We start from the raw sequence: 144179 nt of genomic DNA, 5'->3' as shown, positions 1-144179 counted from the left end.
ATGGCTTTGTTCAAATCTCTGTAGTCCATACACATTAGCACTTTTCCATATTTCTTAGGGACGGGGACGATGTTGGCTACCCAATCTGAGTATTTTACCACCTTCAGGAATCCGGCGTCGAACTATTTTCGAACCTCTTCTTTTATTTTTAGCAAGACATCGGGCCTCATTCTTCGGAGTTTTTGCTGAACTGACTTACATTCTTCCTTTATGGGGAGTCAGTGTACCACGATGTCAATGTCCAACCCGGGCATATCTTGGCATGACCATGCGAAGACATCTTTGAATTCTTGAAGTAATTTAATGAGGTCTCGCTTCATCTCCGTAGTGATACATGTTCCGATCTTCACCTCTTGTCCTTCTCCTAAGCTCACGATTTCAACTGATTCTTTGTGAGGCAGGATTTGTTTCTCGTCTTGTTCTACCATCCTCAACAAATCAGGAGATAGGTTACAGCCTTGGTCATCTTCAAAATCCTGAGAATCATCCATACACACATCTCGCTCCAAAGGAAATTCTGAGTCGCTAGCAATGTCACTCGTGTCATTAATATCTGGGGACCTGTTATGAGGATGAAGGAAGATACAAAGAATCAAAAGAATTCAAAACATTTAACGTGGTATAATTATGAATGATGAATGAAAGAATATTTCAAGCATAAAAGAATCTGGGAGTAATCATTTGTATGGTTATGAATGAAATTGAAAGGACGAGAGAACATTTTCTCAAAAATGACAATAACCGTGCATTTTATTGAAATAACGTTTTTAAACATCAGCCTATTTCACAAAAGATTCTTATTACTCCTAGGCCTAGAGCAATAAGTGTGTTTTGGACATTACTCTAAATTCGTTCTAAAAACTATTGGAATCTCTTCTGCAGTCCAGTTGTCCAGAACACTTCCAGGTGTGTAGGGGCAAATGCCCGACAAATTTTCTCTTTCAGTCTCCTCTTCGTACATGACGTTGATGTTCAAGCTTTCCAGCCTTTCTTCTATAGCTCCTGTCATTGGCGTATCTCTCTCGGGATGAATGATTCCCCCGGACACAAATGTTTCCAATATATAAGGGAATATCATTGGTTCCCACTTGATCTCCTCCCCCGTTAACCGAGCTCTCCTTCTTTCTTGCTTCTTTTCCAACTCCCTTCTCCTTTGTTTCACATCCGGCTTAAATCCTAAGCCGAAGCGGTCTCTCTTGTCCTTCAGCATTGGTGTTTCAACCCTTCCTTGCAGATGTCTCCCAAGTCCCCTTCTGGGTAGGGCCCCTTTTCCAATCGTCAACTGGAGGCTCATCCTCGTGGTTTTGGATAATTTCGGCACCAGAATTTTGCTTTCCTCAGCGATGAATGTCGCATTAACAAATTCCAAAGATCGAAATGAGCATTCGATTGCTTCGTCATCTGTCTCCAAATAGGGTGCATTATTGCTCACAGTTGCAATAATATCTTCTTCAGCCTTAATCGTTATCAACCTCCCCTCCGATACCAGCTTCAATTTTTGATGAAACGAGGAAGGCACTGCCCCAGCTGAATGTATCCAGGGCCTCCCCAACAAGCAATTGTATGAGGGCTTGATATCCATTACGAGGAAATCCACCTCATATGTGTTTGGCCCGATCTGAAGAGGTATCTCGATTCTGCCCATCACCTTTCTCTCCGTGCCATCGAATGCCTTCATGATGTTCTGGCACTCCTTCATGTGAGAGCTGTCTATAGGTAGTCTATTAAATGTAGTCAAGGGCAAGACGTTCAAGGCTAAACCATTTTCAATCAGTACGCCCGGCAGTGTATATCCTTTATAGCGTATGGTGATATGCAGAGCCTTAGTCGACCCCATGCCACCGGGTGGTATCTCATCGTCATGAAAGAAAATATAATTGTCGGCACTTATGTTGCTAACCAAATGGTCTAGCTTGTTAACAGAGATATCATTCGCAACGTATGTTTCATTCAAGACCTTCATCAGCGTGCTGTGATGAACTTCCAAGCTTAGAAGTAAGGCCAGCACCGAGATACGGGCTGGTTGTTTACGTAGCTATTCCACCATACTGTATTCACTATGTTTTAGGAATTTTAAAAACTCCTTCGCCTCCTCTTCGTTAACTGGCTCATTAATAGGCTTGGTTGTTTTTTCTTTCATTTCCTCGGCCATTGGGGTTTTTCCTTTTATGGGTTGTACCTCCTCGTTTGCTGCATTGTAACGTATCCCACTACGTGTATAGGAGCCCTTGTCTTGATTTTGAAGCATCCACGAGGCTTTCCTTCCCCAGAATCATTACGTTACAATCATAATTCCATGGGACCTTTTTGCTGTCTTTGTAGGGGAAGACTGCAGGTCTTTGGATTATGACCTTCGGTGGCATTTGTACTCCGGCTTTATTATTTTTGGGTCTCGATATGATAACTACAGGATAGTTAGCTGTTTGATTTTATGCCGTCGATTCTCCTTCCGATGCACATATATCTCCCTCTACGGGATCTTCGATCTCTTCATAAAACTCCATTTCCTTATTATCTATCATGTTCTGTACTAGGGCTCTGAATTCCACACACTCTTGGATTTCATGCCCCACCTCATCGTGGAACTCGTAGCAGTTCTTCTCTTCTTCAAATTTGTCCCTCGAATCCAACGTAATCAATCCTCTCTTGGCCATCTCCTTCCATACCTGCCTCAATGGGGTCCTGACTTCTGCCACTTCATTCTTGATTTTCTTGTTCCTTCCTTCACTTATCCCATTTACTTATTGGTCAGTATGATTGGGGAGTGGGTTTCCTGCTACATTGGGTGTGGCTGGGTCGTCAAATCTCATGATCCCCATCTTAATGAGTCTTTCGACTAATTTTTTAAACGCAGTTTCAATAGAGTGCCCAGTGATTCCCGCATGGTATTCACATTGGGCGTTTGTGTCATACCATTTGGGATATGGGGTTTGCAGTGGCTTCAGGTAGAAAGGGGACACCACATGAGCGTTGAACAAGTTCTGATACAATTCCCTATACATCATGGGTATAGGGGTGAATTGTGGTCTTTCTGTGTTCTCCCTCGTGTTGAATTCTTGTCTTACAGAGCTTTGCTGATTGGTGGTCACCATCTTGGGTTGATTTACGGTGAATGACTTGGACTGACCTTTTTTGGATGTACTCGTGTTGTTCTCTTCATTGTCTCTTTTCCTCGGGGCCGACTTCCTGGCACTCTCTCCCGATTCTATCTTGCCGTTCTTCACAACATTTTCGATCATTTCCCCTATCATCACTATGTCAGAGAAGCTTTTTTTGGCGCTTCCTAACATATGGGTGATAAAAGGGGCTTTCAAGGTGTTGATAAAGAGCATTGTCGTCTCTTTTTCTAGAAGCGACGGCTAAACTTGTATGGCCACTTCTCTCCACCTTTGCGCGTACTGCTTGAAGCTTTCATTCGATTTCTTCTCCATGTTCTGGAGAGTGATTCTGTCAGGGGTCATGTCTGTCACATGATTGTATTGCTTTATAAAGGCCTGGGTCAGGTCCTTCCACGAGTTAATCTTAGAGCGGCTTAATTGGTTGTACCACTTAGACGCCGCCCCAACCAGACTATCTTGAAAGTAGTGGATTAATAGCTGGTCATTGTTAACATATCCCGTCATTCTCCTGCAGAACATAGTGATATGAGCTTCAGGGCAACTTGTTCCATTGTATTTCTCAAATTCGGGCATTTTGAATTTAGGGGGAAGAACTAAATCTGGGACCAAACTTAGGTCCTTGGCATCAATCCCTTGATGATGATCCGCGCTCTCCACGGCTTTGAATTTCTTCTCAAGCCATCTACACCGTTCTTCCAATTGTTTTTGCGAATCTATCCTCGTTTTTTCTTCTTTAGCAATTTCGTCCAAATCGGGAACGAGTGGATAGTTTGGGTTGTTGACAAAGTTAGAGCCTGAGCCGGTTTGGAGATTCATCGGTATTGAAGCTCTGGCCTGAATCTGCTGGGGCATGATCGTGACAGATGGTTTCGGTAGATTAATCTCGGGCTTCATCGGTACATGTGTCGGAGTAAAGCTAGGGGGTATTGAGGATCCTCGTTAGTTTCTTCAACTTTGTCCATAGGGCCCTTTCCCTTATTCGTTCCTCCCAACAGCAATTGGGATAACTGACTCATCATTTCCCTCTGGGACTCCATCATTTGCTCTTTCATCTCTCGCTGAATCTTGGCTAGCTGCTCTTGCATCTGAGACTGCATTTGTTCTTGCATGTCTTTTTGCATCTGCTCCAATTTCTCGAGTTTCTTATCCATTGATTTTTTCCTTGTATCGTAGGGGTGCGTGGTTGGTTGGTTTTCGTTGGTTTCCAGGTTACTGAAATAATTTTTAATTAATTAATTAGAAAACCCTTATGGCCTTTAATGCATAATGATATGATGTAATGCAAATGCATGAATGCAAAGGAGGCATCAATTTTGATTCAACTGCCCTTAGAAAATTTCACTTGAAAATAAAATCTTTTACAAAAAGTCGAGTTACAAATAAAATTTCACTCTAACACTCAAAGTCCTAATTTTTCTAAGCAATGAGGCCAGCTCTTGTCCACGCTCCGACTCCAACTCATATTTCACACTTAGTGTGTCTGCCTGGACTGCTAGAGTTTGCAAGTAGTCCGCTACCTCCCGAATCTGGGTTATGGCCTCCCCCATAAGGTAATCTCTATTTCTGACTTGGTCTTGCGCATGGTGAAGCTGTTATTTCCAACGATCCTCATTTGCTTCTAAAAACTAGACCCGCATCTCACAGTTTTGCAGTGACGCCTCTAACTCTTCTATTTTTCCTTTCATTTCTTCTATCCTGCTCAATCTTGCCCTCAATTCCATTGCGGTGTTGCGGCTTCGGTATTGATGTAGAGACTTCTCGATTTCTGCCACTCTAGCCCTTAATTCCCCTCGCTCATTTCTGCTTTTCGACAGACTCTTCTCCAAATCTTCGTTTCGTGCCTGAGCTTCTCAGAATTTCCTTTCCCACCAGTCGGTATTGGCCTTTTCTTCCCGAATTTTATGGCGCCGTTGTTCGGAAGTCTTGCCTGAGCCCGCAGTCCTCATAGATAGGTGTAACTTCTTGTAGTCCATTTTCAAACTGTCTAGATCTTCTTTAGCCTTAGTTTTTCCTTTTCTCCACTTCTTAGCCTCTGACCTCTAGACATCAGCCTCTAACCTTAGGTGCATCTTCTCTTCCTCTAATTGTTCGATCTTCTTCCCAAGCTCCAAACTCTTCTTCTCGAAATCTTGTCTTATAATCTCCAATTTTGATGGGGCGACTTGTAATTGTTCCCCGACAGGTCGAGCACTCTCCAAGCTTGGCCTAGGAGTATTGTCATTAATCTTCTTCTTAAACCACTCGCTGTATTCGGGTGTTACCATGAAACCGACGGCTAACCTCTTCATCCAACAAGTTTGCTTCCAAGCATCTGATAATTCCCGAACTCTCTTCTTATAATGAGCACCCTTAAAAGAGAATTTACTCTGAGCAAGCCCATAGGTTGTGGACACAAACTGCCTCGACTTATATTGCCTCAAGGCTATCAATGGAGTATACCCGGTAGCTCCCCAAATTCCTAACAACGGTACCCAATCGAAGTTACCACATCGGTACATGATCTCGTCAGGAACCATCCAATAAGCTCTCCACTCGATATCCCCCTCCTTGAGGTTTTGAAGGATGTCCATCCACTTCTCCTCCGAGATATCCTCTCTCCTCTGTATAGCTACCTCTTCTTTCAACGGGGAATAACCCTCGGAAAAGACTCGATAAGAAACCTTGTCTACCTTCCAAAAGTGCCCGTGGAACCATGCCATCAATAATTGTGCACATCTAATAAACCGCCCATCGCTTGCCTTCCGACATGAGCTCAAAGATCTGAACTTTTCTGCCAATATCGCCGGTACCGGTGTGATTCCCTTTTCGAGGCGATTGAATAAGTCAATGACCGCTTCGTCCACGTGCCTCAAAGCCTTAGGAAAAATCACTAATCCGTAGATGCTTAAGGCAAATATGTCGACCCTCTTTCTTTCATCTGGATGAGTCAAGATCAAATCTCGCAAATTCTCCCAAGGGATACATTTGTTGTCTCCTTTTTGCTGAATCCGAGCAGTGACCTAAGGCTCGCTCATCCCAGAGATGCTCATCAGTTTCTTCAAGAAGGTCTGACTACTAAAAACCCGGGCATAAGTCTTCCGGACCTGAATTTTGGGACACCTAAGCAAAGTAGTGTATTCTTCCATGGTAGGTACCAAATCCACTTCTCCAAAAGTGAAACACTTGTACGCAGAATTCCAAAACTGCACCAAGGCTCGGAACAAATGCTTATCCACTCTAATGTCTAGTAGGTAGGGTATGTCACCATAACTTTGGCAAAACAACTGCTTGATCCTTTCATCCCAACTAACCCAAATGTCTCTCAACTCTTGCAGCTCATTCTGTACTACACTGATGAGAGTGAAATCCCGCAGCTCCGACACATACCCTTCTGCCAAGCTATCCCCTCTCTCAGATTGTAGCCTCTCCAACCATGCACGAACGATCGCATTATCCTCGACTTTACTAAGAAATTCATTCTCCATGTCAAATTTTCTAACTTAGTGATTGAATATGGATTAACGCCTCCTTTAGTATGCAATGTCATGCAAAAAAGACAATCAAAACAAAACACCGATTAGTATCAAATAATAGCGATAGAATGCAAGCACATAAACGATAATTATAATGCATATACGGGTAAGTACTAAGGCTCAACGCAGCTTCACCCAAGGATAGCTCCTAAGGTTCACTATATGTGGTTTAGTTCTAGAAAAAGGGGTACCCGAACTAGCAGATTCCTCAATCCTCACCCATTATAGGCTCATATAGATCGAGTTTGGTTCGGGGGGATACATTTCCCTATGACCATGCGGAGATGAAAATCTCACAAAATCATAGGTACGGATGTACCCCTAAAGCAATCCACTAGCCCATACGGAGGTGAAAACCTCACGAAAGCGTAGCTTTTTACTCCTACTTAGAAGGTGTGACCACAGTGGTCATGCAATGAAATGCAGTGCTATTCTACAAGACCCACACCAAAACAAACATACAATCAAATGCAATCGAAAGATACATGATTTTTAAAATAGATTTTGATCTTTGACAAAAGGACAGCAAATAATTGATTTTTATGGCTCGACACAAGTTCAATCCCCAGTAGAGTCGCCAAGCTGTCGAAACCATCCCTCAATTTAAAAATTTTTAAATTTTAAAAAAAGGGGGAAATTGACTTTTTGGAAAATAAAAATATGGAGTCGCCACCGATCCTTTTGTTTTGGTGTGATCGGGTCACCTAAGAATTTGGTTATTTTAATAAAATATTTTTGGTTTACTAAAACAACGATTCTGGTCTACGAAAATATGAGAAAACAGGCTCGGGAGTCAATTACGTATGAAGAAGGAATAGCACCCTCATTACGCCCAAAACGGGTACCGAATCGATTAAATACTGTCCTTATGTCTAAAATTAAAAGGTTTTTGAAGTGTGGTTCTTTTTTATAACATTTGAGTAACCCAAGTTGGTTGCCAAAATCTTCTTGTTTTGATGTCCGAACGTTTATAATTCGAGAATTACAAAAGGATGCTCAACTATTTAGTCCAACGAAAAATCAAAACCCAGCATAGTAGGGTACGATTCCTCGAATTTCCAAACATTGATCATTGCCTTACCTTATAAAATACGTGTGAAATTCCGAGGAGATATTCGATTATTTTGGGCAAACGAAAAAGCGCAACCCAACACGATAGGGCTCGATTCTCAAATCACCAAACATCAAACATCGCCTTGATTTTGAAAGATTTTAGAAAATGTGAATAAAGTTCCGAAGGGATCTTCAATTGTTTCGGACCAATGAAAAAGCACAACCCAGCACGATAGGGCACGATTCTTAAATCGCCAAACATTGAACATCGTCTTCATTTTTAAGGATTTTAATAAACATGAATGTAAACCTAAAGGAATATTCAATTGTTTTAGACAAAAAAAAGCCAATAAGTTCAAAAAACAAACCCAAAGAAAAGGGCGTTTAATTTAAAAATTTTTCCCCTTTAAAAAGGGAAAAAATTCGATTTTTTGGGCAAAGGAAAAAAAAAAACCCACCAAGCCCTTTTTTTTAAAATTTTGAAAATAAATTTGGGTTTTATTTTTTGAAAGAAAAAAAGTAGGGGTTAAAAAATTTAAAGTTCCTTTTGGAAAAAACTTTAAAAAAGATTTCAAATTTTTGCAAACAGAACCCCAAAAAAGAAATAAATAAACCAAAAAACCCGTTTTTTTAAAAGAAAAATAAGGAAATTAAAAAATTTTTTTTAAAAACAAACCAAAAAAGGGGAAATTATTTAAAAAAAATTTTGAAGTTTTAAAAAATTTTAAAAAATATTTATTATTTTTAAAACAAATTCAACCCAACATTTGGGATTCTTTAAAATGCCCTTTTTTAAATTTTAAAAATGGGAAAAAAAAAACGAAAAAAATTTTGGGAAAAAGGGAAAACAAAAATTTAAAAAATTAGGGAAAAAAAATTTTTTAATTTTAAATGTTAAAAATAAAAATTTAATAATTAAAATAAAAAAATTAAACAAAAAAATTTTTAAAAAACCAAACATTTAAAATTAATTTAAAAAATAAATTAAAGAAAAACAAAATTAAAAAATATTATAAAAAAATTAATATAGAGAAATAATATAAAATAAAAAGTTTTAATATTAAAATAAAAAGGGAAAATAAAATTTAAAAATTTAAAAAAACCATAATTTTAATAAAAATCAAAAAAAAATATAAAAAAAAAAAAAAATTCCAAATTAAAAAAAATTTATAAATTTAAAAAATTTGAAAATAAAAATTTAAAGTTAAAATAAAATGTTTATATTTTAAAATAAATTAAAAAAATTAATTTGAAAAAATTTAAGAAAAAATTTTTTAAAAAAAAAAATATTTTAAAAATTTTTAAAAAAATAAAAAATTTTTAAAAAATATGAAAATTTTAAAAAAATAAAATAAAAATCAAAAAAATAAATTTAAAAAAAAATTAAAAAAAAAAAAGGGAAATAAAAAAAAAAAAAAAAAATTAAAAATTTAAAAAAAAGAAATTTAAAATAAAAAATGGAAATAAAAGGTTAAAATAAAACTATAAAAAAAAATTTAATTAAAAAATGGATAAAATTTTTTAAAAAATGAAGGGGGGTTTTTTAAAAAAAAAAAAAAAATTGAAATAAAAATCAAAAGGGTTTAAAGAAAACCAATTAAATTTTTTACAATTTATATTTTAAAAGCCTTTGAAAATTTTGAATTAAAAAAAAAAGGTTTAAAATTTAAAAAAAAAAAAAACCCCTTTCCCCCGGGAAAATTTTTAAAATTTAAGTTTAAGAAAATTTAGTTGTCTAAAAAAATTTTGAAATAAAAAATTTAAAACTAAAATTTTTTTTTTTAAAAAAAAAAAATGGGAAAAAAAAAAAAAGGGGCCCCCCCTTTTATTTTAAGATAAATAAAAGCTTATAAAAATTTTTCTAAAAATTTTCCCAAAGGAAATTTAAATAAACCACTTTTTTTTTTTAAAAAAAAAAAAAAAAAATTTAAAAATTGAAAATTTTTCCCCTTTTTTTTTTTAAAATTTTTTTTTGGGTTTATTTTAAAAAAAATTTCTTGCTTCCAAGGAGGGAAGAAAAAAATTTTAAAAAAAATTTTCTTTTTTTTTTGGGGGATGGGTTTTGGTTTGGGTTTTTGGGGTTAGGTTGGGGGTTATTGGTTAGGAAGTTTAATTTGGGTTTCAAAGGGAAAAAAAAAATTTGGGCCCTTTATTCCCTTTTTTTTGGGTTTTTTTTTAAAATTTTTTTTTTTTTTTTTTGGAAATTTAAAAAGGGAATTTTGGCCCCTTTGGGTTATTTAATTTGGGTTTAAAAAAATTTTAAAAATTTTGGGCCCAACAATTAAAAATTTGCTTTTTTCCCCTTTTTTTTTTTGGTTTTAAAAAAGGGAAAACCCTTGGCAATTAAACACCCATTATTGGGCTGGACGGCATGTGTGTGCAGGAAAACTAAAAATCAAGTGTGAACAAGGGGCAAAATTAGAAATTTTGCAAATTAAGCATATAAAACAAGACAAAATTGAAAAATCTAGAGATATCATCATTCTTCTTCAGCAAAAACGCCATGGGAGGTCTAAAAGTTGTTTTTTTTTCATATTTTGACATATGTGAGTTCAATTCTTTCCCTTTTCTTTGAGATTTTTATGTTTTTGTGACTTTTACAATTAGGTCCAAGTGTTTAATTCATTAGTTTTTGATTTTATGGACAAAATTGAAAGCTACCATTGATAAGTGTTGACTGTTTATGATGAACTAAAATAGATTTGAAGCTTTTGGTTTGTTGTTTAATGATTTTATCAAGTAATTTCAATAGAAATTGATTTTAGAACCTAATTGTGAAAAAGTTGTGAATTAAGGTTTAGTGTTGAAATTCTGATTTTTAAAGGTTGTGTAATAGTTTAGAATGATGGAATAAAATGTTAATTGAGAAAAATTAGCTTAAGTGATGGGCTAATTGAGCAAGGACTGAATTGTATGACTAGTGAAATTTAGAGGAAAAATGGTAATAAACATCTTGAACTAAAACAGTTTTGGACAGCTTTAAATAAATTTATAAGTAAATAGTGAGATCATAGATAATGTTACTTATAAGAATGCTATATACATTTAGGATGTAGAATGGAGAGGAGGAGGAGGAAAATAAACATATGAATTTTCAGCTAGCAAGGGTTTTGTTGGGTTTTTCACACATAAAAAAAACATAACTAAGTTATCCAGATAAAATATGAAGCTCTTGTTAAAGCTAGAGCAACAAAATAATTATTCCGAATGAAATATGAAGCTCTTGTTGAAGTTAGAGCAACAAGGTAATAATTCCGGATGAAGTATGAAGTAAGTTTGAGATTCAAAGACTTAGGAGTTGTAACCAAACGAACAGAAGCAAATGGGATGAAAAATTTAGAGAAGTATTTCATATTTCATCCGGGTAACATACATACTGTTGTTTGTTGCCACCCTTAATAGGTTTACATTTAAAATGGATAATTGGTATGTTTTAGACTCAGGGACTAAATTGAAAAAAAGAAAAAAAACTGTAGGGGCAATTTTTAAAAATGTCAAAAATGACCAAAATAAAGGAAATGAATTGTTTTATTATTTAAATTATAAAATTGAATGAAACTATTAATTTAGATCAAGATCGGGTGAAAACATGTTTTGGGGATTAAATTAAAAAGTGTTGAAATTGTGGAAAATTTTGTTATTTTATGGAATTTATGGGTTTTTATCAATATATATAAGAATAATTAGGTTCGAAACAAGGATTTAATTACAAGAACTTTATTTTTCTTTGTCTAAGGATGAAATCGTCATTAATCAAAAGTTTAGGGTAAAATGATAATTTTGCCTAGAGATTAATTGAATGTATTAGAATATGAAATAAATAAAATGATGATCAAATTTATTTATAAAGATCCGGTGGCTCAAATATGAGACTTGAGCGTGAAAAGAAAAAGTTTTGGATTAATAAAACTATAAATACGAATAAGCAATGAAGTAAGTTCGTGCAACTTCAATTGAGTTATTGAATGTTTAAATTATACATTTATGTGACATGAATGTGAATTGAATGTTTAAATGTATGTTTTGGGCTTTAAGGGCCCAATAGAGGGACATTATGATTATTTTCAAAATATGAATAATAAATTATTCAGAGTTATTTGAAAATGCTCAGTAAACTCTGGTAATGCCTCGTACCCTATTCCAGCAATGGATACGGGTAGAAGGTGTTACAGTTAATGAAAGGTTATGAATAGTTCAAGGCATTGTATAAAAAAAATCATTACCATAATTTTTTCTTTAGAAAATATTCATTACCCCTAGAAAAATGTATAATGATTTTTTTAGCTCTTTAACTATATGAAAAATGTCATTTTAGTTATCCATTTAATTTTTCGCCTCTTTTAACCCTTGAACTTTTATTTTTGTCAATCACTCCAATTAGATGTAAAAGTTAATGTTTGTCAACTTTACTGACGTGACATGCATATAGATGACGTGTCAACATTTAATTATATTTTAATATTTAAAATATTAAAATTGTTATGAATATTTTATTAAGTGGATGTCCATCAAGATATGGATAAGTTTTGATATAATTTAAATTCTAATAGTCATTAGAAGTAGAGTTCTATTTCATTTATATTTCTCGTGTTTATAAATATAGACTCTAAAGAAGTATTGTAAAATTTCTATTAATCAATAAAATACACTTTCTCTTTGCTCTCCCATTCTCTTTTTTCTTTATTCTATGTCTTTTATTTTATAACACGTTATCAGCACGATTCTCTTTTATTTTATAATATGGTCACTCCAAATCTGCTATTCAAGTTGTTGTCGATTGCCTTCTAGAGCTATTACAATTTCAGTTTTCAATTAGGGCCTTTGCACTATGGGTAATCATTATCCAAAGAAATATATATAATCCTTACGTGGGTGAAGATGATGATGTTAAAGATCTTCAGGAATATTTTACAATGATTTATTTATTATATCATGTTTATTATAATTGGAGACTAATCATGACAACAAGAATATATAGATTCTGATTTGAAATCCACGCATGTTTGCGATGGTGATTATGAAATAGAGAATCAATTGAGACGTTTAGAAGTTTGTCCTACTATATTTGTTGCATTCTCTGAAGTGAATGCAAATATAAAGAAAATAAAAGATATAATCATGGACCACTAAAAGTGGGAACACAATAATAAGAAAATAATGAGAGTTCTCAAGATAACTCTTCAAAGGTTAAAGATAACTTATGTTAAAAAATGTGATATGAAATATTATTGGTCACATATGTCATGTATGCCCAAATATTTTGTTTCATTAATATTCTTTGAAGAAGGATATGAGAATGTAGTAATGAATTATATTATTATAGATAAAAATATTTATCTTATTTGGTACTGAAATAAACAAATATTATTCTAATATTTGATAGTACAAAATTAATTAAAAGCTCCGAAGAGCTAATATATCAATATCTGAAAAGCACAAAATTTGTGACGGTTAATGCATTAGTTTTAAAAGATATTCATTATAATCGATATCATATTGAGATTGTGAATGAAGAAAAGATTATATCTCATATGAATCACTATTGCTATAAATATCTATTTTGGAAGGATGAAAAAAAAAAGGGAGGAATGAGTTATTGATTACTCTTGTTATTAAATTGAATTGACTGTGACTATTTTTGTGATCTTCATCGTCCCCATTAAGGGATTGAAAGCAAAATATTTGACTGTGAAAGATCTAATTATGAGCAATAGAATATGATAATTCTATCTAAATCTCGTTATGGTTGAATGCACCTGAAGTTGTAAGTTTTTTTTTAAACTGTGAGTATAACTCTACAGTATTCAGAATAAGTTCTCAATTAAAATTACGTGAAAAAATATTACTGATGAGAACTTGCAAGAGAGAAAACTTATGTATGAAAAGTCATTGGTTATGTACCTATTGTACACCTGAAAAATAGTGATTTAGACTTCACATTGATTTAGACATTTTCAAGAGTAAATGTGATAGTAAAATTATCAATTTGTTACAATTTATAGTGACATGATTAGTACAATTGAAATGCATGTTAAAATAAACTAGAAGTTTACTAATACAAATGTATTTACTACTTGGAATGACTAGTTAGACCATCCTAGATCATATATGATGCGAAAATTAATTGAAAATTAATTGAAAATTAATACAAATGTATTTGTTGCTTGTTCTCAATGAAAATTGCTTATGAGAAACTCACTAGCTAAAGTTGAGATTTAATATCTAGCATTTCTGAAATGAATATGGGTTCATTCATCCACCATGTGGATGGCTTTGATATTATATGAATTTAGTAGATGCATCTACAAAATAATCACATATGTGTTATCAACTTGCAACTTGTTGTTTGTAAGGTTGCTTGTTTAAATAATTAATTTCATTATACAATTAAGACAATTCATATTGCTAAAGCTGATGAGTTTATATCTCAATTTTTTATTGATTGAGTTTGAAATTTTTTTGTAAAAACTTGTTATTTATGCACATAATGGTGTAAAGAAATTATTGATTGAATGCATCTGATTAATATCGAAATCATTACTTATGAGAACTAAACTTCCTATTTTAATATGAGATTATGTTGATTTACGTGTTATACGCATCAAGCCAATAAGTTATAAATACTCCCCATTAGAATTGGTTTTTAGTTAAAAGCTAAATATTTCTAATCTTTGAATTTTGTATGTGCGTATATGTTCCTATTGCTCCAGCACAATGTAAAAAGATGAGTGAATCCTCAAAGAAAGTTGAGAGTATATATTAATTACAAGACTCCTTGTATTATTAGATGTTTTGGAGATTCAATTATGGCATGATTTGTGATTACTATTTTGATTTGATAGTTTTCTTGATTTAGGGGAGAGAAATAATAGCTTAATAAAATCACTGCTTGTAAGGAGTTATCATTATCTAGATCCTTATAGAGTAATTTGAACTAGAAGTTCAAAAAAAAATCTCACTTTATTACAAGTTAAATGTTAGATGTATTCACAAACTTAATGAGAATAACCAAGTGTTATATGCCATCTAATATTTTGAGTTAAAGTCCCAGTAGGACAATTAGTTAAAATAAATGATAGATTGGTCGGTTCTATTTTTTTCGCATGCAGTGAATGACCTCCTGAGCTACAATGACATTATCAGAGATATTTTGTCCAGCAATAAAGATAGCTTGTTCCTACGAGATAAGGTTAGGAAACACAGTTTTAAATCTATTAGCAATTACTTTCATTACCAATTTATACATTACCAAGCAAAGGCTAATAGTGCGAAACTGGCTAAAGTTCTTTGGACTGTCTTTCTTTGGAATAAGAACAAATGTTGTTCAAATCTGGATCAATGTTATTACCAGCAAACACACCTCGAACCCATTCGCAAACTACATTACCTACGATATCCCATTGGCTCTAGAAGAAGTGCACATGAGACCCATCGCTTTCTGGAGCTTTCAAGGGGTCCATGTCAAATAAGGTTTTCTTCATTTCTTCATCAGATACTGCCTTTTTCAAAACCACAATGTCTTGATCTTTAAGATGAGGGAATAAATTGGACAGTAATCGCCTCATAGGCTAAGGTCTTTCACCATAAAGTTTCTTGAAAACATAACTGCCTCTGTTTGAAGAATACTCTGATAGGAACACCACTCACCATTATCGATGTGCAAAGCTATAATACGATTAAATCTTCGCCTTTGGATGACTATGAAAAAAATTAGTATTACGATCCCTAAATTGAAGCCAGACACACCTAGCTTTTTGCCTCTAAAGTAGCTCTTCATGATCAAGCAAGTTTACCGATTCATCCCGAACATCAAGCTTTAATTGAAGTAAACGACTAAAGTCTAACTGGTCCAAGGCTCTTTGGATATTGAATATCGATTTCATAAGGTTCCTTTTTCAAGTACCTATAAAACCATAAATGACCCTATTCCACTCCTTAACATGAGAAGTAAAGTGAAAAAGTGAGTGAGCCATATTACCCGAGAAATTCCACTTATCTTTAACAAAATGGGAGAAATTCGCATGTTTCATCCATCCGGCAATGAGCCTGAAAGGCCTTCCTATGGATGAACAGAAAGCCAAATTGGTTTTTAAGAGGAGGGGCCTATGGTTAAACTTAATGCGCGACAAATGAGACACTAGGCAATGAGGAAAGGTTGAAATCCATGAATCATTAGCGAAAGAATAATCTAGTCTCTCATACGTTCTAGCTCTTTGCCAAGCATAGGATGGACCAATGTACCCCAAATCCTGTAAATTACAAGAATCTACCAAATTGCCAAAAATGTTGCATCTCTTCCCTGTGGAATGAATTTTTTTTATCATTAGGATACAAAATAGCATTAAAATCTCCCATAGTTAATCCTGGTAAAGAATCTAATGGTGGGATGCTTCTTTCAAAGTTAAATTCAAAACTCCTAAAAGGACACACATCTTTAATGTGGTCATACCTTCCACAATAAAAACAAACTGAAGGAAGAAACTCATATTCAATTCTCTGAATTTTTCTATTAACAAGGACTTGGGATACCAAGGGTTCATCCAAATTTACATACACAACCATGCGGGCGAATCGCCCTTTAACCCTATTGTCTATATTCATGTCTAGTTTAGCTATCTAGCTAATTAACCCTCCTATTTCAACCAGAATTTTCCTTTTGTAAAAATAACCTGGCAATCCCAAAAGTATGATCCAGGACATCACCTTGACGACTTCCATAAACTATAGATTTTATTTTTAAGAATAGAAAACCAATGTTGCATCCTAAAAGTTTTAGGACAACGGTATTTTCCATGTCCTTGACAAGGATTTGATTAATCCTTTTGGAGAATTCTATAGAAGGAGTACCATTAACAATAGATTTGTAAAAATCACCATCTAGCAACTCAAAATCTTCCTTCTCCTTTAAGCCATTGCCCACAATGCTTGAAATACCAACCAGTTTGTCCTTCCATGAAGCCGTTGATTTGATAGGCACATTTGGAAGCACTTCTCCACTTCCGATTCCACCTTCTTCCCTAAAACGAACTTTCTTAGGGATCAAGTCTTCCATAGAGACATCTCCAGATCGAGGATTTTCACAAAGAAAATCCATTTTTTTTTTGGAAAGTTCTATTTAGAGCTTAAAATAAATATGTTGGATGTGATTTTTAAATTGGTCACTGGACTAGTTCTATGTCTTTGTCCATTTTCATTAAGTGTATGATAAGAGAGTGATGTGGTAGTTAAAAAATCGATAGAATAATAATTTTAACCTTTAACTTTTACATATTACATTGATTTAGTTGTAATTTAAAAAAATTAACCTTCACCCTTTAATTTAAAAATAATAATAATTAAAAAATTTTAATAACAATGGCAGGGGAAAATATATATGGGGAGATTGTATATGTTTTTTGCTAAGCCAGACTATTATTGTAACGCCCCAATTTTCGGGAATCCTGTGAATGTTGGCATAGGTTTAATTATGTTAGTGGGCCTCTAGAAGGCCCAAGCTTAAGATAGAACCCGGTAATTTTAGTTAATTTTTGTTCCATAAGAAAAAGGGAGTGAAATTATGAAATAGGACCTATTTGAAAATGTTTGAAAATGCTATAGGCTAAATTGAAGTGGCCAAATAAATAGGAGTGCAAAATAGGAGGATTTGCATGACAAACCTCCCATTTTACATGAAGTGGCTAGCCATCATGTTGTTGTAGACAATATGAGCACTTGATATCCATAATTTATGGTACAAATTGATACAAATTGATAATGGGTTAGGTAAATGTTCCATGACAATGGATTAGGTAAATATTCCATGATAATGGGTTAGGTAAATGTTCCATGATAATGGTTTAGGTAAATGTTCCATGATAGGAATTTCATGTCTTTTGTATTAAAGAATTAAATGGATGAAACATGAAATTTTATTAAAAGAAAAAGGGGTGAAAAGAACAAAGTTTTGTCCATCTTTGTTCATCATAGCTGAAAGTTAGAGAAGAGAAAGGAGAGGAGAAAGCTCTTGAGTATTCGGTCATTAGGAGGAGGAAAATTGAAGGTAAGTTCTTGGTACCTTGCTTCTATTTTGAGGTTCATGAGTTCTTCTTGATTCTACCTTAACTCTTGAAGTATATTTTGATTTTTGGTTGTGTTGCGAGCATTTGGTCATGAATTAAAATGAAGGAAATGGTTGTTGTTTCATGTTCTTTTGATGAAAAATGGAAGATATGTGAAGTTGAGCCAAACAAATGAGCATGCATGTGCCTTAGATGCTAAAGGGAAAAATCGGCTAACATGTTGTGCTTTAAAATGATGAAATGGAGATTATACTTAAGTAAAATCATAGATATGTGATGATTGATTGGTGATATACATGTTTAAATAACATGCATGCAAGATAGGTGTATGAAAGAGTGATTTGGTAATAAATCTGCTTAGGACAGCAGCAGTAATGTGACTTTGGAAAATCACCATAAATTGTGGGAGATGAATTAGAAGCTTAATAAATTATGTAATTAAAGCTTAATGAGTCTAGTTTCAAATGGAATAAACGACAACATATTTTGAATTCTGTACAATGAGAAATTTGATTCGTAATGAAGTGTGGTCAGATTAGTCAAACAGTGAAACATGGGAAACTTTGAGAAAAATCTGGTATTGATTGGCTAAACCAAAAATTCTGAAAATTTTATGGATAGAAGATATATGAGTCTATTTTCAATGAAAATTAACGGAACTTGATTTGGAGTTTTTCAGCTCTAGTTATAAATAATTTAGTGACTGTTGCTCAGGAAGACAGCTTGCAGTGAAATTATGATTATGTGGTAAACATTGACAAAAATTTGTTAATGAGTTGCTTATTGATTTCTTATAAGCTTACTATGATCTGTAGGTGTGGTTGGCCGAATATTGTAAGGGGTTAATACGTAGTTTGTATTTGAATAGTTAGATTAACGTGTTAGTAATCCAATTGTAGGCGATTCGTGTGTGGATCTCACAAGATATCGTCGCAAACAGTGTGTAACTAACACCCTCTTTCTTAGTCTAGATCGGCAAAGTCGAAAAGTCAAATACCGAAAACCGGTATTTTGTAGATTTGCGTGTCACGAATGCTCGTGAGGTAAATCGATTAATGTTTTTGTAAGCTGCAAAATTTGGACCAAAGTGCATGATTTACGTGCCCTCGATATTTTTGGGCTTAATGGGCCAAAATTGGAATGATGGGCCAACGGCCCAATTCGTAAGAACCCTCGGTAGTGATTACATTAGCACGTGAAAAGTAGGAATATGCATGAAAAACCCTAAAATAGATAAATTATGAAATACCTTTAAAAGTGGAAAATTTATAGTTTTACCCTAGTAGATAAATTATTGAAATACCCCAGGGTTAAATTGACCTAAATGCATGTTTGATTGTTGTTATTTATGCATGCCATGTTATTATCTCGATGTATGGGACCGGATATTGACAGAGGAAGTACTGAAAGTGGCTTGTCCACGATCTTGGAGGCTTTGCCTCAACTTCTTGATAATCGAGCAGCAAGGCCGCAACTATGGAGTGTTAATGGGTGGGTTGAGCTATTCCCACATGGAGTGTATGGGTGGTGCGGTGGAGTGTAGTGGTTGGTGGGTTGAGTAGTCTCCCAAATGGGCTTGCATATGTTTACTGATGTTGCATGTATTTTGAAATGGGCCTATAGGCCATCTCATTATCTGAATAAGGGTTAAGGCCCAGTTTATTGTAATCTGAAAGGGCTCTAGCCAGCACCACACTGCTACTGAATGGGCTTAGGCCCAATGGGCTTGAGTGACTTGGGCTTTGAATGGGTTTTCCTTACACACCGAGTTTCCCAAACTCACCCCTTTTATTTTCATCCACGCAGGAAATCTCCAACCATAGTGGGCTTGGAGCTGTGAGGGAATTCGGAGTGGCCACCCGTTCTGTAACACCCCGAATTTGAGCCTAGAAGTATTGGACCTTGAGTGTGGGTCCGTAAGGAGGTTTTATATAGGTATTTAATTGTGTAATGCAATGACACAATTAAATTTTTGCTTTAGTGGTTAATGGCTTTGAGAAGTGTTGGAGAAATCTTGGGTTCAAACTTGGGCTTTAGCAAAATTTTGGTATTAAGTGAAAAAAAACACGGATGCTTGGATGAGGGTTTTAAATTATTGTGTTAAATAAATGACACAAGGAAGCTTGTAGTCTAGTGGTTGTGGCGTCATTAAGGTTGTATGGGAGCTGGGTTCAAGCCTTGGCTCTTGCAATTTTGTTTTTTTAAAGGAACACGGACTTTGGCCTTTAGACCTTATAATTAATTGGGGATAAAATATGACATAAAAAGCCTTGTGGCTTAGTGGCAAGTAGCGTGTGGAGCATTTAAGGGGAGGCATAGGTTGAATCCCATGGCAAGCAAAGAGAATCTATTTTGCTAACGAGGCGCAAGAGTTGGTGTTGAATTTAAACTCTAATGTTGGAGGATCCCACATCGAAGCTAATATAAGAGTGGTTGTGAAGTCGGCTTTAAATAGAGGAACCATGAAGAGAGTAAATGTACCTTTCTTGGTCGATCCCTTTCATTGTATGGCGTGCTTTCGTTTGAGAGTGCTCGGAGCGTGGATTAACTCCATCTCCTATCGGTGTGTATTTCTTACTACTCTAGTCAGTAGGATGGCTACTTGGCCGCGATGGTAGAAAGGGGTCATGTGGGCCTAATGGGCCTCTGAGCCCAATTGGATAAGTTGTTTGATTGTGTAGTAAATATTGGGCTAGGCTAGGTGAATCTAATATTTGTGGCTAGATTTGGGCTAAAAGGGCCACACGAGCGTGTGGGCCCATTTAGGCCGAGAATGGGCTTTAGAGCCATTAGTATTGTTATCCATGTTTAGAATACTTTAGTTTACTAAAATTACCGAAATACCCTTAGTTTGTAAAAATACTGAAATACCCTCGATTTGTAAAATTACTGAAATACCTTCGACTTGTAAAATTACCAAAGTACCCCCGATTTACAGAATTATCGTTTTACCCCCGATTTACATAATTACCGTTTTACCCCTGATTTACATAATTATCGTTTTACCCTCGACTTACAGAATTATCGTTTTACCCTCGATTCTGAATTACGCTTTACCCTCGATTTATAGAATTACTATTTTACCCTTGATTTACAGAATTACTATTTTACCCTCGATTTACAAAATTACTAAAATACCCTTAGTTTGTAAAATTACCAAAATACCCCTAGTTTGTAAAATTATCAAAATACCCTTGGTTTGTGAAATTACCAAAATACCGTCAATTTGTAAAATTACCAAAATACCCCTGATTTACAAAGTTACAGAAATACCCTTGACTTTCTAAAAATTGTAGAAATACCATTGGTTTACAAAATTACTGAAATACCCTTGGTTTGTAGATTTACCAAACCACCCTTGTAGGATGAAATGACTAAAATACCCCTATTAGGTAAAAAGACCGTAAAGCCCCTATAGGGTAAAGTGACCGTAATACCCCTGTATGGTAAAATGACGAATATGCCCTTATGTTTCGTATGACTGATGTGCTTAGGATTTACATATATTGATATTGGAATAGTTGAGTTTGAGTGACAGGTGGTGGTTATCGTAGGTGATTGATTATGGAAACGTTTCAACTTCAACCCGTAACAGGTGTGTACTAACCCTCGTAATAGCTTAGATTAATATTTGATGAAAAGCCGAAAGCTTCATATTTTAGTGATTCGGGAATTAATATTTAGATCTATTTTCTACGTACGTTTAAGTTGGATTCACAACGGATATGGGGTAGGAAGGTATTTGGAACGTTCTTCAACGAGTAGATCTCTTGGTAAGTATTCGAACCTTCTTTCCATTTGTATCTTGTGGTTTAAGAAAAGCTAAAAACCCATTTGTCGACTAAGGCTAAAAGGGTTTTTGGTGTTATTTGGTTTGTTGGTACTAGTGAGGATTAAAGGCTACCGATCGAGGAGTGTGTGAAAAGCTTGGATCATCGGAGTGACTAAATCTAGTCATCAACTTGAAAAGGTATGAACCCAAGGGCCATTGTGGATGGTGGCGAAATGTGTAAGTGATGATAATAGGTAGTTTTCGATTTGGTTTAATATTAACATGGTCTAATCTATAAGTGGTTGATTATAGGAGAAATCGCATAGGAGATCTCGTCAAGGAATATCGCAAATCAGGTGTGTAACGAACCCTTTTTCATAGCTTAAAGCGATAAAATGCCGAAAAGCTGAAATGCCGAAATTCTGGCATTTCGAGGACTTGTGAGCAAGCGAACGCTCACTAGTTAGTTAGAATCGATGAGATGATGATCGAGAACGATGGAAACGGTAAGAATGTGATTTTTGGCGTTCTTGGTAAGTTGGGCCTTGAGGGGCCGAAGTGGGGCCCATTGGGCTTTCGGGCCCATTTGGGTAAAATTGGTAGAGAACGGAAATATGTTAAATTGCATGTTAAGACTGTTAATACTGTTATGGATATAGGCTAAATGGGCCTAGATGACAAAATCAGCTGAGTAGGGCCCATTAGGGGTTTTTGGCCCAATAACTCGATTTCGCTAAAAACGGGCCAGAATCACTGTTTGCACCCATGAATTGTTTATAAATGTTAATGAACATGGAAACCCTAATTTTTGGTAAAATTACAAGATTACCCTTATAATATGAAAATGACCATTATACCCCTAGGGTTTATATATGAACTTAATGCATGGGATTTTGATAAACATGATATGTATGATATGCACATGACATGTATGATATGCACATGATATGTATGATATGCACATGAGATGTTCATAAATGCATTGGGTTGGGAATTTATATGGATGGAGGAAGTGCAAAAGGGCTTATGCCCCAGTTATTAAAGGGCTTATGCCCCAGTTATCAAAAGGGCTTATGCCCCAGTTATTAAAGGGCTTATGCCCCAATTATTAAAGGGCTTATGCCCCAGTTATTAAAAGGGCTTTTTCCCCAGTTATTAAAAGAGGCTAGGGCTCCATTATATGATAAAGCACTATCTTTGCCAAAGGAGAGTTATGGCGGGGTGGGTCGAGTTAATCCCACATGGTGTGTTGGTTGGTACGGTGGAGAGTAGCGGATGGTGGGTTGAGTAGTCTCCCAAATGGGTTGCATTCTTTCATTTGACATTACATGTGTTATAAAAATGGGCCTATGGGCCATACCATTTACAGTAAAGGCTTCGGCCCAGTAATATGAAACTTGAAAAGGCTTGCCCAGTGTTATGAAATATGAATATGAAAAGGGCTATGGCCCAAGATATGTTTGAGATTGGATTTGGGCTTAGACCCAACAGTGCTTATTGTTTTGGGCTCTGAAAGGGCTTGTTGCACATGAGTTTCCAAACTCACTCCCTTTCCTTAACCTTGCGGTGAGCCTTGATGTGGGACTTGGGCGGAGGGATTGAGAATGGCCACGGTGATTGTCTTTGGACTTTTAAATAAGCGTTGGTTTTCTTTAAATTTCCATTAAATATTATTTATTATTATTTTTGGGGGGTTGTAATAAGGCCATTTTAACTTTTCTTTTATTTCTTTTCGGATTATTTTAACTTTAATAACTTTAAACCGGATGATAATTATTCAAATGGTCTAGACTTAGGACGTGTTTTCAAAATGATACTTTTTTCCAAAAGAGTTCAACACCACGATTAATCGATTTATCAAAGTCGTTCACTTAAACAAATTTAAACTCGATATAACAAAGTGTGGCTATGGTTGTGGGCATGTCTAAGATTGGATCCAATCAAAGAGCTTGGTACTTAAGCAGCCTGCATGGCTCACCTCCTCTGCCTCGGATACCTATCTGGTGCCTAGCTTCCATACACTTTGTTAACTCAGCAAAATATATGGCTTTTAAAACACTAAAACGAAACACGGATTTTTAACTCCAATGTGGCACGTCGATTAAGCCATAACATCTGAAATTTGGGTTTGGGGTGTTACATTTAGTGGTATCGAGCTAAGTTGCAACAACTCGGTGTGGATCGGGTCCAAAATTTTTCAAAATTTAGGCCTAAGAAGGGTATTTTTGGAAATAGTTTTTGGAAAGTTCATTTCAAAAATGTTTTACAGAGTATACATGTTAAAATGGTTTAAATTTTTCTGGGTTTTTGAAATTTGGTAACCGAAGAAGTGGCACACTGAATCTCCGGCACCAAGTCTGTAAGTATTTCTATTCCTCATATTACACTGTATTAAGATATTATTGTAGATAGAACTGAGACCATATCATGACATTATAACTAGGGCAACCCTAAAACTCTAGAATCTGGATCGTAGCTAGGCTATGATTACGTGAAAATAGAAACTTTAAAATACTATCTCTGCATAAGACATATGAATAAATAGTAAAATTTTGAGATCTTTGTAGTTAATTGATATGTGTCTTGGTAATGTAGAGTATTGATATGGATTCCAAGGGTAAGCAAAGTCTACCAACTTTGGGTTGCGGTAACTCGGAGCTTGGTACTGAGGCACTGGCCGAGTTAGTAAGGAAAGTGGTAGAGGAAGTATTGGATGCCAAAATTAAGGAAATTAGGGAAACGCTTCAAGTAGGGTGCTTGGAGTGTAAGAAAAGGAAGGATTCTAGTTCTTAGAAAACCAAGCCTCGTTCTGTGAAACATGTTAAGGCACGACCAAACTATCCAATCTGCAAAGATCGCAATGAGGCGTCATCCGGTGAATGCCATAGGAAGACAGGAGCATGTCTTAGATGTGGGTCCAAGGAGCATCGAGCTCGGGATCGCCAAGTTTATTTTATTTAAATATGTGTTACGAATTGTATGCGTGCTTGATAAATGTTTCTTTACTTTGGTAATTAGATGTTCTGGGTCGTACTAAGAATTATTTTTAATTAGAGTGCGTAGCGGAAGCATAGAGGTTTGACTTGAGTAATACGATTAGTTGATAGTTGGAAATTTCGAGGACGAAATTTCTTTAAGGGGAGTAGAATTGTAACATCCCGAATTTGAGCCTAGAAGTATTGGACCTTGAGTGTGGGTCCGTAAGGAGGTTTTATATAGGTATTTAATTGTGTAATGAAATGACACAATTAAATTTTTGCTTTAGTGGTTAATGGCTTTGAGAAGTGTTGGAGAAATCTTGGGTTCAAACTTGGGCTTTAGCAAAAATTTTGGTATTAAGTGAAAAAAAAACCTGGATGCTTGGATGAGGGTTTTTAAATTATTGTGTTAAATAAATGACACAAGGAAGCTTGTAGTCTAGTGGTTGTGGCGTCATTAAGGTTGTATGAGAGCCTGGGTTCAAGCCTTGGCTCTTGCAATTTTGTTTTTTTTTTAAAGAGAACCTGGACTTTGGCCTTTAGACCTTATAATTAATTGGGGATAAAATATGACACAAAAAGCCTTGTGGCTTAGTGGCAAGTAGCGTGTGGAGCATTTAAGGGAGGCATAGGTTCAATCCCATGGCAAGCAAAGAGCATCTATTTTGCTAACAGGGGCAAGAGTTGGTGTTGAATTTAAACTCTAATGTTGGAGGATCCCACATCGGAAGCTAATATAAGAGTGGTTGTGAAGTCGGCTTTAAATAGAGGAACCATGAAGAGAGTAAATGTACCTTTCTTGGCTGATCCCTTTCGCTGTATGGCGTGCTTGTTTGAGAGTGCTCGGAGCATGGATTAACTCCAGTCTCCTATCAGGTGTGTATTTCTTACTACTCTAGCTGTAGGATGGCTACTTCGGGCCGAAAGGGGTCATGTGGGCCTAATGGGCCTACAGGCCCAATTGGATAAGTTGTTTGATTGTGTAGTAAATATTGGGCTAGGCTAGGTGAATCTAATATTTGTGGCTAGATTTGGGCTAAAAGGGCCACACGAGCGTGTGGACCCATTTGGGCCGAGAATGGGCTTTAGAGCCATTAGTATTGTTATCCATGTTTAGAATACTTTAGTTTACTAAAATTACCGAAATACCCTTAGTTTGTAAAAATCTTTGAAATACCTCGATTTGTAAAATTACCAAATACCTTCGACTTGTAAAATTACCAAAGTACCTCGATTTATATAATTACCGTTTTACCTCGATTTACATAATTATCGTTTTACCCTCGACTTACAGAATTACTGCTTTTACCTCGATTTACGTAATTACGTTTTACCTTCGATTTACGTAATTACTATTTTACCTTGATTTACTGAATTACTATTTTACCTCGATTTACAAAATTACTAAAATATCCTTAGTTTGTAAAATTACCAAAATACCCTAGTTTGTAAAATTATCAAAATACCCTTGGTTTGTGAAATTACCAAATACCCTCAATTTGTAAAATTACCAAAATACCCCTAATTTACAAAGTTACGAAATACCTTGACTTTCTAAAAATTATAGAAATACCATTGGTTTACAAAATTACTGAAATACCCTTGGTTTGTAGATTTACCAAACCACCCTTGTAGGATGAAATGACTAAAATACCCCTATTAGGTAAAAAGACCGTAAAGCCCCTATAGGGTAAAGTGACCGTAATACCCATGTATGGTAAAATGACGAATATGCCCTTATGTTCCGTATGACTGATGTGCTTAGGATTTACATATATTGATATTGGAATAGTTGAGTTTGAGTGATAGGTGGTGGTTATCGTAGGTGATTGATTATGGAAACGTTTCAACTTCAACCCGTAATGTGTGTACTAACCTCGTAATAGCTTAGATTAATATTTGATGAAAAGCCAAAGCTTCATATTTTAGTGATTCGGAATTAATATTTAGATCTATTTTCACGACGTTTAAGTTGGATTCTAGCGGATATGGGGTAGGAAGGTATTTGGAAACAGTAGATCTCTTGGTAAGTATTGAACCTTCTTTCCATTTGTATCTTGTGGTTTAAGAAAAGCTGAAAACCCCTTTGTCGACTAAGGCTAAAAGGGTTTTTGGTGTTATTTGGTTTGTTGGTACTAGTGAGGATTAAAGGCTACCGATCGAGGAGTGTATGAAAAGCTTGGATCATCGGAGTGACTAAATCTAGTCATCAACTTCGGCAAAGGTATGAACCCAAGGGCCATTGTGGATGGTGGCCGAATGTGTAAGTGATGATAATAGGTAGTTTTCGATTTGGTTTAATATTAACATGGTCTAATCTATAAGTGGTTGATTATAGGAGAAATCGCATAGGAGATCTCGTTAAGGAATATCGCAAATCAGGTGTGTAACGAACCCTTTTTCATAGCTTAAAGCGATAAAATGCCGAAAAGCCGAAATGTCGAAATTCTGGCATTTCGAGGACTTGTGAGCAAGCGAACGCTCACTAGTTAATTAGAATCGATGAGAGGATGATCGAGAACGATGGAAACGGTAAGAATGTGATTTTTGGCGTTCTTGGTAAGTTGGGCCTCGAGGGGCCGAAGTGGGGCCCATTGGGCTTTCGGGCCCATTTGGGTAAAATTGGTAGAGAATGGAAATATGTTAAATTGCATGTTAAGACTGTTAATACTGTTATGGATATAGGCTAAATGGGCCTAGATGACAAAATCAGCTGAGTAGGGCCCATTAGGGGTTTTTGGCCCAATAACTCGATTTCGCTAAAAACGAGCCAGAATCACTGTTTGCACCCATGAATTGTTTATAAATGTTAATGAACATGGAAACCCTAATTTTTGGTAAAATTACAAGATTACCCTTATAATATGAAAATGACCATTATACCCCTAGGGTTTATATATGAACTTAATGCATGGGATTTTGATAAACATGATATGTATGATATGCACATGACATGTATGATATGCACATGATATGTATGATATGTACATGAGATGTTCATAAATGCATTGGGTTGGGAATTTATATGGATGGAGGAAGTGCAAAAGGGCTTATGCCCCAGTTATTAAAGGGCTTATGCCCCAGTTATCAAAAGGGCTTATGCCCCAGTTATTAAAGGGCTTATGCCCTGATTATTAAAGGGCTTATGCCCCAGATTATTAAAAGGGCTTTTGCCCCAGCTTATTAAAAGAGGCTAGGGCTCCAAGATATGATAAAGCACTATGCTTTGCCAAAGGAGAGTTATGGCGGGGTGGGTCGAGTTAATCCCACATGGTGTGTTGGTTGGTACGGTGGAGAGTAGCGGATGGTGGGTTGAGTAGTCTCCCAAAATGGGTTGCATTCTTTCATTTGACATTACATGTGTTATAAAATGGGCCTATGGGCCATACCATTTACTGAAAGGATTCGCCCAAGAATATGAAACTTGAAAAGGCTTGACCAAAGTGTTATGAAATATGAATATGAAAAGGGCTATGGCCCAAGATATGTTTGAGATTGGATTTGGGCTTAGACCCAACAGTGCTTATTGTTTTGGGCTCTGAAAGGGCTTGTTGCACACTGAGTTTCCAAACTCACCCCTTTCCTTAACCTTGCAGTGAACCTTGATGTGGGGACTTGGTAGGAGGATTCAGAATGGCCACGGTGATTGTCTTTGGACTTTTAAATAAGAGTTGGTTTTCTTTAAATTTCCATTAAATATTATTTATTATTATTTTTTTGGGGGTTGTAATAAGGCCATTTTAACTTTTCTTTTATTTCTTTTGGGATTATTTTAACTTTAATAACTTTAAACCTGGTTGATAATTATTCAAATGGGCTAGACTTAGGACGTGTTTTCAAAATGATACTTGTTTCCAAAAGAGTTCAACACCATGATTAATCGATTTATCAAAGTCATTCACTTAAACAAATTTAAACTCGATATAACAAAGTGTGGCTATGGTTGTGGGCATGTCTAGGATTGGATCCAATCAAAGAGCCTGGTACTTAAGCAACCTTCATGGCTCACCTCCTCTGCCTCGGATACCTACCTGGTGCCTAGCTTCCATACACTTTGTTAACTCAGCAAAATATATGGCTTTTAAAACACTAAAACGAAACACGGATTTTTAACTCCAATGTGGCACGTCAGATTCGGCCATAACGTCTGGCTGGGTTTGGGGTGTTACACGTTCTGAAAGTTTGATTTTCTTCTGGTGAACTGGACATCCTTTTATTTACGTTTGAAGTTTTGGGTTTTTAAATGTAATAAGGCCGCTTAATTATTTTTGATGGTTTTTATATGTTTTATTAAGATAGGTAATATTTATATTTAACTATTGAAATTGGATAGCTTTAGGGCGCATTTTCAAAAACAGTAATTGATTTCAAAATAACACGAAAACAAGCAAAGCTTCCGCAATGAAGATATTTTCCAAAATTAATCACTTTTCCTAAAAAGGACTTAATCAAATTGGTTTCCTAGAAATATACATGACGTTAAGGTATGGCAATGGCGGTTTGCATGTCTAGGATTGGATCCGAAGGGAGTTTGGTACTTAAGCAGTCCGATGGACTCACCTCCTCATTTCCGGTTTCCTACCTGGTGCACAACTTCCATTCATTTTAACCTATAATGAAATTAATCTTTTGAACATCAAGTACGATTTTCTGGACTTTGAATGGAAATTTTTTTTTACGTTTTTTTTACGTTTTCCATTCACCCATTCTCATATGCATTTTGGGTGTCCTTTTTGTTTCTCTCCCCTTCCAAGTTTTAAGATAAGAAAACCAGGTGGGTTCTTTTCTACTTTCACCATTTTGCATTTGTTTTAGCTTCTTTCTTTTTTTTTAAATCAATATGTATTTCTTAGCATCCCGGTGTTAAAAAAGATTGGATCTTTATTTGAAACCAGTTTGATTTTCAAAGAAAGAGGAGCTACGGCAGCAGAAGAGATGAAGGGTTGAGGGTTAATTTTCTTAAAAAATTATGATTAAATCGATAAAATATATCAAAATTGAGGGTTAAATTTGTTTTATGTAATCCCATATTAGACACTTAATGGAAATTGACCGAAAAAATTAGCAATTAGTTGGATGATCAATTTTAAAAACAAATCATAATTGGGTGGCAAAAAAGAAATTGACAATAGTTCAGGATCTGTGGTGTAATTTACCCAAATCTAAAAGCATAGTGGGAAACAGAAAATGGCTACACTACTTCAAATAAGGATGATTGATTTTGAAAAATTATTTTTAAAAAGCGTCTTAAAAATTTAAGTAGTGATATTGCAATAAAAAAATATTGTTAAAATAAGGATAAAGTTATTTTTTTTATGAAATTGAAATTAAGTTATATATTTTTATAAGAGTTAAAATTTATTTTCATTTTTGTATTAGTTTATATTTTTATAGTTTTTAGAAAGACTAAATAAAAAATTTACCATTTTTAAGGATAAATTATAATTTTATCATGTATTAACTTGTAATTTTATAAACTTTAAGAGTCTAAAGTGGAAAATTTCCATTATAATGGGTCAAGGCCCTCCCTATCTCATATTGTCGATTATGATGAAAAGTTGAAATGCCCATTTTAATGAACCTTTCGATTAACTTTTTAAATGTGGTGTAGTTTTCAATTGAGTGTCCTGTTATTCCCATATGGTATTCGCATTGAGCATTCGCATCATACCATTTCGGGAATGGAGGTTGCAAAGGTTCCGAGTAGAACGGGGATGCCACGTGTGCATCAAACAGATTCTGATATAGCTCCTTATATGTCATCGGGATTGGCGTGAACTGGAGTCTTTCTGTGTTTGGACTCAAGTTGGATTCTTGCCTTGAGGTGCCTTGATAGGTAGTAGTCACGGCTCTCGGTTGGCCTACAGTGACCTAATTAAAATACCCTTTGCTCACATTATTCACTTTATTTTCATTTTTCTTTGGGGTTGATCTTTTGGCGCTTTCTCCCGTGTCTATCTTCCCACTCCTTACCGCGTTTTCAATCATCTCGCCGGACATTACCATATCTGAGAAGCTTATGGTAGCGCTTCCCAACATATGGTTAATGAACGGGGATTTTAGAGTGTTGATGAAAAGTATTGTGGTTTCTTTCTCCAAGAGAGATGGCTGGACTTGTGTTGCTACCTTTCTCCATCTTTAGGCATATTGCCTGAAGCTCTTACTTTGCTTCTTTTCCATATTCTGTAGTGTAATTCTGTCGGGTGCCATGTTTGTCACGTGGTCATATTACTTCATGAAAGCCTGTGCCAAGTCTTTCTATGAGTGAATTTTGGCGCGGCTTAGTTGGTTGTACCACTTGGCAGCTGACCCAATCAGACTATCTTGGAAGCAATGAATTAACAGTTGATCATTATTAACGTATCCTGTCATTCTTCGGTAGAACATCGTGATGTGAGCTTCAGGACAACTAGTCCTATTATACTTTTCAAATTCTGGAGTCTTGAATTTTGGCGGGAGTACTAGATCTAGGACCAAACTCATATCTTTGGCATCAACCCCGTAATGGTAATCAACATTTTCCATTGCTTTGAGTTTTTCTTCTAACCACCTATATCGATCTTCTAGTTATTTTGGTAGTTCCACCCTTGCTTTTTCTATTTCTGCCATTTCATCTAGATCCGGAACTATAGGATTGGTTGGATTGTCCCTCGGATTGGAACCTGAGCCTGTCGGGTAGTTCATTGGTACTGAGGTACCGGTCTGATATTGTTGGGGTCTAATAGTAATAGGTGCCCCTTGTGGATGCGCGTCTAGTTGGGCTTGAACATTTATCGGGGTAAAACCTGGAGGATAGGTAGGGTTTTTATTATCGTTCCTTGAGTTAACAGCAACGCTCTTCCCTTTTTCACGTTCTCTAGCAAGCAATTGCACCAACTGGCGTATCATACTATTTTGGGATTCTTGCATTTGTTCCTTTATGTCTTGTTGGATTCTAGCTAATTGCTCTTCCATCTGTGCTTGTAATTGATATTGCATATCTCTTTGCATTTGTTCTAATCTTTCCAATATTTGATCCATTGCTTTGGTTTTACGGTAGGTACTGTAGTGATATTTAGTTGGTAAACTCTCGTTAGTTTCCAGGGTAACTACCATAATTCTAATTAATTAGGGCCTCTTTGTGAATTTTAATGCATATGATGCAATGTAATACAGATGTATGAAATGGATGCAAAAAGAGGCATTGATTCTGATTCAATTCTGTTAGAACAACTTTACTAGAAGACAAATATCTTTACATAAAATGGATACATATATGGCATTGCCTGTATACTTCAGGCGAAGACATCGATACTTTTCTTCATATCTGGATGTTAAGATCAAATCTTGCGAATTTTCAAAAAGATGTCTTTATTATCTTCCTTTTGCTTGATTCGGGCTACGACCCATTGCTCACTCATCCTCGTGATACTCGTTAGCTTCTTTAAGTAAGTCGAGACGTTGACGACTCTCGAATATCTTTGTTGGCTTGAATCCTGAAGCAAAGTCGTGTACTCCTTCGCGGACTCTCACCCTTCTCTCGTTGTGTTTAGTCAGACCATATTCGGACGGCCGTATTATATTCTACTTTATCAAGAAATTCATTTTTCATAACAAGCTCTCTATTTAGCAATTGAACGTGAATCAACAGCTCTTTTTTATGATGAAATGCCATGCAATAACAGCAAAACACAAGAAGTCAGTATTATGTACCAAAACATAGAACTCAAAGCAAACAGACAATAATCAAACACCTATTCAGGTAACCCCTAGGGTTTGGAGTGGTTCTACCTAGGGTAGGCTCTTAGGGCTCATTACATGTGGTTTGGTTCTAAAGTAACAGTACCTAAACAGATAGATTCCTCAATCCTTACCCATTATAGGCTTATACGAACCGAGTTCAGTTCAGGGGAATACATTTCCCTACGGCTATACGGAGATGAAAATTTCATAAAGATGTAGGTACGGATGTATCCTGGAAGCGATCCACTATCCTATACGAAGGTGAAGACCTCACGAAGGAATAGTTTCTCACTCTCACTTAAAAGGGTAAAATCGACCAATTTATGAGATGTAATATGCAAAGATACATCAAAAGATTTAAACTACTCAAGCAAGCTTATTATGATAAAAACTATGAAAGTGACGCATAAAATGCGATGGAGTAACCATAAGTTTAAAACAGATTTTCAATTTCAACAAAAAGACAAAAAATAATCAATTTATGGATTGACTCTCAAATGTCCCCAGCGGAGTCGCCAAGCTATCGAAACCATTTTTTTGAAAAAGGAGTTGGCTTTTAAAAAATAAAAATGGAGTCGCCACTGATCTTTTTTATTGAGGTGTGATTGGATCACCTCGTAATGTGATTGTTTTGATAAAATGTTTTTATTTACTAAAACAATGATTTTGGTCTACGAAATTCAAGAAAATGGGCTCGGGAGTCGGTTACGTGTGAGGAAGGATTAACACCCTCGTCATGCCTAAAATTGGTAACTAATTGATTAATTAATGTCCTAATGTTGAAATTTGAAATTTTGAAAAGATTTTAAAATACGATTCCTTTTTATTAACGTTAATTTTTTGAAAACGCTTGAGTTAAATTAAAACGAGCATCAAAGGCCTACTCGTCCTGCGATAACCATACGCCACATCCTGTAAGTTAGGATGCGACACTTGAACTCTCGAGGACAAGCTTGCCTTTAATTTTTATTTAAAACTTAGGTATTTTAAATTTAGAAGGATGTTCGGTCGTTTAGATTTGACGAGAAAATTGAAACCCCGTAAGTTAGGGTACGACTTCTCAAATTTCCAAAAGAACGAAACATTGTCTCACCTTTAAATTTTTTTAAATAATAGTGATTACAAAATCGGAATGGTACGTGTTATCTAGTTGAAGTAAAATATGACGACCTATGTTGGATAAATACGTTAAGACTTAAAAATGCAATGTGATTTAAATGAAATAGCTAAAAAGGTAATGTGGAACACGGAGGAATAAAATGTGAATGCTAATGAACGACAATAACATGAAAATACGAACTCCAAAAGGAAATTGGTGTTCAGCTTTCACTTGCTGGCATGTCAGACATTTCCCCACAAACTTCGTTACTTCTCGTTTAAGCCCAGGCCACCAGTACAGTTCTCGCAAGTCGTGATACAACTTATTCCCTCCAGGATGAGTGGCACAAAGTCCCCTATGAGCTTCCTTCAATATTGACTGTCTCAAGTCAGAGTCCTTCAGAAATAAATTCTTCCTCGGGAGCATAAAACTCCTTCAGTATTTAGTCCAAAATCCTCATTCTCACATTTCTCAACTTGTTGAAACCGAAGAACCAACGAGTTATCCTTCAACTGTTTTTCTTTAATCTGCTCAGTCCAAATAGGCCTCACTTGCAATTCTGCGAACAGACTTCCATCATCAAACAGACTCAAACGTGCAAACAAGGCTCTCAAATCAGAAACAACCCTTCGACTCAACACATCAGCCACCACGTTAGCCTTACCTGGGTGGTACTCAATCGAACAGTCGTAATCCTTAAGCAACTCTACCCATCTTCGTTGCCTAAGGTTTAACTCCTTCTGAGTTAACAGATACTTTAGGCTCTTATGGTCCGTGTATATGATACACTTTTCTCCATATAAGTAATGTCTCCAGATTTTCAATGCGAAGATCACTGCTGCTAGCTCTAAGTCGTGCGTAGGGTAGTTCGTTTCATGAGACTTAAGTCCGCCAAGCATAGCGACCACCATACCCTCTTGCATCAAGACACATCCTAACCCCACATGTGACGCATCATTGCACACAGTGAAGTCCTTCCAGACTCTGTTGAATCAACACCGGTGCTTCACCAATACCTTTTTCAAATGGTCAAAAGCTTTTTGCTGACTCTCAGTCCAGACAAATGCTACCCATTTCCTTAACAGTTTCGTCAATGGTGTAGCAATCAGAGAAAATCCTTCTACGAACCTTCGATAATAGCCTGCCAAACCCAGAAAACTCCACATTTCCGATATTGATTTAAGTGGCTTCCATCCCAGAACTGCCTCAACTTTTTGAGGATCCACTTTAATTCCTTCAGCAGAAACCACATGACCTAGAAAAGCCACTTCTCGCAACCAAAATTCACACTTACTAAACTTTGCATACAGTTCCTTCTCTCTCAGCACTTGCAGCACAATACATAGATGCTCCTCATGTTTCTCCTCAATTTCCGAGTATACCAGAATATCATCGATGAAAACTACTACGAATCGGTCCAAGTAAGATTGGAACACTCGATTCATCAGGTCTATGAAAGAGGCATGTGCGTTCGTTAACCCAAATGGCATAACCAGGAACTCGTAATGACCATATCAAGTCCTGAATGCTGTCTTATGAATATCCACTTCCTTTACCCTTAACTGATGGTATCCAGATCGAAGGTCAATCTTGGAAAATACCAAAGCTCCTCTAAGTTGGTCAAATAAATCATCAATCCTTGGCAGAGGGTATTTGTTCTTTATCGTCAGTTTGTTCAACTGGTGGTAATCGATGCACATGCGCATTGTCCAGTCCTTTTTCTTCACAAATAGCACCGGTGCTCCCCATGGAGACACGCTTGGCCTAATGAAGCCCCTATCCAGTAACTCTTGAATTTAAGCCTTTAACTCCACTAACTCCTTCGGTGCCAGCCTGTACAGTGCAATGGACACAGGCGTCGTTCCAGGCAAAAAATCTATTCCAAACTCAACTTCTCGGTTCGGAGGCAATCTTGGAAGCTCCTCCGGAAAAACATCTTGGAACTCCTTTACGGTCCTAACCTTATCCACTGTCAGTCCCACCTCTTCTAACTGACTTACAAATGCCAAATAGACCTCACAACCTTTCTAAATCCACTTTTCGGCTCTTAATGCCGACATCACATTGAACAAATAATCCCTTCGCTCACCTATCACCATAACCTCCTCATCCTTTGTGGTCCTTAACACCATTCGTTTAGCAGCACAATCCAGAGTCGCTTTATACTTAACAAGCCAGTCCATTCCCAAAATAAGATCAAACTCTCCGAACGGTAACTCCATCAGATCTCCAGGGAAAATCTTACCTTGAGTTTCTAAGGATACATCCCTATACAGTTTGTCTACCCTAACCGAGTGACCCAAAGGACTTAGTACAGATACCCCACTCACAATCTCCTCAGAGTGCACACCCAACGACCCAGATATGACACATGCAACATAGGAATGAGTAGATCCAACATCCACCAAGGCAGTATACGGCATGCTAGAAATAAAAAATGTACCAGTTATGACGTCAAAAGGTCACCCTCCTCACTACGACGAGCAAGATATACCAAAGTCGGTGGACGAGCCTCAAGAGTTAACAAGACCCTTGCCAGGTGCCCCACGTCCATGGCCATTGCCACCGCGACCTTGGCCATGACCTCTCGATGGCGACGATCCACCTCGAACTGTTTGCACGGGTTGCACAGCCCTTTGTTCAACCACTTGAGCCTGAGCTGGCCTCTTAGGACAATCCCTGATCTTATGTTCCTTTGATCCACAACGAAGACAAGCCCCAGAACGTTTCCAACATTCCCCGAGATGCATTCTATCATAATCTCCACAAGCTTGTGGTCTAACAGTATTCACCGGAACCGCTCGAACTGGTTCCTCCATCCTAGCTCTCTTAACATTCTGGTTTGCAGCACCAGTTGGTCCAGCATCTCTCCTGAACCGATTTTGATCCCTATCACGGTTCCTTCGTTCAGCTTGCTTCACCTCTTCGGCTATCTTAGCCTTTTCTACTAGTGCAGCAAAATCGCGCTCTCTTTGCGGAGCTATGAGCACTCTTAGCTCATCCCTGAGGCCATCCTCAAAGTGAACACTGCGCTCGTATTCGGTAGAGACAATACCATTAGCATACTGGCTCAATCGCAGAAACTCGCCTCATATTCAACAACGGTCTTACCACCACAGGTCGTTCAGAATTCCTTCCTTCAAGCATCCACATAGCTAGCTCCGACATACTTCACCTTGAAGGACTGCTTAAACAACTCCCAAGTTACCCTCTCAGCTGGGGTACCCTCTCTCACAGTGATCCACCACTGATATGTAATGGCCTAATTTTCAGTGGTGTCGGAAATGGTGATTTGAGATCACTAAATTCGACAAATAAGATTGAACAAGATAGTAATTTAATATTTATGAGTCAAGTAAGAATTTAGAAGAATTTGTGAAATGGTGAAATTAGTGAATTAAAAGAATTTATTAGGTCAAACGAGTCAAAAACGAGGTATCGAGACCTCGAATTTGAAAATCAAGCTATAAATATTTTTATAAATATTTATGAAGTTTCATTTAGCTAGTATTAAAGTTTGGTTGAGGAATTTTAACGATTAGGTAGTCAATTAAATAAAAAGGACTAAATTGTAATAAAAATAAATTTTGCTAAAAGGATTAAATAGCTCAAGTGTTAAAAGAAGGAAGATTTAAATGGAAATTAAGCCTAAAAGTGAATAGGCTGGACGGAAAAGGCAAGAAAATCAGCAGAAAAATAAGGGAAATAAGGGCAAAATTGGAAATTTTAAAACTTTAACATATAAAATAAGAACAAAATTGAAGAATCTAGAGATCTCTTCATATTTTATCATCCAAAACGCCGTAGAAGGTCTGGAGAAAGCTGGTTTTCATATTTTTACATCATGTAAGTTTAATTCTTGCTTTTCTTGATAATTTTATGTTTTGTGACTTTTACAACTAGGTCCATATGTTTAATTCATTAGTTTTTGATTATATGGATAATTTTGAAAGTTGCCATGAACAAGTGCTGAAAGTTTATGATGATTTATCATGGAATTGAGGTTTTAATTTTATTATATGATGATTTTATGAAGAGATTTTTTTTAGAAATAAATATTTAGGACCTAATTGTGAAAGTTGTGAAATTAGGGTTTTGTGATGAAACTTTGAATGTCAAAAGCTGTGAGATAGTTTATAATGTTTAAATAAAGTGTTATTTGAGAAGAAAAAGTTCAATTGTTGAATAAGTTGAGCAGGGACTAAATTGTAAAAATTGAAAAGTTTAGGGTAATTGTGTAATTTTGAAAATTTAAGGGCATAAATTGTGAAATAGAATAGAATTGAAATGGATGCTAATGAAGGAATGATTTTATAATTATAGATCAAGAAAACGAACTGAATCGTGGAAAAGAAAAAATTCAAGAATAGTCCTTGAATTTCTACGACTTTTGCAAATTAGCCCAGGTAAGTTCATATGGCAAAGTTCAATGTTTTGTTATGAAAATCTTATGATTTTTAAAAGTATTTTATTGTTGATGAATACTATCAATTTGCATTAACTAATAAATAATGTGTAACTAAAAGTACAAATTAGTAGGAACAATGGATTTGAGTGCTTCTATTCGTGACCTCGATGAATTGACGAAAAATATGTGATAAGTGCGCCGCTTAAGACCATAGCTGGGCTATGGCATCGGTGCAATGTGATAATGTGACTCAGATAAGACCATAGTGGGCTATGGCATCGGTATAATGTGATAATGTGATTCCGTATAAGACCATGTCCGGAGATGGCTTGGTATGATATGTGAACCGTGTAAGACCATGGCAAGGCTATGGCTTGTGTGTGATGCGTAACAATGTGAAAGTCCATAGTTTACTATGGCAATGTGATAATGGAGCACTCAATTCCCTTATTGTTCCCTAATTTGACAATGAAGTAAATGAGAAATGGGCCTAGGGGAGTTAAATTGTGAGTAGCCATATGGAAATTATTCAAATGAGTTATTAATGAAATTGTGATTTGGAGGATGAAATAGTTAAACTAATAGATATATGATTGTGTACAATATTTGATAAGATTTGTGTTTTTATGCCTATGAGCTTACTAAGCTTCAATAAGCTTACTTGTGTGTGTTTGATAATTTCTTTTGTAGATTGAATTAAAGAGAAGTTGGTAGATCGGATCAACACAACAAGACACACTATTCAGATCAATTCCGGTAGTTTTTTTTTTATGTTTAAAGATTTATATGGCATGTATAGAGTTTGAATGAATTGAAGAAAAGATGTTATAAACTAGTTAACAATATTTGTACTAAAACAGTTTTTGGTAAGTAGCAGTAGTTTGATTTTGAAAATTCACCATAAATTGTGGAAATTGAGTTAAGGGCTGAGAAAAAAATGAGATTAAATCCTAATGAGTCTAGTTTCATATAAAGGAAACAGTGCATGCAATTGGATTTTATGTTATGAGATATTTAAATTGTTGTGAGACAGAGTCTGAATGACTTTAAGTTCCCTTGTTCTAATTTGTAAAAATCATTAAAAATTGCACAAAACTAATTATGAGTCATACTGTATATGTATGGATTCCTCATTGAGTCTATTTCTAAGAGAAACAAACAGCATGGTTATTTGAATTTTGTATAGGGAGAAATTTTGTTCGTAGTGCACAGGGGTCAAAGTAGCCAAACCCTGAAACAAGGGAGAATTTAACTAATAAAATGTACTAATTGGACCAACCAAAAATTATATAAAAAAATTGTAAGTAGATATATGAGTCTAAATTCGGGGAAAATTTATGAATTTGAATTTTGAGTTTTATAACTCGAGATATGATTTTTTTAGCAACTATGACGCAGTTGGACAGCTTGCTTGAAAAGTATGATATAAATTATTTGAATTTGGTTAAGTGCTCAAATAAGTTTAGTAGTGCCTTGTGCTCGACTCCGGCGACGGTCTCGGGTAAGGGGCGTTACATGATACGCCTCATCCCGTAGTAAGGATACTGCTGCTTTTAACTTTTGCTCTACTGAGCAGTCCAAGTCATCCATAATCCGCTCCGTGGCTTCCAGCCAATACTCAGCCACATTTGGGGCTACTCCAGATACACCCCTAAAAACTTCCGCTCCGTTGGCCCGGAGTCGCTCAAAAATGGACCCCCTATTCATGGGCCCGATATTAGCTCCGGCCACCCTTTCCAGAACTCTTAACATGGCCTGGGACAGAGCGTCATCCCCCGCGGCCCGATCATACGGCCCATTCTCATCCACCGGTGGTGGTCGTGCTACTCCAGCGAGTATGTGTTCAGAAGACGAAGATCCAGCTTGAGTACTACCTCGGCCTCGACCACGGCCTCGACCATGGCTTCGACCATGGCCTCTTCTTCGAGTAGCTCTCGTACTCATATCGATTTATCTGATTACGAATTTTATGCAGTTAGTTTAATGTTTCTACTGTTTATTACAGAATCTCTTATGAACAGATAAGGTTTCAGAGTTGTTCTCGTGTAACCACAGTTTAGCTACTGTCTCGCTTCCTAGGGCTTAGTTTACCCTACGGTCTCGGCCAGTAGCCTTTACGCTATATTATCTATAGTACTATCTCTAAGGTTTAGTACTAACTACAAGATGCTTCAAGATATAAAATGAATAGTACTTACGACCTTGGTGCCGGGATTCAAGATGCCACCTCATCGGTTTTAGATAAACTCAAAAGATTTAGACTTTTTGAAATCCATTTTCCAAACATTTATGTTAAAAAAAACAAGTTCGGAGATTATCTCCTTTAAACAGGAAATTTTCAAAAGTCAGATTTTTCCAAAAATACCCTCTCTTTTTTTTTGCATAAAGTTTTGAAAACCCTTTTTGGACCCGATCCACAGCCAAGTTGTTGCAACCTAGGCTCTGATACCACTAAATGTAACACCCCAAACCTGGCCCAGACATTAAGGCCGAATCTGACGTGCCACTTTGAAGTCAAAAACCCGTGTTCCCTTTTTAGTGTTTTAAAAGTCGACTTTTGTCAAACTAACCAAGTGAATGGAAGTCGGGCACCGTAGGTATCCATAACAGAGGAGGTGAGCCATGAAGGTCGCTTAACTACCAAGCTCTCCGATTGGATCCAATCCTAGACATGCCCACATCCATTGCCACACTTGGTTATAACAAGTTGAAATTTCTTTGAGTGATTATCTTTAGTAAATCGAATATTCGTGACGTCGTGTTATTTTAAAAAAAACAAGTATCGTTTTGAAATCATGCCCTAAGTCTAGCCCATTTGAATTAGTATCCATCAATTTAAAGTTGTTTTTAATAATATAATCCCAGAAAAATCAAAGAAGAAAATAAAGTTAAAATGGCCTTATTACAACCCAAAAATTAAATAGTAATTAAAAATAACTTAAGAAAACCAGTCTCTTTTTCAAACCCAAAAGTATTCACCATGGCCACTCTGAATCCCCTCCGGCTCCAAGTCACCCACATCAAGGCTCACCTGCAAGGTTAAAGAAGGGGTGAGTTTGGGGAAACTCAGTGTGTAAGGAAAACCCATTCAAAGCCCAAGTTAGCTCAAGCCCATTGGGCCTAAGTCCATTCAGGTAACACTGGTACTAGGTCAGAGCCCTTTTCAGATTACAATAAATTGGGCCTTAGCCCCTTATTCAGATAACAGTATAGCCCATAGGCCCATTTCAAAATGCATGCAACATCAGTAAACATATGCAAGCCCATTTGTAACACCCCAAACCCGGCCCAGACGTAATGGCCGAATCTGACGTGCCACATTGAAGTTAAAAATCCACGCTTTGTTTTAGTGTTTTAAAAAAAGCCGTCGTTTGATAAGGCTTAACCAAGTGAATAGAAGTCTGCGCACTGTAGGTATCCAAAAAGCAGAAGAGGTGAGCCATGAAGGTCGCTAAGTACCAAGCTCTTGAATGGATCCAATCCTAGACATGCCCACAACCATTGCCACACTTTGGTGCGAGGTTAGGTTTTGAGAAAACGAGTTAGAATTCATTTAAGTAGATATTTTTGATAAACCGATTAATTGTATCGTTATGCTACTTTGAAAACAATTATCATTTTGAAAACACGGCCTAAGTCTAACCCATTTTGGATTGTTATCGGTAAAATATAGGGTATAAAATAAAATAATCCCGAAAAATAATTAAAATGGCCTTATTACAACCCAAAACCAAATAATAATATTAATAAGATAAAACTTATAAAGAAATAAATCGGCTACTTATTGCAATTAAAAGAAACAAATGAATGAGTGTGGCCATCTCCGAGTCCTCATGCTCCAAACCATCTAAGCTTAGGGATTACCCTGACAGTTAGAAATGGGGTGAGTTTACGAAAACTCGGTGTGTAATCCCAATAACATACAAACAGTGAAAACACAAGATGTCAAGACAATCTGGGCCAAAGCCCTATTTAGTCTTGACATATATTTGGTGAAGCCTTTCATTTAACGATTCTTGGGCAAGCCTTTTCATAAATCATATCATTTGGCGAAGCCTTTTCATAAATCATATCATTTGGTCAAGCCTTTTCATAAATCATTTCACCGGGTCAAGCCTTTATCAGAAATCGGTATGGCCCATAGGCCCATTCAATATCACATGTAATGTCAATGGATGTATGCAAGCCCATTTCAATATCATATGAAATACCAATGAATGTATGCAAGCCCATTTGGGAGACTACTCGACCCACCATCTGCTACTCTCCACCCGTACCAACCAACACACCATGTGGGAATGATTCAACCCACCCAACCAACACACCATGGCGGCATAGTGCTTTATCATATATCTGAGGCCTAGCCTCTTTTAATAACTGGGCAAAGCTCTTTTCGATGGCCCAGGGCAAAGCCCTTTTTCAATAAACTGGGGCATAAGCCCTTTTCGGTAAACTGGGGCATAAGCCCTTTTCAATAAACTGGGGCATAAGCCCTTTTGCACTTCATCCATCCATATAAAAACCCAACCCAATGCATTTATGAATACATCATGTGCATTTCATACATATCATGTGCATTTTGTACATATCATGTGCATATCATATCAATCATGTATATCATATCCCACGTATCAAATTTATAATTAAACCCTAGGGGTATAATGGTCATTTTTACCTAGAGGTAAAACAGTCATTTTCATACTATAAGGGTAATTTCATAATTTTACCAAATATCAGGGTTTTCCATGTTCATCAACAATTATCAATATTTTCAAGTGTTTAAACAATGATCTTTAACCCACTTTATCAAACTCGGGCTTTTGGGCCCAAAACCTCTAATGGACCCTACGAATGCCGATTTAGCCCACTAAGCCTGCTTAATCCAAATTTTACAACAGTACTAACCGTGTTATCATGCAACTTTTCCGAATTCCATTTTCTATCAATTTTACCCAAATGGGCCCGAAAGCCCATTGGGCCCAATTTTAGCCCATTGAGGCCCAACTTACCATCGTGCACAAAATTGTGCTCTTACCTGTTCCATCGATCCAACCACCGATCATATCGTATCTATCGCACTTTAAGCAAAAGGAAAAATCACAAGTTCCCGAAATACCTGTATTTTAGCATTTCGGCTTCTCAGCAAATATTAATCTAAGCTATTACGAGGGTTAGTACACACTTGTTACGGGTTGAAGTTGAAACGTTTCCATAATCAATCACTTACAATAACCACCACCTGTCACTCAAACTTAACTATTCCAATATCAATATATGTAAATCCTAAGCACATCAGTCATACGGAACATAAGGGCGTATTCATCATTTTACTATACAAGGGTATTACGGCCACTTTACCCTACAGGGCCTTTACAGTCTTTTTACCTATTAGGGGTATTTTAGTCAATTCATCCTACAAGGGTGTTTTGGTAAATCTACAAATCAAGGGTATTTCTATAATTTTGTAAATCAGGGGTATTTTGGTAATTTTACAAATTGAGGGTATTTCGGTAATTTCACAAACCAGTGGTATTTTGGTAATTTTACTAACTAGGGGTGTTTTGGTAATTTTACAAACTAGGGGTACTGTGGTAATTCTATCCTACAGGGGTATTTCAGTAATTTAACAATCGAGGGTAAAACGATAATTTTGTAAACTGAGGGTAAAATGGTAATTTTGTAAATCGAGGGTAAAACGGTAATTTTGTAAATCGAGGGTAAAATGGTAATTCTATAAATCGAGGGTAAAATAGTAATTTTGTAAATCGAGGGTGAAACGGTAATTCTATAAATCGAGGGTAAAATGGTAATTCTACAAATTGAGGGCATTTCAGTAATTTGGTAAACTAAAGTATTCTAAACAGGATAACAATACGAATGGGCCTAAAGCCTATTCTCGACCCAAATGGGCCCACACTCGTGTGGCCCTTTTATCCCAAATCTAGCCACAAATATGAGATTCACCTAGCCTAGTCCAATATTTACTACACAATCAAACAAACTTATCCAATTGGGCCTGCAGCCCATTAGGCCCACATGACCCTTACGCCCATCGCGTCCAAGTAGCCATCCTATAGCTAGAGTAGTGAGAAATACACACCTGATAGGAGACTAGAGTTAATCCACGCTCCGAGCACTCTTAGCCAACGCCCAACCCAAACGAGCACGCCATACAAATGAAAGGGATCACCAACAAAGGTACCTCTACTCTCCTCATGGTTCTCTCTATTTAAAGCCACCAGATCCCTCTTATGTTAGCTTCCCGATGTGGGATCCTCCATCATCGAGTTTAAATTCAACACCAACTCTTGTCGCCCCCTGTTAGCAAAATAAATGCTCCTTGCTTGCTATGGGATTCGAACCCATGCCTCTCCTCAGATGCTCCACATGCTACTTGCCACTAAACCACAAGGCTTTTTGTGTCATATTTTATCCCCAATTAATTATAAGGTCTAAAGGCCAAAGTCCAGGTTCCCTAAAAAAAAACCAAAATAAATTGCAAGAGCCAAGGCTTGAACCCAGGCTACTACACAACCTTAATGACGCCACAACCACTAGACTACATGCTTCCTTGTGTCATTTATTTACCACAATAATTTAAAAGGCCCTCATCCAAGCATCCAAGTTTTTTTTTCACTTAATACCAAAATTTTTGCTAAAGCCCAAGTTTAAACCCAAGATTTCTCCAACACTTCTCAAAGCCATTAACCACTAAAGCAAACATTTAATTGTTTCATTTCATTGCACAATTAAATACCTATATACAACCTCTAGGCCCACTCAAGGCCCAATACTTCTAGGCCCAAATTCGGGGTGTTACACCATTTGGGGAGACTACTCAACCCACCAACCACTACACTCCACCCGTACCAGCCATACACTCCATGTGGGGAATAGCTCAACCCACCCAAATTTCAACATTCCACAGCTTGTAGCCTTCTTTGCTCGATTAACGAATTGAGGCAAAGCCTCCAGTACGTGGACAAGCCACTTTCAGTACTTCCTCCATCAATATCCCAGTCCCATGCATCAGATAATAACAACATGGCATGAAGTAAATAACAACAGTCAAACATGCATTTAGGTCAATTTAACCCTAGGGGTATTTTGGTAATTTATCTCTTAGGGGTAAAACTGTAAATTTTCCACTTTTAAAGGTATTTCAGTAATTTATCTATTTTAGGGTTTTTCATGCATATTCCTACCTTTCACGTACTAACAAAATCACTACCGAGGGTTCTTACCGAATTGGGCCCGTTGGCCCATCATTCCAATTTTGGCCCATTAAGCCCCAAAATATCGAGGGCACAGAAATCATTCACTTTGCAGTCCAAACATTGCAGCTTACCAAAAACATTAATCGATTTACCTCACGAGCATTCGTACACTCGCAAATCTACAAAATACCGGTTTTCGGCATTTCGGCTTTTCGACTTTTGCCGATCTAGACTAAGAAAGAGGGTGTTAGTTACACACTGCTTATGACGATATGTTGACGAGATCCACACACGAACCGCCTACAATTGGATTACTAACACGTTAATCCAACTATTCAAATACAAACTACGATTAACCCCTTACAATATTCGGCCAACCACACCTACAGATCATAGTAAGCTTATAAGAAATCAATAAGCAACTCATTAACAATTTTTTGTCAATGTTACCACATAATCATAATTTCACTGCAAGCTATCTTCCTGAGCAACAGTCACTAAATCATTTATAACTGGAGCTACGAAACTCCAAATCAAGTGCCATTAATTTTTCCTAAAAATAGACTCATATATCTTCTATCCATAAAATGTTCAGAATTTTTGGTATGGCCAATCAATACCAGATTTTTCTTAAAGTTTCCCATGTTTCACTGTTTGACTAATCTGACTACTCTTCATTACAAATCAAATTTCTCATAGTACAGAATTCAAAATATGTTCCGTTTATTTCATTTGAAACTAGACTCATTAAGATTTAATTACATAATTTATTCAGCTTCTAATTCATCTCCCACAATTTATAGTGATTTTCCAAAGTCACGTTCTCGTTCTTGTCCCAAGCGATTTATTACCAAATCACTCTTTCACACCTAACTTGCATGCTTGTTATTTAAACATGTATATCATCAATCAATCATCACATATCTATGATTTTACTTAAGTATAATCTCCATTTCATCATTTTAAACCACAACATGTTAGCCGATTTTTCCCCTTAGCATCTAAGGCACATGCATGCTCATTTGTTTGGCTCAACTTCACCTATCTTCCATTTTTCATCAAAAGAACATGAAACAACAACCAAAAACCAATATATGCTTCATGAGTTAGGATAGAATCAAGAAGAACTCATGAACATCAAGATAGAAGCAAAGTACCAAGAACTTACCTTCAATTTTTCCCCCTCCTAGTGACCGAATATTCAAGGGTTTCCTCCCCTATTTGCTCTCTCTCAAATTCGGCTATGAAGAACAAAGAATGAACAAAAACCTTCCTTTACTTCCTTTTGTTATTCTTATCACTCAACATTTTATGACACATAAATGATATACTAATATTTGTGCCATACTCATGCCATAATTCCAATAAAAATATGCCCATAATGCTTACCATGCCCATCATCCATTAACTATTAAAATGCTAAAATGCATACATTATCAACTATCCATCACCTTGGCCGGCCGCTACATTAAAAGTGGGGAATTTGACATGCAAATCCTCCTATTTTGCACTACTATTTATTTGGCCACTACAAATTAGCCTATAGCATTTTCAAACATTTTCACATAGGTCCTATTTTATAATTTCACTCCCTTTTTCTTATGGAACAAAAATTAACTAAAATTACTGGGTTCTATCTTAAGCTTGGGCCTTCTAGAGGCCCACTAACATAATTAAACATATGCCAACATTCACAGAATTCGCGAAAATTGGGGCGTTACAAATTAAAAGTCCCTTTTTTAATCCCCTTTTCGAAAAGAACCCATATATGGGGTTTAAAACGCCAAAATCTAACCGATGCTCGGCCGTGGGCAAAGAAACAGAAAGGTTTTTCCCTTTTCCGACGAGGCCCCCAACGGTGGTTAGATGCGGAGTAAAAGGTAGATTTCCACCCCTTTTCTTTGTTTTTTTTGTTTTATTTAAAATAAATCAAATAAAAAAAGAGAAATAAAATAAAATAAAATAAAATAAAAATACAAGAAATCACATTCTTTTCGACTTTAATTTTTTGTTTTCTATTGATAATGTGTTTGAAAAAAAATTACAAAATATTAGTTGTGGCTTTTATCGCCAAATTACAAGATTCATTTTTGTTTTTTGTTTGTTGTCTGCTATTGCTCCTTTTTCTTTTCTTTGTTGTTCTCTTCTATTTTGCGTGTCTTTTTCTCTTTTGCAGGTGGTGGCAGAGGCTGACGGTGGCGGTGTCAGACGCGTACGAGGGGGCGGCTGACATGCGACGGTGACTAGGGTTTCTTCCCTTCTTTTTTCTTGCTGAAAATTAATTAATGTTATGGGCTTGGGTATTGGGTTTTAGGGTTAGGTTAATGGGCTGATCTGATTGGGCTGGTGTGGGTTTTAATTTTGTAATTTGGACTTTTAACTTTGGGACTTTTTATTTATTTATGTTTATTTTTGGGTTTTATTTTATCAACTAGGCCATCCCAAAATTGGACTATTACAATACTCATTCTATTCCATCCAACCAAACCACTATTATGCCTATTCAATTCCATTATAGCCTTATTATATTCTCATAGAATGACTCCAATTACAGTTCTATTCTATTCCAGTGAACCAAACGCGTCGTAAGCGAATAACATTTAAACTTCAATTGAAATAAAAACATGTTTTCATGTTTTGTTTAATATTTTTGGTTCAAATTTATATATAAATTTATATCACAATTTAAAAATTAAAGTATAAAATTTTTCTCATTTTAGTATTTAATATTTTTATTTAACTATTATTTTTGTTTTATTTTACCTCCAAAAATATTGACACCCACATCCTTATTTTTCTTGAAATGAAAATAATAATTCAATTATCAAAATAAAAAACTTAAGTAGCAAAAGAAAAACTAAAATAAAATGACGAGTAAAGTTGAAGATCTAATTTGTTATTTCTTTTTACTAATCTCATTATAAGTCCTAATTATATTTGTTCTTTTTGAGATAACACCTGTAGAAACGTAAAAAATTTTAGCTTGGTCGCTAATTGTGGCAATTTATTGAAAACTTGAAAACTGAAGTTTGATTTTTTTGAAACATAAATTGAAAAACGGAAATAAAGAGGGGAGTCGCCACCGATCCTTTTTATAGGTGTGATCGAAAGAAAGTGGATAGCATCGAATACAAACCAAAAATCTCAGAAATCGAAAGCTAAAAAATACCTAAAGGTGATCTTATCTTCTTTATTATTTTACTCTTATTTTTATTTTTATTTTATTTTTTCCCTTTTTCGAATCTATTAATCTATATATATACATCATAATAAAAAAATATAATAAAATATATATACAAAACAAATATTAAAAAATTACCTTTTTCGCCATCGCTTGCTTGATTTGCCAACGGTGATCGACCCCCCGATTCCCTTCCCCTCCTTCTCTCTTCCTCTCTCTTCTTTTTTTCTTTCCCTCTCCCCAAATGATTTTTTTGGTTATTTTAGGCCTTATATAGCCCTCCAAAACGACGTCGTTTTGGGGGCTACACTTAAGCCCCAAAACGACGTCGTTTTGGCCATGCCCGACCCATCCGACCCGACCCGTCAGGAGGATCCGCGTGTTTTGTTTGAATGGGTTATTTATGTGCGCGGTCGTTTGTATTCGATGCTATCCACTTTCTTTCTTGGTTTTAATCTGCTAATATTGATGCAAAAATGAAGATAAATTCTTTGTATTGATCAAAATTCCCCCCCCCGTTACATTGATTCTCTTTCGGCTTTTATAGACGATTACATGTGATTTTCACTGCTCTCTGCTTGTTTTGCTTTTGCTTTGCATGTTTCTCCATTCCTTTCCTGTCTTCTTTTGTTTATTCTTTCCTCCATCCCTCGCATGCTGTTGTTTTTGTCTCTGTTGCAGGTGTGTCAGGTGTGGGTGGTGCACGTGATGGCCAAAGGCAGAGGGGGCATGCGGCTGAACTTTGGTGGCTGTATCTTGGGGAAGGGTTTGCTGCTAAAAGATGTTTTAGTTTTTGGGCTAGTATTTTGAATTGGGCTAGGTTGTTGGGTTAATTTGTAATGGTTTATTTATTTATTGGGTTTTGGGCTGTTGGGGTTATTGGGCTGAAGGGTTGAGGTCTAAGAGTGGGAAAAATTGGGCTATAACAACGCCTAAAATTATCCATAACTCCTCCCAACCCAGGAATAGGAGGATAATAAGTTTCAGCACACTCGAACCCAGAATTTATTACATTGACAAAATACCCATACTAATCAAGTTAAAACTCAATTTGTAATTTATTATTTAATTATTTCTTATGGATTCAAATAAACACCACTTTTCAATTTTATAATATGCTAAAATTCAAACAAACATAAGATGAGGTCCATAAACAACCTCTTTTATTCTATATTTCGGAAATAAAATAAAATTTAATTTTACTATAAAAACAAATGACAAATTCAAGCATCATTTGAACATTCCTTCGAATGTTAGCCCATTAGAATTTGGATTGAAGATTCTTCACCATTTTCCTATCCAGATTAAAGGCCTTGGCAAGAATATCAGCATTAATGGAAGGGTTTGAGCCAAATACTGCATTTGCAATAGTGATCACCCCAGGTTTTCACTTTGCTAAGACCAAAGAAAGGCGACAACATATAGGTGTTCCCTATGTTGTATTGGAAGTGAATGAGACCCACAGGAAAAACAAAGACATCTCCGGGATATAGGACTTTAGAAATCAAACCATTATCTGGATTCGATGTAACAAAACCGACATGGAGTGTGCCTTCTAGAACAAATAGAATCTCTGAGGCACGAGGGTGAGTGTGAGGTGGGTTCAAGCCACTGTTAGGTGCATAGTCAATTCGAACCATATATATCCCTAGTGTGTGAAGTCCTGGCATATGTGCAACATTAAGAGGTGTGACAGTTGATCCAAATGTGTTGGATGTGTTTTTACGGATATGGAGACCTGAAAAGTAGAAGTCATCTGCTTTGGAAAGCTTTGCTTCTTTGCAGAATTTTCCTTTGACAAACACTACATGAAAGCAAGAAATGTTAGTCAATACTAGAAGAAGAAGAAAAGATGAGTTCATGTTACTAAAACTTGAATTTAAGTGTTGAATATATGGATGTGATAGATATGATTGTAAAAGGTCTGAAGATTCATATCCCGTTCATGTCCGAATACACATTAGACACAGACACAAGTAGCTCAAGAAAAATGAAATTATTTGAAGAGAAGACATACCAGAGCCCTTGGGATCATTAATGGCTACGCAAAAGTCCTGAAGAGGGCTAGGATCAGAGGCAAAAGTCAAAGGCGATGCAAGAGCCAAGATGAAAATGGCTACGAAAATCTGAAGGGCCTCCATTTTTTTGTATGTGGTAGAGTTATAACTTAGATTCTTAATTCTATTTCTTTGAGAGTTTCTGCATGAATGAATGGCCATTTATAGGTTGAAGTCATGGAATTATTGTTGAAGTTGGCCTCCATGCAGCTCATGCAAATTCATGCACATAAGTCTTTCGGATGAAATACATGCAACTGAAGATGTTAATGCTACTGTTTCATCTTAGTTTCATTTAGTTACATTTTAACAATGTCTTGTAATTTAGTTCTTTTTGCATTATGTTTTGGATGACAATTGATGTAACTTGATGGTAATAGACCTGGTTACCAGCTTTGTTCAAGTGTACAAGTTAGTATCACCTAGTTCCAATGTATTAAGTGGAGTTAGGTAGTATTTAGGTGATGAATTTATTGATTTTGACCAGCCAATGTCTGGTATATGTAATGGCTTTAAGCCAAAGTTTCTTTTTTGAATGAAATCATCAGATTTCCCTTTCATATGCTCCATTTTTTATTTATTTTTGCTTTCTGATTTCTATTTCTATTCCTGCTTAAAGCTCAAAGCTAAAACAAGCATTTTTTTTTCATTCTTCATCTAGATACATTACATTGCTGTTAAAGTCCAGATTGAAGTTTATACTTCATCCCGATAAAGTGTGTCTAGCACCAACAATTGGTATTAGAGCTAATTTCTCAGTGGACCTGTCATAATTCAACCTTCATAATAATGGCTACATCAGGCTTCTCACCAGCTACACCACCAGTCTTCAATGGAGAAGGCTATCATATATGGGTGGTTAAAATGAAAACCTATCTATAGGCATTCGACCTATGAGAGGTAGTCAAATCAGATGTTGAACCAGCACTACTCAGAGCCAACCCAATAGTGGCTCAAATGAGGCAGCATGCTGATGAAAGGACCAAGAGACACAAAGCCATGTCATGCATTCAAAACTGTAATATCCTGATTTTGGGCCTAGTCGGAATAGTGGTTTCGAGACCACAAATCTGAGATAGAAAGAATTTTTTTTATAATTATTTTGAGGTCTATGATATGATTGCATGATTGTGTGAAAATTTCGTGAAGAAATTCTATGCATAAAGTGCTTAATTTGAAATTAGGGACTAAATTGAATAAATTGCAAAACTTGTGTTCTGGAAGCACTTTGCATAAAATTGAATTAGATTATTAATTAGAGGTCCTTACAGAGCAATTTGACCAATTTGTAAGTCTATGGACAAAAATTGGACATGGATGGAATTTTTGAAAAGTTTAGTAGTAAGGGCATTTTGGTCATTTAGATATTAAATGAAATTATGTAGTATAGGAAGTTGTAGATAAAACGGAATAAAAACGAGGTATCGAGACCTCAAATTCATAAACCGAGCCATAAATATTTCTAAAAATATTTATGGAGTGTAAATAAGTTAGTATTAAAGTTTCGTCAAGAAATTTTAAGGTTTCGGTAATTAATTAGGTGAAAAGGACTAAATTGAACTAAGTGCAAAATTTTTGGGATGTGATTAAATAGCTTAAGTATTTAAAAAGATGGATTTAAAGAGCAATTAGACCCAAAGGTTAATGGCTGGACGGTTTGGGTATGAAATAAGCAAGAAAACAATGTGAACAAGGGGCAAAATTGGAAATAGCATAAAAGTTAGTAATTAAATAATGATGTAATTGAAAAATCTAGACATTTCTTCATCTTTCTCAGCCAGAAACGCCGTAGCAGGTCTCCTATTCTGGTTTTTCATATTTTTGCACCATGTAAGTTCAATTTTTACTTTTTCTTAGTAATTTTTTTATGTTTTTGTGACTTTTACAATTAGGTCCAATCATCTAATTCATTAGTTTTTGATGTGGTGGATGAAATTGGAAGTTCCCCTCGCTGAGTAAGGGCAGTTTATGATGAATTATTATGAAATTGAAGTTCTAATTTCATATTAAGGTTGTTTTATTAAGTCATTTTGATAGAAAATGGTATTTAGGACCTAATTGTGAAAAAAATTGTGAATTAGATGTTGGTGTTGAAATTAAGAATATCAAAGGTTGTGAAATAGTTTATAATGATAAAATAAAGTGTTAATTGAGAAAAATTAGTTCAATTTATGGGTGAATTGAGTAGGGACTAAATTGTAAAAACTGTAAATTTTGGGGTAAAAGTGCAATTTTGAAATTTGAACAGCATAAATTGTGAAGTGAAATAGAAATCAAATAAATGCTAATGAGTAGAAATAATTTATATTATAGATCAAGAGAAACGAGATTCAAGTCGTGATCGAGGGAAAAATAAAGTTTACGAGGAATAGGCTCGATTGCTAATATTTTATATCGAGGTAAGTTCATATGATTTTTAATAATGCAATGTGTAATTTAATGTTTTGAAATGAAAATTTCATGAATGATATAGTATATTATTGCATATAAAATGTCATTAAACTGTGATAATTGTAAAATGATATTTGAATAAAAGTACAAATTAAATGGAACAACGGACTTGAGTACTTTCATTCAGTGGCTAAGACGAATTGATTTGAAAAGACCATGGTTGGACCATGGCAGCATGTGAAATGTGATTTCAGTATAAGACCATAGTCGGGCTATGGCTTTAGAAATGTGATATGTGCTTCAGTATAAGACCATATCCGGATATGGCATCGAGGTGATATGTGATCCGTGTAAGACCATGGTCGGGTATGGCCTCGGTATGTGATATGTGACTATGTGCAAGACCATAGTTTTACTATGGCATTGTGATAATGAGGTACTCAATTCGTAATCGTTCCCTAATTTGATTATGAACGAAAATGTAAAATGGCCCAAAAGATTAAGAATTGGTGAATACTATGAAAATGACACGATTTGGAATAAGTTCTTGATACTTGATGACATTGAGATTATGGATCTATGCTTATGAAGCATAATTATGTGTTCTTACCATGATGGATGAAATGATATTGTATGGATTTAGTGAATAATAGTGGTGAATGAATAAATATGGCCTTGGCAGTTTTGGGTTACTGCAATAGTGTATCTTTTGAAATTCACCATAAATTTTGGAAATTGAGTTAAGGGCTGAATAAAATATGAGATTAAAGCCTGATGAGTCTAGTTTCATATAGAGGAAACGGTGCATGCAATTGGATTTTATGTTATAAGATATTTAAATTGTTGTGAGACAGAGTTTGAATGACTTCGAGATCCCCTGTTCTGATTTTAGAAAATCATTAGAAATTGTGAAAAAATAATTATGAGTTTTAATTTATATATTTAAAATCCTTATCGAGTCTATTTTCAAGAGGGATAGACAGGAACATCATCCAAGTCCCGAATTATGAGATAAATAATTTTTAGTGAAGAGAGATCAGAATTGTTGGACAGCAAAACAGGGGAAACTTTAATGAATAAACTGTACTAAATGGCTAAACCAAAAATTTTGGAAATTTTATGGGAGAAAGGTATATGAATCTAGTTTCAAGGAAAATTAACAGAACTTAATTTGGAGTTTCTTAGCTCCAGAAATAAATTATTTAGTAAATGTATCTCGATAAAACAGTTTAAGCTGAGTATGTATAATTGTACAATTGTGGTGTTTTATCTTAAAAGCATGTTGGTAATTGCTTATTAATTTCATATGGACTTACTAAGCATTTATTCTTACTCCCTCCTTTTCATTCCTTGTAGTTTTGACAAGCCAGCTCGGAAATCGGGAACGGTCGGAGGCCCACTCACACTATCCGTATACCATCTTGGCATAATGGCTTGTATATTTTGAGTATGGCATGTATAGCATTATAATCATTTTGTATATATGGTCTTATGATATGGATATTGAGTGGTATGGAAATGCTTGGTAATGATTAGCCATTGGAATGGCTAATCATGATCATATTTGGTGTTATGTATGCTAAATTGCTAGCTAATCCATGGAAACCATGAAATAGGCAAAATTTACCATAAAATAGATTCAGACAGCAGCAGTGATGTGAGTTTTAAAAATCATTAAAAATAGTAGAGATACAATTAGATTATGAATAAAATATGGAATTGAAGAATTATTAGTCTATTTTCATATGGATGGAACAAAATAGGTATATGAGTTATATTTTATGAGAAGTTTAAATTTTTGTGAAACAGGGCTAGAGCGATTTCTGGATCCCCTGTTTTGACTTTGGAAATTCACCATAAATTGTACAAAGATAATTAGAAGTTATTCTTTATATTTACAGATTCCTTATTGAGTTTAGTTTTATTAGAAACAAACGGCATAGTTATTGAAACTCTGTACAGGGAGATATCTGATTCATAATACACAGAGGTCAGAGTAGTCGAACCCTAAAACAGGGGAGAATTTAACTAATAAACTGTACTAATTGGCCTGACCAAAAATTCTAGAAAAAAATTAGTAGATAGATATATGAGTCTAGTTTAAGGAAAAATTTACAGAATTTGATTTTGAGTTTCAAAACTCGAGATATGAATTTTTAAGCAACTATGATGCAGTTGGACAGCTTGTCCAAATTTGTTTAAGTGCTCAAATAAGTTTAGTAATGCCTCGTGCTCGACTCCAGTGACGGTCTCGGGTAAGGGGGTGTTACAAAAACTCTGTGTCAGATGTGATCTTCACAAGGATTATGGCTAGTGAGACACCAAAACAGGCCTGGGATAGACTGAAGGAGGAGTTCTAAGGTACTGAGAGGACAAGGCAACAGCAGTTGTTGAATTTGAGAAGGGAGTTTGAGAACTTGAAGATGAAGGAAGAAGAAACAGTCAAGCAATATTCAGATAGAATTATGCTGTAGTAAACAACATAAGGCTCCTTGGTAAGCAGTTTAATGAAGCAAGGATAATGGAGAAGGTGATCTCAACCTTGCCTGAAAGGTATGAGGCAAAAATATCCTCTTTAGAGGAATCAAGAGACTTGACCAGCATCACTTTAACTGAGCTGATCAATGCTCTCTATGCACAAGAACAAAGAAGGGCCAGCAGACAAGAGGAGCACCAGGAGGCTGCCTTCCAAGCTAAAACAAATACCGGCTCAAGCACCACTGCCTATAAAGGAAGGAAGACTTAGAAGGATAAACCTAAGTTAGATGCTCCAAGAAAATAGGAAAGACCTTGCAGGCATTGCAAGAGGCCTGGTCATCCAGAAGTCAAATACTGGTTTAGGCCAGATGTGGAGTGCCAATACTGCAAAAAGATTGGCCATGTTGAAAAAGTTTGAAAAGAGAAATGAAGACCAAGGAAAAATCAACAGTAGCCAAGGGCTGAAGCTCGGGTAGCTGAAGAAGGCAGTGACAATAAGGAGAAGGTCTTTGCAGTCTTCTGCTCAGCTGCTCTAAAGAAAGTCTCAAATGGTTGGCTCCTAAACAGTGGCTGCATCAACCATATGTCATCAGATGTAGCTATTTTCAAGTCTTTAGACAGAAGCTGTAAAGCTAAAGTTAAAGTTGGCAATAGCCACTTTATTAAGGTAGAAGGAAAGGGAGATGTGGTTATTTGCACTCCAACAGGTAACAAGATCATTTCAAATGTTTTGTTAGTTCCTGAAATTGATAGAAACCTGTTAAGTATAGCTCAGTTAGTTGAAAGAGGGTATACTGTGGTGTTCAAAGAAAATGAATGTCAGATCAGTGATCCAACTGGATCTATGCTCATGTTAGTAGCCATGACAGACAAGAGTTTTGTTGTGGACTGGAATAAAGGCCTTGATAGTGCCTATGCTATTTCTTCAGAAGAATCCAAGCTTTGGCATCAAAGACTTGGTCATGCCAATTTCAAGCCCATGGCACAGATGATCAAAGAAGGTTTGGCTAAAAATTTCACTGGTTCAGTGGAAAATGATGATGTAACGCCCCAATTTTCGGGAATCCTGTGAATGTTGGCATAGGTTTAATTATGTTAGTGGGCCTCTAGAAAGCCTAAGCTTAAGATAGAACCCGACAATTTTAGTTAATTTTTGTTCCATAAGAAAAAGGGGGTGAAATTATGAAATAGGACCTATGTGAAAATGTTTGAAAATGCTATAGGCTAAATTGAAGTGGCCAAATAAATAGGAGTGCAAAATAGGAGGATTTGCATGACAAACCTCCCATTTTACATGAAGTGGCTAGCCATCATGTTGTTGTAGACAAAATGAACACTTGATATCCATAATTTATGGTACAAATTGATACAAATTGATAATAGGTTAGGTAAATGTTTCATGATAATAGGTTAGGTAAGTGTTCCATGATAATAGGTTAGGTAAATGTTCCATGATAATAGGTTAGGTAAATGTTCCATGATAATGGGTTAGGTAAATGTTTCATAATAATGGGTTAGGTAAATGTTTCATGATAAGAATATCATGTATTTTGTATTAAAGAATTAAATGGATGAAATATGAAGTTTTATTAAAAGAAAAAGGGGTGAAAAGAACAAAGTTTTGTCCATCTTTGTTCATCATAGCTGAAAGTTAGAGAAGAGAAAGGAGAGGAGAAAGCTCTTGAGTATTTGGTCATTAGGAGGAGGAAAATTGAAGGTAAGTTCTTGGTACCTTGCTTCTATCTTGAGGTTCATGAGTTCTTCTTGATTCTACCTTAACTCTTGAAGTATATTTTGATTTTTAGTTGTGTTGTGAGCATTTGGTCATGAATTAAAATGAAGGAAATGGTTGTTGTTTCATGTTCTTTTGATGAAAAATGGAAGATATGTGAAGTTGAGCCAAACAAATGAGCATGCATGTGCCTTAGATGCTAAAGGAAAAATCGGCTAACATGTTGTGCTTTAAAATGATGAAATAGAGATTATGCTTAAGTAAAAATCATAGATATGTGATGATTGATTGGTGATATACATGTTTAAATAACATGCATGCAAGATAGGTGTATGAAAGAGTGATTTGGTAATAAATCTGCTTGGGACAGCAGCAGTAACGTGACTTTGGAAAATCACCATAAATTGTGGGAGATGAATTAGAAGCTGAATAAATTATGTAATTAAAGCTTATTGAGTCTAGTTTCTAATGAAATAAACAAGAACATATTTTGAATTCTGTACAATGAGAAATTTGATTCGTAATGAAGAGTGGTCAGATTAGTCAAACAATGAAACATGGGAAACTTTGAGAAAAATCTTGTATTTATTGGATAAACCAAAAATTCTGAAAATTTTATGGATAGAAGATATATGAGTCTATTTTCAGGGAAAATTAACGGCACTTGATTTGGAGTTTCGTAGCTCAAGTTATAAATGATTTAGTGACTATTGCTCAGGAAGACAGCTTGCAGTGAAATTATGATTATGTGGTAAACATTAACAAAAATTTGTTAATGAGTTGCTTATTGATTTCTTATAAGCTTACTATGATATGTAAGTGTGGTTGACTGAATATTGTAAGGGGTTAATACGTAGTTCGTATTTGAATAGTTAGATTAACGTGTTAGTAATCCAATTGTAGGCAGTTCGTGTGTGGATCTCGTCAGCATATCGTCGCAAACAGGTGTGTAACTAATACCCTCTTTCTTAGTCTAGATCGGCAAAAGCCAAAAAGCCGAAATGCCGAAAACTGGTATTTTGTAGATTTGCGAGTGTACGAGTGCTCGTGAGGTAAATCGATTAATGTTTTTGGTAAGCTGCAATGTTTGGACTGCAAAGTGCATGATTTCTATGCCCTCGATATTTTTGGGCTTAATGGGCCAAAATTGGAATGATGGGCCAACGGGCCCAATTCGGTAAGAACCCTCGATACGTGATTCTGTTAGTACGTGAAAAGTAGGAATATGCATGAAAAACCCTAAAATAGATAAATTACTGAAATACCTTTAAAAGTGGAAAATTTACGCTTTTACCCTAGTAGATAAATTACCAAATACCCCTAGGGTTAAATTGACCTAAATGCATGTTTGATTGTTGTTATTTATCGCATGCCATGTTGTTATTATCGATGCATGGGACCGGGATATTGACGGAGGAAGTCTTGAAAGTGGCTTGTCCACATCTTGGAGGCTTTGCCTCAATTTATCGATAATCGAAGCAATCTTTGCATGCCGCAACTGTGGAGTGTTGGGCTGGGTGGGTTGAGCTATCCCCACATGGAGTGTATGGCTGGTACGGGTGGAGTGTAGTGGTTGGTGGGTTGAGTAGTCTCCCCAAATGGGTTTGCATATGTTATTGATGTTGCATGTATTTTGAAATGGGCCTATGGGCCATACTGTTATCTGAATAAGGGACTAAGGCCCAGTTTATTGTAATCTGAAAAAGGGCTCTGGCCCAGTACCACTGTTACCCAAATGGGCTTGCATATGTTTACTGATGTTGCATGTATTTTGAAATGGGCCTATGGGCCATACTGTTATCTGAATAAGGGGCTAAGGCCCAGTTTATTATAATCTGAAAGGGCTCGCCCAAGATATCACATTACTGAATGGGCTTAGACCCAATGGGGTCGAGTGACTTGGACTTTGAATGGGTTTTCCTTACACCGAGTTTCCCCAAACTCACCCCTTTTATTTTCATCCACGCAGAAATCCCCAACCATAGTGGGCTTGGAGTGTGAGGGAATTGAGAGTGGCCACCCGCTCGAAAATTTGATTTTCTTCCGTGAACTGGACATCCTTTTAATTACGTTTGAGGTTTTGGGCTTTTAAATGTAATAAGGCCGCTTATTTATTTTTTATGGTTTTAATATGTACTACTAAGATAGGTATTACTTATTTTAACTGTTGAAACTGGATAGCTTTAGGGCACGTTTTCAAAAACAACAGTTGATTTCAAAATAACACGACAACAAGCAAAGCTTCCGCAATGAAAGTATTTTCCAAAATTAATCACTTTTCCTAAAAATAAATTAATCAAATCGGTTTCTTAGAAATATCCATGACGTTAAGGTGTGGCAATGGCAGTATGCATGTCTAGGATTGGATCCGAAGGGAGCTTGGTACTTAAGCAGTCCGATGGACTCACCACCTCTTTTACGGTTTCTTACCTGGTGCACAGCTTCCATTCACTTTAACCCTTAATGAATTAATCTTTTGAACATTAAGTACGATTTTCTGGACTTAGAATGGATTTTTTTTAACGTTTTTGATGTGGCATGGCGGATCCGGCCATAACTTTTGGGCCGGGTTTGGGGTGCTACAGATGATGTGTGTAAAGTGTGTCAACTTGGAAAACAAGCCAGACAGCCATTTCCTGCAAAATCAAGCTAGAGAGCTTCAGATAAGCTGCAGCTAGTACACACTGATGTGCGTGGCCCGATGAAGACTCAGTCATTGAATGGCAGTAGGTATTTCATTCTTTTCATTGATGATTTTTCAAGATACTGTTGGATTTACTTCTTGAAGAACAAGTCAGAGGTAGCTTCTGTATTTTTGAAGTTTAAAGCTGTTGTAGAGACTAAAGCAGGCTGTAAGCTAAAGACCTTGAGGTCAAACAATGGGACTGATTATACTTCATCTGGGTTTAATACCTTTTGTGATGAAGCAGACATTAAACACTAGCTCACCAACACTTATACACCTCAATAAAATGGTGTAAGTGAAAGGAAGAATAGGAGCTTGATGGATATGGCCAGATGCTTACTGTTTGAGAAGAATTTACCCAAGACCATGTAGGCTGAAGCAGTCAATACTGCTATCTATATTCAGAATAGGCTACCAACCAAAGCAGTGGAGCACAAGACTCCATTTGATGCCTGGTTTGGGTTCAAGACTTCACTGGCTCACCTGAGAGTATTTGGTTGTTTGTGTTATGCTCAAGTACCAGCTGTTAAAAGAAGCAAGCTGGATAAGAAAACTCAAGCAGGCATTCTAGTTGGCTATAGCTCAGTCAAAAAGGGCTTCAGGATCCTTGATCCTTCAACAAACAAAGTAATGGTGAGCAGTAATGTTGTGTTCAATGAGAAAGCATGCTGGAATGGGGACAAAATGAGTCGGTCATTTACGAAGAATTTGTGGTGATCGACCGAACTCGATCAAAATAGTCCAGGAATGGACATTGATGATGAACTAGTCAGGGGCACTAGACCTTTGGCTAAAATTTATGAAAGAGCACTTATGGCTACAGTTGAACCAAGTAGTTTTGAAGAGGCTGAGGGACACCAAGGCTGGAAACAGGCTATGGCTGATGAAATTGCTATGATTGAGAAGAACCAGAATTGGGAGTTAGTTGCAAGACCAGCCAACAGGAAAGTCATTGGGGGTAAAATGGGTCTATAGAACCAAGCATAATGCTGATTGTAGCGATGTAAAAATTTCTCTAATTGAGGCAATTATTTGAAAATTTGAAAATGGAATTTCGGTTTTAAAAAGAAAAGGAGTCGCCACCGATCTTTTTCCTAGGTGTGATCGGACACCTAATAAATCCTACTTTTTTTTTAAAAAAAGAAAATTTATTTTTGAACAAAAATGAAGGCCGAATTTGGGTCTATGCGAAAATCCAGAGAAAATATGGTTCGGGAGTCGATTACTCACGAGGAAGATATTAGCACCCTCGTGACGCCCAAAATTGGTATCTTGTTAAACACAGTTTGTCATAATTCTCAAAAATACAAGTTTAATTTAATATTTAATCGCGATCCGATTGAAATACGAGAATTCAAAATTTTGGTCTTTTAGAAGGAGGTCTCGTTTTTAACATGAGCCAATGATATCCACCCAATATAGCGATGAAATCAGTGACTTAGTGTTAAAATCGGTACGTTGCCTTATTTATTAAAAAACATAAAAAAATAATATCATTTGCAATAGGAATTTGTAAATAATACGAACGATGATACAATTAATGAAAATATTAAATTGCAATATTAGAATAAAAATAACAATAATATTCAAAAAAATGATAAAAAATAATGTTCTAATAATATAATAAAAGAAATAATATATTTATAATAATAGTAGAAAAGACTAATATGTACATGAAAAATACACATGTATATATATATGTTCATAAGGATGATAATGATAATAAAAATAAAACAATAGTAAAGTAATGATATTAATACCTAAGTATAAACACGATATAATACTTAAAATAAAATAATAATGACAATATAAATAGATAAAAATATAATAGATGAGTGATAAGAAAATAATTATTGATGAAATATAATAATAGTCATAATACAATAGTAATAGTAATTACAAAATGATGATGATGATGATGATGATGATGATAATAATAATAATAATAATAATAATAGTAATAAATATTAACGGTGAAAATTAATAGAAATAATAATGATAACGATAAGGATAATAATACTAACAATAATAATGAAATATAAAAAGCAAATATAATGTAATGATAATATAAAAATAAAGTAATTAATAATAATACTATATATAAATATATATACATATATAATAAAAATATACACTAATATTAATAATAATAATGATAATAGTAATAATATTGAAATACAAAAGCAAATATAATATAATAAAGATATTAAAATAAAGTAATTAGAAATAATACTATATATAAATATAAATATATATATACATATACATATATAATAAAAATACACTAATATATATAATATTAATAATAATAATATAAATAATAATATATATGTATGAATAATAATAATAATAATAATAATAATAATAATAATAATAATAATAATAATAATAATAGGAGTAGTAATAATAATGGTATTAGAATAAAATAAATATAAATACAAGTATAATAATAATAGTAATAATATAATAAAACAACAAAAGTAATGAAAAGGACGAAATTGAATCTAAAAACAGTGTTTCGGGGCAGTTTTAAAAATAAATAAAGGAGAATGGCACTAATTTAAACACACGAACAACTAGAAGGGCCTAAAATGGGCAATAACCCCTTGTCCCAAAAAGCGCAGCTTCAAAGGGACTAAATTGGAAAAGAAATAAAATTTTTGGGCATAAATTAAAAGCCAAAAAAATGAAATTTAAAAACAGAAAAATGCGGAAGGGCTAAATGCACAATTAAACCATAAAACGAAAACACGCGGATCTTAATGCTTGTGGGTCGGATCGGGTCGGCCCCCCACAAAACGATGCCGTTTTGGCAGTTTGGGGGCCTAATGAAACGGCGTCGTTTGCAAGCCCTATTTAAGTCAGTTTTTTTTTTAGAAAATTCATTTCCCCATTTGTGTTTAAAAAAAAGGCTTCATTTTCTCTCTTTTTTTGGGAGGGTTTTTCCCGAATCCGTGAGGTCCCCAACCTTCATACCACAAATCATACCAAACCCACTGCATGGGGCCGAACTCAAAAGGTAAAATTTTTTATATTTTATTTTTTTATTATTTTTTTATGTATTTATAATATATATATATATATGCATGCAAATCAATAGATAAAAATAAAATAATAAAGAAAACAAAACAAAACAAAATCACCTTAGGTATTTGCTTTCGATTTTTCGATTTGTAATATTGGGTTGTATTCGATGCTATTCTCTTGCTTTGATATTATTAGAATCACTATTTTTTTTTTGCTCTTAAAAAAATCAAATGCTCCTTTGTATTTATCTAAAAGTTGCCAAAAAAAATCCTTGGTTCATGGTTTTAGATTTGGCTTTTATATAGCCATTTACAACTTGTTTCATATTTTTATTTACTGTATTTTCCTTTTTTTTTGCAGGTGCACGACAGTGGAGGCAGGGGGCAGGTGGCTACTTGCACTGATGATGTGACAGGGGCGGTTGGGTAAGGTGTTTTAGGTTTAAGGAATAGTTGGGTTTTGGGTATTGGGTTTTAATGGATTTAGGGATTTGGGTTCTGGGTATTGGGTTTTAATGGATTTAGGGATTTGGGTATTGGGTTTTAATGGATAGTGGGGTTTTGGGTTTTGGGTATTGGGCCCTGGCAATTTGGGCTTTCTACAGCTGCCCTCTTTGCTCGTTTTCATGTAACGATAATAGAGCAAAGACATTTAAGAAAGACCAAATATGCCCGGTTTCACTGAGTCTTGACTTCATTGGTGCTCCCCTTCTTCAGGTAGCTTCATTCCAGTCCACCACCGCAACTTCAGGGATATGACTCATAGCTTCACTTTGCTCGCTTGTTCAGGGGTATGAGGTTCCTAGCTTCGATCTGCTTCGCTGCTCCATTGCAACTTCAGGGAGGTCTAATATCTTTGGTCCGCTCCACTACAACTTCAGGGTTCCGCTACAACTTTATGGAGATAAGACTTGTAATTTCAACCTGCTTCACTGCAACTTCACAGAGGCCAAATCTATATATTCGGTTAGCTCTAATCTTTATTCTTTATTGAAAAACAATCATCAAGAATAGCTTGGCATACAAACTGACATTCAACTCATCTCTCTGATTATGAGTTAGTTTTTGAAAAAAGTAAAAAATTGAAAATACCTCAGTGTGTGGCCTGAGGCTCAACTCATGTCTGGCAATATGAGTTGATTTTTTTTAAAAAACAGAGACTAAAAGGCTCAACTCACCTCTCGCAATATGAGTCAATTTTTTTTAAAAAAAACATAAATTGAAAATATCTCAGCGTGTGTCCCGAGGCTCAACTCACCTCTCGTAATATGAGTTGATTTTTTTGAAAAAAATAGAAACTAAAAATACCTCAGCGTGTGACCCGAGGCTCAACTCACCTCTCGTAATATGAGTTGATTTTTTTGAAAAAATAGAAATAAAAATATCAGGATACCAAAACATATCATCTGGTGGAACTTCAGGTGTCTTTTTCCTTGATCCAGTATAAATATCATCAAAACCTCTCGCTCTGCTAGAGTAGTTGCATATGTCATGCATGATGTTATCATGGTATGTACATGCTTGTCTTAAATGCCTGTATGCCTACATGATTATGCTATGTGCCTTGGACTTGTTTGTTATATATATCTTTCATCATGATTCTTGTGATGATTTGCATTCATTGCTTCGATTCTTGACTTTCTCTTCAGGCTTTGTACCCGTTCTCCAACTTTATAAGTAATCTGTATTTCTCAGATACTATTCTTTTGCCCCTTGTTGAACTTTGTCCTTGCTTTGAGGCCTCGTACTTATCGAATTCTCATCTGGGTAATGCTCAACCTTTCTTTTGTTTAGAGTATGTCATTCTACTATTTATCATTCAAATAAACCATACAGTGAGATGCATGAAGATGGTCAGGTAGGTACAAAACAGATACTTCTCATTTATTTATTTTGAAGATAACAAACAAAAAGGTTAACCAAGGATAGTAAAAAGGTGTCATAAAGAAAGGGGAATCGCATTCAGTAAATACAAATACTCTAGATATTCAACGCATGATCTCTTCCACGTTACTTAATCAAGAATCTTTTCGAGCATGGCTTATTACATAGAAGATTTTGAGCTTTCAGAGATGCTTCAAATACTATTGTCTTGCCATTTGACCCACCGTTCAAATCGCCTTGCTCTTTTAAGCCCAGGTTTGCTTCATTAGGACGCCCTCTCAGGTTTTCATCCTAATCCTTTTTGTTCATCAAGACGCCATTTTTGGGTTTTCATATTGATCTCTTGTTTTTTTTTAGTCATAATATTTCTTTACAGCATCTAAGTTCACTGGGTTAGGTAACTTTTTCCCATCCATCTCAGTGAGAATCAAAGCCCCGCCTGAGAAAGCCTTCTTTACGACATATGGTCCTTCCTAATTTGGTGTCAATTTTCCTTGCAAGTCTTTTTGTATTGGGAGAATCTTTCTCAGCACAAGTTCTCTTTCGTGGAATTCTTTTGGCCGTACTTTCTTGTCATGGGCCGCGAACATTCTCCTCTGGTACATCTATCCATGAAAAATTGCCTTTAAACATTTTTTTCGATAAGGTTTAACTGGTCATATCGAGCTCGAACCCACTCTGCTTCCTCTAGTTTCGACTCCATTAAGATTCGTGAGAGGGATCTCAACTTCGATTGGTAGCACGGCTTCCATTCCATAGACCAGAGAGAAAGGAGTTGCTCCCGTAGATATCCACACAGATGTGCGATATGCATACAAAGCGAACGGTAGCTTCTCGTGCCAGTCTTTATATGTTTCGATCATTTTCCCAATAATCTTCTTAATATTCTTGTTGGCCGCTTCAACTGCTCCATTCATTTTCGGGCGATAGGGTGAGGAGTTATGATGCCTTATTTGAAATTGTTCACACACTTCCTTCATCATCTTGTTGTTCAAATTCAAGGCGTTATCTGAAATGATTCTTTTAGGCAAACCATATCGACAAATAATTTCCTTTTTTAAGAACCTGCAAACTGCAATCTTCGTCACATTAGCAAATGAAGCGGCTTCTATCCATTTCGTGAAGTAATCTATCACCACAAAAATGAATCGGTGTCTATTAGAAGCTTTTGGGGAATTTGGCCCAATAACATCCATGCCCCACATAGAAAAAGGCCACGGAGAAGTCATGACATGAAGGGGAGAAAGGGCTACATGAATTTTATCACCATAAATTTGACATTTGTGGCATTTTCGTGCAAAACTAATGCAATCACTTTCCATCATCAGCCAGTAATAACCGAGTCTCATAATCTTCCTAGCTATAGTGAAACCATTGGCATGTGTCCCACAGATTCCCTCATGGACATCTTCAAGTATTTTTCTTGCTTCAACAGCATCTACGCATCTCAAGAGCACTTGGTCTTTTCCTCTATTGTACAGAATGTCCCCATCAAGAACAAATCCCACTGCCATTCTTATGATTGTTCTTTTATCGTTCTCATTTGCTTGTTCGAGATACTTTTGATTCTTAACATATTCTAAGATATCATGGAACCATGGTTGTCCATCTGGCTCTTTCTCAATGTTGAAACAATGTGCAGGGACTTCATATATGCTCATTTGAAGAGGCATTATTTATGTTTCTCTGTTCACTTTGAACATTGAAGCCAAAGTGGCCAGGGCATCAGCCAATTGGTTTTCTTCTCGTGGGAAGTAATTAAAAGTTATTTCTTTGAATTCTTTAATCAGTCTGCCACTAGATAGCTGTATTTGACTAATTTCGAATCTCTCACTTCCCAATCTCAACGGATTTGGTATATCACCAACGCTGAGTCCCCGTAACCTCTAAGATTTCGACGTTTCGTTCAATAGCTGCACGAAGTCCCATAATGCAGGCCTCATATTCCACTATGTTATTGGTACAGAAGAAATTTAGCCTAGCAGTGAACGGATAATGGTTCCCTTCTGGTGATACTAAGACTGCTCCAATCTCATGCCCCAACGTATTCGATGCACCATCAAAGCTCATCTTCCATGACTTCTCTTTGGATGACTCACATTCTTTTCCCGTAATGCACATCAAGTCTTCATCAGGGAAATCAAATCTCAATGGCTCGTATTCCTTCATTGTTCAGGTTGCTAAGAAATCAGCTATTGCACTCCCTTTTATCGACTTTTGGCTCACATAGACGATGTCGTATTCTGATAGTAGGATCTGCCATCATGCCATTCTTCCTGAGAGTGTAGGTGATTCCATCATGTACTTTATTGGGTCCAGCTTTGAAATTAACCATGTCGTATAATACAACATATATTGCCTGAGCCTCTGAACTACCCAAACCAAAGTGCAATATAATTTTTCAATTGAGGAGTACTTTGCCTCATACTCAGTGAACTTTTTGCTGAGATAGTAAATCTCCTTTTCCTTTTTTCCTAACTCATCATGTTACCCCAGTACGCAACCCATTGAATTTTTGAACACAGTCAGATACAATAGTAACGGTTTTCCTGGAGTTGGCGGCACTAGCATCGGGGGACTAGACAAATATTGTTTTATCTTGTCAAAAGCCACTTGGCACTCCTCATTCCATTCTCCCGGATTATATTTTCGAAGAAGTCAAAAAATTGGGTTACACTGATTGGTAAGTTGAACAATGAATCGAGCGATGTAGTTCAACCTCCCTAAAAATCCTCTGACTTCTTTTTGTGTGCGTGGAGGTGGTATTTCTTGTATGGCTTTTATCTTATCTGGATCAACTTCAATGCCTCTCTCACTGACGATGAAGCCTAGCAATTTTCCCGAGGTAGCCGCAAACGTACACTTGGTTGGATTGAGCTTTAGCTGGAACTTTTTCAGTCTTTCGAACAACTTCCTGAGGTTCCCAACATGCTCTCTTTCCCCCTTGGCTTTGGCGATCATATCATCGACGTAGACTTCTATTTCTTTGTGCATCATGTCATGAAACAACATCACCATGGCCCTCTGATATGTTGCCCCAGCGTTCTTTAATCCGAACGGCATCACCTTATAATAGAATATTCCCCACATCGTTATGAAAATAGTTTTCTCCATATCCTCAAGAGCCATCTTTATCTGATTATAACCCGAGAATCTATCCATGAACGAAAACAATGAATGTTTGGCTGTGTTATCCACTAATGTATCGATGTGTGGCAAAGGAAAATTATCTTTAGGACTTGCTCGATTCAGATCGCGATAATTCACACACATTCGTACCTTGCTGTCTTTTTTCGGTACTGGGACTATGTTAGCTACCCATTGTGGATACTTGGAGACTTGTAGGAAGCCAGCATCAAATTGTTTCTTAACTTCTTCTTTTATCTTTAACAGCATTTCAGGTCTCATTCATCTTAGCTTCTATTGAATGGGTTTGTATTCTAGTTTTAGTGGGAGTCTATGGACCACTACATCCTTATTCAATCCTGGCATATCCTGATACAACTATGCAAATACATCTTTGTACTCATAAAGCAAAGCGATCAAATCATATTTGGTGTTATCTAAAATGGAGGTCCCAATCTTCACTTCTTGCCTTTTTTCTTTATTTATCAAGTTTACTATCTCAACAGATTCTTGATGAGGTAGAATCTGTTTATCCTCTTGGTCTACCATTCTTAGTAAGTCAGGAGACAAGACATAGTCTTCAACATTTTCCTCAGCTTCGAACTCTCCTAAACAAATAGCTTTCTCGAAATCGATTTCAAGATTTGTAACGGGTTTGTTCATATTGTTGATATCTGAGCACCTGAAAGTTGAATGGAAAAGAAAACTACAAAGGAACATCAAAGTATTGGGACCAACAAGCATAATGGCATGATGTGAGATATATGCAATGACAGGCTGTGAGAAGAGGGAAAAAGTATGAAGTTAATGAGAATGAAAAGACCATGACAAAATGCATCTCCATTAATGTTCATTTAAATGATAAAGAGCAAATCATAAGCTCTTATAAAAGAATCCCCACTATTACTTAGGGGTACACAAAAAGAAGAGTGTTAACATTGAGCATTACTCTGGAGAAGACTTGAAACTAGAAGCAGATCCACAGCATTCCAATTGTTCAAAATGAATCCAGGTGGACAAGGGCGTATCATTGAAACATCTTTAATTGCATCATTTCCTTTGTCAATGACATTTATACTGACATTCTAAAGACCTCTTTCAATTAATAACAGCGTCCTTCGTGGATTATCTTGCCTGGGGTATATCATTCCTGTAGATGTAAATGTTTTTGACAAAGGAGGGTACGTTATGGGCTTCCATTCTAATTCTCGGCCTAAGACTATTGCAATCCACCTTTCTCGATCTTTCTGCAACTGTTTTCTTCTCTGTCGTATATCCAGCTGGAACTCTAAACCATATCGAGCTTTATAGGGCACTGGTTTTAGAGCTCTAACTATCCCTTGCTGATATCTTCCTAAACCTTTCCTCGCTCGGGCTCCCTTTCCCACAGTCAGCTTAATTCCCATCTTGGTATTTCTTGATAGCTTAGGCATGGGAATCTTATTTCCTTCAGCAACGAACGTAGCATTGATGAATTCAAAGGAACAGAAGGAACATTTTACTGCATCCTTGCTTACTTTGAGGTATGGTGTATCAGCAAAAATAGATGCGACAATGTCTTCCTCACCCACAACAGTGACCAAAAGACCATTCATGATAAACTTCACTTTTTGATGGAGAGATGAAGGAACTGTCCCAGCAGAGTGGATCCAAGGCCTTCCTAAAAAGCAATTATACAAAGGCGTGATGTCCATGACCTGAAACTCAATGTCATATATATAGAGGCCAACCTCTAGAGGAATTTCGATTTTTCCCATGACTTCTCGTCTTGTCCCATCGAATGCTCTTACTGTAGAGTGACAAGCCCTTAGATAAGATATATCAATTGGAATTCTAGAAAGTGTAGCCAAAGGCATGACATTGAATGCTGACCCGTTATCAATGAGCACATCTGGTATTATATAACCCTTGCAATGGGTTGTGATATGCAATGCTTTTACGGAGCCCCTACCATTTGGCGGTATTTCATCATCACTGAAAGAAATAAAATTATTCGCGTTCAAGTTATTCACCCACCTATCAAGTTTTTCGACAGATATATTGCTTGCCACGTAAGCTTGATTTAACACTTTCAGCAAAGCATTTCGATGTGGTTCTGAATTCAACAGTAAGGATAATACCGAGATTCGTGCCGGTTGTTTGCTTAACTATTCCACGACGTTATATTCACTATGCTTGATGAACTTCAAGAATTCATGTGCTTCTTCATCATCCATAGGCCTTTTAACTTCTTGTTCGGATGGAGTCTCAAGTTCGACCTCGGCCTCGTGCATCGGTGCCTTTCCTCTCTGCTTTGAGTCATTAGTCTTCTTTATTGGTTCGACCGCTTTAGAATAACACCTCCCGCTGCGGGTGAAGTGTCCTACTTCGCCAACATTTCCGGTCGTGACTTTGGATTTTTCACCTTCAGGTATGATAATTTTGACATCATATTTCCATGGTACTGACTTGTTGTCTTTGTAAGGGAAAGGAGATGGTACTTCAATTATCATCTTTGGTTTCACTTATATCGTAATAAATCACCAATGGTCGATTGGCACTATAAGGGAGACCTGATGATTGATTATCAGAAGTGCATACTTCTTCTTCATCGACCTCTTTCATTTTGTTAAAGATCTCGACTTTCTTGTTGTCCATCATGTCTTGAAGTAGTTTTTTGAATCCTTCACAAGACTGGATGTCATGCCATTCAATCCCATGAAAATCACAAAAACACTGACTTTTTGTATTTCCTTCTTTGAAAATTCTGTTGGGGTGACAGAACAGCCCCTTTTCAACCATTACCTCCCAAATCTTTCGCAGCGGCGTCTTTATTTCAAAGATATAACTTTTGGCACGCCACCTGTCTTTTTTTGTCACCGCGCTCACGTTCCCTTCAGTGTGGTTAGGGAGCAGATTTCCATCCGTATTGCTAGCACCATCAAATTGTAAAATTCCTGCATCGATAAGACCTTGAACCCTCCTTTTAAAGGCTAGACAATTTTCTATAGAATGCCCCTGGTTTCCGCGTGGTACGTGCAACTGGTATTAGGATCGTACCATTTTGGGTATGGAGGCTTCAGAGGTGCCATATAATGTGGGGATATTAATTTTTTTGCCAAAAGTTTTGGGTACAACTCTCCTTATGACACAGAGATAGGGGTGAATTGAGTTTTTTCAGAATTGGGTTTTGCCGGTCTTTGTTCATTTTTAGGTTGGTTTTGAGCAGGCCTAGTATTTGGTGGGAACATGGCAAATGGTCTTTGGTTATCTGTGGCGTAGACGGGGTAAGGAGGAGGTGCTTGATAGTAAGGGTTTTGGGGAGGATAATAGAAGTTTGGAGGCAGGTGATATCGAGGTCGTGGTTGGGTTGGGTAAAGATTAGAAGTATGGTGGCTCTCAATTCCCACCATATGGGTTTCTGCTTCTTTTTTCTTTATGGGTGCTGCCCTTTTCGAGCTTTCGAAACCTTCCATCCTTCCACTCTTGATGGCATTTTCTATAAGTTCCCCGGATATTACAATATCTACGAAGTCTTTCGTGGCACTTTCTACCAACTTATTATAAAATGATGCTTTCAAAGTGTTGATGAAGAGGACCGTTATTTCAGTTTTAGTCAATGGGGGTTCTACTTGAGCCGAGATATTCCTCTACCTTTGTGCGTATTGCCTAAAAGTCTCCGTCGGCTTCTTTTCCATCATCTGTAGAATTAGTCGATCAGGTACCATGTCGAATACATGCTTATATTGTTCGCAAAATGCTGATGCCAAGTTTTCCATGATCAGATCCTTTCTCTACTAAGTTGATTATACCATCGAAGGGCCAATCCGACCAAGCTGTCCTGGAAACAGTGTATTAATAATTTATCTTCATTCATGTAACCATTCATCGTCCGGCAAAACATGACAAGATGCGCTTTTGGATATTTCGTTCCATCATATTTTTCAAAATTTGGCACTTCAAATTTTGGAGGCAGAACCAGATCGGGCACCAAACTAAGCTCTTTGGCACTTAGTGCAGAGAAGGTTTCAGCACCTTTTATTGCCTTGAGCCTTTCTTCCAAGCTCCTATACTTGTCCTGGGCATCACGATCATCCATTTTCAACCTGACTATTTCTACCAGATCATCCAAATCTAGAACATTGGGATCAGCAGGATTAGATCCTAAGTTTGATACGAATATACCTTGCCCTAGATGAGCAGGGGGTACAAGTCGTTGCTCCAAGCTTGCAGGTTCTCCTTGAGGACATTCTCTTTGCATTACATGTGCATGAGGTGGAGTGAATCCTGGGGAATAGAGCGGATCCTGATCATGATTAACTCTTGTTGAGGCTCCATAGTGTTAGGGCTCTGCATAGGTCCTTTTCCTTTGACCAAAGCTGTCATCATCTCCATCATTTTGGCCATCTGATCTTTTTGCTTGAGCGATTCCTCTTGAGATCTTAACATCAGATCTCTTGCTTCCTGTTGTGACTTGGTCAACTGCTCTTGCAATTCTCTTTGGGTCTTTTCCATCCTTTCAATTCTCTCACTGAACTCAGCTTCCATAATTCTAGCTTTTCGGCGCGTCCTATAAGAATGGCGTGATTCCAGGCTTGGAATGTCGCAACTACAGATTATACGGTTTTAGCCTCAGTGAATGATTATGGTAATATGTACATGTAATGAACAGATGAATGGATGAATGACAAATGAATATTAGTCATGAATAAATGTGCAAGAATTTGGTGTTGATTCCAAGATAGCCCCTACTTAGGCATTTCATTAATCAAAAGAGTCTATTACAAACGTTTCACTAGTTACATAAATTTTCTAGCCAAATCGCCTTGTTTCTTCACTCGTTCTAAGAATTCTGATATGTTTGATCTTTGACTCGGAGGGAATTGGCAACTGAGAGCTTCGACTTCATCTGATGATTGCACGACTTGCATAGCCGCCTTGCGAATTTCATTGATCAGAAAGCCGAGTTGTATTTCCTTTTCTTGGAGAGCTCTTTTGTAGGCGTGGGTGTCTTTTTCGTACTAACTATTTTTTTCTTCCAGGGCTTTTAGGAGATTATCCAACTGTTGCTGTTGAGCTTGCAGTGTATTTTCTAAATCTCGTACTTTCCCTTTTAGCTCTTGATGTTTGGACTGACTAGTCACAAATTCTGCAGACACAGTTTCATACTCAGCATTCTTCTTCCTTAACTCTATCATAGCATGCGTAGCTTTTTCCTCTTCTTTCTTTGCTTTCCCTTTCTAGAATTCTATCCCACCTTTGATGTTGCTTAGTTCTTCCTTCTATTCTGCCGATGATTTGCCCAACCCACTATTTTTTATAGTACTTCTTCATTTCTTATTTTTTAAATGAAGAACCCTTAAATCATTTCTTACAATCTCAACCTCTCTTTGAACTTTCTCGGTTTTAGATTTTTCAATTTGAACATCGATCTTCAGCTGGTAGTTTTCCTCTTGAAGAGAACTAATATCCCGTAACAGCTTAGCCTTTTCACGTTCAAATTTATATCTTGATATTTCCAACTCGGATGGTAGTTCTTCTGAGAAAGAATTCTGGAAAGTATAATCCGTCAGTGAGATTTGTTGACTATTCACTCGTCATTTTCTCCATAAGTCATAATCCTAAGTGATAGTATCAACATAAAGGGCTAATTCCATTAGGTGAATTTCCTTCCAAGACTTTGCAGTATCTTGGACTCTTTTCATGTAGCCTTCACCCGTAAAAGTGAACTCTGATTGTGCCAATCCTCCGGTAGCGGGTATGAACTATCGTGAAGTAAATTGCCTTTGAACCATTAACGGAGCGTATCCAATTCCTCCCCATAATCCTAGTAAAAGCACCCAATCTTGGCTTCCACATTTGTATAATAGAACTGAAGGACGGATCCATGGTGCTCTCCAGGTTATATCTTCGGTGCGAAGGTTCTAAAAAACTAAAACCCAATGCTATTCGGCGACATCCTTTGGCCACTCTTTCTCAAGGTAAGCTTTCAATAGTGTGAATGTTTTTGAAAACATGTGGAAAGGTGTGCGCTCCATTTTCCAGAAATGGCTTAGAATCCAGACATTAAGTACCTACGCGCATCCGATAAAATGTCCTTCCCGTTTCCTCTTACAACAACTTAGAGATCTAAAAGTCTCGGCCAAGATAGTCGGGACAGGGTTGATCCCTTACTTTAATCTTTGTACATTAAAGCAATCCAATTGTATTTGAGTAGTTAGATTAACGTGTTAGTAATCCAATTGTAGGCGGTTCGTGTGTGGATCTCGTCAGCATATCGTCGCAAACAGGTGTGTAACTAACACCCTCTTTCTTAGTCTGGATCGGTAAAAGTCGAAAAGCCAAAATACCGAAAACCGGTATTTTGTAGATTTGAGAGTGTGCGAATGCTCGTGAGGTAAATCGATTAATGTTTTTGGTAAGCTGCAATGTTTGGACTACAAAGTGCATGATTTCTGTGCCGTCGATATTTTTGGGCTTAATGGGCCAAAATTGGAATGATGGGCCAACGGCCCAATTCGATAAGAACCCTCGGTAGTGATTACATTAGTACGTGAAAGGTAGGAATATGCATGAAAAACCCTAAAATAGATAAATTATGAAATACCTTTAAAAGTGGAAAATTTATAGTTTTACCCCTAGTAGATAAATTACTTGAAATACCCATAGGGTTAAATTGACCTAAATGCATGTTTGATTTGTTGTTATTTATTGCATGCCATGTTGTTATTATCGATGCATGGGATTGGGATATTGACGGAGGAAGTCTTGAAAGTGGCTTGTCCACATCTTGGAGGCTTTGCCTCAATTCTTCGATAATCGAGCAAAGAAGGTCAAGAATCGTGGAGTGTTAAATGGGTGGGTTGAGCTATTCCCACATGGAGTGTATGGTGGGTACGGTGGAGTGTAGTGGTTGGTGGGTTGAGTAGTCTCCCCAAATGGGCTTGCATATGCTATTGATGTTGCATGTATTTCCAAATGGGCCTATGGGCCATCTTATTATCTGAATAAGGGCTAAAGCCCGCTTTATTGTAATGAAAAGGGCTCGCCCAAGACCATCATTACTGAATGGGCTTAGGCCCAATGGGCTTGAGTGACTTGGGCTTTGAATGGGTTTTCCTTACACACCGAGTTTCCCAAACTCACCCTTTTATTTTCATCCACGCAGAAATCCCCAACCATAGTGGGCTTGGGTCGTGAGGGAATTGAGTGGCCACCCATTCGAAAGTTTGATTTTCTTCTGGTGAACTGGACATCCTTTTATTTACGTTTGAAGTTTTTGGGCTTTTAAATGTAATAAGGCCGCTTAATTATTTTTTATGGTTTTAATATGTATTACTAAGATAGGTAATACTTATTTTAACTGTTGAAATTGGATAGCTTTAGGGCGCGTTTTCAAAAACAACAATTGATTTCAAAATAACACGACAACAAGCAAAGCTTCCGCAATGAAAGTATTTTCCAAAATTAATCACTTTTCCTAAAATGACTTAATCAAATCGGTTTCCTAGAAATATCCATGACGTTAAGGTGTGGCAATGGCGGTATGCATGTCTAGGATTGGATCCGAAGGAGCTTGGTACTTAGCGGTCCGATGGATTCACCACCTCTTTTCGCTTTCCTACCTAGTGCATGCTTCCATTCACCTTAACCCTTAATGAATTAATCTTTTGAACATTCACCTTAACCTTTAATGAATTAATCTTTTGAACATCAATGGGTTTACAAAACAAAGATTTTACGATCAATAATTTTATTTTATTTTTGCTATTGTTTGTTTATTTGTTTGTTGCGGACTTAGAATGAATTTTTTTTATTCTTTTTTATGTGGCATGCGTGTTATCTTTTTATAATGTATTTTCAATTTGTTGGGAAATAAAAACATTAAATAACACTATAACATTAAAATAAATATTTCTAACAAATTGAAAATACATTATAAAAAGTCTTTACACTTAAATAACACTAAGATAGTTTGGGTAGCAAAATGCAATATTCATTTAGTAACAATATGATATAATATGAGCTTAGGTTACAACAACTTACTTAAGGCCTAACCCATGGAATTGGTTTACAAAAATCCTTCCAAACCTTTGGGCTTGGATCAATAATTTTATTTTTATTTTTATTTTTGTTAGGAATTTAGTTTTGTATTTTTTTTATTTTATTTTTTTAGGAATTTAGTTTTTTTCAAATTTTAAAATTCAAGTCCACTAGTAACAATGTTAATATTTTAATTAAATTTATTGTGTGACATTTTGAAATAAAAATTAATATAATATTTTTATTTTATACAAAGAATAAAGTTGATTGGTACAATTCTAAAAAGTTTAAAATTTCGTTAAATCAAATCATTTATATAATCAATAGAAGGATAAATTAGATAAAAAAATTGTTTCTAAAAATAATTAAAAATTTAAACCCTTTTTTAATATTTAGATAAATAGCTCAATTGCGAATTGCTAAACATGTTTACATAAGAGACCCATATAAAGAACCTCTCTATATTTCAGGAAAAAAAAATAATGTTTCTATAAATAACAAATGACAACTTCAACCGTCATTTGAACATTCCTTCGGTTGTTATCCTATCAGAATTCGGATTGAAGATTCTTCACCATTTTTCTATCCAGATTAATAAATAATTAATGTGTTTATTTTCTTGGAGTCACCTACTTCGTTGTTTAAAATAGATTATCTTTTTAATTGGATTTGATAAACGTCATATTAGTCTCTCAATCGGTTTATTTTCAATTAGACTAAGGTAATATTTAAGTTCGTCTACTAATACAAGTTGTCTTTTCATATTACGATCCGACTACGTAATAATGCTTAGTATCAATTTAAACATTAGACAACCAATAAACAATATTTACTTCTCTTTTGCTATGCATGCAAAAATCACGTGAGGATAATATATAAAGTATTAATATAATTCATGAATAATTTTTTTAACCAATCTGTTTAAAAAAATTTACAAATGTACATAAATGAAAATACTACACTTAGGGCATCGAATCCAATATAAGTTACGTCGCGATGAAGAACCCCTTCACGTTGCAACGTTAAACTGAAATTTTGAAACTTTTATAAATTGGTCCTCACTCGATCTCAAGTTAACCTTAGAGCATTCTTATGCTCATATAAGACTCGAGAAAGGTTGTACATCATATCTAATGTTTGTAATGTTGTTGTTGCTGCTGCTACATATATAATGATTTGAACTGATTGTTTTACTGTGAACTTAACAGTTATTGTTCTGACAACAAATGTGATATCTTGTAACTCAGATTTGACGATTGAGTCGAACGAGGGGTGTTATATTTTGAAACTTAAAATTTTAATATTAAAAGAAAAGAAAAGAAAAGAAAAAAAATTTAAAATGTTCGACAATGGGGGTAAATAAGTACAATACAATAATTTTTAATAATTATTTTAGTTTCTACCTTTTTTTACGTTAATTTTTAATTTTTTTACCCGAATCAAGACTTAAAAAAATATTTTAGTGACTAAAATTAAAGTCACTTAAAAAATAAATGACCAAAATAAAAGTATAAACATGATGTGAACATGACTTGGTGACAATTAGATACCGTTAATAATTTAATGCTTAAGTGACAAACATTCTAAAATTAAGTGATGAAATTATAAGTATTTTTTATGACCGAAATAAAAATTACTTAAAAATTGAATCACCAATAACACGAATAAATAGATTAAAATTTTAAGAATTTAGAATTCAAATATTTTCATAATTTTGGATGAAAAATTTTGAATATTAAAACTAAAAGGCCAACCGTTGTCAGCCTTTTTGAATTTGCCCCTGTTATAGCGACAATGGTATTATATTTATTAGAAAACTTAAATATTTCTCAAAAATTAAAAAGTTAACCAATATCCGCCTTTTTTGATTTGCTTATTTACAACATGAGCAGTATGTAATGGATTTTTTTTTTAACGCAACTGAGTTAGAAGAATTTAATTATTTTTTAAAATAATTAAAGTTAAAATTTATGAATGTAAATAACTCATTTTTGTAGTGATCATCGGTTTCGCTTTATACACCAGTGGCACGTTCTCTTTTCATTAGTTAATTATTGGCTTTTTAAAAAGTTAATTTTTTTAGGTGTTGCCGCTGTGTAGAGAAACTAACATCTATTTTTCAAAATACCTATTAAAAATACGAATATTTAGGAAGGAAAAAAAGAAAAAAAAATTTTAACAAGTATTTTAAATAATACATAGTGTTGCCGCTTGACATAGTGGCGACACTCAAAAAGATTATTTTTTAAAAAGGGAGATGAATGGCTAATGATGAGAGGGCGGTGCTGCTAGTATGTCAAGTGGTATCGACAGTCACTGTGAAGAACAAATCATTTACACATATAAAATTTGACTTGAATCATTTTCATAAATAATTATTTTTTTGAGTTAGTTGTGTAAAAAAGCCAAACCCCGTCTACATCCTTAATTTTCACTTTTAAGTCAGTTGCATGAAGAAGACGAACCCCTCTTATATCCTAATTTTCGCCTTTGAATCAGTTGCGCAAAAAATCCGAACCCCTTCGAAAGCTAACCAATATCCACCTTTTTGGATTTGCTTATTTACAATGTGAGCCGTATGCAATGGGTTTTTTTACACAAGTGACTCAAAAGTATTTAATTGTAGCACCCCAAACCCGGCCCAGAAGTTATGGCCGGATCCGGCATGCCACATCAAAAACGTAAAAAAAAAAAAATTTCATTCTAAGTCTAGAAAATCGTACTTGATGTTCAAAAGATTAATTCATTAAGGGTTAAAGTGAATGGAAGCTGTGCACCAGGTAGGAAACCGGAAAAGAGATGGTGAGTCCATCGGATTGCTAAATACCAAGCTCCTTCGTCCAATCCTGAACATGCATACCGCCATTGCCACACCTTAATGTCATAGATATTTCTAGGAAACCGATTTGATTAAGTCATTTTTAGGAAAAGTGATTAATTTTGGAAAATACTTTCATTGCGGAAGCTTTGCTTGTTGTCGTGTTATTTTGAAATCAACTGTTGTTTTTGAAAATGCGCCCTAAAGCTATCCAGTTTCAACAGTTAAAATAAGTAATACCTATCTTAGTAATACATATTAAAACCATCAAAAATAATTAAGCGGCCTTATTACATTGAAAAAAACCCAAAACTTCAAACGTAAATAAAAGGATGTCCAGTTCACCAGAGGAAAATCAAACTTTCAGAACTGGTGGCCACTCCGAATTCCCTCACAGCTCCAAGCCCACTATGGTTGGGGATTTCCTGCGTGGATGAAAATAAAAGGGGTGAGTTTGGGGAAACTCAGTGTGTAAGGAAAACCCATTCAAAGCCCAAGTCAACTCAAGCCTATTGGGCCTAAGCCCATTCAGGTAACAGTATGGCCCATAGGCCCATTTCAAAATACATGCAACATCAGTAAACATATGCAAGCCCATTTGGGTAACAGTGGTGGTGGGCGAGCCCTTTTCAGACAATAAAAATGGGCCTTAGTCTCTTATTCAGATAACGGTATGGCCCATAGGCCCATTTCAAAATACATGCAACATCAAGAAACATATGCAAGCCCATTTGGGAGACTACTCAACCCACCAACCACTACACTCCACCCGTACCACCCATACACTCCATGTGGGAATAGCTCAACCCACCCACCCAACACTCCACATTTTGACCTTGCTTTGCTCAGTTATCGATTAATTGAGGCAAAGCCTCCAAGATCGTGGACAAGCCACTTTCAGTACTTCCTCCGTCAATATCCCAGTCCATGCATCGATAATAACAACATGGCATGCAAAATAACAACGATCAAACATGCATTTAGGTCAATTTAACCCTAGGGGTATTTTGGTAATTTATCTACTAGGGGTAAAACTGTAAATTTTTCACTTTTAAAGGTATTTCAGTAATTTATCTATTTAGGGTTTTTCATACATATTCCTACTTTTCACGTACTAACAGAATCACGTACCGAGGGTTCTTACCGAATTGGGCCCGTTGGCCCATCATTCCAATTTTGGCCCATTAAGCCCAAAAATATCGAGGGCACAGAAATCATGCACTTTGCAGTCCAAATTTTGCAGTTTACCAAAAACATTAATCGATTTACCTCACGAGCATTCGCACACTCGCAAATCTACAAAATACCGATTTTCGGCATTTCGGCTTTTCGACTTTTGCCGATCCAGACTAAGAAAGAGGGTGTTAGTTACACACCTGTTTGCGACGATATGTTGACGAGATCCACACACGAACCGCCTACAATTGGATTACTAACACGTTAATCTAACTATTCAAATACAAACTACATATTAACCCCTTACAATATTCGGCCAACCACACCTACAAATCATAGTAAGCTTATAAGAAATCAATAAGCAACTCATTAACAAATTTTTGTCAATGTTTACCACATAATCATAATTTCACTGCAAGCTGTCTTCCTGAGTAACAGTCACTAAATCATTTATAACTGGAGCTCCGAAACTCCAAATCAAGTACCGTTAATTTTCCTTGAAAATAGACTCATATATCTTCTATCCATAAAATTTTCAGAATTTTTGGTTTGGCCAATCAATACCAGATTTTTCTCAAAGTTTCGCATGTTTCACTGTTTGACTAATCTGACCACTTTTCATTACGAATCAATTTTCTCATTCTACAGAATTCAAAATATGTTCTAGTTTATTCCATTTGAAACTAGACTCATTAAGCTTTAATTGCATAATTTATTCAGCTTCTAATTCTTCTCCCACAATTTATGGTGATTTTCCAAAGTCACGTTACTGCTGCTGTCCCAAGCAGATTTATTACCAAATCACTCTTTCACACATACCTTGCATGCATGTTATTTAAACATTTATATCACCAATCAATCATCACATATCTATGATTTTACTTAAGTATAATCTCCATTTCATCATTTTAAAGCACAACATGTTAGCTGATTTTTCCCTTTAACATCTAAGGCACATGCATGTTCATTTGTTTGGCTCAACTTCACCTATCTTCCATTTTTCATCAAAAGAACATGAAACAACAACCATTTCCTTCATTTTAATTCATGACCAAATGCTCACAACACAACTAAAAATCAAAATATACTTCAAGAGTTAAGGTAGAATCAAGAAGAACTCATGAACCTCAAAATAGAAGCAAGGTACCAAGAACTTACCTTCAATTTTCCTCCTCCTAATGACCAAATACTCAAGAGCTTTCTCCTCTCCTTTCTCTTCTTTAACTTTCAGCTATGATGAACAAAGATGGACAAAACTTTGTTCTTTTCACCCCTTTTTCTTTTAATAAAACTTCATATTTCATCCATTTAATTCTTTAATACAAAAGACATGGAATTCTTATCATGAAACATTTACCTAACTCATTATTATGAAACATTTACCTAACCCATTATCATGGAACATTTACCTAACCTATTATTATGAAACATTTACCTAACCCATTATCATGGAACATTTACCTAACCTATTATCAATTTGTATCAATTTGTACCATAAATTATGGATATCAAGTGTACATTTTGTCTACAACAATATGATGGTTGGCCACTTCATGTAAAATGGGAGGTTTATCATGCAAATCCTCCTATTTTGCACTCCTATTTATTTGGCCACTTCAATTTAGCCTATATCATTTTCAAACATTTTCACATAGGTCCTATTTCATAATTTCACTCACAAATGACAAAATCAAAGCATGAAATTTTGTCAACATTCACAGAATTCCCGAAAATTGGGGCGTTACATTAATTATTTACGAAAATAATTAAAGTCAAAATTTATGAATGTAAATGACTCTTCTTTACATTGATCGCCGGTGTTACTTGATACACCAGCGGCACGTTCCCTCATCACTAGTCAATTATCAATTTTTTAAAAAGGAAAATAAATTTTTTTGGTGCCGCCACCGTGTCAGGCGACACCATATCTATTTTTCAAAATATAAGTTAAAAATACGAATATTCAGGAATGAAAAAAAGAAAAAAATATTTTTTAACAGGTATTTTAAATAATACATAGTGGTGTTGTCTTATACAGTGGCGACTCCTAAAAAGATTATTTTTTTAAAAATACGATGATTGCCTAATGATGAGGGAGCGATGCCGCTAATGTGTCAGGCAGTACCCCTCTTATATCATTATAAAGAACAAATCATTTATACATATAAATTTTAAATTGAATCATTTTCATAAATAATTAATTCTTTTAAGTAAGTGCATAAAAAACCCCAACCCCTCGTATATCCTTGATTTTCACTTTAAATCAATTGCGAAAAAAATCCCGACCCCTGAAATCCTTAATTTTCACCTTAGAGTTAGTTGCGTAAAAAATACAAGACCTCTTCTACATCCTTAATTTTCAACGATAGAGACATGAAGTATGAAGCAAAAATTTTTATGGTTCACAATATTAATATGTGACGCTAGTCATACGCAACAAAAGGTCATTATAGCCACAGACCTAACTTCTTTTTTCTTCGTTGAACTAATTGTCATAAAAAAACAATTTTAAGCCGATTAAACTTTCCATTATTGGATATCTCTATTTAAATTTTTGGATAGCATATATTAATAAGAAAACTAAATTACTTCCAATTATCAATATTAATTTAGATTTTCTATTTATTTATTCAAATTAACCACGAAATTTACTACATGAAATTACACAAAATTAGTTACAAATAATGAGTCAAAAGATAACAACAAAAGAAATCTCAATCAGTAAGTTGCAAGTACCACCTTCAAATTATTATTTATATAAATATTATAAAACTTCTAGTGAATCAAGACAACATTTTTTGAAGTGTACATGCCTATACAACAACTTTGCATCTTTGGCTTAATTAATCAAGTATTAAGATAATGTTAGATTTGCCTATACTTTTATAAAATATTTAATGTGGTATTTGTATTATTAATATGTATTTTATTATGGTAGTTAGTGTTAATATCATTAATGAATTACTAAACCAGTCAATAAAACTTCAACACGCTAAGTAAAAAAATAAAAACAAATAACCAAAGATATGGTTAAAATATAGTTAAATACTAACTTACATGAAAGAACTTGTACATAAAAAATATTACTTAAAATTAATTTAAAATAATTTTTTTAGAGAAGATGATCATTTACTTAAATGGAGAAGATGGCGTTTTTCTTATGTAAGTTTAATATTTACTTCTTTTTTTAACCATATGTTTAGTTTTTTAAATTAAATTAAAATTAATTTTATTTAGTTTTTCAGGTAATGTTAGATTTGAAAAAAATTAACATGTCGAATTTTCATTGGCTAGTTTAACAATTCACTAACAATGTTAATACCAAGTACTATAATAAAACACACATTCATAGTTTATTTACTAAATTGGACATTTTCAAAGTACAACTACCATATTGGGCATTTTATAAAAGTACAAGTACATAATAAAACACATATTGATATTTTAGGTATCACATTAGACATTTTCAAAGTACATGTATTACATTGAACATTTTATAAGAATGCATATATTAAATGTGACATTATTCCTTAAATATTTTAAGTAAAAGTAATCAATTTAAATTTTTTTCTAATTTATTAAAGACCTTTTTCAAATTTAATTGTATCGAGACTAAACTATCGGATTGGATCAATTATATCAAAATTAATCTATAATCCATAAAAAACAAGTAAAACTAATTTTCTTTTTTATGATTTTGGTCAAATTTCTGATCCAAAGCGGAAAAAACAATCCTACAAACAAAACAAATTATGCCAAACCCAAAAAATGAAAAAAAAATAAAATAAGGTGTTCTTCTTAGCCCTAAGTCGGGCAGAGCAAAGAAACAGGCTAAATTAATACTATATGCAGAGCAAAGAAATAGGCTAAATTAATAGTATATGTTATTTTTAAAAAGTTTTTGCAGAATTACGCTGATTTTCACTATATTTATTGGAATAGGTCGATTTTAAAAAGAGAAAGAACAAAGTGTTGAGTTGAGTGTGCTTTCAATGCATATTTTTGTTATTTCACTAAAAGCGCGTTTTGAGAAGAGCATTTTCACTCTACCATTTGTAACTCTCTTGAAAAGTTTTATTGTGCCCCAAGAATCTCAATCCTTTTTTTAGATATCTCGGGAATCCCTAAATATATTCAAAAATTGAGAAGCACATTTTAAAATTTTCAGGGTTGAAAACGCTTCTACGAAAACGTGTTTTTCATTTTTAAACGTGTCGTACCGGTTAGTGAAATATTTAATGTTGTATCTATATGAGAAGCACATCCCATATTGAAGGGGATGCGTCATTTTCCAATAGCTGACCTACCACAATTTGTAAAATATTTAATGTTGTATCTGTACGCTTAATATGTATTTTATTATGGTAGTTGTGTTAATATCATTAGTGAATTACTAAACCGACCAATGAAAATTTGAAAGGAATTTTTTTTTTAAATTATCAAGTTCACATTAATAATATGACATTAATTTAAAATATTATTTTAAATGAAAATTTCTTTCGAGAAAATGATCATCCACTTAAACAGAGAGTATGAAGTTTTTGCTTGTGTAGGTTTAATATTTACTTTTTTATTAATCAAATTTTGGTTTATTTAATTTAATTTTTATTTTATTTAGTTTTCCACGTTATATATATCAAATGTGACATTTTTGTAATCAAACCTAACTATTATTGTCGCTTTCTAAAGCCTAATTCCTCTCATTTTTGCTAAATATATACCCCTCTAGGTCTGCTTCCATTCAATATACAAATATACCATCTTTTTTGTGTTCATTATACCGATATACCCATTGAAACAAAGAAGCATTTACATATTGATAAAATGGGAAGTGAGTCAAGAAAAAAATTCCTTCCCCTTGATCCAGTGACCTTCTCAAACGAGTCCAAAGCAGTGATTGATTTCATTGCTGATTACTACGAAAACGTTGAGAAATACCTAGTTCAAAGCACTATTGAGCCCGGTTATTTGTCGGCCATGTTGCTCGACTCACCCCTTATTTCCTGAACCACTCCAAGACATACTCGAAGATGTCGACAATTGAATCACCGTAGACTGACTCATTGGCAAAGTCCCAACTTCTTCTCCTATTTCCATGCAAATGCTAGCACCTTCTTGGCTTTCTTGGGAAATGCTTTGTTCGGGTTTTAATGTCGTTGGTTTCAATCGGATTTAAATCCACCGGCGGCGATGAACTCGAATCCATTGTCTTGGATTTGACGGGCAAAATGCTTAAGCTACCATCTTCCTTCTTGTTCTCCGGAACCGAGGTGGCGTCTTGCATGGCGTACATGTGAGGTCATTGTTTACGTTTTAGCTATTGCAAGGACAAAGCCTTGAAAGAGCTTGGAGGGTGGGAAAACATAACCAAACTGGTGGTTTATCGTCGGATCAAACGTATTTCACTTTTCAAAAGCAATAAACTCGTAGGCATTCCCCATCAAATTTTCGGTTAATTGAAACATTTTTTCGATAGAGTTTTGTTGTCACTGAAAAACTTCGCCGCCATTGAAGAGGATATCAAATCTAGTTTGGTGCCATTATTTTATGTGCAACCATTGGGACTACACCCTCTGGAGCTGTCGCTCCTATTGCAGAGTTGGGCAAAGTTGCAATGGGATTCAAGCTTTGGCTTCACATTGATGCAGCATATGAGGAAGTGGCTGTATTTGCCCCGAGCTCCGCCATTATCTTGATGGAGTGGAGCTTGCTAACTCCATCAGCATGAATCCACATAAATGGTTTTGTTAGAGAATGGCCCTCCATGCAGCTCATGCATCCAAAAAAGAATTCATGCACATAAGTCTTCCGGATGAAATACATGCAACTGAGGATGCTAATGCTACTGTTTCATCTCAGTTTTCATTTTGTTTCTTTTTAATAATGTTTTGTGATCTAGTTCATTTTGAACTATGTTTGGATGACAATTGATATAACTTGACGATGAAAGAGCTGATTACCAGCTTTGCTTTAGTGTGCAAGTCAAATTTATCTAGTTCCAATAAATTAAGTGGAGTTAGGTAATGTTTAGGTGATGAATTTGTTGATTTTGACCAGTCAATGTCTGGTATATGTAATGGCTTCATGCCAAAGTTCATTTTAATGAAAAATATTAAATTTCATTCAATTTATGCTCTATTTTTCTTTGCTTTCATTTTTGTTCTTGTTTTCCCTTGCAAAATCTGTTTGTTTCTTCCACAAGCTTAAAGCCTTGTAGCTCAAGACTTAGCTTTTTTCTTCATTCTTCATCTGGATATACTACGCTGTTGTTTAAGATCCAGACTGAAGTTCATATTTCATCCGGATAAAGTGTGTCAAACATAACAATTGGTATTAGAGCTTTCATCTTAGAGGACCTGTTGTAGTAAACTGAATGGCTTCATCAGGCTTTTCTCCTACAGCACCACCAGTCTTTAATGGTGAAGGGTTCCACATATGGGTTGTCAAGATGAGGACTTACCTGCAAGCCTTTGATCTGTGGGAAGTTTTCAACACTGATACTGAGCTAGCTCCACTCAGAGCCAACCCCACAGTGGCTCAAATCAGGCAACACGTAAATGAGAGGACCAAAAGGCATAAGGCCATGTCCTGTATTCAGAACTGTGTGTCTAATGTTATTTTCACCAAAATCATGACTTGTGAGACTCTAAAATAGGCCTAGGACAAGCTCAATGAGGAATTCTAAGGCACAAAAGGACAAGGCAACAGCAGCTATTGAACTTGAGGAGAGATTTTGAAAATTTAAATATGAAGGAGGAAGAGACAGTGAAGCAGTATTCAGATAGAATCATGGGTGTTATGAACAGCATAAGGTTGCTAGGAGAACAGTTCAGTGAGGCAAAGATTGTGAAGAAGGTGCTTTCAATATTGCCTGAAAGATATGGGGCAAAAATCTTATCCCTAGAGGATTCGAGAGATCTTGCAAGCATCTCCCTAACTGAGCTCATTAATGCCCTCTATGCTCAGGAGCAAAGGAGAGCTAGCAGGATGGAAGAGCACTAGGAGGGTGCTTTTCAAGCTAAGGCCAAAGCAGCCTTGAGCACCTTAGCCTATAAAGGCAAGATGAACTGGAGAAGCAGGCCTAAGCCTGATGCTGTAAGAGGAGATCAACTTTGCAGATTTTGTAAAAGGCCTAGTCATCCAGAGGCCAAATGCTAGTTCAGACCAGATGCCTTGTGTCAACATTGCAAGAAGAAGGGCCATGTTGAAAGGGTCTGTAAAGAAAAAGGCAGACCTGGGCAAAACCAAGCACAACACAAGGATGTTGAAGCTCGAATAGCTAAAGACAACAGTGACCATGAAGAGCAGGTCTTTGCTGTGTCATGCTTACCTAGTCAGAGCAAGGGCCTAAAAGGTTGGTTGTTGGATAGTGGTTGCACTAACCACATGTCACCAGATGCAACCATTTTCAAAACCTTGGACAGATCCTGCAAAACCAACGTGAAAATTGGAAACGTTCAGTTCATTAAGGCTGAAGGAAAGGGAGATGTGCTAATATGCATTTCCAATGGTGACAAAGTCATCACAAATGTGCTGCTGGTATCTGAGATTGACAAGAACCTTGTCAGTATTGCTCAGCTGTTAGAAAAGGGTTACTCAGTTTTGTTCAAGGGCCAGAAATGTCAAATTACTGATCCAAATGGATCAAGCCTCATGACAGTCACTATGCTTAACAAATGTTTTGAAGTCAACTGGTCAGGTGACTCACACTAAGCTTTGTGTTGCCTCAACAGAAGATTCTAAGCTTTGGCATCAAAGACTTAGTCAAGCCAACTTTAGATCGATGGCTCGAATGGTCAGTAAGGATATGGTTGAAAACTTCATTAAGTCAGCTCAAAATAAAGATGTTTGTGAAGTCTGTCAGATGGGAAAGCAAGCCAGGCTCTCATTTCCTGCAAACACAACCTAGAGAGCATTAAACAAGTTAGAATTGGTGCACACTGATGTATGTGGCTCCATGAAAACTGAGTCACTCAATGGCAACAGGTACTTCATTCTTTTCATTGATGATAGTACCAGATATTGTTGGATTTTCTTTTTGAAGCACAAGTCTGAGGTAGCTCAAGTTTTTTTGAAGTTTAAAGCTGCAGCTGAAACAGAAACAGCAAACTCAAGACCATCAAGTCAGACAATAGAGCTGAGTACACCTCAGCTCAGTTCCAAGCTTTGTACAATGATGCAGGCATCAAACACTAGTTAACCAATGTTTATACACTTCAGCAAAATGGGGTAAGTGAAAGGAAAAATAGGAGTCTGATGGATATGACTAGATGTCTCCTATTTCAGAAGAATTTGCCCAAGACCATGTGGGTTGAAGCAGTTAACACTGCTGTGTACCTTCAAAATAGGCTTCCAACTAAAATTTTGGCTCACAAAACTCCATTCGAGGCCTGGTTCGGGTTCAAGCCATCTTTGGCTCATCTAAAAGTCTTTGGTTGTCTATGTTACAGCCATATACCAGTAGTAAAAAGGAACAAGCTATCCAAGAGGGCTGTGCTTGGAATTCTAATAGGCTATAGTATGGTCAAGAAAGGGTACAGGATTTTAAATTCTGTAACAAACAAAATTCAAGTGAACAGGGATGTTGTGTTTGATGAGAAGGCTCAGAGGAAATAGGAAAGAAATGAAGCTGAAGATGTTTCTAGAGAACCCAGAGCAGGTCAGATTGAACTTGATCAAGTTGATCCAAAAATGAATATTGATGATGTGCCAGTTAGAGGGACCAGTTAGTTGAAATTTATGAAAGAGCACAAGTTGCTATTGTAACGCCCTAATTTTTGGGAATTCTGTGAATGTTGGCATAGGTTTAATTATGTTAGTGGGCCTCTAGAAGGCCCAAGCTTAAGATAGAACCCGACAATTTTAGTTAATTTTTGTTCCATAAGAAAAAGGGGGTGAAATTATGAAATAGGACCTATGTGAAAATGTTTGAAAATGCTATATGCTAAATTGAAGTGGCCAAACAAATAGGAGTGCAAAATAGGAGGATTTGCATGACAAACCTCCCATTTTACATGAAGTGGCCGGCCATCATGTTGTTGAAGACAATATGTGCACTTGATATCCATAATTTATGGTACAAATTGATAAAAATTGATAATGGGTTAGGTAAATGTTCCATGATAATGGGTTAGGTAAATGTTCCATGATGGGCATTTCATGTCTTTTGTATTAAAGAATTAAATGGGTGAAATATGAAATTTTATTAAAAGAAAAAGGGGTGAAAAGAACAAAGTTTTGTCCATCTTTGTTCATCATAGCCGAAAGTTAGAGAAGAGAAAGGAGAGGAGAAAGCTCTTGAACCATCGGTCACTTGGGGAAGAAAATTAAAGGTAAGTTCATGGTAGTTTGCTTCTATCTTGATGTTCATGAGTTCTTCTTAATTCTACCTTAACTCTTGAAGCATATGTTGGTTTTTGGGTGTGTTGTGAGCATCTGGTCATGAATTAAAATGAAGAAAATAGTTGTTGTTTCATGTTCTTTTGATGAAAAATGGAAGATAAGTGAAGTTGAGCCAAACAAATGATCATGCATGTGCCTTAGATGCTAAAGGGAAAAATCGGCTAACATGTTGTGCTTTAAAATGATGAAATGGAGATTATGCTTAAGTAAAAATCATAGATATGTGATGATTGATTGGTGATATACATGTTTAAATAACATGCATGCAAGATAGGTGTGTGAAAGAGTGATTTGGTAATAAATCTGCTTGGGACAGCAACAGTAATGTGAATTTGGAAAATCACCATAGATTGTGGGAGATGAATTAGAAGCTGAATAAATTATATAATTAACGCTTAATGAGTCTAGCTTCAAATGAAATAAACGAGAACATATTTTGAATTCTGTACAATGAGAAATTTGATTCGTAATGAAGAGTGGTCAGATTAGTCAAATAGTGAAACATGGGAAACTTTGAGAAAAGTCTGGTATTGATTGGCTAAACCAAAAATTCTGAAAATTTTATGGATAGAATATATATGAGTCTATTTTTAGGAAAAATTAACGGCACTTGATTTGGAGTTTCGTAGCTCTAGTTATAAATGATTTAGTGACTGTTGCTCAGGAAGACAGCTTGCAATGAAATTATGATTATGTGGTAAACATTGACAAAAGTTTGTTAATGAGTTGCTTATTGATTTCTTATAAGCTTACTATGACCTGTAGGTGTGGTTGGCCGAAAATTGTAAGGGGTTAATACGTAGTTTGTATTTGAATAGTTAGATTAACGTGTTAGTAATCCAATTGTAGGTGGTTCGTGTGTGGATCTCGTCAGCATATCGTCGCAAACTAGGTGTGTAACTAACACCCTCTTTCTTAGTCTATATCGGCAAAAGCCAAAAAGCCGAAAAGCCGAAATGCCGAAAATCGGTATTTTGTAGATTTGCTAGTGTGCGAATGCTCGTGAGGTAAATCGATTAATGTTTTTGGTAAGCTGCAATGTTTGGACTGCAAAGTGCATGATTTCTGTGCCCTCGATATTTTTGCACTTAATGGGCCAAAATTGGAATGATGGGCCAACGGGCCCAATTTGGTAAGAACCCTTGGTAGTGATTATATTAGTACGTGAAAGGTAGGAATATGCATGAAAAACCCTAAAATAGATAAATTACTGAAATATCTTTAAAAGTGAAAAATTTACAGTTTTATCCCTCCGAGATAAATTACCGAAATACCCCTAGGATTAAATTGACCTAAATACATGTTTGACTGTTGTTATTTACTGCATGCCATGTTGTTATTATCTGATGCATGGGACTGGGATATTGACGGAGGAAGTACTGAAAGTGGCTTGTCCACGTACTGGAGGCTTTGCCTCAATTTATCGTTAATCGAGCAACAAGGTCAAATCGTGGAGTGTTGGGCTGGGTGGATTGAGCTATTCCCCACATAGAGTGTATGGCTGATACGGGTGGAGTGTAGTGGTTGGTGGGTTGAGTAGTCTCCCCAAATGGGCTTGTATATGTTATTGATGTTGCATGTATTTGGAAATGGGCCTATGAGCCATACTGTTATCTGAAAAAGGGGCTAAGGCCCAATTTATTGTAATCTGAAAAGGGCTCGCCCAGTATCACTGTTACTGAATGGGCTTAGGCCCAATGGGCTTGAGCTGACTTGGGCTTTGAATGGGTTTTCCTTCCACACTGAGTTTCCCCAAACTCACCCCTTCTTTAACCTTGCAGGTGAGTCTTGATGTGGGTGACTTGGAGCCGGAGGGGATTCAGAGTGGCTATGGTGAATACTTTTGGGTTTGAAAAAGAGATTGGTTTTCTTATGTTATTTTTAATTACTATTTAATTTTTGGGTTGTAATAAGGCCATTTTAACTTAATTTTCTTCTTTGATTTTCTGGGATTATATTATTTTAAACAACTTTAAATTGATGGATACTAATTCAAATGGGCTAGACTTAGGGCGTGATTTCAAAACGATACTTGTTTTTTTTTTAAATAACACGACGTCACGAATATTCGATTTACCAAAGATAATCACTCAAAGAAATTTCAACTTGTTATAACCAAGTGTGGCAATGGATGTGGGCATGTCTAGGATTGGATCCAATCGGAGAGCTTGGTACTTAAGCAGCCTTCATGGCTCACCTCCTCTGTTATGGATACCTACTTCGTGCCCAGCTTCCATTCACTTGGCTAGTTTGACAAAAGTCGACTTTTTAAAACACTAAAAAGGGAACACGGGTTTTTGACTTCAATATGGCACGTCGGATATAGGGCCTTAACGCTGGGTCGGGTTTGGGGTGCTACAGCTGTAGTGGAGCCAACCAGTTTTGAAGAAGCTGAAGCTGATGAAGGGTGGAAGCAAGTCATGATTGATGAAATTAAAATGATTAAAAAGAATCAGACATAGGAGCAGACTGAAAGACCTGCCAACAGAAAGACCATTGGTATCAAATGGGTCTATCGAACAAAACAGAATGCTGATGGAAGTTTAAACAAGCTGAAAGCTAGACTTGTTCTCAAGGGGTTCAATCAACAATATGGTCTGGACTACATGGAAACGTTTGCACCAGAAGCAAGGCTTGACACAATCAGATTGATAATTGCTTTGGCTGCACAAAAGCAATGGATCATACACCAACTAGATGTGAAGTCAGCCTTCCTAAATGGATTCCTTGAAGAAGAAATTTATGTAGAACAGCCTGAAGGATTCAAATTGCCTGGTGAAGAGCACAAAGTATACAGGCTTAAAAAGGCCTTGTATGGCCTGAAACAAGCTCCTAGAGCTTGGTATGTTAGGATTGACAGCTATTTGTTGAGCCTAGGATTCGAGAGAAGCATGAGTGAGCCAACACTCTATGTCAAAAAGGAACAAGCTGAAGCACAGCTCATTGTGTCCCTTTATATTGATGACCTCTTAGTGACAGGAAGAGACCAGAATATACTGGCTGATTTCAAAGCCAAAATGAAAGACATGTTTGAAATGTCAGATTTGGGGCAGATGACTTACTTTTTTGGAATGGAGGTGCAACAAACTCATAGTGGAATCTTATTGGGACAAAAGACATTTGCTGCAAAAATTCTAAGCAAATTTTCTATGGAGAATTGCAAGCCAACAAGCACACCTATAGCTGTTGGAATGAAGCTATCGAGTCAAGGAAATCATGAACAGGTTAGTGAGCCTGCCTATAAGATTTTAGTTGGTTGTTTGTTGTATTTGACAGCAACCAGACCTGATATCATGTTAGTTATGAGTATGCTATCAAGGTTCATGCATTGCTGTAACAAGTAGCATCTTCAAGTAGCAAAGAGAGTGCTCAGGTACATTAAAGGCACCTTGAGCTATGGATTACAATTTAGCAGAAGTGAAGACCTGAAGCTGATAGGCTACACTGACAGTGACTGGGCTGGTTCAAAGGATGACATGAAAAGCACTTCAGGTTATGCATTTACACTTGGTTCAGCAATGTTTTGCTGGAGTTCAAAGAAGCAATCAATAGTGGCTCAATCCACAGCTGAAGCTGAGTATGTGGCAGCTGTTGGAGCAGTCAACCAAGCCATTTGGCTAAGAAAAATCCTAGCTGATTTGAACCTACATCAAATAGAAGCAACAGAGATCTATTGTGATAACATGTCTGTTGTTGCAATTGCAAAAATTCCTGTTTTCCATGGTAGAACAAAGCATTTCAGCATCAAGCTACATGTGGTAAGGGAAATGGAACAAGCTCGAGAGGTAGAGCTGATTCATTGCAATTTAGAAGAACAGGTTGCTGATATCTTCACAAAGGCTCTTGGTGTGTCAAAGTTCATCAAATTGAGGAAGCAGTTATGAGTTAGCAGCACGGAGACCAAGGAAGAGTGTTAGAGAATGGCCCTCCATGCAGCTCATGCATCCAAAAAAGAATTCATGCACATAAGTCTTCCGGATGAAATACATGCAACTAAGGATGCTAATGCTACTATTTCATCTCAATTTTCATTTTGTTTCTTTTTAACAATGTTTTGTGATCTAGTTCATTTTGAACTATGTTTGGATTGATGTAACTTGATGATGAAAAAGCTGATTACCAGCTTTACTTTAGTGTGCAAGTCAAATTTAGCTAGTTCCAATAAATTAAGTGGAGTTAGGTAATGTTTAGGTGATGAATTTGTTGATTTTGACCAGCCAATGTCTGGTATATGTAATGGCTTCATGCCAAAGTTCATTTAAATGAAAAATATTGAATTTCATTCAATTTATGCTCCATTTTTCTTTGCTTTCATTTTTGTTCTTGTTTTCCCTTGCAAAATCTGTTTGTTTCTTCCACAAGCTCAGAGCCTATTACGCTGTTGTTTAAGATCCAGACTGAAGTTCATATTTCATCCGGATAAAGTGTGTCAAACACCAACAAGTTTCTCACAAACATGGATTGTTGTTGTCTGTGGATCAAGGAACCGAAGTTGTTGGTGGATTCATTGTCAACTGACCCTGAAATTCTAAGAAACAACGCAAGTAAATCCAAAGCAGTAGTGGACTACAAAGATTGGCAGATAGCATTGAGTAGGCGTATCAAGGCTTTGAAGCTTTGGGTTGTGATTCCCCGACATGGTCTGGCTAACTTGATGTACCACATTCAAAGCGATATCGCCATGGCTAAACGATTCGAAGCACTTGTGGGAGAAGATGAGAGGTTTGAGATCGTAGTGCCCAGAAAGTTCGCATTGGTTTGCTTCAGGTTGAAGCCCAAGGTGGTGGAGGAGGATTTGAACTGTAAATTGGTGGAGGCCATAAATTCAGGTGGAAGAGCGTTCATGAGCCATGCAGTGTTGAGTGGGATTTATGTAATTCGATGTGCCATTGGAACAACTCTGACTCAACAACACCATATGGATGCCTTGTGGAAACTCATCCAAGACAAAGCTCAAAGTTTATTAATGTAGTAAGATTTAGGAAAAAAGAAAGAAAGATGTGGACTGTTTGTTTCAACGCCACTCAAGTTGTACTTTTAATTCAACCAAATGTCGCTAGTAAGCGAATCGGCTGAAGGAAAGTTAATCCATATTCGGGATTAGCAAGTTTATTTGTATAAATGTAGTGGGTGTGTGTATAAGTTGGAATGTTAAGTATGGGCTTCTATACTTTGTGTACTGAAGTTTTATGTGCCAAAACCCGTTTGTTACGTCGATTTTGTATAGTCTTCGGTAATTTTTATCTACTCATGTAATTTGATTGTGGAAAAGAAGAAAAAAATTCACGAGATTTTATTTTTTTTCAGTTATTTTTACTTATCTTTCTAATTGTATAAATTTGTATAAATTCACGCCTTGGCCAAAACATCTGGGTTGATCGGTCGGTTTGAGCCAAAGACTGAGTTAGCTATAGTGATAACCCCAGCATTTTGGCTGCTGAGACCAGCAAAGGTAACCGCCGCAGTTTTTCCTATGTAGAACTGGAAATGAATCAAACCAAAGGGGAAAACAAAAACATCTCCAGGGTTTAGGATTTTAGTGAACAGACGGTTGTCTAGGTTCGCTGTAACGAAGCTGACATAAAGTGTGCCTTCGAGAACAAGCAAGATCTTGGATCCCCGAGGGTGAATGTAGGGACTGGGGAGGGTTGACACCATAAGGTGCATAATCGATTCGAACCAGAGATATGCCGAGAGTGTTATGTCCTGGTATTTGGTCTACATTGATCATGGTGACATTTGATCCAACTGGATTTGATGTGTTCACCGGCCTGTTTGGGCCTGAAAAGAAGAAATCTTCTGCAACTGCAAGCTTTGGGTCTTTGCAAAATTTGCCATTTACAAACACTGCAATTAAGAAATGTTAAAAAGTTATATTAGAACATTGAAACGTAATGTTGTTTCAGCTTAACGCTTTATTAACATCACGAGGATGAACATTAACACAAAGTCTTGAATGCGTTCCGCTATTGTTGATGTCCTTGATAGCTACACAAAAGTCCTGGAGAGGACTGGGGTCATATGCTGAGGCCGATGAGCACGCAAAAGCAAAGAGGCCAAAAGCAATAAGAATGGAGCGAATCCCTTTCATTATGATATATGTTAACTTAGCTGGTTGTTCGCTATTGCTTGGGAGAAGATTGAGAAACTTTGCATGGCAGATAAACCTATTTATAGATGGAAACCAACAGGCAGTTCATTATTTTCCATGAATTGCTGGTAATAAATGAGTATGAGATTTGTGAAAAGGATGGGTTTTAGGTGGCAAGAAAGTAAAACGAAACGAAAGAGTAGAGATATTTGGAAGACCATTTGTGGGTTAGGATGGTGTCCAGCTAATGTTGAAGACACTGATATTAGGTTCCTAATATGAAAATAGTGTCCATTGAATACACTTGTTTCTGCTAGAAATCCAGTTCTAAGAAGAGAAGAAACTGGTTTCGAATCTGCAACTGTTTTTCTATTTCAAAACTTTGACCTCATTTATAATTATAATAATAAACATTTTTTCTTGACGCAAAATTTGGCTGGTTGAATGGTTGGGTTTTGAAGGTATATATCAAGTGGCTCTGGTTAACTGCTACTTTGAATTTAACCAGATGGAAGGTCCCAAACGAACTAACTTGGGTAAATTATTTGATATATATATATATATATATATATATATATATATATCATCTGCTGCAGCAAAAGAGCAATTTAAATCCCAATGATTATTTGCATTTAAATCCGAGGAAATAAATGAAGCAGTTTAGAACAATTTCTATAAAAAAAGTTTATAGAATAAAATGAATTTTTTAAATATTTTTAAGGTTAGCATACTTATAATTTTTAAAATATTTTTTATAATTTTCAAAAATAGATTAAGAAATTTTTAGGTTTTTTTAATAGTTTTTAACTCTTAAAATTTTTTGGTTTTCTTAATGATTTTCTTTTAATTTCTCATGTCTATTTTTATTTTTAAAAAAATTGAAGTATGTTTTAACTTTTCTTGATATGTGGTATGGCTTAACATTTTTAAAAGAAATTTATATTTGGATAATAAAATTACAAAATGAAAACAAGGAGCCAAACTAATAAAAATAAATACCCCAAGTCGTGTATATATACATATATCATAGATTATGGATAACATGATATTATTCTGTCCAAATTAACTTGAATTATCTTATATATAAATTTATAATTGCTGCAACAGGTTGTATGTACATCATCCCTAGCTATATACATAAAAATAGTTTTAGATAGATGACAATTGAAATATTTATATATACACAAATATAATTTATCTTTTCCAAATTCAATTATTACAAATTTTGAATAATATTTGAATTTCAATGGTTAATAAAAAAGATGTTTTCATGTTTAAGTGAAATCTAAATTACTTTATGGATTTAAATTAAAAACAACTTTCAATTTTATAATATGCTAAACATGTTTGCATAAGAAGAGGCCCCCCAAAGAACATCTTTTATTTTATATTTCAGAAAATAAAATAAAATTTAATGTTACTATAAATAACAAATGACCACTTCAAACATCATTCAACATTTCTCCTATTGTTATCCCATTAGAATTCGGATTGAAGATTCTTCACCATTTTCCTATCCAGATTAAAAGCCTTGGCAAGAATATCAGCATTAATGGAAGGGTTTGAGCCAAATCCTGCATTTGCGATAGTGATCACCCCTGGATTTTCACTGCTAAGACCAGCAAAGGCGACAGCATAGGTGTTCCCTATGTTGTACTGAAAGTGAATGAGACCCACAGGAAAAACAAAGACATCTCCGGGATATAGGACTTTAAAATCAAACGATTATCTGGATTCGATGTAATGAAACCGACATGGAGTGTGCCTTCCAGAACAACTAGAATCTCTGAGGCACGAGGGTGAGTGTGAGGAGGGTTCAGACCACCGTTAGGTGCATAGTCAATTCGAACCATAGATATCCCCAATGTGTGAAGTCCTGGCATCTGTGCAACATTGACAGGTGTGACAGTTGATCCAAATATGTTGGATGTGTTTTTGCGGATATGGAGACCTGAAAAGTAGAATTCATCTGCTTTGGCAAGCGTCTTTGCAGAATTTTCCGTTGACAAACACTGCATGAAAGCAAGAAATGTCGGTCGATGATTTCATGTTACTAACACTTGAATATAAGTGCCGAATATCAGCATATGTTGGACATGGATGTGATAGATATGAGTGTCAACGGTCTTATGATTGATATCCCATTCATGTGTCCGGATATACATTAGAGACAGACACAAATATCTTAAGAAAAATGAAAGTATTTGAAGAGAAGACATACCAGAGCCCTTGGGATCATTAATGGCTACACAAAAGTCCTGAAGAGGGCTAGGATCAGAGGCAAAGGTCAAAGACGATGCAAGAGCCAAGATGAAAATGGCTACTATAATCTGAAGGGCTTCCATTTTTTGTATTTGGTAGAGTTAGCTTCTATTTCTTTCTTGGGCATGAGAGGCTCTGCATGGATGAATCGCCATTTATAGGTTCTAGTCACTGAACCAGTCTATGATTTTTGCTTATTTTAATTAATTTTCTTTAATTTATGCCATAGCTGACAGTACATATAGAAACAACCGAATCAATTTTAATTACTTAGTGAATCAGCAGGCCTGCATAAAAGAAGTAATACAATTCATCTTCCTTTGCTTGAATCAGGACATATTGAAACAAAAGATTAATTTTCAGACATAAGATGTTTCTGTTTTTTTTCTTTCTTGAAACTTGGCTCCGGCAGAATTGGGTCAATTAAAGATAATTTAACATTGCTGGTTTTTTTTCTTAAAATTGGAAGTGACTCAAACATCATCTGAAAATGAAGTTTGATCTTGGTTTTCATGACTCTTACTATGTAAGGAATTGTTTATTCTAAGGAATATCATGTATATTATGATTTATAAGTTGGATATCATATATATATATATTATATATATATATATATATACTATAGCAATTTGATGTTTTATTATAAAGAAACATTCTTTCATTTGCCGGTATAAAAAATGTCATTTGTAATTATTAATTAATTAAAAGATTAGTAAAGAATTTAGAATAAATTTAATAAATGTAATTATATAATATTTAAACATCATTAATTTACTTTAATAAAGTATGCAATAATGCAAACCAAAATATTATTGCAGAAAAGAACGGTTTGTGGGCTTTGCGTAGAGGATCTTTTACATGCTATCAGGAATTGTTGTGGCTAAAGGTATTTGGTCACAGGTTATTTCTATTGACAAACAAGTATAGCTCTTTTTCAGGAGATTTACAGAATTGGCTTGAATTTAATTTGTGAAATCGTCGAACTATTTTTATTAGAGAGATTCACTGGCGGTACTTCTTTAGGTTAGCAGCTTAGAGAATCTGGAAAAAATAGAAATATTTTATTTTTCAGGAATTGTCGTGGAGTGTAGATGATATAAATAAATGCTCGTACAGTTGGGCTTTACAGTGCAAATCCATGCACAAGTAAGATCATACCAGAAAGTCGAAGCCACACACAAATCCAAGCAAAATTGAAAATTGGATCCATTTATATCAGATGGAGCTATTAAGGTTGACTCCGGTGATGCTACTGCAGGGGGTATTATCAGTCTTTAATACTGAGCTTTGAGGTATTTTAGATGACCGGCCTGTCTCTTCTTCAAAGCAGAATGTACGATAAAGTTTTGATTCAGACAGACAACTTGGAGGCTATTCAGGAAATTCAAGAAGCATCTTCAAAGACATTACATTCAACTCTAATCACACGCATTCATCAACTTCTATTGGAAATAGGTCTTTGGGGAGTTCTAACATATTCCTAGTGAAGATGATATAGAAGTAAATGGTATCACAAAACTAGCTTTTGATAGGAATGTAGGACTACAGTTGTTTACAACATGTCCGCATAATATTTCTAGATAATTTCGTTAAATTCTTCTATTTATTTTACATAAAAAAAATATTTTAGCAGCAATCAAATACTATTTCTAAAGTAAATTGATGATATTATATCTTTATATAAAATTGTAATATTTTTCTTCAATACTCATGTACACAGTATTATTTAAAGATATTATACAAATAAAAGAAAATTATATAACACATCCTATACAATAATCACGTTGATTTCGTCAATCAATCTGTTAAAAAATTCTTTCTTAGGCCTCCATTTGATTAAGTAAGTCTCATAACATTAATAAATATAAGCATCAAATTTGGGCTTAAATAAAATTAAAACTAAATCTCAGGGCCACAATTATGATTAAAAACTAATAAATAAAGATTAGATTGAAATTAAAATATTCTATGAATTTGCACAACTAAGAGTCAAATATTATATTAATTCAGCATATGATATTTCTCATAATTACACTAAATTTTGTTATATTAGCAGATTTGTATAAATAAGAGTATCAACTTTCATTACCACAATTTTTATCTTAAAAACTATTCATTATAAAAAAAAGCATAATTGTTATGAATATCTTATTAAGTGGATGTCCATCATGATTAAGATAAAGTTTTAATGTACTTTAAATTCTAATAGTTATTAGAATTAGATATCTACTTCTTTTATACTTCTTATACCTATAAATAGAGACTTTGATGAAGCATTGTAAATCATCCTTTTGATCAATAAAGTACATTCTCTATTGCTTTCATATTTTCTTTATTCTTTCTTCTTTATTCTATCCATCTCTCTTTATTTTATAACACATTATCAGCACAATCTTGCTCAAAGTGATAGTTCCTTTTATCGACAATCAAATTTATCCTCCATGATTCTCAATTTCTTTGACGGCAAGATGCAAAGTTTTTATAGGAAGTTTCTTTTATTTAATGTTTCATATCTGATTATTATTTTTCATTCTTCTTTCATTATATGTTATCATTGTTTTGATTAACTTATTTTACTTTTTGTTCTTAAGAATGGTGAAAGATTTGATACTGTTATCTATATGAAATTAAGAATATTTTCGAACTATCTCATACCTTCTAGTGATGACGATGATGTTAAAAATCTTCAGGTATATTTTACTATGTTTTATTTGTTGTTTATTATAATTGGAGACTAATCATGACAACATGCATAGATAGATTTTGATTTGAAATCTCACGCATGTTTGCGAAGGTGATTATGAAATAAAGAATCTATTGGGATGTTTATAAGTTCGTCCTACTAGATTTGTTGCATTCCCCAAAGTGAATGTAAACATAAAGAAAATAAAAGATATACTCATGGACCACTAAAAGTGGGGACATAGTAATAAATAAGAGAACAATAAGAGTTCTCAAGATAACTTTTCAAAGGGTAAAAATATCTTATGTTATCAATGTGATATGAAAGATAATTGGCCACGTATATGGTGTATGCCCAAATATTTTGTTTCTGTTAATATTCTTTGAGGAATGATATGAAAATGTAGTAATGAATTCTATCATTACAAATAGAAAATATTTATCTTATTTGGTACTGAAACAAACAAATATTATTCCAATATTCAAATACAAAATTAGTTAAAAGCTCTAGAAGAGCTAATATATCACTATCTAAAAAGCACAAAATTTGTGATGGTTAATGCATTACTTTTAAAAGTTATTTGTAATGGATCTCATATTGAGATTGTGAATGAGGAAAATATTATATTTCATATGAATAAAAAAGGAATTGAGTTATTAATTTATAATCTTTATGATATTCTTTTGTTATCAACCCTATTAAAGGGTTGAAAGTAAAATATTTGACAGTGAAATATCTACTTATGAGTTTTTTTAAAAACTGTGAGTATAACTCTATAGTATTCAGAATAAGTTCTCAATTAAACTTACGTGGTAAAATATTATTGATGAGAACTTGCAAGAGAGAAAACTTATGTATGAAAAGTCATTGGTTATGTACTTGTTGTACACCTAGAAAATAAGATCCACTCTCAAAGTTTGATATTAATATATTTTTGGGCATTTGAAGATTTTGGCATATTCCTTGAAGCGAATACTGCATATAATTATTTGGAAATTATATTTATTGACTTGGTGGCTGTCGAAACCATTTTTTTAGGGAAAAACGGGAATCAATTTAGATTTTGAAAATGAAAACGAATAGAGGAGTCGCCACCAATCCTTTTTGATGAGGTGTGATCGGGTCACCTCGTAAAAGTGGTTGTTTTTAATAAATGATTTGTAGCACCCCAAACCCGGCCCAGAAGTTATGGCCGGATCCGGCATGCCACATCAAAAACATAAAAAAAAATTCCATTCTAAGTCCAGAAAATCGTACTTGATGTTCAAAAGATTAATTCATTAAGGGTTAAAGTGAATGGAAGTCATGCACCGGTAAGAAACCGGAAAGAGGTGGTGAGTCCATCGGATCGCTTAAGTACCAAGCTCCTTCGGATCCAATCCTAGACATGCATACTGCCATTGCCACACCTTAACGTCATGGATATTTCTAGGCAACCGATTTGATTAAGTCATTTTTAGGAAAAGTGATTAATTTTGGAAAATACTTTCATTGCGGAAGCTTTGCTTGTTGTCGTGTTATTTTGAAATCAACTGTTGTTTTTGAAAACGCGCCCTAAAGCTATCCAATTTCAACAGTTAAAATAAGTATTACCTATCTTAGTAATACATATTAAAAACAATCAAAAATAAATAAGCGGCCTTATTACATTTAAAAGCCCAAAACCTCAAACGTAATTAAAAGGATGTCCAGTTCACGGAAGAAAATCAAACTTTCGAGCGGGTGGCCACTCAAATTCCCTCACGACTCCAAGCCCACTATGGTTGGGGATTTCTGCGTGGATGAAAATAAAAGGGTGAGTTTGGGAAACTCGGTGTAAATTAACCCAACCATAGCCTATATCAACTCAAACCACAGAAATAGAATAAGTTGGCCTTAGAAACCAGAACAGAATTCAGAATAAAGCCCATAGGCCTATAACAGAACAGAACAGATATTACATGTTTATGCAGAAACCCAACCCAGATTCATCCATAACACCCCCGTACCAGCCTTACACCATGTGGGGAGACTACTCGACCCACCCAACCGCTACACACCACAGAAATCGCAGCGAGGCTACCAGATATTGTGACAAAGTCACCAGATACAGATAATCGTGGCAGAGCCACCAGAACAGATATATGTGGCAGAGCCACCAGATCAGATATTTGTGGCATAGCCACCAGAACGCTTCCTCCATAATATAACCCATGTCCCCATGCAACAAATATATAATCATGGCATACATCATAAAGAATCAAATCGTCATGCTTTTCAGTCAAAATTAACCCTAGGGGTATAACGATAATTTTGCACCTAGGGGTATAACAGTAATTTTCCATACATAGGGGTATTATAGTAATTTAGCTACTTTTAGGGTTTTCATGCATATCCTAACTATTTATGTACTATCAGAACACTTACCGCACATACTTACTGAATTGGGCCCGTTGGCCCATGAACCCGATCTTTGGCCCATTAAGCCCAAATTATCAAAATGTACAAAATCGCGCGTACTGCAGTTTATTACTTTAGATTACCAAATATACAAACCCAACTATCTTACGAGCATTCGCACACTCGTAAATTCCCAAAATACTGACTTTTCGGCATTTCGGCTTTTCGGCTTTTGCCAATCTAGTCTATGAGAGGGTGTCAGTTACACACCTGTTTGCGACGATATGCTGACGAGATCCACACACGAACCGCCTACAATTGGATTACTAACACGTTAATCTAACTATTCAAATACAAACTACGTATTAACCCCTTACAATATTCGGCCAACCACACCTACAGATCATAGTAAGCTTATAAGAAATCAATAAGCAACTCATTAACAAATTTTTGTCAATGTTTACTACATAATCATAATTGCACTGCAAGCTGTCTTCCTGAGCAACAATCACTAAATTATTTATAACTAGAGCTACAAAACTCCAAATCAAGTGCTGTTAATTTTCCCTGAAAATAGACTCATATATCTTTTATCCATAAAATTTTCAGAATTTTTGGTATGGCCAATCAATACCAGATTTTTCTTAAAGTTTCCCATATTTCACTGTTTGACTAATCTGACCACTCTTCATTACGAGTCAAATTTCTCATTGTACAGAATTCAACATATGTTCTTGTTTATTTCATTAGAAACTAGACTCAATAAGCTTTAATTACATAATTTATTCAGCTTCTAATTCATCTCCCACAATTTATGGTGATTTTCCAAAGTCACGTTACTGCTGCTGTCCCAAGCAGGTTTATTACCAAATCACTCTTTCACACATACCTTGCATGCATGTTATTTAAACATGTATATCACCAATCAATCATCACATATCTATGATTTTACTTAAGTATAATCTCCATTTCATCATTTTAAAGCACAACATGTTAGCTGATTTTTCCCTTTAACATCTAAGGCACATGCATGCTCATTTGTTTGGCTCAACTTTACCTATCTTCCATTTTTCATCAATAGAACATGAAACAACAACCATTTCCTTCATTTTAATTCATGACTAAATGCTCACAACACAACTAAAAATCAAATTATACTTCAAGAGTTAAGGTAGAATCAAGAAGAACTCATGAACCTCAAAATAGAAGCAATGTACCAAGAACTTACCTTCAATTTTCCTCCTTCTAATGACCAAATACTCAAGAGCTTTCTCCTCTCCTTTCTCTTCTCTAACTTTCAGCTATGATGAACAAAGATGGACAAAACTTTGTTCTTTTCACCCCTTTTTCTTTTAATAAAACTTCATATTTCATCCATTTAATTCTTTAATACAAAAGACATGAAATTCTTATCATGAAACATTTACCTAACCCATTATCATGAAACATTTACCTAACCCATTATCATGGAACATTTACCTAACCTATTATCATTGAACATTTACCTAACCTATTATCAATTTGTATCAATTTGTACCATAAATTATGGATATCAAGTGTACATTTTGTCTACAACAACATGATGGCTGGCTACTTCATGTAAAATGGGAGGTTTGTCATGCAAATCCTCCTATTTTGCACTCCTATTTATTTGGCCACTTCAATTTAGCCTATAGCATTTTCAAACATTTTCACATAGGTTTTATTTCATAATTTCACCCCCTTTTTCTTATGGAACAAAAATTAACTAAAATTGCCAGGTTCTATCTTAAGTTTGGGCTTTCTAGAGGCCCACTAACATAATTAAACCTATGCCAACATTCACAGAATTCCTGAAAATTAGGGCGTTACATGATTTGATTTATTTAAACAACGATTTTGGTCCACGTAAATCAAGAAAATAGGTTCGGGAGTCGGTTATGCACGAGGAAGGGTTAGCACCCTCGATACGCCCAAAATTGGTACCTAGTTGATTAATTAGTGTCTTAGTGTCGAAGATTTGAAAACTTGAAAGAATTTAAAACACAATCCTTCTTTGAATTAATGCTAATTTAAAAATGATCGAATAAGTTAAAACGGATGTTAAGGACTCCCTCATCTCAAAATAATAAAACGTCACGCCCAGTAAGTTAGGACACGACATTTCGAACTTTGAGAATGAGCTTACCTTTATTTAAAATTCATATATTTTAGCCCCTTTTTAAGAGGATGTTTGGTTATTTAGGGTGGACGAGAAAAGTCGAAACCCAGTAAGTTAGGGCACGTTTCCTTGAATTCCCAAATACCGATCACTGCCTTATTTAGAAGATTTTGTTTTTAAACCATAGCAAATACGATACTTCAACGACATGTATTATTTGTTTGGATTAAAACAGTCCGTGCTTGGACAAATACATTTGAGGTTGATGCGCGATATAATTTAAACGAAATAAAATAAAATGGAGTATAAAGCATGAAATAATAATACAAGAATAATATCACAAATGTACGACAAAGATAAAGATGCAAGTGAATGAATTAAGGCACACACAGTGATAATAACCATTCAACATGCATTGTGTAAATGTTAACATTAGTGATCAAGGAGCAAAAATAAATAAATAAATAAATAAATAACATATATGACACTCTAAAAATAAATGGTATGAGGCAAATTAAAGCGAATGGAATATAAAAACTATTCAACATAATGATGACTAAGTTTTAAAAGTAAATAAAGTAAAAATGAATCTTTAAAATCGATAATATATAAAATAATTTGAGAAAAGATGATGCATTTATTTACAAAATTTTAGATCAAATGATGTGTACATATATATATATGTATATATAAGTATAAAATAGGTAATAATATTAGGAAATAACTTATAATGAGTAGTAAATAAAATATTTAAAATAAATAAAGGGACATAAACAACTTAAAATAATAAAACAGTTTTAAATAAATAATACATACGATTTTAAAATTAAAAAGCAATTTAAAGTAAAGAATATAAAACAATAATTTAACATATATAATATTTTGGCATAAAATAATATATATAAAGCAAACTTCAAATAAACAATATGTTAAATGAATCAAGATGAATAATGCACAAAAATGAAAAAATAAAATAGATAGAAAAATAACAAGGACACTTTAAAATAACTTACAAAAGAGCTTAAAATGAGTAATGCGTAAAAGAGAAATTTAAAATAAATAATAATATATATATATATATATATATCTAAAATAATATATAAAAAGTTTAAAATAAATACCTATATAGTCTTAAAATTAGCAATAATAAAGGTTTACAATGAATAATAAAAGAGTTTAAAATAATTTTATATAAAATAATGTAACTAAATAATATATAAGAATTTGAAATAGAGTTAAACTCAAATGACATATAAAAAATGTAGAAAGAATAATGTGAAAAGAGAAATTTGATGTAAGATAATGCATAGAAAATGTTTAAAATATATATATATATATATATATATATATAAATATATGTATACATGTAATAATCTAAAATATCAAAATACGATAAGAATCTCAAATAAATACTACGTATGATGATTTAAGAAGAAATAAATAGATTTAAAAGAAAATATATATATATATATATATATATATATAGATTTAGAAGAAAACATATACATGAAACAACATGAAAATGGGTAAAACCAATTTTAATATAAACTATATATATACAATGATATAAAAAAATAATTAAATGTTACACAATATTTTAACAATATGATATAAAAATGTAATTAAACAGTAAAAAATGAATTAAAGCAAGGCACAACCATCAAAATAATTCCGGATGTATATTTAAATAATTAAAAATGTTAAATAAGTTAAAGAACTAGAGTATTATGCCTATTGAAATAAAAAATCTTAATTAAAACAGACCCAAACTAAATAAAATAAACCATTAAATAAAAATAAGGACCAAAGTGCGATGGGCATGAATGTGCGGGTATTAAAAACGCAATTATTCCAAGTTTCTGAACGCCCCATGTTTATGGATCAAATCAAAACAGCATAAAGTTTTAGGAAAGAATTTAAAAAAACAAAAGAAACATAAATGGGACTCAATCAGATGACGACAAAACAGGGAGGGACCGAGTGTGAATTTACCCAACGTAATTAAGTGTCCCCCTCAAATGGTGCCGTTTTACTCTTTATAAAAACAAAATTAAAAGAAACCCTAAACTAATGCTCAGTCATTTGAAATCGACACCAAAACTTAGCCTCCTCCCCTGTAGCACCCCAAACCCGGCCCAGAAGTTATGGCCGGATCCAGCATGCCACATCAAAAACGTTAAAAAAAAAAATTCCATTCTAAGTCCAGAAAATCGTACTTGATGTTCAAAAGATTAATTCATTAAGGATTAAAGTGAATGGAAGTCATGCACCGTAGGAAACCGGAAAAGAGGTGGTGAGTCCATCGGATCGCTATACCAAGCTCCTTCGGATCCAATCCTAGACATGCATACCGCCATTGCCACACCTTAACGTCATGGATATTTCTAGGAAACCGATTTGATTAAGTTATTTTTAGGAAAAGTGATTAATTTTGGAAAATACTTTCATTGCGGAAGCTTTGCTTGTTGTCGTGTAATTTTGAAATCAACTGTTGTTTTTGAAAACGCGCCCTAAAGCTATCCAATTTCAACAGTTAAAATAAGTAATATCTATCTTAGTAATACATATTAAAACCATCAAAAATAATTAAGCGGCCTTATTACATTTAAAAACCCAAAACTTCAAACGTAAATAAAAGGATGTTCAGTTCACTAGAAGAAAATCAAACTTTCAGAACGGGTGGCCACTCCGAATTCCCTCACAGCTCCAAGCCCACTATGGTTGGGGATTTCCTGCGTGGATGAAAATAAAAGGGGTGAGTTTGGGGAAACTCAGTGTGTAAGGAAAACCCATTCAAAGCCCAAGTCAGCTCAAGCCTATTGGGCCTAAGCCCATTCAGGTAATAGTGGTACTGGGCCAGAGCCCTTTTCAGATTACAATAAACTGGGCCTTAGCCCCTTATTCAGATAATGATATGGCCCATAGGCCCATTTCAAAATACATGCAACATCAAGAAACATATGCAAGCCCATTTGGGGAGACTACTCAACCCACCAACCATTACACTCCACCGCATACCAGCCATACACTCTATGTGGGAATAGCTCAACCCACCCATTAACACTCCACATTCTTGACCTTTGTCAGCATTAACAATAAATTGAGGCAAAGCCTCCAATCGTGGACAAGCCACTTTCAGTACTTCCTCCGTCAATATCCCAGTCCCATGCATCGATAATAACAACATGGCATGCGATAAATAACAACATCAAACATGCATTTAGGTCAATTTAACCTAGGGGTATTTGGTAATTTTGCACCTAGGGGTATAACATAATTTTCCATACATAGGGGTATTATAGTAATTTAGCTGCTTTTAGGGTTTTTCATGCATATTCCTACTTTTCACATACTAATGAATCACGTCGAGGGTTCTTACGAATTGGGCCGTTGGCCCATCATTCAATTATGGCCCATTAAGCCCAAAATATCGAGGGCACGAAATTATGCACTTTGTAGTCCAAACACCGCAGCTTACCAAAAACATTAATCGATTTACCTCACGAGCGTTCGCACTTTCGCAAATCTACAAAATACCGTTTTGGCATTTCGCTTTTCGACTTTTGCCGATCTAGACTAAGAAAGAGGGTGTTAGTTACACACCTATTTGCGACGATATCTTGTGAGATCCGCACACAAACCGCCTACAACTGGATTACTAACACGTTAATCTAACTATTCAAATACAAACTACATATTAACCCCTTACAATATTCGGCCAACCACACCTACAGTTCATTGTAAGCTTATAAGAAAACAATAAGCAACTCATTAACAAATTTTTGTCAATGTTTACCACATAATCATAATTTCACTGCAAGCTGTCTTCCTGAGCAACAGTCACTAAATCATTTATAAATGGAGCCACGAAACTCCAAATCAAGTTCCGTTAATTTTCCTTGAAAATAGACTCATATATCTTATATCCATAAAATTTTCAGAATTTTTGGTTTAGCCAATCAATACCAGATTTTTCTCAAAGTTTCCCAAGTTTCACTATTTGACTAATCTGACCACTCTTCATTACGAATCAAATTTCTCATTGTACAGAATTCAAAATATGTTCTTGTTTATTTCATTAGAAACTAGACTCAATAAACTTTAATTACATAATTTATTCAGCTTCTAATTCATCTCCCACAATTTATGGTGATTTTCCAAAGTCACGTTACTGCTACTGTCCCAAGCAGATTTATTACCAAATCACTCTTTCATACACCTATCTTGCATGCATGTTATTTAAACATGTATATCACCAATCAATCATCACATATCTATGATTTTTAAGCATAATCTCCATTTCATCATTTCAAAGCACAACACGTTAGAGCATCTAAGGCACATGCATGCTCATTTGTTTGGCTCAACTTCACATATCTTCCATTTTTCATCAAAAGAACATGAAACAACAACCATTTCCTTCATTTTAATTCATGACCAAATGCTCACAACACAACTAAAAATCAAAATATACTTCAAGAGTTAAGGTAGAATCAAGAAGAACTCATGAACCTCAAAATAGAAGCAAGGTACCAAGAACTTACCTTCAATTTTCCTCCTCCTAATGACCGAATACTCAAGAGCTTTCTCCTCTCCTTTCTCTTCTCTAACTTTCAGCTATGATGAACAAAGATGGACAAAACTTTGTTCTTTTCACCCTTTTCTTTTAATAAAACTTCATATTTCATCCATTTAATTCTTTAATACAAAAGACATGATATTCTTATCATGAAACATTTACCTAACCCATTATCATGAAACATTTACCTAACCCATTATCATGGAACATTTACCTAACCTATTATCATGAAACATTTACCTAACCCATTATCATGGAACATTTACCTAACCTATTATCAATTTGTATCAATTTGTACCATAAATTATGGATATCAAGTGTACATTTTGTCTACAACAACATGATGGCTGGCCACTTCATGTAAAATGGGAGGTTTGTCATGCAAATCCTCCTATTTTGCACTCCTATTTATTTGGCCACTTCAATTTAGCCTATAGCATTTTCAAACATTTTCACATAGGTCCTATTTCATAATTTCACCCCTTTTCTTATGGAACAAAATTAACTAAAATTGTCGGTTCTATCTTAAGTTTGGGCTTTCTAGAGGCCCACTAACATAATTAAACCTATGCCAACATTCACAAAATTCCCGAAAATTGGGGCGTTACAACTCTACCCTCCTTAAAGAAATTTCGTCCTCGAAATTTACCTAATCCAAACAGATGAGGGTATTGTTGTTGCATCCTCTCTTCTGGCTCCCAAACTCAGAAGTTTCCCCTTCCTTAACTTGTTGAAAGCGAGCGACCAAAGACTCATCGTTCAACTGTTTTTCCTTAATCTGATCCACCCAGGTTGGCCTCACTTGCAACTCAGCCAACAGACTTCCATCATCATACAGACTCAGACGAGCAAACATTGCTCTCGGATCGAATCTGACTCTACGACTTAGAGCATCGGCTACCACATTAGCCTTGCTTGTGTGATACTCGATCGAACAGTCATAATCCTTAAGCAACTCAATCCATCTCCTTTGCCTAAGGTTCAGCTCCTTCTAAGTCAACAAATACTTAAGACTCTTATGGTCAGTGTATATAATACACCTTTCTCCGTACAAGTAATGTCTCCAAATCTTAAGTGCAAATATTACTGCTGCCAACTCTAAATCATGAGTCAAATAGTTTCCCTCATGAGGCTTAAGCTATCGTGATGCATATGCGACCACCTTACCCTCTTGCATTAACACGCAATCCAAACCCACGTGTGATGCGTCACTGTACACAGTAAAATCATTCCCAGACTCCGGCTAAATTAACACAAGTGCTTCAGTCAGAACTTTCTTCAACTTCTCAAAAGCTTCTTGCTGTTTCTTAGTCCATACAAACGGTACTCCTTTCCTTATGTGTTTTGTCAGAGGTGCTGCCATCACAGAAAAACCTTCTACAAACCTTCTGTAGTATCCTGCCAGTCCTAGGAAACTCCGTATTTCTGACACTGACCTCGGCGGCTTCCACTCCAAAATCGCTTCAATTTTCCGAGAGTCCACCTTAATCCCCTCAGCAGAGATCGCATGTCCTAAGAAGGTTACCTCCCTCAACCAAAGTTCAGACTTGTTGAACTTCACAAAGAGTTCCTTCTCCCTTAACACTTGTAGCACTATACAGAGATGCTCATCATGTTTCGCTTCAGTTTCAGAATATACCAGGATATCGTTAATAAAAACGCTACGAACTGATCAAAAAAATGGTTGGAACACATGATTCATCAGATCCATAAATGCTGCAAGAGCGTTCGTCAGTCCAAATGGCATAACCAGAAACTCGTAATGACCATACCGAGTCCTGAATGCCGTTTATAGATATCTGCCTCCTTGACTCTTAACTAATGATATCCAGATCGAAGGTCGATCTTGGAAAATACAGAAGCTCCTCTAAGCTGGTCGAACAGATCGTCAATCCTTGGCAGTGGATACTTATTCTTAATCGTCAGTTTGTTCAACTGGAGATAATCAATGCACATCCGCATCGTACCATCCTTCTTTTTCACGAATAGCACTGGTGCTCCCTATGGAGACACGCTTGGCCTAATAAAGCCCCTATCCAACAACTCTTGAATTTGAGCATTTAACTCTACTAACTCCTTCGGTGCCATCCTATACGGTGCGATAGACACAGGCACCATTCCAGGCAACAAGTCTATTCCAAACTCAACTTCTCAATTCGGAGGCAATCTTGGAAGCTCCTCCGGAAAAACATCTTGGAACTCCTTTACGGTCCTAACCTTATCCACTGTCAGTCCTTCCTCTTCCGACTGACTTACAAATACCAATTAGGCCTCACAACTTTTTCGAATCCACTTTTCGGCTCTTAATTCCGACACCACATTGGACAAATAATCCCTTCTCTCACCTATCACCATAACCTCCTCGTCCTTTGTAGTTCTTAACACCATTCGTTTAGTTGCACAATCCAGAGTCGCCTTATGCTTAACAAGCCAATCCATTCCCAGAATGAGGTCAAACTCTCCGAACGGTAACTCCATCAGATCTCCAGGAAAAACCTTGCCTTGAGTTTCAAAGGGTACATTTCTATACAGTTTGTCTACCCTAACCGAGTGACCCAAAGGATTTAGTATAGATACCCCACTCACAATCTCCTCAGAGCAGTCTAAGTCGTCCATAATCCGTTCTGTGGCCTCCAACCAATTTTCTGCCACATTCGGGGCTATACCAGACACGCCCCTAAAGATTTCCGTTCCGTTAGTCCCGAAGTCATTCAGAAATAGATCCCTAAATTCCGTTGCCCGAACTTGCTCCGGCAACCCTTTCCAGAACATGAAGCATTGCCTGTGACAAGGCATCATCCTCGGCAGCCCTATCATACGGTCCATTCTCATCTGTCGATGGTGGTCGTGCTACTCCAGTGGGTATGTGTTCAGAAGACAAAGTTCCAGCTTGAGTACTACCTCGGCCTCGACCATGGCCTCTTCCCCGAGTAGCTCTCGTACTCATATCGATTTATCTTGATTACGAACTTTTATGCATCAATTAATATTCCAGTGCTTATTACAGATGTTTTATGAATCAGACAATAGTTCAGAGTTTGTTTTCGCAGAATCGAAGTCTAGCTACAGTTTCAGTCTCTTATCAGATTTTCCTATGGTTTCAGTATCATCCTATCTAGAGTATCCTAGCAGGATTTCAGTATAGACAGATAAGTCAGAAAAATATTCAGAAGAGTTCAGAGTAATACTTATAGACTTGGGCCGGAGATTCGGAATGCCATCTTCTAAGGATCTAAATTTTGAAAATCGAGTTTTTTGCATTCTTTATAAAATTTTATTTTTCAAAAATCTTTGTTTTTGTAAACCCATTCCACAGCCGAGTTGTTGCAACCTAGGCTCTGATACCACTAAATGTATCACCCCAAACCCGGCCCAGAAGTTATGGCCGGATCCGGCATGCCACATCAAAAACGTTAAAAAAAAATTTCATTCTAAGTCCAGAAAATCGTACTTGATGTTCAAAAGATTAATTCATTAAGGATTAAAGTGAATGGAAGCTGTGCACCAGGTAGGAAACCGGAAAAGAGGTGGTGAGTCCATCGGACTGCTTAAGTACCAAGCTCCCTTCGGATCCAATCCTAGACATGCATACCGCCATTGCCACACCTTAACGTCATGGATATTTCTAGGAAACCGATTTGATTAAGTTATTTTAGGAAAAGTGATTAATTTTGGAAAATACTTTCATTATGGAAGCTTTTCTTGTTGTCGTGTAATTTTGAAATCAACTGTTGTTTTTGAAAACGCGCCCTAAAGCTATCCAATTTCAACAGTTAAAATAAGTAATATCTATCTTAGTAATACATATTAAAACCATCAAAAATAATTAAGCGGCCTTATTACATTTAAAACCCAAAACTTCAAACGTAAATAAAAGGATGTTCAGTTCACGGAAGAAAATCAAACTTTGAGCGGGTGGCCACTCCAATTCCCTCACGACTCCAAGCCCACTATGGTTGGGGATTTCTGCGTGGATGAAAATAAAAGGGTGAGTTTGGGAAACTCGGTGTAAGGAAAACCCATTCAAAGCCCAAGTCACTCAAGCTTATTGGGCCTAAGCCCATTCAGTAATATGATGGTAATGGGCGAGAGCCTTTTCAGATTACAATAAAGCGGGCCTTAGCCCTTATTCAGATAATGATGGCCCATAGGCCCATTTCAAAATACATGCAACATCAAGAAACATATGCAAGCCCATTTGGGAGACTACTCAACCCACCAACCACTACACTCCACCCGTACCAGCCATACACTCCATGTGGGAATAGCTCAACCCACCCATTAACACTCCACAGATTGCGTACCTTGCTACCCGCTTAACGATAAATTGAGGCAAAGCCTCCAAGACGTGGACAAGCCACTTTCAGTACTTCCTCCATCAATATCCCATCCCATGCATCGATAATAACAACATGGCATGCAGTAAATAACAACGATCAAACATGCATTTAGGTCAATTTAACCCTAGGGGTATTTGGTAATTTTGCACCTAGGGGTATAACATAATTTTCCATACATAGGGGTATTATAGTAATTTAGCTGCTTTTAGGGTTTTTCATGCATATTCCTACTTTTCACGTACTAACGAGAATCACGCATCGAGGGTTCTTACCGAATTGGGCCTGATTGGCCCATCATTCCAATTTTGGCCCATTAAGCCCAAAAATATCGAGGGCACAATCATCATGCACTTTGCGGTCCAAACACTGCAGCTTACCAAAAACATTAATCGATTTACCTCACGAGCATTCGCACACTCGCAAATCTACAAAATACCAGTTTTCGGCATTTCGGCTTTTCAACTTTTGCCGATCTAGACAAAGAAAGAGGGTGTTAGTTACACACATTTTACGACGATATCTTGATTTAGATCCGCACACAAACCGCCTACAATTGGATTACTAACACGTTAATCTAACTATTCAAATACAAACTACATATTAACCCCTTACAATATTCGGCCAACCACACCTACAGATCATTGTAAGCTTATAAGAAAACAATAAGCAACTCATTAACAAATTTTTGTCAATGTTTACCACATAATCATAATTTCACTGCAAGCTGTCTTCCTGAGCAACAGTCACTAAATCATTTATAAATGGAGCTACGAAACTCCAAATCAAGTTCCGTTAATTTTCCTTGAAAATAGACTCATATATCTTATATCCATAAAATTTTCAGAATTTTTGGTTTAGCCAATTAATACCAGATTTTTCTCAAAGTTTCCCATGTTTCACTATTTGACTAATCTGACCACTCTTCATTACGAATCAAATTTCTCATTGTACAGAATTCAAAATATGTTCTTGTTTATTTCATTAGAAACTAGACTCAATAAGCTTTAATTACATAATTTATTCAGCTTCTAATTCATCTCCCACAATTTATGGTGATTTTCCAAAGTCACGTTACTGCTGCTGTCCCAAGCAGATTTATTACCAAATCACTCTTTCATACACCTATCTTGCATGCATGTTATTTAAACATGTATATCACCAATCAATCATCACATATCTATGATTTTTAAGCATAATCTCCATTTCATCATTTCAAAGCACAACATGTTAGAGCATCTAAGGCACATGCATGCTCATTTGTTTGGCTCAACTTCACATATCTTCCATTTTTCATCAAAAGAACATGAAACAACAACCATTTCCTTCATTTTAATTCATGACCAAATGCTCACAACACAACTAAAAATCAAAATATACTTCAAGAGTTAAGGTAAAATCAAGAAGAACTCATGAACCTCAAAATAGAAGCAAGGTACCAAGAACTTACCTTCAATTTTCCTCCTCCTAATGACCGAATACTCAAGAGCTTTCTCCTCTCCTTTCTCTTCTCTAACTTTCAGCTATGATGAACAAAGATGGACAAAACTTTGTTCTTTTCACCCCTTTTCTTTTAATAAAACTTCATATTTCATCCATTTAATTCTTTAATACAAAAGACATGATATTCTTATCATGAAACATTTATAACCCATTATCATGAAACATTTACCTAACCCATTATCATGGAACATTTACCTAACCTATTATCATGAAACATTTACCTAACCCATTATCATGGAACATTTACCTAACCTATTATCAATTTGTATCAATTTGTACCATAAATTATGGATATCAAGTGTACATTTTGTCTACAACAACATGATGGCTGGCCACTTCATGTAAAATGGGAGGTTTGTCATGCAAATCCTCCTATTTTGCACTCCTATTTATTTGGCCACTTCAATTTAGCCTATAGCATTTTCAAACATTTTCACATAGGTCCTATTTCATAATTTCACCCCCTTTTTCTTATGGAACAAAAATTAACTAAAATTGTCGGGTTCTATCTTAAGTTTGGGCTTTTTAGAGGCCCACTAACATAATTAAACCTATGCCAACATTCACAGAATTCCCGAAAATTGGGGCGTTACATCCTCTCTCATTCGACCTAAAAAAAAAGAAAGACTTCAATTGCTGTTTTGCCTCCGTATTCGGCCGACGGTCATCAAGCGAAGGCCAAATCTAGCCCTGTTCGACCACTAATCCGAGGGTCGTGCTCTTGAGCCTCCGAATCTTCGCCTATGTAGCACCCCAAACCCGGCCCAGAAGTTATGGCCGGATCCGGCATGCCACATCAAAAACGTAAAAAAAAAATTTCCATTTTAAGTCTAGAAAATTGTACTTGATGTTCAAAAGATTAATTCATTAAGGGTTAAAGTGAATGGAAGCTGTGCACCAGGTAGGAAACCGGAAAAGAGGTGGTGAGTCCATCAGACTACTTAAGTACCAACCTCCCTTCGGATCCAATCCTAGACATGCATACCGCCATTGCCACACCTTAACGTCATGGATATTTCTAGGAAACCGATTCGATTAAGTCATTTTTAGGAAAAGTGATTAATTTTGGAAAATACTTTCATTGCGGAAGCTTTGCTTGTTGTCGTGTTATTTTGAAATCAACTGTTGTTTTTGAAAACGCGCCCTAAAGCTATCTAATTTCAACAGTTAAAATAAGTATTACCTATCTTAGTAATACATATTAAAAACCATCAAAATAAATAAGCGGCCTTATTAAATTTAAAAGCCCAAAACCTCAAACGTAATTAAAAGGATGTCCAGTTCATCGAAGAAAATCAAACTTTCGAGCGGGTGGCCACTCAAATTCCCTCATAGCTCCAAGCCCACTATGGTTGGGGATTTCTGCGTGGATGAAAATAAAAGGGTGAGTTTGGGGAAACTCAGTGTGTAAGGAAAACCCATTCAAAGTCCAAGTCACTCAAGCCCATTGGGCCTAAGCCCATTCAGTAACATGGTATCGGGCGAGTCCTTTTCAGATTACAATAAACCGGGCCTTAGCCCCTTATTCAGATAATGATGGCCCATAGGCCCATTTCAAAATACATGCAACATCAATAACATATGCAAGCCCATTTGGGTAATAGTGGTACTGGGCGAGCCCTTTTGATTATAATAAACGGGCCTTAGCCCTTATTCAGATAACAATATGGCCCATAGGCCCATTTCAAAATACATGCAACATCAATAACATATGCAAGCCCATTTGGGAGACTACTCAACCCACCAACCACTACACTCCACCGTACCAGCCATACACTCCATGTGGGGAATAGTTCAACCCACCCATTAACACTCCACGCTTTGACCTTGCTGCTCGATTAACGATAAATTGAGGCAAAGCCTCCAAAGACGTGGACAAGCCACTTTCAGTACTTCCTCCGTCAATATCCCAAATCCATGCATCGATAATAACAACATGGCATGCAGTAAATAACAACATCAAACATGCATTTAGGTCAATTTAACCTAGGGGTATTTCGTAATTTATCTACTAGGGGTAAACTGTAAATTTTCCACTTTTAAAGGTATTTCAGTAATTTATCTATTTTAGGGTTTTTCATGCATATTCCTACTTTTCACGTACTAACGTAATCACGCATCGAGGGTTCTTACCGAATTGGGCCCGTTGACCCATCATTCAATTTTGGCCCATTAAGCCCAAAAATATCGAGGGCATAGAAATCATGCACTTTGCGGTCCAAACATTGCAACTTACCAAAAACATTAATCGATTTACCTCACGAGCATTCGCACACTCGCAAATCTACAAAATACCGCCAAGATTTTTGGCATTTCGCTTTTGCCGATCTAGACTAAGAAAGAGGTGTTAGTTACACACATGCTTTGCGATGATATCTTGATGAGATCCACACACGAACCGCCTACAATTGGATTACTAACACGTTAATCTAACTATTCAAATACAAACTACGTATTAACCCCTTACAATATTCGGCCAACCACACCTACAGATCATAGTAAGCTTATAAGAAATCAATAAGCAACTCATTAACAAATTTTTGTCAATGTTTACACATAATCATAATTTCACTGCAAGCTGTCTTCCTGAGCAACAGTCACTAAATTATTTATAACTGGAGCTACGAAACTCCAAATCAAGTTCCGTTAATTTTCCTTGAAAATAGACTCATATATCTTCTATCCATAAAATTTTCAGAATTTTTTGTTTAGCCAATGAATACCAGATTTTTCTCAAAGTTTCCCATGTTTCACTGTTTGACTAATCTGACCACACTTCATTACGAATCAAATTTCTCATTGTACAGAATTCAAAATATGTTCTCGTTTACTCCATTTGAAACTAGACTCATTAAGCTTTAATTACATAATTTATTAAGCTTCTAATTCATCTCCCACAATTTATGGTGATTTTCCAAAGTCACGTTACTGCTGCTGTCCCAAGCAGATTTATTACCAAATCACTCTTTCATACACCTATCTTGCATGCATGTTATTTAAACATGTATATCACCAATCAATCATCACATATCTATGATTTTTACTTAAGCATAATCTCCATTTCATCATTTTAAAGCACAACATGTTAGCCGATTTTTCCCTTTAGCATCTAAGGCACATGCATGCTCATTTGTTTGGCTCAACTTCACCTATCTTCCATTTTTCATCAAAAGAACATGAAACAACAACCATTTCCTTCATTTTAATTCATGACTAAATGCTCACAACACAACTAAAAATCAAAATATGCTTCAAGAGTTAAGATAGAATCAAGAAGAACTCATGAACATCAAGATAGAAGCAAACTACCATGAACTTACCTTCAATTTTCTTCCCCAAGTGACCGAACATTTAAGAGCTTTCTCCTCTCCTTTCTCTTCTCTAACTTTAGGCTAGGATGAACAAAGATGGACAAAACTTTGTTCTTTTCACCCCTTTTTCTTTTAATAAAACTTCATATTTCATCCATTTAATTCTTTAATACAAAAGACATGAATTTCTTATCATGAAACATTTACCTAAACCATTATCATGAAACATTTACCTAACCCATTATCATGGAATATTTACCTAATCCATTATCATGGAACATTTATCTAACCCATTATCAATTTGTATCAATTTGTACCATAAATTATGGATATCAAGTACTCATATTGTCTACAACAACATGATGGCTAGCCACTTCATGTAAAATGGGAGGTTTGTCATGCAAATCCTCCTATTTTGCACTCCTATTTATTTGGCGACCTCAATTTAGCCTATAGCATTTTCAAACATTTTCACATAAGTCCTATTTCATAATTTCACTCCCTTTTTCTTATGGAACAAAAATTAACTAAAATTACCGGGTTCTATCTTAAGCTTGGGCCTTCTAGAGGCCCACAAACATAATTAAACCTATGCCAACATTCACAGAATTCCCAAAAATTGGGGCGTTACAGCCTAGGCTTTGATAACGACGAAGCAAGCAAGGACTCGAAGGAGTCAATACTAAGATAAGTCTCTTCCCCCCTTATTTGATCTCTATCTCCTTTTTTAAAACCAAAAATCAGAAATAAAAGGGAAGAAAAAAGGGTTATTTCAGATCCTATTTTCCCTCTTTTAAACCCTCGTTGGGAACCCAACGGGTTTGTGGCATCAAAACGTCGGCGACGACCTTTAACCGTGGTGAGAAAACAAGACAACAGGTATGTTTTGCTTATTTATTTATTTTATCAAAATAAAAATAAAAGGATAAAAAACCTTTCAAATTATTGGTCTCCTTTTGATTAATTTCTTCGTTTTTGAATTTTGAAAAGAGTCCCCTTTACATTCATTATTCGGCCTTTTAAAGCCGATTACAAATATTAAAAAAATGTTTCGCCATCTTGTTTATGTGTTGTGTTTATCTCGCTCTTCTTTGGTCTGCTTTGCGGGGATGGCGAGAGTGGTTGAAGGCAGAAGGTATGGGCGATGGTACGACGGCTGAACTTAGGTTTTTTTTTGTTTCTTTTTTCTGATTTTTTTTAATGTATTGGGCTAGGGTTTTTTTTGGAGGGCTTGGGGCATTTTGGGTTTAATTGGGCCTGGACGGATTTGGCCCATTATAGTGGCATTATAGACTTCACATTGATTTAGACATTTCTAGTAGTAAATGTCACAATAAACTTATATGTGGATACAAATTAAAAGAAATGATAATAAAAATATCAATTTGTTACAATTTAGTACAATTAAAACACATGTTAAAGTAAACCAGAAGTTTACTAATACAAATGCGTTTACTACTTGGCGTGACTAGTTAGACCATCCTAGATCATATATGATGCGAAAATTAATTGAGAATTCATATGGACATCCATCAAAGAACCAGAAGATTCTTTAATTTAAAGAATTCTCATTTGGTACTTGTTTTCAATAAAAATTGGTTCTTAGAAACTCACTAGCTAAAGTTGAGATTTAATGTCTTGCATTTCTAAAATAAATATGGGCTCATTCAATCACCATGTGGATGGTTTTGATATTATATGATTTTGGTAGATGCATCTACAAAATAATCACATGCGTTATCAACTCGCAACCTGTCATTTGTGAGAGTGCTTGTTTAAATGATTAATTTCAGATTATGCAATTAAAACAATTTATCTTGCTAATATTGGTGAGTTTACATCCCAAGTTTTCAATGATTATTGCATGTCAATTTGGGATAAAAGTTGAACATCCTGTAGCTCATGTTCACACAAAATGATTTAGCTGAATTGTTTATTAAATGCCTCCAACTAATAGCTAAATCATTACTTATGAGAACAAAACTTTCTATTTCAACATGAGATTGTATTGATTTACATGTTGAATGTAGAGGCCCAAATCTGCCCGGGGCCTGTACAAACATAAACTAAATGAAACCAAATATTTTTTTTAATAGTCCAAGTCCCTTTATTACATCAGCCCAAATCTTTCAAATTTCAACAGCCCAACAACTAACTAAACCCTAAACCCAAACAAACCCATAACCCAATACCCAAATAAATCAAATCAAACCCAAATGGCCCAAGACCAGATTAGCCACAAAAACCCTAGGGTTTCCACCTTGGCGCTGCAACCTCCAATTTCAGACGCTCCCAAAGACCGTACAACCTCCAAGATTCAGAATTTCAAAGACACAAACCTCCATACGCCCCACGCCGAGTGCCACGTACCACCATAGTTGGCCTCGTACCCTGTACCTACAAACCAAAACACGACAGCAGCGAAATAGCAAAGAAAATGTATTTTTCTTTTTATTTTTCAGCTATAAGAAGCCCAAAGGAATCATCTTTTCTTTTTTTTACACACAAATACAGGGCAATCGAATAGAAAGGAGAAAATTTTCAAGGTGGTTCGTCCACCGTTTTTCGCTGATTATCTCTTTTCTTTCTTGTTTATTATTATTTTTTATATCTGTTATACGAATATAAAAAAAAAGAGGAAGAAAGCTCTCGTACCGATTCGTTCAGTGTCGATTTAGCCAACATTCGCTCATCTGATCCAAAGGCTAACGGACCCTTAGGGATTCGGTTAAAGCCACAGCGGGGATGGAGTCGTACTCGACACCGACGAAGCCCCCAAGGGAAGTCAAGAGGTTTTCAAAAAAAAAGGGTTTTAGGTTTTTTTTAAAAAAAGAATCCGCTAACTGATTTTTTAAGGATGATTTTAGTTTATAATGATCTTTAAAATGGCGTCGTTTTAAGCCGTGAGTATTAGTGTTGAAACGGCATCATTTTAAGGCCCTTGACCCGACCTTCGACCCGAGTACCTTCAGGACCAGCGTATTTTCACGGAGAAGGGTTATTTCGCGTTTAGTCCCTTCCTTTCACACTTTTATTTGATTAGGTCCTATTTATTTCTTCTTTGTTTTTTAACGTTTCCCTGAAATTTGCGCACCATCTTATTTGGGTCCTGAATAAAATGCTCCATTTTGGGGGATTGGAATATTTCCTTTTTAGTCCTCCCATTTAATTCTCGCATTACAATGTTGTCCCTCATTTTGCTTCTATTTGATTTTTCCCTCTAAAGTTTGTTTACTTTTCAATTTCAATCCTAATCTGTTGTATTGTGTTTTTTTAATTTCTCCTTTTTTAGTTTTATGGGTTATTTACTTTAAATTATTTTATTATGTACACTATTTGTATTGAACGGTTTTAAATTGTTTAGATATATTATTTTAAATTATTTCATACATTATATATTTTAAATTGTTTATTGCATCGCTTTTAAACTCATCTCATGTATTATCCATTTTAAACTATTTTATCACTTACTTTGAATTTTCATATTATTTATTTCAAAATTTAATTTATACATTACTATTTCATTATTATTTTAAATTGTTTTTCACACCTTTCAAAATTCTATTTATTTATTTTAAATATCCTATTCATTATTTACTATAATTGTTGTATTACCCATTTTAAACTTTTATGTACATATTGTCTATTATTTGTCCTAAGATTTATATATATATCATTTTTTTAAATTGTTTTATACATTATTAATTTTAAAATTCATTTTACTTTATTTATTTTCAAACTTGTTTATTATCTTTTAAATAGTTTTTACATTTTATTCATTTTGACTTGCTTTGTACTAGTTATTTTTAGAGTATTAAATAGGTCTTTGTTGTTCCTTGATTGCTAATGTTAGCATGTAAATAGTGTATGTTGAGTCATTATTGTCATTGTATGCACCATAATTTGTGCACTTGTATTTTCATATTATTGTATTACATTTGTGCGATGTTATTCATATATTATTGTTCACATTCATTACTACGTTGTATCTCATATCATTACCTCACGAATTAAACCCCCAACACATTTATCCAACTTAGATCGTTATTTTATTTCAAACAAAATAAACGCACGATGTTTAAATATCGAATTCGCCATTATTCAAAAACAAAAATTTCAAAATGAGGCAATGTTTCGCAATTTGGAACATCGAGGAATTGTGCCCTAACTTACAGGGTTTCGGTTTTCCCGTTGATTCTAAATAGCCAAATATCCTATCAAGTTTTAGAAAACACAGAACTCCAATTAAAATTAAAGACAAACTCGTGCTCAGGAGTTCATGGTATTATGTCTTAACTTACGGGATGTGATACTCCGATATCTCGAGTCGAGGAAATCTTTAGCAATCATTTTAATCTAGTTCAAGCATTTTTAAAATCGGCATTAACAAAAGAGGATCGTATTTCAAATCTCTCCCCGGTTTTCAACTTTCGACGTTAAGACACTAACTAATCAATTCGGTACCAATTTTGGGCGTGACGAGGGTGCTAATCCTTCCTCGCACGTAACCGACTCCCGAACCCATTCTCTTAAGTTTCGTAGACCAAAAAATGTCTTTTTAATAAACTAAAATGTTTTATTAAAACAAAGGTGATCTGATCACATCTAATAAAGATCGGTGGCGACTTCCATTTTTGCTTTTCCTTTCAAAAACAAAGTCGATTCCCGTTTTTTTCAAAATTTAAAAATGGTTTCGACATTGTACGCATCAAGCCAATAAATTATAAATACACCCCATTACAATTTATTTTTGGTCAAGAGCCAAATATTTCCCATTTTAAAATTTTTGGATGTGTGGCATATGTTCCAACTGCTCCACCAAAAAGGTGGTTCATAATAAGAGATTTTATATGAGTCTCCTTATAATATTTTTGAGCTATTAATTCGAGATTTAATTATGGCATGAGTTGTCAGTTTTCCCAACATTAAGAGGAGAGAAATAATAACTTATAATGAGTTAGTGGGAAAGTAATTTGAACCAGAAGTTCAATAAGGATAACTCATTACAAGTTAACTATTAGATTTATTTGATAAGCATTTATATAGATTGATCGGTTCCAAAGATGAAAAATTCTTCTAGATGGTCATATAGTGGAGGTGACTGCTCCAGAAAAGACTTAAGACATAACTAATAAGTAAAACTTCAGAAGAGATTCAGATACCTAAAACTGAATTTTAAAATAATGAAAATAAGAGATCTCGATAAGTTATGTCAATTCGAGAAAATGTGGAACTGAATAATAAAAGTGGTCGACAATGATTTTGCATGCAATATTATTATTGAAATAATGAGATAAAATGAGGATCTTAAATAAATCTATTGAGAAATATAGATACGAATTAAATTGATCAAAATAGAAAGACGTAACTCAAGTACAATTAAATTCGTGGAGTTTTTAGACTAGTAGTCCAAATATCTATAGGTATAAAGCCAATGAGGGTTCAATTGAAGTAGATCTGCAAAAGTGGAATAAAAATATCAAGTTTTTTGCTAAGTCCTGGCATTGATTATGAAAAGATATAATATTTGTTTGGGTGGATGCAATAACCTTTAGATATATTATTAAATTAACAATTCATAAAATATTTAACTTGCATCTAATGGCTATTATTACAACATTTTATGAATCACTATATAGTAAAGTTTATAGTAAAATCCTTGAAGCATTTAGGATGCTAGAAGTATATTGAAATTCTCGAGAAATTGTTCATTTATATGAATTGAAATAATTTGAATATATGTGATAAATTTGACTTAGTGAATAGTAGTTGAAGAGGATTATAAAATGATCCAAAATACCTATTTGTGTTTTTATAAAAGAATCATGACTAAAGTTTGTTATGATTATTGTTGAATCTCCTGAAGGGATCAAAATATATTTCCCTAAATTTCCCTCACTCATGACTTTTAAAAGAATAGTGATATAAATGCTTAGCAATGCATTTAAATAGTCATTTGAAAAACTAGTATTCAAGATTGAATACATAGAATATGAACAAGTATGTGATGTTTTCATGAGAGGAAGTAAATACGCGTTGTACTCTTTTTCCCTTAACCAAGGTTTTGTCCCATTGGATTTTCTTGGTAAGTTTTTTAATGAGGCAGCATATTATGCATATTATAGATTGCGTAATCTTTTTCCTTCATTAGGTTTTTATCCCACAGGGTTTTTCCTAATAAGTTTTAAGGAGGCACATTATCTATCAATGGACATCCAAGGGGAAGTGTTATGAATATCTTATTAAGTGGATGTCCATCATGATCAAAATAAAGTTTTAATGTCCTTTAAATTCTAATAGTTAATAGAATTAGATCTCTACTTTTTTTATACTTCTTATGCCTATAAATAGAGACTCTGATGAAGCATTGTAAATCATCCATTTTGATCAATAAAGTACATTCTCTATTGCTTTCATATTTTATTTATTCTTTATTCTCTCACAATAATAATTTTTTGGCTCTTTAACTTTAAAAAAAATCATTTTAGTCTTTCATTTAATTTTTCGTCTCTTTTAACCCTTGAATGTACATTTTTATCAAATCACACTAAAATAGATGAAAAATTTTCGTTTGTTAACTTTGATGACATGACGTACACGTGGATGACATGTCAACATTTAATTAGTTTTTAAATTTTAAAAATATTAAAAAATATATTTTATAATTTTTATACTTCTTAATAATTTTAATGATTTTTAACTTTAAAAATAATTTTTTTATAATTTTAAAAAAATTTAAAAATAATTAAATGCTAACAATCATCCACATGGCAACCACGTGTATGTCACATCAATAAAGCTAAAAGAAGTTAACTTCTCCATCCATCTATCACTCCATATTCAGAATCATTATTCTCTCCAACAGAGCGAAGTTAGAAATTTTTGGGGGTCGAATTAAATTGTATATTTTTATGATAGTAAAAATGTAATTTTACCTTTTAATAGCCTATATATTTATAATTTTAAAGGATTAAATCAATTTTTTTTATCTTTTTGAGAATCAATGTAACGCCCCAATTTTCGGGAATTCTGTGAATGTTGGCATAGGTTTAATTATGTTAGTGGGCCTCTAGAAAGCCCAAGCTTAAGATAGAACTTGGCAATTTTAGTTAATTTTTGTTCCATAAGAAAAAGGGGGTGAAATTATGAAATAAAACCTATGTAAAAATGTTTGAAAATGCTATAGGCTAAATTGAAGTGGCCAAATAAATAGGAGTGCAAAATAGGAGGATTTGCATGACAAACCTCCCATTTTACATGAAGTGGCTAGCCATCATGTTGTTGTAGACAATATGAGCACTTGATATCCATAATTTATTGTATAAATTGATACAAATTGATAATGGGTTAGGTAAATGTTCCATGACAATGGATTAGATAAATATTCCATGATAATGGGTTAGGTAAATGTTCCATAATAATGGTTTAGGTAAATGTTCCATGATTGGAATTTCATGTCTTTTGTATTATAGAATTAAATGGATGTAATATGAAATTTTTTTAAAAGAAAAAGGGGTGAAAAGAACAAAGTTTTGTCCATCTTTGTTCATCATAGCCTAAAGTTAGAGAAGAGAAAGGAGAGGAGAAAGCTCTTGAATGTTCGGTCACTTGGGGAAGAAAATTAAAGGTAAGTTCATGGTAGTTTGCTTCTATTTTGAGGTTCATGAGTTCTTCTTGATTCTACCTTAACTCTTGAAGTATATTTTGATTTTTAGTTGTGTTGTGAGCATTTAGTCATGAATTAAAATGAAGGAAATGGTTGTTGTTTCATGTTCTTTTGATGAAAAATGGAAGATAGGTGAAGTTGAGCCAAACAAATGAGCATGCATGTGCCTTAGATGCTAAGGGGAAAAATCGGCTAACATGTTGTACTTTAAAATGATGAAATGGAGATTATACTTAAGTAAAATCATAGATATGTGATGATTGATTGGTGATATACATGTTTAAATAACATGCATGCAAGTTATGTGTGAAAGAGTGAATTTGGTAATAAATCTGCTTGGGACAGCAGCAGTAACGTGATTTTGGAAAATCACCATAAATTGTGGGAGATGAATTAGAAGCTGAATAAATTATGTAATTAAAGCTTATTGAGTCTAGTTTCTAATGAAATAAACAAGAACATATTTTGAATTTTGTACAATGAGAAATTTGATTCATAATGAATAGTGGTCAGATTAGTCAAACAGTGAAACATGGGAAACTTTGAGAGAAATCTGGTATTGATTGGCTAAACCAAAAATTCTGAAAATTTTATGGATAGAAGATATATGAGTCTATTTTCAGGTAAAATTAACGACACTTGATTTGGAGTTTCGTAGCTCCAGTTATAAATGATTTAGTGACTGTTGTTCAGGAAGATAGCTTGCAGTGAGATTATGATTATGTGGTAAACATTGACAAAAATTTGTTAATGAGTTGCTTATTGATTTCTTATAAGCTTACTATGATCTGTAGGTGTGGTTGGCTGAATATTGTAAGGGGTTAATACGTAGTTCGTATTTGAATAGTTAGATTAATGTGTTAGTAATCCAATTGTAGGCAGTTCGTGTATGGATCTCGTCAGCATATCGTCACAAACAGGTGTGTAACTAACACCCTCTTTCTTAGTCTAGATCGGCAAAAGCGAAAAGCGAAATGCTTAAAATCGGTATTTTGTAGATTTGCGAGTGTACGAATGCTCGTGAGGCAAATCGATTAATGTTTTTGGTAAGCTGCAATGTTTGGACTGCAAAGTGCATGATTTTTGTGCCCTCGATATTTTTGGGCTTAATGGGCCAAAATTGGAATGATGGGCTTTTTGGGCTTAATGGGCCAAAATTGGAATGATGGGCCAACGGGCCCAATTCGGTAAGAACCCTCGGTACGTGATTCTGTAGTACGTGAAAAGTAGGAATATGCATGAAAAACCCTAAAATAGATAATTTATTGAAATACCTTTAAAAGTGGAAAATTTACGCTTTATCCTAGGAGATAAATTACCAAATACCCCTAGGGTTAAATTGACTTAAATGCATGTTTGATCTTGTTATTTATTGCATGCCATGTTGTTATTATCTGATGCATGGGATTGGGATATTGACGGAGGAAGTACTGAAAGTGGCTTGTCCACGTATTGGAGGCTTTGCCTCAATTTACTGTTAACTGAGCGGCAAGGCTGCAACTGTGGAATGTTGGGCTGGGTGGGTTGAGCTATTCCCCACATGGAGTGTATGGCTGGTACGGGTGGAGTGTAGTGGTTGGTGGGTTGAGTAGTCTCCCAAATGGGCTTACATATGTTTCTTGATGTTGCATGTATTTTGAAATGGGCCTATGGGCCATACTGTTATCTCAATAAGGGGCTAAGACCCGCTTTATTGTAATCTGAAAAGGGCTCGCCCAAGACCATCATACTACTGAATGGGCTTAGGCCCAATAGGCTTGAGCTGACTTGGGCTTTGAATGGGTTTTCCTTGCACACGAGTTTCCCAAACTCACCCTTTTATTTTCATCCACGCAGAAATCCCCAACCATAGTGGGCTTGGAGTCAGTGAGGGAATTTGAGTGGCCACCGCTCGAAAGTTTGATTTTCTTCCGTGAACTGGACATCCTTTTAATTACGTTTGAGGTTTTAGGCTTTTAAATGTAATAAGGCCGCTTATTTATTTTTATGGTTTTTAATATGTATTACTAAGATAGGTAATACTTATTTTAACTGTTGAAATTGGATAGCTTTAGGCGCGTTTTCAAAAACAACAGTTGATTTCAAAATAACACGACAACAAGCAAAGCTTCCGCAATGAAAGTATTTTCCAAAATTAATCACTTTTCCTAAAAATGACTTAATCGAATCGGTTTCCTGGAAATATCCATGACGTTAAGGTGTGGCAATGGCGGTATGCATGTCTAGGATTGGATCCGAAGGGAGCTTGGTACTTAAGCAGTCCGATGGACTCACCACCTCTTTTCTGGTTTCCTACATGGTGCACAGCTTCCATTCACTTTAACCCTTAATGAATTAATCTTTTGAACATCAAGTACAACTTTCTGGACTTAGAATGGAAATTTTTTTTTACGTTTTTGATGTGGCATGCCGGATCCGGCCATAACTTCTGGGCCGGGTTTGGGGTGCTACAATCCAAATATAATTTACCATTAATAATTTAAAATTTTATAAATTGTAAAAAGATGTAAATGAAAAATTTTCTATTTAGGGAGATCAGCCCTAGCAATTCTGGTTATGTTTAAACTGTTGTTTAGTGATAATGATTCTTAATGTATGATATGATTTTCAATTATAAATTACCTCATTGGTATGTATATGTATCTTCTTCTAATTTGAATTTTATTTTATTTTATCAAATCAAATTACAAATAGATGCTCAAAAGAATCAAAGATTAATCCAATGAATTAGAGATTTTAACAGATCATTACAAGTTTATCGATTGTCATTATAATATCATTCTTCTTATTTACTATATTATGTTTTATTTTCATTAGTTGAATGACATTATCAATAATATTATGTTTTATTTATAATTATTCATATATTTAATCAAATATTATAGTAGTTTTTATGAAAGAAAAATAATAATTCTCTAACTCTAACAAATCAGTTTTTATTTTTGAGAAATTATAAAATCATTTAAGTATTTTCAGTTACCTTAAAATTAATATATTATAAATTAATAAGATTAATTAATTTCGTGAGAATTATATAATAAATATTGTGAATAATATAAAATGTCAAAAAATAAAATAGACATAATAAAAAATGTAATTCGATAATTAAAATGCTACTTTTCATTTAGGAATTTAAATGTTTTTTATTATATTTTAAAACAATTTTTTATATATTTACAAATGCTTGGATTTAGACCTGATCATGAGTCGGGTCATCTGTCCAAACCCGAAGGTCTGCTCAAAAAGTGAGAGGATTTGGACAAAAATATAATATCGAAAAATGAGTTTGGACAAAAAAGGCCCGTTTTTTAAACAAGTCAAGCCTTGGGTAAGCTATTTTTGGCTTGAGCTCAACCCTATTTTGCCTGAAAAAAGTTTGTTATTTTGTTGTTGTTTACTATCGTTTTGATGTTGTTTTGTTGTCATTTTACTATTATATTGTGTTTTTGTTTGGATATTGTATAATTCTCATTTTAGTATTAATTTTGCTACTATTTTAGTGGCATTTGCTGCAAAGTTACAACTATTTTAGTGTTATTTAAGTATAAATATTTTTTAATGTATTTTCAATTTGTTGAGAAATATTTATTTTAATGTTTTAATCTTAGCTTGATTGACATGGGCATTGTAGCCAATGCAGGAGGACATAGGTTCAAGTGCGTTGAAGCACAATATCCTCCTATTTATGGGTAGGAGAGAAATTATGAGTAGTTCTAAGTATTATGTCAAAAATAGCAGATATAATCAAAACATATAATGAGATTATTCAAAAATATTTTTAAATTTTGTTTTTATATATAAAATATATTTCTAAATTCAATACGATTTAGTTTGGTTCGAGTTTAACATTTTTTTTCTGGATAGAACTTGAACAAAATTTTAAACTAATTTTTCAGGCTAGGCCTGGATCTAAAAATGAGTTTAAATTTTTATATTGACTGACCCATGATCTGGACTACTTGAATTTGATACTTTATCAAAGTTTAATACAATCTTTATTTATTTCTATTATTTTGAATTCTAATATAAAATTAGATTTTAAAACAAATATAATATTTTTAATTATTAGAAATCTAAGATGTTATTAACACGTTACCTATTAATTTATAATTATTAATATATTTTAAAATTTTAAAATTCTAAATTCACCGTAAAACTAAAATTTAAGGTATTTTTATGAAAGTTGGAATTTAGGAAACAATCCAATCTGTTATAGTTTATGTATCTCCATTTGGTACTTTAATAAGTTGACATACATATATATATTGGAATTCTAAAATTTGCCTTTTATAATTTTAATTAAAGATCTTAATGTTAACCATCCAATATTAAATTATGATTTTAAATATCTTAAAGTTTTTAAGTTGATACAATGCTTAGGACTACCTATAATTCATCTTCACCCTTAAATAAGAGGATAAATGCACTTTTGCATATTCGAACCCACGTCATCCTACACTGGTAACAATAGCAATGCCAATTGAACTAAGACTCAATCGACATAAACATGTATATTTTAAATTTGGCAATAAATAGACCGATTGAGTCTTAGCTCGATTGGCATTATTGCCAATGTAGGAGGATGTCGGTTTGAGTGGGCCGAAACGCATTATCCTCATATTTATGGGTTGGGAAGGGGTTATGTATAATTCTAGGCATTATGTCAAAAGGAACAAATATGATCAAAACCTATAATGAGATTGTTCAAAAAAAATTTTGACAATAAATATATTTGACATTACAAAATAATATTAATTGCCATATTGAAAGCCTCAAATTTGCAAATACATAAGGAAGAAATGTACAAAAAAAATTAGTAATTATTTTGATGAATAATAATGAACATAAATTAAATAGATAAATAAAAAAAGATAATATATGGGAAGTAATAAATATATTAGACCTTATATTTCACTTTTAACCCCTATATAAATAGCTAAAATTTACATTTTACATGTGCTGACAATAAGTTCAATTCAGAAATTGTTTTATTTACTATAGTTATAGACGATGGACGACAAGTTATATACTAAAAGAAACAGATTGGGGTATGCAATATAAATAAGTAGGTTCAACTTGGACAATAATGGTAAACAATGAGTCAATAAATTATAGGGATATTGTTTTCGTAGTTACTAATAATATATTATGCACTACATGCATATGATATATTTATTTATATATATATATTTGTAGAGAAGTTGTTGAAGGTGAATCTTAAAAAAAAAAGAAAAGAAAAAGGAAGATATAACCTACTTAGATTCAGTATTAGAAGATTGTTATATCTCAAATTTCTTTAACAACATTAATTAAGAAAAAAAAAGATCTTCAATATCCAAATAAAACGAAGATAATAAGTTTAAGCTTGCAATAGTTTGTCCATAAACACCGCGATATTGTTTTCAGTCTTGTATGTCCTTTTAGTAATGGATATACATATTTTTATTATAATACACATTTTTTAACTTCATTACTCTTCATCGTGATGATATCAAATTTCAAGAATGCTAATTGTTAATTTGTACAATTATCACTAGACCTGATCATAGGTCGGACCGTCTAGCTCGTTTTGAAGGCCTATACAAAAAATGTGAGGGCTTGGAAAAAAATATAGGCTCAAAAAAATAGGTTTGGACAAAAAATGAGACCCATTTTCTAAATGAGGCCTAACCTGGTCCGAATTAATTAACTATTTTTTAATAAAAAAATATATTGTTGTTCCCGATGTTTTTGTAACATCCCAAAAACCGACTTAAAAGAAATCACGTTTTGAAACCAAAAGAGGTCATCCTTCGATTTGAGTTTAGACTTTGAAAATTTTTGATAAGTAAGTTGATCTGGTTCAGTGGTTAATTGTTCCGGGTTGTTGTGTGGTAGTTAGTTCGGTTGGTTATTTAAAACCTTCTAGAAACCTCCAGTAAGGTTTCTCATCTTTTTTTTATGTCTTCTTCTGTCATTCCTTTCCTGATATTTAGTTTCTTCATTTTGGTTACTTCCTTTCAAAGTGACCTTTCTTTCTGTTACATTACGTTGTGCTGATTCTATACGAGATCTGACTTATCCTCCTAGTTTAAGTTGTTGGCTGATAAGTTTGATTTAAAGTTTTCGTGTTGAAAATTCTTCAATGTAACTTCGATTTTGGAATGTTAGTTTTTAGCAATTTGGTTGTGAGTTAATCGCCTGTTGGTCAATTGCTTGTCATTTAGGGACAGGAACTTATCCTTGTTTTTACTTCGAATCTGTATTAGGTACGTATCAAAAATCCCTGTTTTATGAATTTCAGACATTGGAAAACGTGTCTATTAACGCCACATGGCCAGGGACATGGGCGTGTGCCCAGGCCATGTGAGCCACACGGGCATGTGAAGCTATATTTGGAATTTTTCCGTGGGGCCACAAGTGTCATCTAAAACTAGTGCAGGCCAATTTTAAGGTCCGTACAATCTAAATTAGGCTATATAACTTGATATCTGATGATCTGATAATGAACAACTTGTGATATGTACATACATCTGTTATGTTTGAACATAAGTGAGTAGGATCTGTCAGAATGTAATGTACTATTGTTTATGTGTGCGAATTATCCAGGTACGTACGATCTGTAATCTATTAAGTTTGTTGGCACACTTTTGTAATCTGTTGAGGTTTGATAAGTCTACTTTACAAAACATGGATTCTTATGTTTATGATTCTGTTATTGAAAGATAGCATGTCTTACATGCTCGTTACTCTGATTCTACATATGTAAGCCATGGCACAATGCATGAGACTTGGGTTGATGTTAAAGGAGGAAGATTTTGTACTGGCAATTAGTGATCTGCGTAAATAGTGGCTTGACCCCATATATTTGATTGACAATTTAATTGCATATTGATAAGCCATCGTTGCCAAGCAACTCGGGGTGGCGGGTCATCGTTTCTGGGCAACCCGGGATGACTTTATTGGTGTGTTTGGATAGATGAGTTCGGGGAAGAACTCTATTTTGGTGTGTAACGGAGTTTGGGAAAATTGTTTTTGATAAATCTACATTTTGATCGGTTTGAAAAATACTGCATTTGCATAAACATATATGTTTTATTTTGCTTTGCTCCTTTTTATTCTATTTTATTGAGTATTGCTCTGTTCTGCTTCATTTTGTTCTGTTCTGCTTTGTTCGGTTCTATTCTATTTGAATTGTGTTGTTCTGCTTTGTTCTGTTTTTCTTTGTTTTGTTGTATTACCTCTATTGAAACCTTTATGATACTCTAGATCTATTCTGTACTAGTTATACATCTGTTATCAAATGCTTGAGTTACTACGATTTATATATTACGCTTTGTTTATTTGTATTCGAGTTTGGTTATACGTGATGCTTGATGACTCACCCTTTGTCTTACTTTTATCTATCAGGAAGACATCTGATGTAGGATCGGATGGCATGCGAGAGCTTGAATTATTTTGCACTAAGATAACTACAATTTAATCCCTTGGATTTGTAATCTGTTTTGGACATGTCTTATTTTTCTTTTTATAATCTCGTTAGTATCTGCCAAGTCTAAAACAAAATTACAAAATCATCTAAATCTACTAAAATCAATTTCTGGTTTTCAAAGTTAAAACTTTGAAAAGAAGTACGTTTTTACTACATTTGTGTAACTCGTCTAGATTCGGCTTAAACTTCTAGGCCGAGTTTGGGGTGTTACATTTTTGGTGTTGTTTTTTTTTCTATTTTGGTGATATTTTTCTATTATTTTGTTGTTGCTATTGTTTTGTTGTTGTTTTTGCCATTTAGGTGTTGTTTTTTTCTGCATTTTTACTATTCTTTCGCTTCTGTTTTTAATGTTATTTTCTTGTAATTGTTGTTTTTGCCATTTAGGTGTTGTTTTTTGTGCATTTTTACTATTCTTTCGCTTCTGCTTTTTAATGTTATTTTCTTGTAATTTTAATATTATTTAGATATTGTAGAACTTATGTTTTATTGTTAATTTTGCTACTATTTTAGTTGCAACTATCTTAGTATAAAGAATTTTAATGTATTTTCAATTTGTTTTAATATTTGTTTTAATGTTTTTAAGTGTATTTGATATATTATAATTTTTAAATTTATTGTATATAATAAAATAATTTAAAAAATTAATATGAGTCGTACTTAGACAAATTTAAGATCCATTTTTGAGCCGAGCCTGAACCTGGAAATAAACCTAAAAATTTGTTGAAGCTATGCTCAACCTCTTATCAACTCTAACTATCACCTATAATATTTATATATTCTTTATCATATTTCCATAATTAAATGTCTAAATAAAATCATTATTTGGAATCGCTATTTAGTTATCATTAATTCATGCATCAAATACAACCGATCCGCTCAACATTATAGTAAGTTTTTATTGGAGATTAAAAGCAACCTCCAAATAAAGTGATTGGGGGTTTGAATTTTTTCTTTTTGTTTTTGAGATATTTTCAGATTAATTATTTCAACTTTTGTTAGGCATATAATTTAACTCTAATTTGTGTGGAGTGTGTCTTGTATTTTCGGATGAAATAGTGTCGTCGTTGTTATGAGGAAGAGTCGATGTCCGGCCGACGCGACACTCAACGTTCCGACGATGCGACACTGGACGTCTCGACGAGGTGACACACGGCATCACGACGTGATGACGTGTTCCCACTTAAATCGAGTTTTTTCTACTAGTTAAACTCTGTTTATTTTCCTCAATCGAACTCTGATTAATCTAGGAATATTTTGGTCATATTAGGATTTTAATATTAGCCATCTTTGTAACCCCATTTTAGGGTTCATAGAATATCTCTTATATGAGATTTGATGAAGAGTTTTAGAGAGAGCTTTGTATTCGGGTTTTGGGTTTTGTTCTTTTAGATTTTTTTCTCTCCATCTTGTACTCTCTTTCGTTTGCTTGTTTAGTGAAAAGCCGAAGCCTCATTTGCCCATGATTTCTATATTCTTCGGAGGGATTTTCCATTTAAAATTTGTGAGTTCAATCTTCTCTATTTTTTTTATTCATTATTTATATGGGTTGATTCCAAACAATTTATTTTAAATGTTTTTAGTTAAGTGAAAAGTTTGTCTTCTCTATTTTAAATTTATCCAATTTCAACTCATTACAAGGATTATAATTAGTATAAAAAGTACGTACAATAATTTTAAATATGCAATTCTTTATTTTTATTGGAGTATCTTTTAAGCATATAATAAATTATAAAATAAATAATTTAAAATAATTAATTTAAAATAAAACATAAATTTATATAGAATTTATAATAAATTATTTATACAGATTATCCAAATTTTAAACAATATCTTTATAATTTTAAATTTTTTATAGAGAACAATATAAGTATTTTTACAATATTAAAATATAGTATTTAAATGGTTTACAATAGATGTTGATCGATTCTTAGCTTAGTTGACATCAGTATTATTGTCTCTACAAGAGGACGTCGGTTCAAGTGTGCTAAAGCGCATTATTTTCTTATTTAAAGATTAGGGAGGAGTTATGAGTAATGCCCCTACACTTATACAAGGAAGTGAATCAAAAAAAAAAAAAAACAATAGATTAATGCTTAATTCTTTATCTGTTACGGATTATAATCCCATCATGAGGTGGGGTTTTTTTTTATAAAAAAAAACAATCAAACATAATCGAGTAAGTTGTAGCTCTAGCAATCTCAACAACTGCTTCTAGTTCCTCTAGAACCTTTTCAAACACTTGCATAGTTAAGTTCCTCTCTAAAGTCATTTTGGCTATTCTATGTACAATTTGATTTCTCTCTATAGGAATATACTTGATCTCCCATTACTCTATAGTTTGTAAAATGATATGGATCCTTCTAACCAAGGCTGTAACACCCCTTACCCATATCCCAAGCCGAAACAGGGTTTGAGGCATTACCGGACTTACGTCATAACATTTAAACACATTCGAATCATACATTTTGCATATAATTGAAAACCTTTATCATTCACAATGATATTGTCCCTTACTAGGCTTATCACAACCTTAAAATATTCTCGGAAGAGGTTCAGGACTAAATCGATGACTTTTGAAACCTTTTGGAAACTTAGAAAATTTTCATCTCTGCAGGGGTCTTACGCCCGTGTACCTCGGCCGTGTGTCTCACACGAGCACCAAATACACCCATGTGATCCAGCCGTGCTAAAACAGAGTATACATACTGACTTTCTCCCACGGCCAACAGACACGCCCGTGTGCTATGGCCGTGTGATACTTAGCTAGCTACTGACTTAAGCCCACTGCCATATGACACGCCCATGTGTCTTAATCGTGCGGTCTTAGGAGGTTACTGTTTTGCATACACGGCCACAAGGCACGCCCGTGTACCCTGGCCGTGTGGCACAATGCAGGCTTGGTTTAAGACAAAATTGCCACTCCTTTTTGGGTCATGCCTACAAGCAACATAAAACAACATTTATACCAGAATTTTCAGCCAATTCCATGCTTTACTATAACTAAATCATCATTATTCAATAACTTATTCAAATCCATACCAAAACTAAACACAAACGTATCATTTGCTAGCCAACTCTCATGATAACATATATACATACCAAAACTTAAATACATAAACATTCTAGCCTGTACATGCCATATACCAAGCCCCAAAGTGTAAAAATACCAAAAATCAATAGCAAGATAGTGTGATGCGATCTTCGTTGACTTCCAACCCGAGCAAACTTTCGAAACACTACAAAACATGGAAAAATAACACAAAGTAAGCTTCACAGCTTAGTAAGTTCATAATTCAAAGAAATAAAGCTTATAACTTCAATTTATAAGCATAAACCATTTAAGTCAATCCAACATGTCTTGGCCTTAGCCTAAAAGAACATTAGCTTTTAAATTTTTATTATCACATGGACTAGAAAATTATCATAAAGCATTATGACCTGAGTTTACATTACTTATGTGTTTTCACATATCAAGCACATAGCTAAATATCTTTAAATTATCCAAAAATTTATTCTTTTCCATACTTTCAATAGCAATTCAAATCTAAGAATTTGCCAATCTTTACACTTTTCTCATAACCATTAAGCCACAATTTAAATGAGTGAAAATAGAGTATATCTCAACTCATTTGATCCAAAAGCCTAACATGTAATCATCAATCAAATTTATTATTCACTCACTATTCATTCCACAATGATCATGAACTCACCATTTTCATAGATTCAATACTCAATTGAATTTCTATACATACATGTACTATATTGTACCAATTTTCGCACATACCTGTACCATATTGTACCAATTTTCGTAGATACCTGTATCATCTAGTACCAATCTCATACTCAATCACAGCTTTCATTTACCCGTTGAATATTCAATGTATCACACACTAGATGCCATACCCGATACCTTGCACACTAAGTGCCATCCCCGATACTTCGCACGTTAAGTGCCACATATAATTATTCGATGTATTACTTAACATAATAATAGTCATGAATATATCATTTGTACAATTACAACACATTAAATATTCAAATATAATAATACTTAATGCATACGAACTTTACCTCAATCGTCAAAACGTTGAAATGGATCGACTAGTCCGAAACTTTGTTTTTCCCTCGATATAGACTTGTACGAGGCTTAACTTGATCTAATCAATCAAATTCAGCTATTTCAATTCATATTCTATTCATTTTAACTCAATTTCATATTTTGGTAAAATTACTATTTTATCCCTAAAATTTCACACTTTTACAGTTTAGTCCTTATCACATAAAATCACAATTTCATGAAATTAAACACAAACCAAACCTAGCTGAATTTTTCATATATTACTATCAGCCCATATTTTCAATTTATTACACATAGAAACCACTAAATTTCCACATTTCACAATTTAATCTAAAAATGACATTTTTACCAAAATTCACTTTACAACACTTGTACATTTAAGAACAATGATTTATTTTCCAGCATCAACTAACAAAATACTCATGCATTCAACAATGGCAACATTCAAGTACTTTAACAGTTTTGAAATCGGAGATACAAAGCTAGCTAGAACACAAAGCAACGATCCCAAAACATAAAAATTATTAAAACCGGGAATAAAAACCATTCCATGCAATCCAATTTCCATGGCCGAATGTAAAAGCTTCCATGGCTGCCATTCTTTCTCAATTTTCGGTTGCCAAAATGATAGTGGAAGATGATACATAATTTGTTTTATTCATTTTAACATTAATATCCAATTTACTATTTTAACATTTTAATTTAAAACAAATTTCAACAATACCAACTCCCATAAATGTCCACTAACACTTAAATGGTATAATTACAACATAAGTGCCTCCACTTTAATAAATCATAGCTATTAGACACCTTAACTAATAGCACACAAGTTTTACACTTTACGCGATTTAGTCCTTTTTGCTTAATTAACTATCGAAACGATAAAATTTTTCAACGAAACTTTAATACCATCTTATTGCCACTCCATAAATATTTATAAAAATATTTACGACTCGTTTTATAGAAACGAGGTCCCCAATACCTCATTTTCTAAACCCACTTAACCTTAGGGTCATATCACTTGAACTTAATAAATTGTTTATAAAATAAAAAAATCACAATATCAATGTCGTAACCATTTTTTTGTAAAACGGTAGTCGACTTGGATTTTGAAAATGAAAACGAAAAAACTGGAGTCGCCACCAATCTTTTTTTTATGAGGTGTGATCGGATCACCTTTGATTAATCATTTTAATAAAGTTTAAGATTTACTAAAACGATGATTTTTGGTCTGCGAAAATAAAAAAAATGAGTTCGGGAGTCGGTTACGCACGAGGAAGAGTTAGCACCCCCGATACGCCCAAAATTGGTACCTAGTTGATTAATTAATGTCTCAATGTCGAAAATCTGAAAACTTGAAAGAATTTAAAATACGATCTCTTTTTGCATTAATACTATTTAAAAAATGATTGAATAAGTTAAAATGGATGTTAAAGACTTCCTCATCTCGAAGTAAAAAAACGTCATGCCCAGTAAGTTAGGACATGACACCTCGAACTTTGAGGATGAGCTTGCCTTCACTTAAAATTAATGTATTTTGACCTCTTTCAAAAGGATATTCGGTTAGTTAGGATGAACGAGGAGAATCGAAACCCAGTAAGTTAGGGCACGTTTCCTCGAATTTCTAAACACCGAGTATTGCCTCTATTTGCGAAAAATCTTATTTTGAGGTAACAAAATGTCATACCCGGTAAGTTAGGGCATCACACCTCGTATCTTTGAAAATAAACATTTTTAAGACTCGTATTGTAATTTAAAAGAATATTCCGTTATTTAGGTTAAATGAGAAAAATCGAAACCCAGTAAGTTAGGACACGATTATCTCGAATTACCTAATACGAGATATTACTTTTATGGAAGAATCGTTTTTTAATATATTAGGTAAAAACGTGATTTAGTAAAACATAAACGCAAAATATGGTATTAACATGCATAAGAACATAATAATAAGTGCGATTGTCAATAACAACGATATGAGAAATTATAAAAGGATGAAAGCAAAGCTAGTAATATAAAAATATAAAACAAAAGCATGAGGTAAATAAAATGATCGAATACGTAAGTAAATAAATAAATAAAACATGGCAAAATAAAAAGTGACAATGATGATGAAAACGATAAAAATAATAGTAATACAAATAATAATAATAATAGTAAAATATAATAATACTAATTTAATAGTAGTAATAATAATAATAAAGTAATGAATAATGATAATAGTAATAATAATAAAGTGAAAAAACAATAGTAATAATAGGTTAAATAAGAAGAAAAATAATATATTTACAATAACAATAAATAATGATAATAACAAGTTAAAATAATTAGTAATGAAGTAACAAGTAAATAAATATAAAAAGAAGGTGTATAATATAATATCTATATGAAATTAATTAGTTTAAGAATAAGATGATAATAATAGGGATGATACTAAAATAAAGGTAATAACTATTTGTTAAGTCATAATAATAATAGTAATGATATTTAAAATATATGTATATAAAAAAAAGTAGTAAAAGGATATATATATGTATATATAATAATAATGATAATGGAAATAGTAAAAAGAAATGGTATTAGAACAAAATAAATATAAGTATAAATATAATGATAATAGTAATAATGATAATAATAAAAGATGAATAATAATAATAATAATAATAATACAAATACTAATATATACGTAAAGAATAATAATAATAATGGTAATAAGAAAATAATAGTAATAACAATACATTAATATATATTAATATCAATAATATTAGTAGGTAAAAAGAATGATAATTGTATAGCAAAAATAATAATAATATGTTAATGAATGTAACAGAATAATAATAATAATAAGAATAAGATTGATAATGTAACGCCTATAATTAATAAAATATGATAATAATGAAAAGAATGCTAATGATAAATATAATAATAATGCTAATATCTTAGATTAATTAATTCAATTAAGATAAAAAAAGGACTAAATTATAAAAAAGAAAGTTTGGGTATAGATTTTAAGAGTAGAAATAGATAAGTGCAGACTGAAGGGCTGAAATGAATCGCGTGCAAAAGGGCAGGGAGCAAAAGGGAAATTATTCCCTTCCCCCCCCTCAAAACGCAACGTTCAGGACGGGACTAAAATGAAATAGGAATGAAATCATAGGGGTAAAATTTAAAGAAAAAAAGGGATAGGACGAGACCTAATTGAACTAAGCCTCAAAAGCGGAAGGACTGAGGGCGCAAATAACTCCATCAATCTAAAACACGCGGATCCTGGGCATATGCGGGTCAGGTCCTCGGGCCTGGCATGAAACGACGCCGTTTTGGGGATGAAATGTTTGCCCCAAACGACGTCGTACCAGAGAAACTACAAAGGCCAAATTTTTTGCTGAAATTTCATTCTTCTGAGTTTAAAGGAAAAAAAAAGAAAAAAAAGGGGATTTCTCTCTGCAAGTGACGAGGTTCTGCCTCGTGTCCCACCATCGCCCAACGAGGCGCCAGCCACGCCATCAGTACACGGCGAAAATCGTCCCAGGTAACTTTTTTTCTTTTTTTCCTTTTTTATATTGCTATTTTTTGTTTACAATACATGTATATGTGCGAATGAAAGGGTGTGAAAATAGAAAAGAAAGATAAAAGAAAAATAAATCAAAAGAAAAATGAAATCACCTTTGTTTTTCTGATTTTTGATTCAATGTTTTTTTCTTTCTTTAATGTTTTGCTCTTTGATTGATATTCGTGCCTTTGGCTCTGATTCTTGTTTGTTAAAATCAAAAATTGCCCTTTTTATTTCTCCTCTAAAAAACCCCGTACATGGTTTGGATTTTGCTTTTAAATAGCCATTACATTTCTTTGTGTTGCTTTATGTCCTGTCTCTTTAATGTCTTGCAGGTACGAGTGGAAGGCGGTGGAGGCAGACTAGGGCGGTGGGATGGGACCGATGGCAGCAGGTAGGAGGTGGCAGACGGCTAGAGGGTCCTAGGTGAGGCTAAGTGGGATTAGGGTTTTCTTTTGTATTTGGGCTGGGGCCAAATGGGCTTGTACAGCTGCCCCTCTTTGCTTGTTGTCGTGTAACGAGAACAGAGCAAAGACTCTTAAAAAGACCAGTTTGGCCCGGGCATGTCGAGTCTTGACTTCTTTGGTGCTCCTCTTCTTTAGGTAACATCGTTCAGCCTAGTGCATCTTGTAGCTTGAATCTGCTCCATTGCTCCACTGCAATTTTAGAGAAATAAGATTTGCTATCTTTAGTCTGCTCCACTGCAACTTCAGGGAGATAAGACTAGTGACTTAAATCTACTCTGCTGAAACTTCAAGGAGATCTGCTGTGGCTTCGAGCCGCTCCAACTCCATTTCAGGGAGAAGAGATTCGTAATTTCTGGCCTGTTACCCTATTGCTTAAGGGTTTAAGGCCCATCATCTTCGATCTGTTTCCTTACCACTTAGGGGTTTAGATTTGTAAATTCAACCTGTTACCCTACTGCTTAGGGGTTTAAGGTCTGTAAATTTGGCTTGTTACCCTACTGCTTAGGGGGTTAAGCCCATCATCTTCAATCTGTTTCTCTACTGCTTAGGGGTTAAGATTTGGTGGTTTGAATCTGTTTCACTGCATTCGAGGAGGCAAGATTCGATGTATTTGATCTACTCCACTGCAACCTCAGGGAGGCAAGATCTGTGATTTTCAGCCTATTACCCTACTGCTTAGGGGTTTAAAGCCCACCTTCTTTGATCTGTTTCCCTACTGCTTAGGGGGTAAGATCTGCAAATCTTCATCTATTCCACTGCGACTTCAGGGAGATGAGACTTGCTAGATTCGATCTGTTCCACTGCAACTTCAGGGAGACAAGATCCGTAATTTTTAGCCTATTACCCTACTACTTAGGGGGTTAAGGTCTGTATATTTAACCTGTTACCCTACTGCTTAGGGGTTTAAGGCTTGGTGGATTCACTGATTCTAGGGACATGACCTGTAGAATCAGTTCCATGTATTTATGCTTATGCCAAAGAATTAGGATGCTATGATTAAAGTGAATCAAATGCTCCTAATTAGATGTATTTTGAATGATCTATGAATGTATGAATGCAGCATGTTGTGAGTGTGAATCCCTATTTAGGTTGCCATTGCTCTTTTTCATCAAGGTTCCTTCACTAAAATGGTGTAACGCCCCAATTTTCGGGAATTCTGTGAATGTTGATAAAATTTCATGCTTTGATTTTGTCATTTGTGAGTGAAATTATGAAATAGGACCTATGTGAAAATGTTTGAAAATGCTATAGGCTAAATTGAAGTGGCCAAATAAATAGGAGTGCAAAATAGGAGGATTTGCATGATAAACCTCCCATTTTACATGAAGTGGCCAACCATCATGTTGTTGTAGACAAAATGTACACTTGATATCCATAATTTATGGTACAAATTGATACAAATTGATAATAGGTTAGGTAAATGTTCCATGATAATGGGTTAGGTAAATGTTTCATGATAATAGGTTAGGTAAATGTTCCATGATAATGGGTTAGGTAAATGTTTCATGATAATGGGTTAGGTAAATGTTTCATGATAAGAATATCATGTATTTTGTATTAAAGAATTAAATGGATGAAATATGAAGTTTTATTAAAAGAAAAGGGGTGAAAAGAACAAAGTTTTGTCCATCTTTGTTCATCATAGCTGAAAGTTAGAGAAGAGAAAGGAGAGGAGAAAGCTCTTGAGTATTCGGTCATTAGGAGGAGGAAAATTGAAGGTAAGTTTTTGGTACCTTGCTTCTATTTTGAGGTTCATGAGTTCTTCTTGATTCTACCTTAACTCTTGAAGTATATTTTGATTTTTAGTTGTGTTTTGAGCATTTAGTCATGAATTAAAATGAAGGAAATGGTTGTTGTTTCATGTTCTTTTGATGAAAAATGGAAGATAGGTGAAGTTGAGCCAAACAAATGAACATGCATGTGCCTTAGATGCTAAAGGGAAAAATCGGCTAACATGTTGTGCTTTAAAATGATGACATAGAGATTATACTTAAGTAAAATCATAGATATGTGATGATTGATTGGTGATATACATGTTTAAATAACATGCATGCAAGTTAGGTGTGAAAGAGTGATTTGATAATAAATCTGCTTGGGACAGCAGCAGTAACGTGACTTTGGAAAATCACCATAAATTGTGGGAGATGAATTAGAAGCTGAATAAATTATGTAATTAAATCTTATTGAGTCTAGTTTCTAATGAAATAAACAAGAATATATTTTGAATTCTGTACAATGAGAAATTTGATTCGTAATGAAGAGTGGTCAGATTAGTCAAACAGTGAAACATGGGAAACTTTGAGAAAAATCTGGTATTGATTGGATAAACTAAAAATTCTGAAAATTTTATGGATAGAAGATATATGAGTCTATTTTCAGGGAAAATTAACGGAACTTGATTTGGAGTTTCGTACCTCCAGTTATAAATGATTTAGTGACTGTTGCTCAGGAAGACAGCTTGTAGTGAAATTATGATTATGTGGTAAACATTGACAAAAATTTGTTAATGGGTTGCTTATTGATTTCTTATAAGCTTACTATGATCTGTAGGTGTGGTTGGCCGAATATTGTAAGGGATTAATACGTAGTTCGTATTTGAATAGTTAGATTAACGTGTTAGTAATCCAATTGTAGGCGGTTTGTGTGTGGATCTCGTCAGCATATCGTCGCAAACAGGTGTGTAACTAACACCCTCTTTCTTAGTCTAGATCGGCAAAAGTGAAAAGTCAAATACCGAAAATCGGTATT

The 144179-nt window shown here is 34.9% G+C and overlaps 4 long non-coding RNA genes and 4 pseudogenes across 4 annotated transcripts; 3 read left to right on the top strand and 5 right to left on the bottom strand.

Annotated features, from left to right (window-relative positions):
* Window positions 1-49380: 49380 nt before the first annotated feature.
* On the bottom strand, window positions 49381-50260 carry LOC108463360 (germin-like protein subfamily 1 member 11; annotated as a pseudogene).
* A 1670-nt stretch (window positions 50261-51930) lies between these two features.
* On the top strand, window positions 51931-54201 carry LOC128286627 (uncharacterized). Its single transcript, XR_008277246.1, has 3 exons — window positions 51931-52006; window positions 52490-52575; window positions 53924-54201. It is a non-coding gene; the product is annotated as an uncharacterized LOC128286627 (long non-coding RNA).
* Window positions 54202-56562: 2361 nt separating this feature from the next.
* Window positions 56563-60535, top strand: LOC128286629 (uncharacterized). Its single transcript, XR_008277248.1, has 2 exons — window positions 56563-56762; window positions 57681-60535. It is a non-coding gene; the product is annotated as an uncharacterized LOC128286629 (long non-coding RNA).
* Window positions 60536-78569: 18034 nt separating this feature from the next.
* Window positions 78570-80853, bottom strand: LOC128286626 (uncharacterized). Its single transcript, XR_008277245.1, has 3 exons — window positions 80674-80853; window positions 79716-79757; window positions 78570-78764 (listed from the first exon to the last, which is right to left on the bottom strand). It is a non-coding gene; the product is annotated as an uncharacterized LOC128286626 (long non-coding RNA).
* A 3412-nt stretch (window positions 80854-84265) lies between these two features.
* On the top strand, window positions 84266-94208 carry LOC108465762 (phenylacetaldehyde synthase-like; annotated as a pseudogene).
* Window positions 94209-94266: 58 nt separating this feature from the next.
* Window positions 94267-95177, bottom strand: LOC108462796 (germin-like protein subfamily 1 member 18; annotated as a pseudogene).
* A 1310-nt stretch (window positions 95178-96487) lies between these two features.
* On the bottom strand, window positions 96488-97353 carry LOC128286625 (germin-like protein subfamily 1 member 7; annotated as a pseudogene).
* Window positions 97354-107011: 9658 nt separating this feature from the next.
* On the bottom strand, window positions 107012-109180 carry LOC128286628 (uncharacterized). Its single transcript, XR_008277247.1, has 2 exons — window positions 109017-109180; window positions 107012-107204 (listed from the first exon to the last, which is right to left on the bottom strand). It is a non-coding gene; the product is annotated as an uncharacterized LOC128286628 (long non-coding RNA).
* Window positions 109181-144179: the final 34999 nt, after the last annotated feature.

The sequence above is a fragment of the Gossypium arboreum genome, chromosome 13, assembly GCF_025698485.1.
Source record: "Gossypium arboreum isolate Shixiya-1 chromosome 13, ASM2569848v2, whole genome shotgun sequence".
In the NCBI taxonomy this organism is placed as follows: Eukaryota; Viridiplantae; Streptophyta; class Magnoliopsida; order Malvales; family Malvaceae; genus Gossypium; species Gossypium arboreum.
This window is presented reverse-complemented; position numbering and strand designations above follow the sequence as displayed.